This window comes from Lissotriton vulgaris, unplaced genomic scaffold (assembly GCF_964263255.1).
Source record: "Lissotriton vulgaris unplaced genomic scaffold, aLisVul1.2 SCAFFOLD_1208, whole genome shotgun sequence".
Lineage (NCBI taxonomy): Eukaryota > Metazoa > Chordata > Amphibia > Caudata > Salamandridae > Lissotriton > Lissotriton vulgaris.
The window spans coordinates 133,875-278,053 of record NW_028241851.1 but is presented as its reverse complement, the minus strand read 5'-3'; positions in this window follow the sequence as shown (position 1 = coordinate 278,053).

Genomic DNA, 144,179 nt, shown 5'->3' with positions numbered 1-144,179 from the left:
GATTACTATGGGAATTTTTCTATACAAATAAATGTGAAGTCATTTACAGATTTTTTATCTCTCTGATTCACTGTGTGATTTCATTTAGGACTGTAGTGGTTGAATGTCACAATATCTATTGTTGGATATGGCCCTTTCTGCAGGGTCATCCCCAAATCTTTTGCCTTCCTCCTCCCCTTTTTGCTGAATTCGTTGTTGTTGACTTTAGGACTCTGGGCACTTTATCACTGCTAACCAGTGCTAAGGTGCATATGCACTCTGCAGTGGCGGCTCCTCGTGGGAGTGGTGCGGCCCGGTGAGGCGGGGGAGGGGAAGGGTGGAGGATTGTAAACTCCAGTTTAGGCCGAACAGAGTTCAGTCAGTAAATAAATAAATACAAACTAATTTCATTGCGCGTGCTGCAATGCAGTGATGCAATGCAGTGCACGCAATGAAATTCGTTTTATTTGTTTATTTATTTATTAACTGCACTCTGTTTGGCCTTATGCCGGAGTTTACTACCCTCCAACCTGCCCCACCCCTGCCCGCCTCACCACCCCGCAGTACTCCCACGAGGAGCCGCCGCTGGCTCTCCGCTGTAAACATGGTATTTAATATTTATTTATTTAAGAGTTTTGTGTATCGCTGGCCAGACTCGAAGGTATCAGAGTGCTTTACAACATTTAACGTGATGCAATCGAACACAAAGTATTTCAATAAACAGCACTGTCTAGTGTCAAATCCTGTTTAGGGTGAAGGGACAAAGGAGCGAGTCAAAAAGCAGGTAATGTAAATGTCTTCTTATCGAAGTGTCTGTATTCTGCGATGGGCAAGATTCCAGTGACAGAGGATCTCTGTCTTTTTGGGCGGCAGAATGGTACCATTGGCTTATCCACAATTGGCATATTTACTTTACTCGTCAGTCCCTATTAAAATGCACGATATGTGCCCAGGACCTATAAATTAAATGGTACTAGTGAAACCTGCAGTTCTGAATGTGCCAACCACTTAAGTAGCCCTTTAAACATGTCTCAGGCCTGCCATTGCAGAACCTGTATGTGCAGTTGTAAGCTTCCATGTCGACCTGGCAAGTTAACCCTCTTGCTAGGTCCAAACCTTCCTTTTTAATAAATAAAAATCTCCCCTCGGGTAGGCTCAGTCGAGCACAAAGGCAAGGTGCAGTGTGTTTAAAATGACATGTACTTTTAAGTTTTACATCTTAAAATCGTTTTTTATTACTGAAAGGCCTATCTCTCCCAGAGGCTAACATTGGGATTGCCTTATTACATCTTATAAGTGTAATTTCCAATTGGGTAGAGACGGGACCCCCAGGTTTGCTGTCTCCGGAATCACAATTTAAAATCACAACTTATGGTGAAGTTAGATTTTTAAATTGTAATTCTAAAGATGCCAGTTTTGATAAAGTTTGCATTTTCTTACATTAGCAATTTGGTGCCATCTGCATGTCTCCGAATACACATCTGGGGCTGGTGCCAGCATTCCCTCTGGACAGCCACAAACAAAGAGAGCATAGTTGTGACTGACGGGCCATCCACAACCTGATGGGCTATTCTGGGCAGGATGGGAGGGAGTAGCTGACACACCTGAATAAACTTTGGCCATTTCCCCACATACAAAGGGCTGTATACCCCCCTGTAGTAAATCTGGAACCAAGGCAGGAAGGGCAGTGACTCTGTGCACAAAGGCCTCTCTTTGAAGGCTCCCCCACTTCAAAGGCAAAACTGGGTGTAGGTACTGGACCTATGATAACATCAACTCAGTACACTTCTGGACCTGAGGATACTCTACCAGGAAGAATGACTGCTGTGCTGCTGAAGGACTGGAACTCTGCTTGACTGCTAGACTGCTGGACTCCTGCTTTGCTAGGCTGGCATGCTACCTGCTGCCCTTCTTGCCTGGGCGAGGAGGAATAGACCTACACACCAGTTTGTCTGCTTGCCTCCTGTTCTTAAATCTCAGACAAATCAAAGACTAACCCCGCTACAGAGCCCAGACTGCCATCTACGAGTCCTGCCCTGGCAAGTGGTGCCAATCCAGTCCTGTGCCCTTGGAAGTGAGTAGAAATGTGTGCTCCAGCATAAATCCATGCATTGTCACTATTGCGCCACTTGGAACTGGTATATGGTATAGGGTACATGACCCATCGCACAAAAGCACAAAAGTATGGGGTACACGACCCATCACACAAAGGCACAAAAGTATAGGGTACACGACCCATCGCACAAAGGCACAAAAGTATAGGGTACACGACCCATCACACAAAGGCTCAAAAATATATGGTACACGACCCATCGCACAAAGGCACAAAAGTATAGGGTACACGACCCATCGCACACAGGCACAGAAATATAGGGGGCAAGCGATAACACAACACATAAAAACTGGCAAGGCATATCACAACATGGCAGCACATACTAAGTTTGCATGACAGGCAGCATCTAAAATAAAAAGTAAGTCTGCAAAATATCCAGCAGCCAGGTGGTTATGTAACTCAAAAACAAAAATGGTCGAAACCACACCCAATAGGAACATAGGATAGAAGCTGAAAATATAAGAATAACGTGCAATAACAAATGGCAGCAATTAAAAACAAGAAAATACTATAGATGATGGCACACAACAATGTCATTGATGAAGAAATGAAGAGTGAGAATATGATGCTGATGGAAGATAAAGGTGAATAATTTCCACACGCAATTGAACAACTGACTGTTTTGCTTGGACTTAGAACAGTACAGTGGATTAATTAAAGGCTCTCAAAACAATCTCACTGATTCGACATGGACTGATGGGCAACATTAAATAAAGTTTTTCTAAACAACCTTACCAATTCGTTGTAAAACACGGCTCCTTGTGATTGATGAAAGGCATGAGAGGCTTCCGGCACCCGTAACTGCTCCCAATGACAGTATTGTGAGAAGTAATGACGTGCATTCAAGATGGCGGCACAAAAGGAAGAAAGGCGTTGAATGGCTCACGGCAGGTGCGTGCACCTTAATTTTGCTGGGCAGGCCAACACCAGTAAGGTGCATGCACTGGTGCTTGTTCTGGGCTCTAGGCGCTGATTTGAATGTCGCGGCTCGTGGTGCCTATTCAAACGCTGCATTAGATAACGGCAAACCACCGTTAACGATAACCAAATGAAAGATAAAGACTCACCCTGGCTGTGGAGATGTTTTACATAATAAAAATTATCCAAACAGCCACCAACATGACGGCAAAGACAAAGTGCTAGCTTACAAGATACAGCTTACTTTGTACTCACTCTCTCTGTAGAACTCTGCCGATGCCGGTATCAATGTCCCACGCCAAGTTTCTTGTTAAAAAAAACATAACAAGAAATCCACAATATGTTACACCCATATTCATACAAAATCTCAAACACAATGAATGCTATCATGTTACATAAATGGTGCCAGTTCAATACAATTGAACGCTGCTGCTCATGTGATGCTGGTGATGATCAAAGGCTGTATTCCCATGAAAGATGCGAGTACTCTCCCAATGACTGCTGGATCTGTAGGTCAGCTTCAAGTCACTCAACGAAATTTCCGAAGGCTTTTAAACGTTGAAGCACACTCTGTAGCGCCTTTCTCTTTTTAAAAAAAAATCATCCATACACGTAAGGAACGTGAAACGCCCAGGGCAGGCTGTCCAGATGGAAGAGTACACTGGTGGGGCTAGTGGAGATGTTGTCCTTACTTTTTAAGTTGCTTTAGTTCCAGTAGTTTCCAATACCAGTAGTCTTGTTTTCAGTTTAATATATCTCCACCTCAGGTAAACTAGGAGCCAGTAGACACAGGACTTTTTCTCCAGATTGTTGCGAATGTTACAAAGATGAATTGTAGGAACTCCAGACGCAGCCATGAGGTATATCCTAAGTAAGAGGTTTATTAGGTTGGTTACAGGGTAGTAGTTACAGGTTGGTAGTACATTAGTAGAGCCACACCAGGAGCAGCATCCTTGCTGCTCAGCCCACTCTCTCCAACTGTCACTCTGTCAAGTCCACATGCACAACAACGTTCCACTCTCTCATCTGGCATTCCAACATTCCACATACACATTACATTCATACTGGCTGAGCAGCAGAGAAAGGAATTCAAGGTAAAACAATAAGCTAACATGCTAAGGGTACAATAAAGCAGTTAAGTAAGGATCAAGAGGGTACACTGATAGAGTGGTTGCAAATTCAATCTACAGTTAAGTAGGTCTAACAGAACCTGATGAAACTAGTGTCACTCTCCTTCTACCAGTAAAGACAATTTACTTGCCTCTTCCTCTTGATTAGAAGAATTGAAGTGAATAAAAATGACAGGAAAGTGGACATTGTAAAGAACACAAGGAGTATCTGGAATCAGGGTAGACAAAGAAGAAAGAGAGTGGGGAGGAAACGAAGATCAGGAAGGAAGAAAATAATCCAGCGTGAAAACAAGTTCTTACTATCAGAAGGAATATCAGAGGAAGTGAGTGCGAAACCATTATGTCCAAGAAGGTACTACTAACTACCGCAGGAATAACAGTCTTAAACAAATAATTAACATTTACACCTACTAGATTAGCGGATGAATTGGAATTGAAAGTGCATTTACTGAGATTCACAGGGAAGCTTAAACGTAAACAGTGTTTTGCCAAAAAACCACCCAAAAAATATTTCACTATCTATAACAGTGATTATATTTCCACATTTAGGTATTTTTACAGATCTATCAATTTGAAAGTGGTTTACTTCAGATATTCTGCAGCTAGATAATGTCATAAATATTTTTTTCAGTTTAGTCATGAATGATATTGAACCAATATAAAAATATGTGTAAAAAGAATAATTACAATAAATATGAATGTTTGGTATTGAACAACTTGAAGAAACACCATATATGTATTTTGTCAAGCAAATATGGGGAGAGACATAGCAGTAATGACCTCTGGTAACTATAGTACTGAGATATTAAGACAACTGTCAGACCAAGACAACTATAGACTCATAACAAATATATGTCTAAAGAAAACAATAAATTACTTGAAAACTATGTTAAATTATTACGGCGATGAGGGACTCATTGATGTAGACGAATGTAGTTATGTTAAGGTGACAAACTCAGCTACAGACTATTTACCATTTACCAAAGATTCATTAACCAGGTACTTTACCCCCTTGCAGAACCATTATCTCATGAATTAAATCATGTACAGACCAGCTATCTTAGTGTGTGCATACCTATTTTACCCTGTTGGTTTTTGCACTATCTATTTACATTAAAGATACCAAGGGTTGTTACGTCACTTGTATGGCTCCCCATTCTACAACGCTCTGCTTTCAAAGTGGGCTGCTTGATGTTTAACACCTTGGCTGCTATGGCTTTTCCCCTCCTGTGCTGGGAGGCTTTGAATCCCCATTGTTCATGACGAGCTCAGCTCGTCATAAGCACAGCTCCAGTGTGCCTCATGACGAGCTGAGCTCGTCATGAGCAGCGAAGGGGTTAAGTCCCTTCATGCCAATGCATGTAGGTATCGCAAAATAATTTGTGATTTCTTAACAATACCTAAAAGCGATTCTATAAATAGCGAATCGCTATTAGGTAATGTGACTCCATTCATTTATTTGGGCCTACAGGCCCATAGGAAGAATGGTATTGCATTCTCGAAATGCGATTACCAAATTGGTAATCTCAAATTGCAAATGCAAAGCCAAGGGTGCCCAGGGGCCTAAGTCCCCCTCAAGCACCCCAAAAACAAATGCAAATGTGCACATGTAAAGCACATACATGTTCTAAGTGCATGTGTGCGCTACATGGCACTTTGAAAAATTCATTTTTGTGCATTTTTCAAAGTATGCACATATTACCATCAACATGAAATTGATGGTAATTACTGTTTCCTAAATGCACAGTTCGCATTTAGGAAAGGCTTCTTGCATCTGCATTAGGGAATCGCATATTGCGATTTCCGATTTGCATTCACAATTTAGGGAATCGCAATACATTGGACTACATACATTGCGGATCGTCAAAAAGGTACATTCATCAGAAAAGGCCATTTTGCGATCTCAAAAGGCCGATTTTTGCGAATTGCACTGCTTGCGATTGCACAATGATTTGATGTATGTGTCCCATATTTTCTTGTCTGTTTTATACTTTTATTATGCAGTATCTAAAAGTGATAATATCATGATGATATCCAAGGAGCACCCCTCAAGTGGATCGTATCATACCTCACAGGAAGCATCAGAAAATCATCCTCCCTCCCTACTCCTCATTCCCTAAGAACATCACTTGCGGGGTACCTCAAGGCTTATCCCTTAGCCCAACCCTCTTCAGCCCAACCCTCTTCAACACGTACGTGAGCCCCCCTGGTCAACATCGTCGAGAGCCGCAAACTCATCAACTCCTCCTCCACCGACAACACCCAACTCATCCTCTGTCTGTCTGAAAATCCAAGACCATCAAAGACATGTTCCAAAGATGCATGAAAGATGTTGCTGACTGGATGAACAACAACTGTCTCAAACTCAACACTGACAAGACAGAAATACTCATCTACAGGAAAGGCAACGTACTAAGATCTGGGGCTGCTTCTCTCTCCCACAGTGCTGGCACACTGACAGGCAGGCTAGCACCACACAACCACCTTTACACCATAACGCAAAGGCATGCGCATACTTTCTAGCATAACCTTTATGTACAAATACTTTGCTTACATAATGTTAAACACTTTTCACACATTGGATGTGTGTTTTGCATTGAAACACATGTGCGATGTTTGAAACGTTTGGAGAAATTAAACGATCTCTCCAACTTCAGAACTGCCTTTAGGAGATGTCATTTTTTGGCACAAATCCCTGTCTACCATTGTTAGAACATGGGGCTTTGTATCAAAAACTATAGATGGTAAAGTGGGAATGCCTATGTACGAAAATGGGACGCCCCCTCAATGCCAAGTAGCACAACATAGCGCAAAGTGCTATTTGCGTTGCCTCACACCCTACATTTTAGGGCAAATAACACTTTTAGTTTGAAAAGTAAATACTGTATTATCACTTTGTGCTGTGTTTTACGTCGCTTTTAGTGATGTTGCACCAGTGCACAGTGTGGATAAATCTGCCCCTTAGTTCCATGTTGTCGCAGACTCCTTGGTTTTGTCTCTCCCTCTTTCAAGCTTCTTGATCTCATGTAGAGAAAATAAACTTTCTGTTTCAAGATTCCCATTCTGCATGCTATGATAATGCTTTGCAACTGCATAGGAAAAATCTTTATTCTTATCACCCTTACCTGTCACTTTATTCTTTTTTTGAATGGGAAAATTGTGCTTCCAATAAGTAGGAGCCTACAAGGATATTCTAAAACATAAATAATTAGTTTACTGTATCAAATCAAAAAGGTTGTTATGCTAGAATCTAATTGTTCTGGATGGAAGCTCTGAGCATGTAGTGTGCTAAAAGTTTCTGTCGTCCTGGCATATTCAAAAAGGCTTTATTTGAGAACCATACATTACATTACAAAAAGACATCTTATAATATTTTATCAATAATAGGGGGAAAAGGAAATTAGTAAGTCATACATTGCAAGCTAAATGTCATTTTTAAAACAGGTTTGAATATTGAAATAAGGGGAAGAAAAAGTAAAGATTGGAGAAGGGAGGAATTTACATGGAATAAATATAAAAATATGCATAGGCTTCATAATACCTGAACATATTAACACAATAATAGATTGAGGTCCATAAATAAGATTCACATATCAATATATAAAATCAAAGGTATATAATATAGCAGTACAAGGAGGTTTCAAGTTTTCCAATAATGTACAAGTGGCTGGTAGATATAAACTAGAACAGAGCTGCACCACTTTAAAGTGAACAAGTCCATACAAATAGTTATTGCTCAGTAAGGCACAAATTGAGAAAACTTCTTTTTTATTATTACCGTTCTTAAAAAGCAACAGCCAGCGCGTTTCGTCCTGTAGCGTAGGACTTCTTCAGGGTATGCATAGGTCAAACTCGACCAGAAGGAAGAGTACGTATGGTAGTTGCCTAGAGAACATAATTGTTTCAAACAAAAGTAGCAATCTTGCATCTCATCTGTGTATCAGAAAGTTGATCCAAAGTAGGGATCAAGTTGTTATCCAATGAGTTTCCAATCTCAAAAAGTCGTAAGAAGGTCTGTAGATTACCTTGATGTAATAGCCACGGTTGTATAGGAAATGTGCTGGTACATTAGAACCTGCACATCTTTTAGAACCGCTCCTAATATATGCAACCATACTGCATGATGGCTGTTAAGCCCAATGTAGTGTCTGGTGTGCTTCTTACCACCCATGGCTGGTAGATGTTTAATACTATATTTGAAAAAGAACTTAAAAGGTAACCAAAACAAAAGACTATTAACTTGACAACCATTAGACCACAAAAAAGCTCTATCCAGTCTATGATGAGAGCAAATACTATATTGCCAAGCTTTACATCAAATATTGGAAAAACATTTCCAATTAACAGTAATTTGAAGAAAAGCAACAGCAAGTAACACGTCTAACAGTTTATTTTTAAAAAATACAGGAACATCATTACCATCACGTAAATTGCCAAGAAACAGGTAGATAATCTGAAAAGGATAATGATTGTGAAAATTTGCATTGATTTGCTGCCAGACCTTGTGCCAAAAGGAAAAAGTATGTGGGCACCAGAACAAGATATGCATTAGAGGCTCTACAGTGCTGTGCTGTGCTGCATCACAGGGAAAGGGAGGGAATGCGCCATATTCATCCCAATATTCATTCCTGCCCTTTCCCCAGTGCTGGTGCTCAATGGTGTCTCTGTTGCATGCAGGATTGTTTTTGTGCAGGAAGGGGCACCTTCCTTCATAAAAACAATCCCCTGAGTCACATTCTTCTTTCTATGTGTGTTCCAGAAAGCTGTGCACATAGAAAGAGGAAGTAACTAAGAGAAATAAAGATATATCTCCTTGTTTCGCCTCACCTGGGAAGGCGTTGCATTTTGGCACATTCCCAGGTTTACCAGTTCTTGTAAATCTGGGAATGCGTCAAAATCCATGAGAGATGTGTGTGAACACCCACTCAACGCCCATAGAAATCTGCTGCATGTTGCATTACTCCAGATTTATGAAGCCACTCAGGGCCATGCAAAGTGGCCTTGCGTAGCTTCATAAGTCTCATATTTGAGTTGCGTCATGCATGCACCAAGTTGGGTGGTGCTAATGCAACGCAACTGGCCCAGTAAATATGGCCCTATCACTATTAGGTTTATTAGAGGACCACCAGTTAGAATGTGCCTCTGGGAGAATTTACTCGAAATAGAGGGGGTAATTTACAACCTTTCATAGATAAAAATAGAGTTTGTGTTGTGTTTGCCACTCCAGATGGTTTATAAAGTTCCCCTAAAGAGTTTTCTAAAACATACTTCACCCTATACAACCCAAATCTGATTCCCAAAGTTGTTTTGTTCAAGGTTTGGCCCTCAGAGGATTAAAAGGGAAAGATACTTTTAGATCTTTGAAGCTTTTAGAGTGAAAGTTACAAAAAACTTTAATGTCTGATCAGAGGAAGCTGAAGAATTTGGGCCTCATTTATGAAAAGTGAAACACACAGCGATGCATCACTTTTCATTGCGCCCTTCTTGCGAGATGCTGTATGCGTCATTTTGACAGTATGACACATCATGTTGCAAGGAGTTACAGATACGTCAGTATTTCTGACATATCTGTAGGCGCAAAAATGAGGCATTGCTGGAGTGTGTCACGATAGTGACTCAACTCCATCAATGGGTCATTTCACATGGGTAAGTCCCATTTCAAATGTGCCTGCGTCAGTCTTACACCTACAGGCGTAAGATATTGGCGCATTTGCGTCCTAGAAGTGACGCACTGAAATCTCATAGATTTTACTGCGTCACTTCTACGAAGCTTACTTGCACCAGAACGCCTACCATGCATACCGGGCGCAGATATAATGTGGCACATTGGTTTAAAGTGATGCATCTACCTGGATGCGTCACTTTGTAAATAGGATGCAACATGGCACAAAAAAAGTGGCGCACAGGCGGTGCAAAAGTGATGCAAGGGCTCATGAATAATCCCCTTTGTGTCTTCCAAGGTAGAAAGACATCCAATACTGTATTTATCAAAAGGGTAAAGCAAGGCTGGAAGGAATTAGGGCATTTAATAGACTGCTGGAACTGTGGGAAAGAGCTCAGTGTTTCATCCTGAAACAAATCAGCAACCCAAGTATATTTGATTTTTGCCTAGCATTCCAGGACAATGATTTATTCCAGACCTGGAATGATCTCCCTGTGAACATCAGACGCTCCCCGACCCTGCACACATTCAGGAAGGACCTCAAGACCTGGCTCTGCGACTGATCCAAAGCTGAAACCCCCAGTGTCTTGAGACCCTCCCGGGTGAGTAGGCGCTTTATAAACCCCTGATTGCTTGATTAAAATTTTGAAATACCATCAGATGAAAAGGCAAAGTAAAAGAGATAACCTCCAGTGGAGTTAGAGGGAGGAGCAATGATCATTCCACGCCATAATAAAGAGGATGGGGAAGAACAAGTTTGAAGCCGTAAAACCGTCTGTTGTAAATAAAAGTCCTTGTGATAATAACAAAAGTCTAGAAGGTTCACCCCACACTCCAATTCACATGTTTTTAGTTTCAATACCAATATCCTAGATTTCTTATTCCACCATACAACTTTGGAAAAAAACATATTAGGAACATGTACCAGTATCATAGAAAGTATATATAACAATGTAGGGGAGATCATCATTTTAATCAAATCTAAGCAGTCCCACCAAGTTAGAAACAATGCATTCCCAGACTTAACAGAGATTCAATTTTACTCAAATCCTCTTTTGAGTTGGTATGGACTGTATCCAAAATAGCATTGGTGAACCAAATACTATGTATGCAATCTTAGAGGAGGCCCTTTGAAAAACAGAGGAGGCAAACAACATATTAAGCACAATTTATTTAGTTGGAGTACCTCAGATTTCTCAGGATTGATTTTATAACCAGAAACTGATGAAAAAGATGACATTTTCTTAAAAAGAGCTGGCTTAATACTATCCAAATTTGAAATAAAAAATAGAATATCATCAGCATAAGCTGCAAATTCACCAGAAATTAACGGGGTGTGTTGGAAATGGAAACGAAAAAGTTCTAGTGCTAAGATGAACAATAACAGCGAAAAGGTACAACCCAGACACACTCCCACCAGTAGAACAAAATGTGGGTAGGTCTGTTGATTAACAAGGAACAAGGCTTTAGGAGAGGCATGTAATAAAGAAATCAATGAAATCAGTCCAGGGCCAAAGCAATGTCATCACAAGATTGAAGAAAGAAATACCAATTAATCATATCAAATGTTTTTTCAGAATCAGCCGTTATAGTTGCTAAAGAATATTTGACTGATGAAGATTTGCTCAGAACATTGAAGAATAGATGTGTGTTGTCAGATTCTAATCTACCTTTCACGAACCTCACCTGTTGCTTCCCAATCAATTTATAACAGAGGGTCTAAACATAATGCTAATACTTTAGGAAATATCTTATAATCGACATTGACAAGAGATATATGACGATAATTCTTACAAAGTGTGGGATCTTTCCCTTGCTTCAGGATAAGTCAAATACAACCCTCCTGAAATGCACTAGTCTGCATACCAGAAGTAGAGAGAGAATGAAAGACCTGTAGCAATTTAGGGATCAGTAGACCAGAAAAACTCGACCGTAAAGCCATCTGGACTAGGAGGCAGAGCTACAAGAAAGTGCCGCAGCATGGCACCGCAAGGCCTTTGGCTGCGCCACGCTGCGGCACTTCCGAAGCACAGGAATGCAACATATTTACAATATTATGTCGCATTCCTGTGCTGGCGCACAAACTGCTGCCATGAGCCAGCGCAGGCACCCTTGCACCATGGTACAAGGATGCCTGTGTCATGGCGAGATTGTTTTTATGCAGGAAGGTGCCCCTTCCTGCACAAAAATAATCACTACAGGCATTTCCCTCTTTCAATGTGTGCTGTAGAATGCAGCACGCTTTGAAAGAGGACAAAACAAGGAGAAATTAAAACATTTTTCCTTGTTGCGCCTCGCAATCCTTCCCCTAGGGAGGCAAAGCATTGACACGCATTTCCAGATTTACGATTGGATGTAAATCTGGAAATGTGTCTCGTTCCATGGGAGTTGCAAGGGAACACCCAAAGCAGCACCCATGGAACGCCCCTTACATGCAAAGTGCTGCATGTAAAAGGGCCTTATTTACAAGGAGAGGAAAAGTCACGCAGGGTGCTGGCTTTTCCTCTCCTTGTAAATATGGAGAAGTGAAATGCACCTCCAGGACGTCACAAAAAGTGATGTACTGGGAGCGCAGGGGGGTTGTATATATGCCCCTAGGTGTTTTGCCTTTTTTAATAGGTAGAGCGCACTAAAGCCCTCTCATAAAGTAATATGTGTGTCAAGAGCAGAAAAATCTAGCTGGCAAGCACCCATTTTCGGAATTTGTTGGAGATTGGATGCAATATGTGAGTCCAGGGTTGAGTCTTCCAGTGTATAAAGATCAGTGTAGAATTTTACAAAGTTACATAAAACATTTTAATTTTTAAAGCGAGAAACACCTTCAGTATTAGACATAGAGGCAATTTGAGAACGCTGTTTCCTAACATTGAGATAATACGCCAATACTTTCCCAATTATGTTATTTTCCCCATAGTATCCAGTACTGCTCTTACGTAACACAGAGGAAACCTGTTTCATGGAAATGTCTTTAAAATGTAAATTTGGCTTTGATTAACTTTTGTAGTATAACTTCAAATTTTGAAGTGTAAAATTGGGCCTCTAAAGTTTAAAAGTTTTAAAAAGAAAACAACAACTGCATATATTTTTGTTTTGTGTACGTTTTTCTGGGAGATAAAATCAATGATGAAGCCCCTTGGTGATGCATTGAATGTGTCCCATACAAGTTGTGGTGAGATGTCAAGATTTGAAATTAAATTTAAAAAAATCAGCTGCAAAGGAGAGAAAAGAAGAAGAAGAATATTGTACATCTTTTAGTAAACACAATTGTTCAATCTACATTTATTTGATTTAGGAGAAGCAGGAATCAAGTCTATATCTGTGATCAAAGAGGCATGATCAGAAATTACAATGGGACTAATACTAGCATTGACTAGGCATTCTGACAACTGTTTGCTTAAAAGTATATAATTTAGTCTATTGAGTGATCCATGAACAGGTGAGTAGAATGTATAGTCACCATAAGTAGGGTGACATAATCTGCAAGAGTCAAGGAGAACAAAATTGTTTGTGTATTTTATGTGGTATAAATCTAACTGAAGAATGACGATCTTGATATAGATCGTGAATTTGATTACATTTTCCTCCCAGAATGAAGCACAAATCATCATACTGAAGACATTTCTTTTGGATAGCAGGCCCAAATTCATAATCCATATGATTAGGCCCATAAACATTAAACACTGTTATCAGAATTTTATTAACAGGGAAGCAAAGTATAATCCATCTGACCTCAGTGTCAGTTTCTTGAGATAACACATTAAAATCCAGTGTTTTATTACCTAAGATAACCACTTCATTTATTCTATGTAAAGAAGGGGACACAGAGACAGATCCTACCCATCCACGTTTTAGTTTAAAGGTTTCACTTTCTGTGAGGTGGATAACTTTTAATCGCGCTCTATCCGGGTGGTGATTGGACAGGTAAAATAAAACTCCATGTCGCTTTTTGGAATTCATAAAGCCTTTCACATTCCATTTTAAGACTCTGAATGATATGAGTAAGTACAAATATAAAAGTTAAAAACAGTCCTCAACGAGCTTATAAATGAATTATGGAAGAAAACAAGAAGAAGTCTTTGGAGAAGCAAGATATTGGGAAAGAAAGACTAGGGGAGAAAACAATAGGAAATGATTAAAAAAGAACAGGGAAAAGGAGAAAATAAGGGAAATAAAGGGAAATAAAGACAGTAGATATCAAACAAGCAATGACTGAAGTAACATACCTTTTGAAAGTTGACTAAAACAGTAGGGATGGAGACAACACGGAAGGAAACTGGCACATCAATAGAGCAAAATACATCAGCGATTGAGCATGATAACAGAAATGGAGAATACTTAGGAACAAAAATAAAAAGGGGGTAATGTCAGGAAAAAGCCTTAGAAAAACATGGCTATGCAGTACTATAACCAAAGTTAGAAAAAACAAAAATTACTAAAGATCTGGGTGCCCAAAAATATCAATGATGGGAAAGTCCTGCAGTATACATTTTGTCAAACAAATGTGATTGGAGGAATTTCCTAAGTTTCATGGCTCTTCATACATTATAATGTTTATTGATAATGCAACTTTGAAGTAGCAGGGATGAAATAGGCCATTACTTGCCGTCAAAGATTGAAGCACTGTCCGAAGATCAAGGAACTCCTTCCGTCCAGCAGCAGTGGATTTAGAAATATCTTGAATAATAAAGGTCTTTCTCCTAAACCAGTTTAAATGTTTCTTACTTTTTCCCGCATTAAGTACTTCAAAAAGATCAGTGAACTCCTTTAGGTTTGGTAGCAGCAGATGTAGCAGATGAACATTGTCCAAGTTGAGCGCCTGTAATATTCAGTTAGGGAGCTGGGGACATATCTAAGAATTGTGGTAACCACAAGGCAAAAAAGGAACTAGGATCTTGTCCCTCCAGGTCTTTTGACAGACCATGAATACATATATTGTTTCTTTGGTTTCTGTTTTCCAAACCCTCTGATTGGAGCTTCAAAAGAGAAATTCCCATCTCAAAGAAAAATAATTCATTTGTTTTATCTTGGATCTCACTCACTTGCTGTTCAACAGAAGACATCCTGGCCTTCATAACTGACCACTTGTGAAGAAAGTTTTGAATACGTTTATTGGTCTCCTCAAAAAAAGTTCTTAAAAGCGCATATTTTTTCAAGTAGAAGTTCCATTAAGATGGGTGACAGTTATTTCTCCAGTGAGGGAATATTGTGCTTAAGTCTCTTGCTGGCAGGGTAGGCACTTACTGGTTATTATGCATTTGAAGAAGAAGAAGAAGAGGGTGGTGGAATGGCGGAGTGAGATATTGCATTTGAAACTTGTGAGGCCCCTGTGGAGACCTGATCAGTTAAAAGGTGGAGGGGACAAACCTGGAAGGTGTAGGCAGTAAAGGCTAAATAGAAAGTTTCAATTTCCAAGATTTGATCATATGGGATAATAGCTGCAAGTATCATGGAAATAGAGCAAATCATTTGGGAAAGATGAATAATTGAATGTTGAGGTTCCAGTTCAGCATGCAGCATGATTTCTGAGACAACAAATGTATTCCTTCAGGGTAGAATGCACTGCAATATGAATACCTCAGTGTAGTGCATGAGGTGAGGGAGAGCGACTCAACATGGCTGCAGCTCCTCTAACAGAATTCGGGATTGGGTGGTAAAATGGGCAAAACAGGCAAGCAGCGTATAAATGTGTTTAAGAAAAAAGGCACCCCACTCACCTCTTACACTAAAGAGTCCACATTCTCCTCTGTTGGCTGAAAAAAGGTTCCTCACCAACTCTGGCGAACAAATGGGTCCTCTGACATGACGCAGAGCTCCATCTTCTCAGGCGCCTAAACTCCTCCCCCCCCCAATGTCGTCTTTCTGTCTCGAGGCAATAATATCTTTCAATCTTTAATGCAAAAGTTCAATATTTAAATGGGATATTTTTTCATGCCGGACCACGTATGTGAATTGCATTTTGTGTAAATTCCCATTCAGTTTTTTTAAACAGATTCACATTTTTTTCTGATCTGGTGTATTGTAAACTGCCTATAATGACACTGTTTTTTAAATTGATTCACATTTATTTTGTAATCAATTCCAAATGTTCATTAGATCATCAATTTATTTCAGGAATATAACTTTTATTATACAAATTCCTCATTTTCTGCACCCCAGATCAGTCCTTTTTACCACCAGCCCATTGCTAAGTTTTCATACTAGCAGAAGAAGAAAATCCAGAGTCAGACCTGCAACTCGTTACATATTTGTTGGTCAAAAATAAAAATGTTGTGTTTAAGAAGAATTGAATCTTTGGAACAGCATTTACATATGTACCTTTTTTTTAAAATTCTTTTTATTGTAAAACATCCGCTCCATAACAAAGCACATCAGACAGTATCCGAAGTTCATTGGCAAATGCAAACAATACAATCACAATTAGACCTCAATTGGTACCCAAATTGGCCTACATACAAGAATCACACCCTCCCCGGACACCCCTATGCAATAACCATGGCACTTTTAGTACCCCAAAACAAATTCTCCCTAGTACGGTCAACCCCCCAACCCACTCACCCCCCAACCCTCCCATGCCAGAATGCGTCCATTTCCATCCACGGTAGCGGCCCGCTAAGCCCCAGAGGCACAGGGCGACTCACATCTTCATTACGAACAATTCATACAGGAAGTATAATGTTAGCAGTCTACACCCCATTAATCCATTGCCGACCCAGTTTGGGTATCCATCCAGTCCTCTCTGTATCACCTCCATGCCGCCCATACTTTATCCCATTTCTTGGGGCAACCCCGACTTTCATAGATAACCTTCTCCGCCCTCTGACACTAGTCCAAGTCCCGCTCCCACTCCTCCACAGTTGACAAAAGATCACTCCCTCATAACCTCGCTATATTTCTTTTGGCCACCATACTCGCCAGGGCCAGCCATATCTTGTCCCATTTGGGCCAGGTAATGTCACCCTTCACCCCAAGAACATGCCATCGGGCCTCAAGCGGGACACCTATCCCCACCACCTCCTCCATTATACCTGTCAGTCTGGTCCAGTATGCTCGAATTTTGGTGCATTCCCAACGAATGTGGAAGAAAGTGCTCTCCTCCCTGCATCCCTGTAAACAAAATCGTGATGCTACATATCCAATCCTGTACTGTACCGTACATGGGGTGTATGACCTATGCAGGATACGTAGCTGAACCATCCTGAACCTGGCGCGAATCTCCACCTCCCGGGAACACCGCAGGGCCTTGTTCCAATCGTCGTCCTCCAACAGCCCGATAGCTGATTCCCATTTTTCTCGCAGGGGCCCCAGCGGGTCCGGGAGGTTGTTGATGAGTTTTTTATAAGTAAGGGAAATAGCTTTATCTATCATGGGGTCAAGCAGCAGCCTATCTTCGAGCGGGGCATATTCAGGCAGCTGGTCCCCCTGGCTCAAGTGTGTATGTATGGCGTGTCTTAGCTGCTGATAATGCAAGAATTCTCGTGCCCCATTTGAAATTCTGCCTGCAGGGCCGCAAAGTCCACCATGTCCCCCCTTTTCCACATGTCCGCCAACACATCAATACCGATTAGACTCCACTGACGTAGATCTCTCAATTTCGCAACTTCCGGGAGGAAGTTACCAGACCACAACTGCGTGTGTTCCGTGAGCTTCGCCTCCCAACCCAGTAGTTTCGTCGCCCGCTTCCACACCCCCATTACCACTGCCGTCTGCGGCGCAATGTCCGACTGCGCCTACCCTTGGTGTACAGAGCTGCTAAGTAGGTACCGCTACCCAGGACCAAATGCTCCTCTCTGTATGCAAGTTCCTCCTGTGGGGCAAACACCCAACCATTAATATTAACCGGTTGCGTCGCCCAATAGTACAGGCGAATTTAGGGAACAGCTAGTCCTACCTCATATGGCCCCCGTTGCAATTTCCTAAGGGCTATTCTCGGGCAGCCTCCACTCCACAATAAGGACCGCTGCTCCGACTCTATTCTTCTAAAGATCCGTTCCGGAATTGGAAAGGGCGAGCTCTGCAGGACATATATCAACCGGGGAAGTGCCATCATCTTAAATGAGACAGCGCGCCCCATCAAGGAGAGCAGAAGGGTCTTCCAATGTTCCACGTCCCCGTGTAGCCTTTTTAGCTGTGCCAACACATTCAGACAAAGAAACTCCGTATCTGTGGTCGTGACCCATGTACCCAGATAGCGGAATATCTCTCCCCAGACCAGACCCCTGTAGTCGTTAGTAAGATGCGGTTGAGGTCCCACCAAGACATGTCCCAGGGACTTGTCCTGCATGTTTACCTTTTAGTATATTGCCTGTGGTTTTAGAAAGCTTTGCCTGTTGCAAAGCATGTTTTGTGTTTAATTGACTCTATTATTGTTATCAGACGATGACCTTCCATGATATATTGTTTATGTGTCCACTTGTATTGATGTTCTTTCAAACAACAAAAAACATATTGATATTATGAACTTGAGTTGTTGGCATTTTATCCAGTTTTGGAAGGCAGTGCTGGGCAATACTGAATTTTCCCGGTTAAGAAATTTGAATACATCTTCATGTAATAGGTTCAAGTCTTTCCTGTCCTTCTATTGAGCTACCATCACTTCAATTGGATCATCCATTAGTTTATGAGCATCTCAATTATAATAATGCTTCTCTTGTGTGTTCAACTCAGCCCAAAATAACACTGTTTTCTCTATCAAACCTGTAACAGTTTATTTCTCTTTTTATTCCCTTTTCTTTCTATTTTCAATTACTTTTTCAGAGTTTCCTAGGCCAAGGAACCATTTTTCAATGTCAGCTGCCTATTTTTTTTTATTTAATTCCCTCTAGAGCAATTTCTTGTAAGTTGTAAGAATTCTATGAACAAAAACACAGGCATATGTTAGTCTAACACAAAGTTTTTTTGGGGACGCGTGTACAGTGAAGTAATGGTACAGAAAATATATGGTAGAAACAAAACTCCTCAATTTTTTTTTGTAAAACATTTTTATTGGGTTATAATCAACATAACTCTCCATACATATAAATGAAATCTTCAATCATAAGTCTTCGCATTCCCAAAGTATGCTCAAGATACACCATCTTTTCCCGCCAGAAAGTCCATCGATTCACTTGTTTGCAGTGCTGCTTCCCAGGATCAGTGTAATCTTTTGTGACTGCCGTATCAGGATTTATTAACCAAGTGCTCCCCACCTCCCCCTTCCCAACCAACTTCAAACACCCCCAACCATACCCCTTATCCCCCCATCCCCCTCTCCCCTTCCCCCTCCCCCCTCCTGACGTGTCATGAGAGGTATTACCTAGAACACAAGTGGGCCTATGCCCCATATCTTATCTACCCATGGGCAGAGGTAGCTTATGAGGAAGCCCCAGAAGCAGTGTAGTATACTATAGTGGGCGGGCCTCAGGGTCATCAGCCGGTGCCTCAACATCCTCATTCTCAGTGGCCGCAAGTTCCATGACCAGCCTTCCCCAAGCTCTCGCCCTCTCCATCGCCTTCTCGCTACCCATTCTGTGTGCAATTTGAAGTCGGATAGTACCTTCACAGTCGGCCCATTTACATAATTCAGCCCTCCATTTATCTAGGCTGGGACCCTTTTTTGTTTTCCACTGGGAGGTTATCGTTCTCTTAGCTAGAATGAACCCCCTATCCCCCCATCCCCCTCTCCCCTCCCTCCTCCCCCCTCCAGACGTGTCATGAGAGGTATTACCTAGAACACAAGTGGGGCTATGCCCCTGATCTTATCTACCCATGGGCAGAGGTAGCTTATGAGGAAGCCCCAGAAGCAGTGTAGTATACTATAGTGGGCGGGCCTCAGGGTCATCAGCCGGTGGCTCAACATCCTCATTCTCAGTGGGCGCAAGTTCCATGACCAGCCTTCCCCAAGCTCTCACCCTCTCCATCGCCTTCTCGCTACCCGTTCTGTGTGCAATTTGAAGTCGGATAGTACCTTCACAGTCGGCCCATTTACAAAATTCAGCCCTCCATTTATCTAGGCTGGGACCCTTTTTTGTTTTCCACTGAGAGGTTATCGTTCTCTTAGCTAGAATGAACCCCAGGTCTATAAATTTACTAGTGATCTTGTTCTTTGAGGTGTGGGGAAACCAGTTTAATATACAGTGAGCCATGGAGGGTTGTAGGTCCCTTTCTGTTACATCCATCAACAAAGTCGTCACCCCCTCCCAAAAAGAGTCAAGAGCCGGGCACTCCCATAACATATGTTTGAAGTCAGCCTCAGGCATTGTGCACCTTGGGCAGGACGCTGACTGGGCCGGAAAGTACTTATGTAATTGGACTGGTGTTAAATATGCCCTGTTCAGAATGTGAAAGTGTACTAGCTGGAAGTGCGCATTTCTCTTACTTTTCCAGGCCCTTTCCACTATGCTACTCCATGCCGTGTCTGGTATGTCCTCTCATATGTCAGTTTCCCATTTGGTCTTTAGGGCAGTCAGAGGGATCAAGGCTTCCTGTGTCATGCGCCTGAATAAGCATGTTACTGCCTAAATGGTGCCCGCGGCTACCGCAACATATTGGCAACCCATGGAAGTAGGTGGTTCCGCGAGGCCTGCGTTCCAGTGTTTTCGGACCGCCGCCGTGAGCGCAGTATGTAGCAAAAAGTCACCACCCGGTAGTTCATAGCGTTCTCGGAGGTCAGCAAACGGTATTAGGGCGCCTTCCTCATAGAGGCCACCGATCGTCACTAACCCCTGCTGTTCCCAGTCCTCCAACCTCCGCCTGGTGCCCCCATGCGGTAGTGCCCAGCACATCTTCAAAGGTATATCAGGTGCGTAAGGGGCCCCTATGGACCCTCTCTGCGGGTATCTATTCCAGCACTTGCTGGCTGTGGCAAATTCCCGGGTAAGATGCAAGTCACCAAGCGAGAGACGCAAAACTATGCGAGATAACGGCAACAGGGGACCCGACATTTTGCCCGATTTCCCCTCCCCCCTAGTGGCCCTCACTACCCACTGAGTGAGCTATTGGAACGGTGCTGCTATGTAATACATTTCATAATCAGGGACCGCTAGTCCTCCCTCCGCTCGAGATCTCATCAGCGTACCAGGAGCCACTCTGCGCCTGCCCGTCCCCCATAGAAAGGAGCTGATCATTCCCTTAAGCCTCTTAAAATACGCTGCCGGGATCCAGATCAGGAGGGCTCGGAAGTAATATAGTAATCTCGGAAGGGTCACCATTTTGAGTAGAGACACCCGACCCGCAACTGACAATGGTAAGGTACCCCAGAACTCAAAGTTAGCTCTGGCTCCCCTGATCCCTTTCCGACGTCCCCTTCAAGGATATCTTCCTGTTCATGTTAGATCAACGTGCCTAGGTAGGGGAGGCATCTCTCCTCCCAGTTCACCCAATCAGCATTTTGGGGGTGAGGCCTTCCCCTGCACACTGGAAAGAGGCACAACTTGGTCCAGTTAACTTTCAATCCAGCTACTGTGCTCAGGGCTCGCAACAGGGATTTCGCCCCCTGCAGAGCTTCGCCAGTATCTGCCAAAAACAGTAAGAGGTCATCTGCATAAAGAGCAATATGGTGAACTTGCCCATAAACGTCTAGGCCCTGATACGCCCGTCCCGATCTAGTATGCGCCGCCAGAGGCTGCACGGCTATAGCGAAAAATAAAGGGGAGAGGGAACACCGCTGCTGCGTGCCCCTCCCCACCTTGCATGTTTCCGAAATCCCTCCTCCCGTCCTGACTCTGGCGGTTGAATCTGCGTATAGCAACGCCGTCCATTGCACAAAGCCAGGGCCAAGTCCCATCTGTCTCATTACATGGTATAGGTATTCCCATTCTAGACAGTCGAAAGCTTTTTCGATGTCAACTGCAAACACCTCTGCAGTATCCACCTCATATGAGTCGGCCTCCAAAATGTGAAGGAGCCGGCGTATATTAAGTGCTGCATTGGGGGCTGGGATGAACCCAGATTGATCGGCATGGATCAGCATGGGCATGTGGGGAAGCAGTCGAGTTGCCAGTGTTTTACTCAGGATTTTGTAGTCTAAATTAAGCATGGATAGTGGGCGGTAAGCCGTTCTATCCCAAGGTTGTTTGACCAGTTTTAGTAAAGGAATAATGATTGCCTCTCTGGTGGAGTCTGGCAATCTACCTATCTTTTTGGCTTCCTTATATAGGTTCGCGAGGCGAGGGGCAAGAAGGTCAAAATAGGTTAGATAAAATTCCACTGGGAGGCCATCCGAGCCCGGAGTTTTATTGTGGGCCATACTTTTGATGGCCACTCGCACCTCCCTCACCTCAATATCCTGCCCCAGCAGTGTCACGTCCTCCTCATCCAGTTCCGGCAGGCCCAGTCCATCCGTGAATCTCAGTAAGACTTGCTCTGATGGTATAACACAGATAAAGCTCTGTGTAATAGTCAAAAAACAATTCATTTATCCCTTGCTGTTCAAAGCAAGCCCCCCCAGACTGGTCCCTCAGCTCCAGAATAACCGGACTGCGACGGGCCAGATTGACCAATCATGCTAGAAGGGTCCCCGACTTGTCTCTCTCCAAGTGCGCTTGTGTGATATATTTTTTGTAGTGGAAGCATCTCAGACGCTCCACATTCACTGCTATTGCCTCTTTGGCTTTTAGCAAATCAGCTTGACTGGCCGGATTTTCCTGGCGCTTCTTCTCTAGGGCGCGTAAGCGATCATCGTCCCTCTGGATGTCTTGTAGGAGAGCCCTCCAAAACCCAGCCACCGCCGAAATGCATCTCCCACGCATAACTGTTTTACAGGCGTCCCACACCACAGTCACAGCCCCCGCAGTCCCCTCATTAAACTGAAAGTATTATGTAATAGCTGTGGCGATGGTGGCTCGAAAGACCTGGTCACCGAGCGCCTCTGGCCTTAGTCTCCAGGTGGGGATTCTGGGTCGAACTCGCGACCAACCCAGCTGGGCCATCAAGGGATCCTGGTCCGATATAGTCCTAGTAAGATACTCGCTATCACTAATCTCTCCGTACACCTCTGGGGAGCATAAGAAGGCATCCAGGCAGAAGAGCACTTTGTGCAGGGCACAGAAAAAGGAGTAATCCCTAACCAAAGGGTGCTGGGTTCGCCAAGTGTCTACCAAACCCCAAGTCCGCTGCCAGGTAGAACACGCCAATGCTAGTTTGTGTGCATTTGGGAGGGGAGGATGTGAACGATCTAAGTCAATGTCCGTGACACAGTTAAAGTCTCCCCTGAATAACAGTGGCCCTGCAAGGACAGTCGCTAGTCTATTAGACAGATGAAAGAAAAAGGCAGGTTGGTCCACATTCGGTGCAGAGACATCCCAGCATTAAATCCCTCCCATCTAGTCTCCCCTGGATCACTACATATCTGCCCTCCGGATCAATCAGCTGTGTCGTACATTGGAAGGGAACCCCCCACTCTGATCCAGATTAAGACCCCCCTCGCCTATGCAGAGTATGTTGTGTAATGGACTTGACCCCTCCAGTGGCGCAGTAAGGCTTTCCCTTCTTTCGCAATGAGGTGGGTTTCCTGGAGGAATGCGATGTGTACGCCCCTGCGAATTAAGAACGAGTGTATCTTGTAGAAACAAAACTCCTCAATGTTATAAAAATAATAAAAAATATAAAATACAATTACCAACTGAGGGCACACTCTTCATAAATGGCTTTTACATTCAGGAGACCCAAGAGGTGGAAAGTGCCTTCTTTAAAAGAGTTGTAATGAAGTTTTTTGCAGAACAATGCTTTTATATGATGATTGCCAAACGAGGCATTGCTCACAAATGAAAAGTCTCTCAGCCCCCTACCTTAGTGAAATGGTGGAAGGGGGTGGATTGGTGTGCTATAATGGAACAACCTGTATTTCAAACCAGATGATGTCCTCAAAAACATACTAAAATATGGAGCTAATGTTGGGCGAGCTACTGACTGGAAAGTATTGACTAAATGAATGCGGCTGAATCAGTGTATTATTGCTCATCTTTGTGTTGCATTTGAAGCGCACTGTGCACTTTGTTCTGCAAAAAATAATAAAAATTGATTTATCAAAAATAATGCTTTGTATATGTTTCCTTTCCTTGTTTGTGTACATTATTGTACATACTTACTTTTTACTACATGTACCATAATGCCTTTCACCAAAAACACTAAAAAGGGCAAACACTCCAACCTTTCTGCTACAAAACAAACAAGCATTGGCAAATCCAATAGGTCTTGCCCTAATAAAGTGCTTTTGGCCAATGTGTTTTTGCCATGCTGTACAACACTGTGGCTGCAGTTCATCATGGCTCAAGTTAGTGATGTTGAGTGTCCTAGAGTGGAGGTGAGGGAGAGTACAGTGTCATAGACTGGATTTGTTGGGTTAGAGTGTCCGAGAGTGGAGTGGGGGAGAAGAGTGTCATAGAATTGAGTGAAGGTTGTAGAGTTCAGTGGCAGAGAGTGTTATAGAGTGCAGTGGGGAGGAATAGGGTGGAGTGGGTTGGAGTGGATTGGGGTAGTGGGGTGGATTGGATTGGAGTAGATCGGGGTTGACTGGTTTGGAGCAGAGTGGGTTGGATTGAGGGGGGTGGATTGGAATTGGTTGATTGAATGGGGTAGATTGGAGTGGATGAGGTGGACTGGGCCGGGGTGGATTGTATTGTGGTGGATTAGATTGGTTTGGACTGGGGTGGATTGTATTGCATTTGGTTGAATTGGATTAGAGTAGGGTGGCTTGAGGTGTGGTGAATTAAAGGGGAGGGGTGCATTGGACTGAACTGGAGGGTTGTGGGGGATTGTACACAAGTGGAGTAAGTTGGAGTGTGGTGGATTGGAGTGTGGTGGGCAGGATGGAATGGATTAAGTGGGGTGGACTGAACTGAGTTGGGGTGTATTGGGTTGGGGTAAAGTGGGGTGGACTGAACTGGGGTGGGGTGTTTGGGTTGGGGTAGAGCGGGTTGACTGAACTGGGGTGGGGTGTATTGGGTTGGGGTAGAGTGGAGTGGATTGTACTTCAGTGTAGTAGGGTGAATTGTAATGCAGTGGAGTAGGGTGGATTAAAGTGGGGTGGGCTGGGTGGTGTAGATTGAAATGCAGTGGGTTGGAGTTTGGTGGATTGGAGTGGGGTATATTGGAGCGGGGCAGATGGCTTTGGATCGGAGCGGGTAGATGGCTCTGGAGCAGGACAGATGGCACTGGAACGTGGCAGATGGCTCTTGAGTGGGGCAGATTGAGGCAGGCAGATTGCTTTGGAACAAAGTAGTAGAAATTGATTTGGACTGGAGGGGGCAGAATGCTTTGGGCTGGAGGGAGGCATAATGCTTTGGACTGAAGGGGGCAGAATGCTTTGGGCTGGGGGGGGGCAGATTGCTGCGGACTGGAGGGGGGCAGATTGCTGTGGACTAGAGGGGGGCAGATTGCTGTGGACTGGAGTGGACTGGAGGGGGTAGAATGATTTGGACTGCAGGGGGTTAGAATAATTTGGAGTGGAGGTGGGAAGAATGCTTTGGACTGGAGGGGTGCAGAATGCTTTGGACCAAGGGGCAGAATGCGAATGCTGTGGAGCGGAGAGGGAATATTGCTGTGGGCCAGAGTGGGGCAGATTGCTGTGGACCGGTGGGGGGTGGGGGGGGCAGATTGCTGTGGACCGGGGGGAGGGTACACTGCTGTGGACTGGAGGGCACAGACTGCTGTGGATGGAGGCTGGCAAGACTGCTGTGGACTAGAGTGGGGCAGACTGCTATGGTCTGGAGTGGGGCAGACAATTATGTACTGGAGAGGGCAGTCTATTGTGGACTGGAGTGTCGTGGTTTGGAGTGGGTGGTTTGGAATGGAGTGGATTGGTCTGGGGTGGAATGAATGTAGTGGGACAGATTGGAGTGAAATTTCTCATAAGAAGGAAACAATGTGGCTTTGCATAAAATAATCCTCACCTTTTGAGAACAGCATCCACAAGCAAAAACAAAAAAAACATGAGTTCAAAGTGAGAAAAGAAGACTTGGTAAAATAAAAGAAACTGAGCTATAGAAAATAAATCTTTGCAACTTTCAATGCCTTGCTGGGCACGTTTTTGCCAGTCACATGCCTTCTGTTTGCAGGGCACTAAAATTTGAACAGAACAAAATAGTACCTCAGTCACTTCAGGAGCAGCAGAGGGGAACTGATTAAGTTGAATCAATCAGTGCTTGGTCCCGGCTACACAGAGAGGAATGAAAGTAATGTTAGGCCTGCCTTGACAAACGATGGGGTGTGAAGGAGGGTGTAACGCAAGCTAACACATGTAAGCAACGGGCGAGCTCCAAGCCAGTTTAAGCATACAACAGTGTCTCACCAGCGAGACATATGCGCCAGCAGGCTCGACCCTAAAAATGAAATGTCTTTCCCGTTTAATATATGCCGCAGAAAAGCTTATGGTGACACTTCCAAAATCAATAGTGAATCAGACACAAAAGAAACTAATAACATTTGTTTGCAACACTAAAATTTTAGACATAAAGAAGGAGGCAACTTGGGGGTTACCAAACATTGAACACCATGGCATGCTGCTCAGATACGGCCAGCTATAGATTTGAACTGCCCTGTCCTTTTCAAATCCAGGGCCGTATTCGAACACAATTAGGTGGGGATAACCTGAAAAATAGACTATTTTCACGCGCGTAAAATCTCCTCAGATGATTAAAGAATAGACTGTGGTCTGCTGCCATATGACAACCCTTCCTTTACAATGATTGTTAAATATGCTAAGCATTGTATCCATAAACATGTTATACTAACAAATATTTTTTTTAATATAAAGCTAAACAAACTAAAGCTAAAGAAAATGGTAGAAACAAACAGCAGACCTACTGGCTTTGCCAATGTATGCTTTATTTAATGCTTTCTGAAACAAAACACAATTTAATATTTACCAATAGAAGCACGCAGTAAAAAAATCCATCTTATTTAGAAAGAGTTTTCCCTGTGAGGTAACATCTCTGTATAGTCTACTCACACTTCTTGTCGGGAAACATCCTTTACGATGCAACTTTTACCACGCAGTACCTTTACAACGCAGGTTTTTCAACGCAAGTCATTACAACGATTTGCGCTGGGGGGCGCTCTAGGATAGGTATAGGTAATAGTTTAATTTACTATCCAACACCTTCCCTACTATCCACGGGGACTGGAGTTGGAATAGTAAATTAAACTATTCACTATCCAGCAGCCCCCAACGCAAGTCGTTGAAAAACCTACGTTGTAAAGGCTTGCGTGATAAAAGCATGCGTTGTAACAACGTACATCCCTTCTTGTCACTTGCGCAATGTCAATAGAAAGCATCTTTCTTGACGTTCTAGGTAAACACTCTATTATAGGAGTTTACTTAACAAGCATTGGTATAGCCAAAAGGTCATGGCCGTGAGACCTTTTGGCTTTGGCAATTGCTTTTTAGCTGCGCTGTACAGCATCCTCAATGCTATGCAGCTTGGCCAAATAAAAAAAATATAAACCTATGGGACAGCCGGCTGCGTTATCTTGAAGGTGCACACAGCACATGTTTACCCCTACAAAATGAAACATACATTTTTGTTCTTTTTATATGAAGATCCAAGCTGGAAACACAAAGGGTAGAGAAGGGGAGGAGGAGCAAAGGGTGAGGAAGCAACATGGAGCGGGTGGTGGAGGAGCGCACGAGTGAGAAAGCTTCCTAGCATTTCCACCAACATTCAATTCTACCAAGCTAGCTCGAGGAGCTACAGAGCCAGGTTTGTAAAATAGCATGAGACTTGACGCAGCTAGGCATTTTCTCTGGAAACCCTTTGGATCCAACTTTAGATTAATTGTTGTGGCTAACCGCCAAAACCTTGTCTAGGAAACTCTTAGAGAGTTTTCTTTGTACATAGGAAGAGCCTACTACATCCAGTGCAGTGGCAATGCCAAACACCACGGGGCAGATTTACAAGCCCCTTGTGCCACTTTTGCGTCATTTTTCCCATGTTAAAAGTGACGCAAAAGTGGCGCAAGGGGCTTGTAAATCTGCCCCCAGGTTGGAACAGATAATCACATTTTGCTCGAGAAATTATATCCAGCTAGAAGGAAAAAAGTAAAGACCACAAAAGCCTTCCACAGAGTCAAGTGCGCAGATGGACTCGAAGTTGACCCCCCTCCCCCATTTATACTGCTAAACAGCTTAAGAAAGGGTTTGTCCACCTTGGACTGGGAATCAAGAATGGCAATTCCAGATCATAACAATGATAATTAAAAGGAATTGAACAAGAAGCGCAGTACTGACTAATCATTTCCATAATATTTGAAATTCCAAGATGTGGTAGTGACAGTTCTTCTCCATACAGTGCTACCATTAAGCCAGAACGCAGGAGAAGTTGCCCCAAAATCCCATGCAACAGCTAATGCACGCAGGGTGCAGGAAACACTAATGGTGACCAAGGACACTTCAGCACCCCAAAAGAGAGATTCTGAGGTACGGCAGGAGCCTGCAAACAAATTATGCTGATTTAGGAGGAATGCCCAGTTGCAGCTAATAGGTAATGGAGAAACAATTACAACTCGTCACCTTTTTTTCACCAAGAATATTTGTTAAAAGTGTGGACAGTGTTACCAGTGAACAGAGGGGTAACGAAACTGTGGGAGGGAAGCATGTGGGCGCTAGCAGGGTCCAAGTAGGGAGATATTGGCGGCAGGTGTCGAGGGGGGGAGGAGGGGGGGGAGAAACCCACGGATGGCCGGACATGCGAGAGGTTGCCTAGGACGTAGGGGGTTATCGGGGCCCGACTCTGGGGTGGCTCACTTCAGGTGAAGGCTACCGGTCTTCTCGGGTGGGGGGAGGGGAAGGGTCAGGCGGGTCTCCAGCCTGCGTGGACTGGCGGAAGCTGTGAAGGAGCATGGCCCATTCCATGGAGATGGGAAATTTGCGCGCGCCCTTGGCTTCTTCTTCCCTTAAAGCGTCTTCCTCTGCCGCCGCCCATTTGCTAACCGCCCCCTTCCATTGTGCTATGGGGGGACCCTCTGGGGATCGCCAGCGCATGGTTATACATCTATTGGCCAGTAGGAGCGCTAAGGACACGAAGCGCCTATGTACCAGTTCACGCTTAGAGATGTGGAGGATGCCTAGTGCACTGGACTCCCAGGTGGCTAGTGTAGTGAGACCCGTGAGTTCCAGTAGTGTGTTGTGCACCGCCTGCCAGAAAGGTTGAAGATTGGGACAGTCCCAAAACATGTGACGGAAATTTGCAGCTGGGGAACAGCATCTGGGGCATAGGAATGGCGTGGAGGGGTAGAACTTCTGTAATCGCGCTGGGGTGAGATATGCCCTGTGTAATATATAATATTGAATGTTTTTGAAGCGGGCGTTCCTAGAGACGCGTTTAGGGGCCTCTAGCGCTTTAGTCCACTCTGAGTCGTGCAGAACACGGCCTATGTCCTCTTCCCAAGTGGCTCGTGGGGTCGTCAGGGGAGTGTATGAGAGTTCCCGGATGGATTTGTATAGCCATGTGACCAGGTGGCGACCCACCCCCATATGCAGGATAGTATGTATTACTGGATGCGTGTCTGGCTCGCCATTTTGGAGATTGAAATGGGGTCGGTATCCGTCGAGCAGTTGCCTATATCTAAGGAATTGGCCTGGGGGGAGCCCGTATTCTGCGATCAGGCGGTCCAGCGGTTTCAGCTGACCCTCCTCGAAGAGTGATTCTAGGTCTGTGATGCCACAGCGGGACCAGTCGGCGAGCAGTGGGGCCGCAAAGTAGGAATCCTGCTTGGGGCCGCCTATTAATGTCAGCAGCGGGGAGTATGGGGGTCTACCGGGGGACAGCCGGTGTACCCGTAGCATGCATCGGCGCGCTATCGTTACCTGAAGGGGGTAAGTGCGCCGTGGCTTGGTGCCCGGGAGGAGCAGACGGGTGAGCTCCGGAGTCGCGATTCTGCCAGTAGGAGTAACCGTCTCCTGAGGGTAACGGTCCGCTGTCCAGTAGGACAGCCACTGGAGCTGTGCCGCGAGGAAATATGCCTCGAAGGATGGTGCTCCGAGTCCCCCCTGTGTTGTGGGGAGTTGAAGAGTTTTCAGGGCGACTCTGTGGCGGCCTGCTCCCCAGATGAGAGTTCCTAAGAGGGAGTCAACGTCACGAAAGAAGGATCTGGGTGGTATCACCGGCAGGTTTGTGAAATGGTAGAGGAGCCGGGGGAGCATCACCATTTTAGCAAGGGCTATCCGCCCAATCGGGGCCAGTGGTAGTTTATTCCAGAAGGCGACCGTCGGGCGCAGACTCTCGAGTACCTTGCGGTGATTGCCTTCAAAGATGTCCGTCGGAGAATGGTATAAGCGGACGCCGAGGTATCGGGGAGCTTCCGCGGACCATGAAAGCCTATGTGGTCCAAGGTCGATGTCTCGGGGGGGTAGGTCCGGGCGTAGGGGGTAAACTGTGGACTTGTCCCAGTTGACTTGTAGACCCGAGGCAGTTGCAAAGTCCGCCAATGTGGCCCCTATAGGGGTTAGGTCCATTTCAATGTCTCGTATATGAGGAGATCATCCGCGTACATGGACACACAATGGGTCCCGTCTGCAAGCAGTACTCCCCAGTCCACACCTTCCCGACGCAGTCGAACCGCCAGCGGCTCGACCGCCAGCGCGAACAAGAGGGGCGACAAGGGGCAACCTTGTCTTGTGCCTCGTCGGACTTCAAACGCCGGTGAGATACGTCTCCCGATACGAACTCGAGTAGTGAGGTCGGTGTATAGGAGGCGGTTATATGCCATGAGCGTCGGGCCGAGATTAAGGCGCCGCAGGACCGAGAATAGGTAGGGCCAGGTGAGGGTGTCAAAAGGCCTTCTCCAGGTCCATAATGAGGCAGGCAGCGCGGGGAAATCTGTCGCGTACCTGATCTTGGATATGGAAGACTCGGCGGAGGTTCTGGGAGGTATTTCTCCCGGGGACAAAGCCGCATTGGTCGGGGTGGACCAGCGGGCGTATGACCTGTGCATAACGATCAGCTAGGATCTTCCCCAGGATCTTACAATCAGCCGACAGGAGTGTGATAGGCCGGTATGACCCCATGTGAAGCGGATCTCTGTGAGGCTTAAGAAAGGTGACAATCACGGATTCCCGTAGCGACTGGGGTAGTTTCCCCAAATGGAGTGATGCCCCGAACACCTGTGACAGACGGGGAACCACCAGGGGAGAGAATGTTGAGTAGTATTCTAGTGGGAAGCCGTCCAGTCCCGGTGCTTTATTTCGGGACATGGCGCGTATCGCTTGGGTGATGTCAGAGGGAATTATCTTGGCGTCCAGTGCACACTTGTCGGTATCCGATATCGTGGGTAGCGTCAGAGGGTCTAAAAACTGATCCGCTGTAAATGGGGTACAGCATGCCGGGGCTTCGTACACTCGTGTATAATGGCGTTGGAATGCTAGGAGAATCTCAGCTTGTGATTGCACCAACACACCCTCCGGGTTGAGAATGTCCGTGATCGGCTTGATTTCGGTGTCCTGCTTCGCCATCCAGGCCAGAAGCGCCCCGGTTTTGTCTCTGTCTTTGTGCACCCTAGAGGCGTATGCCCTGAAATTATACTTACGGAGGTCAGCGCAGGCAATCTGATATTCCGTTTTGGCCTCTGCCGTGAGTACGGCGTGTTCCTCCGAGTCGTCAGGCCGTTTAGTGAGAGCAGCTAGAGCTTGCTCCGTCGTTAAGAGCGACCGTTCTAAGGTGCGGCGGACCCCCACTATCTGTTTGATGCATTCTCCCCTCGCCACCACATTATAAGCGTCCCATTCCACTAGTACCGATGACGCTGTGTTCTCATTGTGCATAAAGTAGTCGCGTATGCTGGTTTTGTGCGCGTCCCTGAAGACCGGGTCCGTTAGACAGTCTCTAGGGAGGCGCCAGGTGGGGACCGGTGGATGCGGGGCGCGCCAGGTAAGACGTATTATGTGGGCATCATGATCTGAGAGGATCCGTCCTAGATAATCTGTAGATGTAATCTTAGGGAGGATCGGAGCAGAGCAGAGGAAACGGTCTAGGCGGACCCGAAGGTTGTGTGGAATCGAGTGGAAGGAGTAGATGCGAGCCAGTGGGTGTAGGTGTCGCCATGCGTCAGTGAGCGCCCAGTGTGTGGTCCATGCCCTGAAGAGGGCCGCCTGCCGGGGGGCCGGGGAGTGTGTGGGGGGAGGATGTGAGCGGTCCAGCGAGGGGTCTAGTGTGCAGTTAAAGTCGCCTCCCAGCACCCATGGGACTGTGGTGAACTGGGCCAGGACGCCCGTAAGGTGATCCCAGAACCGGTCCTGATCCGTATTAGGGGCGTATATGCTGCCAAGGAGTACCCCTTGCCCATCAAGAATTCCCTCCAGAAGCGCGTATCTGCCCTCTCTATCTACTACTCGCCGGAGCGCCCGGAAGGGAGTACCTGGTCTCACCCAGATTAATGCGCTGCGCGCGAACGCTGAATATTGTGTGGCGCAGATGGTCCCTCGCCATTTGGCTTGTAGGCGAATGAGTTCAGTAGCGTTAATGTGCATCTCTTGTAAGAACGTTATATTGGCCGCCATGCGCCGTATGTAGGAGTATACAGAGTAGCGCTTGCTGGGTGTGTGTAGGCCCCGTACGTTTAGTGTAAGGATATTAATGTCAGAGTGGGGGACAACCATTTCTAGGGTGACGTGGTGGGGGGGGGGCACCTCTACAGTTCCCGTGTGCCGCCCATGTGTGCGTGTCGTGTATGTTCCTGCGCGCCAAGCTTCCTTAAACGTGGGGGGGACTGGGGAAGTGAACAGCAACTAGAACTTTGGGTGGGCAACTGTCCCAATACTGAGGATACGTCACTGGGGGTGGCATATCCAAACCAATGTCCCACTAGGGGAGAAAGTCAACAGAAGTTTGCGGGGGTGGCAGCATGTGTCATTGCTGGGCCTGTGCGCGGGTCGGGCTCTAGTAGGAGAAGTGTCTATCGCTCGCTGGCGCTTACATTTATCTAGTAGATCAGTCTAGGCTTCTAGACGTCGCGCATCACAACAGGCATTCATGAAAAGGATATGTCAGGTGACAGTTCAGTTGTTCACGAGGAGGTGACAGGTTGGCTGGCTAGGGCAGCGTCCAATGTGTGTGCCACAACAAGGGGGGAGGAGATCGGCCAAATCCCGACATAGTTCCATCACTGTCCCGGTCTTTCTCTGGGGTGAACAGGTGTGGCTGACCTTCCAAGTCTGAAGCAGGGGGTGACGAATGTAGTTCAGTGACCGCCCGCAGGGCGTCTCGTCGTTCCTGCATGATTTGGGTGAGATCGCACATTTGCCCATTTCATATAAGGGAGCTAGGGCCATATTGCAAATGTCAGATGTTTCCTGGAGTGCATAAAAAGTGTAAGCAAGCACAGAGAAATGAAATAATACCTGCAAAATACTCCAAGAGATCTATGATGTCTACATTGGCGAGAGGGGTAAACAAATGTCACATGATACTGCTGGTAGGTGCACTAAAAGCGAGGGCACAATAATACACATATTTGGGAGTTAACGGATAATACTGGAAAATAAGGGTATTGCATTCCATAATTTCACAAAATATAAAATTTAGGAGTTGAATAAGTGGGAACATTTAACACCAAACATGTACTTAACAATACTTGTTGATGTTTGTGCTGAAGAAATTCACCTTTAAGCATGTCAAGACTACTGGGATTCATAAAACCCTCAGAAATCTAAGTTCAAAGAAAGGAGCCTCGCTCTAGTAAATTCCTTTCAGTAGTTTTGTTCTCATGGGGGGAACGCGACTCGGGCGGAGCTCCATATCCCACCTCGCCATCCTAACAACTGTCCATCATATTTGTTCTCTGCATCCTGGAAGCTTGATACCATCAAGATACTAATAACTGGGAGACCTGGGAAGAGAAGCTCAATAAATATCCTTTAACGAATGCGGACATGAGGGCCCTTGTTGGGCCATCGCCACAGAGGCACATGTACAACCTGAGGCATGCTGTCTGTGCCTGGCGTGTAGAATGTAGAACTCCCCTGCGTGAAGAGATTGCATCTGTGAATGCTAGAAAAGTGTGCTCAGTTGAGATCGGTCTACCTTTCTTGCAGAAGGACACTGGAGTTGAGAAGAGCGGAAGGATTAAAGTACAGAAAGGGTTGAACTTCATTCTGAGTGTAGATAACACCGAAGGAACAGGGCTCTCCAGGCCTCCACAACAAAATGGAGAGCTGCACCCCCGGGCCAACATGGATGGGCAGTGGATCAACATTAAAAGTGCATGAATAGTCCACAGGGGGCGACAACTCACCAACAAAAAGTAACTGTGGCAATACTGGGAGAATCTTTTTGTGTACTGAAGAATTTGGATCATCTTTACTGAATTGTCCTACCTAAAGGGCTTTACGGGGCCCAAGGAACGAAAGAACAAAATAAATAGGCCCCCAATTGGTACGACAGTAAATGTTAGAACCCACAGGCTTAGCGTGTAGAAAGACAAAAAACTAGTGAAGCAAGTGCAAGACCACACTGGCGAGAATGGTGTAGGGATAGAGGCAAAGCAAGTTGTTTTGTAAGGTGTGATGACCTGTCTCTGTGTGGTGGTCTGGTTCCATGCTAGAAATTAGAGCTTGGAACCACCTGTCACCAGTGTTCATCTTATATGTAAGTTCCATATTTGTCAGTTGTTAGCTGACTGTTGGTTGGGGCTGAATAAATGTTACTTGTTAACCTTATCCTGGATGAACTCTACTTTATTACACTGGTGACGTTTGAGGAGGAATCTACATGTGCAAGTCGGCCTCAACAACAGGTGTATAGCTAAAGGAAAAGAGGAAAACTCACTTGGCTGCTGTGTGGAAGAAGGAAGGTCAAACAAAATCTTCCAGGAATAGGTGTGGCACAGCGAAGGAAACGCGGTAAAAAATAAAAAAAAAGAAGAAAACGCGGCGAAAATCGGCAAAGATAGACAATTTCTATGGTTTATGAAGCAAAATATGTAAAAAACGGAGTTTGTACGTGACTAAGTTGGTTAGTTTTCAAATTAATGAAGATGTTGTAGAACATCCTTCTGATTATGTGTTGGTTGGGGAAGCAAGTGTGTTGATGAAATTTGATTCATGCTCGCATGTCACTTTCATTTCAAAAGAGGTGTTTGAAAATGTGTTTGAAAAGAAAAAGACTTTGTGTAAACCGGATATAAGACCAACAGGTTATCAAGAACAACCCATAAAAATAATGGGTTACTTTTTTGACTGCATTGAATATAAGGGGAGGTTTGTGGAAGAAAAATTTATGTGGCAAACAGGGGAGACAACTTGTTGAGTTGGTCTCATCAAGCAAGGTTGGGTGTGAGTCTCAATCCAAATGCTCATCCAGTTATTCAAGTACAGTCTGTAGATGATGAAGAGAATACGTTTGTAAAGGATTTTAGGGAATTGTTCAGTGAAAAACTTGGATGTTTAAAGGGTTACAATCACAACATCAAACTGAAGTTGGGTGCGGTGCCTGTTGCTGCTAAAGTAAGGCGCATTCCAATTTGTGTAAAGGATGCTGTGGGAAAAGAGATTGAGAGGTTGTTGTCGACTGGGGTTATACAACCAGTAGAGGCAACTGAATGGCTCGCACCAATTGTGGTCGCGAGGAAGCCAAATAATGAGATTCAGCTGTGTGTTGACCTTCGTGCATTAAATAAGGAGGTAATAGTTGACAAGTACCTATCGCCAAAAATAGAGGAGTTGGTTTCTACATTAGATGGGGCATGTTACTTCACCACCTTAGACATGGCTTCGGCATACCACCAGGTCCCGCTAAAGGAAGAGTGTCAGGAGCTTACTAGTTTTATAACACCAATGGGGGCATTCAAGTTTTTTAAGGATGCCTTTTGGGCTTGTTTCGGCAGCCTCGGTATTCCAGAGAATTATGGAAGATCTGTTCAAAGGAATACCGGGGGTAAGATGTTATCAGGACGATGTTCTCATTTCTGGTAAGAATGAACATGAACATGATGAAAGGGTTCGTCTTGTGTTGAAGAAGATGTTGGATGTTGGATTAACTTTACGACGGAGCAAGTGTAAGTTTGGTGTCAATGAGTTAGATTATTTGGGCCACCATATTTCGAGGAAGGGCATATGTCCAAAAAAGGAACTTGTGGATACAATTGAAAAGTTGAAGGAGCCATGTTCAAAAGAAGAGGTGTCATCATTTTTGGGCATGGCGGAGTTTTACAACAAGTTTGTGGGAAATTTCGCAGATAAGACTGTTAATCTGAGGAAAATCATGTGTAAAAACTCTGTGTTTAATTGGACGGAGGAGTGTAGTAGAGAGTTTGCTCAGGTAAAGATGGATCTGAGGAATGCACCAAATTTGCAGGCGTTTGTTCCAGGGGATCCGACGTTTATTGTAACAGATGCTAGCAGTAAGGGTCTGGGTGCTCTGTTGTTACAGGTGAGGAAAGACAAAGAGGTTCTCATAGCTTGTGCTTCGAGATGTTTAAAGGGGGCGGAGTTGAATTACTCTGTCATAGAGAAAGAGGCGTTGGGAATATATTGGGCTGTGAATAAATTCAGGAACTTTGTTTGGGGTTCCTCCTTTACCATCAGATCTGATCACAAACCACTAAAGGAGGTGTTTGAAAAGAAGGGGTTGGACTCAATCTCTGCGAGAATTAGGAGGTAGGTAATTTCCTTGCAGGAGTTTGTGTTTAGGTTTGAGTATATTCCAGGAAAAACTAATGTCTCGGCTGATTGTCTGTCAAGGTTGGTGGATGTCGTGGAAAGTGTTGATGAAGCTTTGGTTGAAGATTTTGAGTGTGAATTAAAGGTGTGTGACATTACTTTGGGTGCGGTGAAGGAAGATGCTTGGAAAGAAGGGTTGAGTAAGGATGAGGAATTAAAGGAGGTCATTAAATTGTTGGAAGGAGGCATGTCTCGTTCTCTTAAGAAACCTTGGTCAATGTTTGCTGATGAGTTAGCAGTGGTGGATGGTTTACTTATGAGAGGTACTAGATTAGTCCCACCTGTTAATCTCAGAAGTGTTCTGGTGGACATGGCTCATGAAGGACACTTGGGCATTTCTAAGACGAAAGAGCGCATACGAATGGATTTCTGGTGGCCAGGGATTGATTTGTTGGTGGAACGTACAGTTAGGGATTGCTCTTCTTGTCAGGCAAGTGATAAAGTTTTGAAAAATAGGTTTTCCCCAATGGTTTGCAGAAGGTTGCCTAGGTCCCCTTGGGATGAGATTGCAGTTGATATTGTGGGACCGTTACATGGTGAGCATCAAACTCCGTTTATGTTGGTTTTGTTGGACTTGTATTCAAGATGGGTGGAGGTTAGTTTGGTGATCGAGATTACAAGTGAGTCTGTTATTTCTTTCTTGGAGTCTGTCTTTAAGCGCAAGAGTTACCTGAACTCTATTCTTTCTGACAATGGGCCACAATTTTGTTCTAGGAAAGTTGAGGATTATCTCAGTAGGTGTGGTATAGTTCACAAGAGGATTTCTTTGTATCATCCTGAGGCAAATGGTGCTTTGGAGAGACTTAACAAGACTTTGAAGGAAAGCATTCAGTTGGCAAGGGTTAACAATTTGGACTGGAGAAGGGAGTTACAGAACAGAATTTCTGCTTATCGATTCTCTCCACACTCAACTACAGGAAAGACTCAGTTTGAACTCTTCAAGGGTAGGGCGCCTAATACTTGTTTGTGTCCTGCCTGGATGGCTGCAGACAAGGGTGTAAAAAATAATGATGTGGGTGCATGGAGAGAAAGGGAATTGAAACTACAGTGGCAAAGGAAGTTGCATGTAGATAGGAGAAACTCTGCAAAAGAATCCAAATTCAAGGTGGGGGAAGTGGTAAAAATTAGGGCTCCTGTGAGTTGTCAAAATTGGTCAAAGTTTTCTGTTCCTAGAACCATTGTAAACATTTTCAAAAATGCTGTAAAGACGGAGGATGGTCGTATCTGGAACAATAGTTGTGTTTCTCATTTTGGGGGTAAAGGGAAATGTGAAGATAATGTTGTTGTTCCAGATTTGCATACTGATTCTTCTCGTAAGAGTGTGAGAGTACGCAGGCCTCCTGTTCACTTGCGTGATTATAGTACCTTTTCTATTGTTTCTTCATATGTTTCTGTTGCCTATTTTATTGCTGGACTTCTAAACCTGTTTAGTGTTTAAGAGGGAGAAGTGTGATGACCTGTCTCTGTGTGGTGGTCTGGTTCCATGCTAGAACTTAGAGCTTGGAACCACCTGTCACCAGTGTTCATCTTGTATGTAAGTTCCATATTTGTCAGTTGTTAGCTGACTGTTGGTTGGGGCTGAATAAATGTTACTTGTTAACCTTATCCTGGATGAACTCTACTTTATTACATAAGGCTCCCAGACAAATGCAACTTGACCTCAAGTCAGGAGCAAAAGGAGACTGTCGGATTTTCTCACCCTCAACAACATACTGGACCCCTCTTAAAATGGCTTTAGGCCAGGCCACAGCACGGAGTCTACTCTCCTGGCTGTGACAGAACATCTCTGGTCAGCCATGGATGTGGGGCAAACATCAGGCACTGATCCTGTTGAATTTAAGTGCCGCGTTTGATACGGTATCACATGACAATCTGTTGAGATGCCTGGCAGAGGTAGGAACTACAGGTCAGGCATTGGAGTGGCTTGCCTCATTCCTTCACGAGAGCTCATTCTCAGTATCAGCCCCCCAAGTTTGTGTCCAGTGAATACTGTATCAAACAAGGGGTGCCACAGGGTTCCTCCCTTAGTCCCCTACTGTTTAATATTTCTGTTCAACCTTTGGCTGTTGTAGCCTTGAGTAGGGACCTGAACATGGTCTCATATGCTGATGACACTCTCTAATAACACAGAGCAAGACGCCCTTAAGTTTCAGGGCGATCTTGCGGCAGTGGCCGAGTGGATGACTGCTAACTGCCTCCAACTTAACTCCAACAAGTCGAACGTTTTGGTGGTAGGCAGAGACCATGGTCTGTGGAGTGACCTCTAGTGGCAAACAAGTCTGGGCACACCCCCCTCCCCCAAGCAAGTGGTAAAGAACTTAGGGGTTTGGTTGGACTCATCTTTAAACTATCGAGTCCAAACCAAAAAAACAGCAGGTATTTGCTTTGGACTTTTACGGGGGCTCAGGCCATTGATGGGCTTATTTGATGCCTCTATACGTCAAGTAATTATCCAAGCAATGGTCTTGTCTAGACTTGACTATGCCTGTTCCCTCTATTTAGGGTCCAACAAAGCAGAGGTTCGGAGGCTGCAAAGGACACAAAATGCAGCAGTCAGAACACTTCTAGGTTTGTGCAAGTCCTGCTCTGTGTCCAGTGCAATCCATCGCCTCCATTGGCTTCCAGTGGCCAGGCACATTGAATTTAAGGCCTTGTACACCTCTTTTACAGTTTTGAAATCTGCCACCCCGCCTATTTTGTCTAATCTTCTTTCATCGTATGTTCCATCACGCCCCCTCCGGTCAGAGGGTCAGCATTTGGTGGTGGTCCCTCGGATTCGAAACGTTCTGGCTGATGGACGCTCTTTTAGTTATCGAGCTGCCATGCTATGGAACACACTTACTGTGCAGCTTCGGGGTATAGATAACTACCTGAAATTTAGGAAGGCCATTAAGACTCTTCTCTTCCCCACTAACTAGATGGTGTTATTCTGCGATTTGTCAGTCTTTCCTTCAGCGTCGGGACGCTCTTTTGCTGGGGCAGCTTTCACGCTATAGAAGACACCCTAACATAACATAACAAAGAAATAAAAGCTCTAGTGGTAACCCAGTTGACAAAAAGGCTAACCTAATGGATTTGAAAGCATGGCTGAAGCCAACTGACTAAAAAAAGTGACTGTCACAGCCAGATAGTTTCATCTGACAGAAAGGATTACAAGTTAAAATTGTAGAATAGTTGGTGCAGAACAGAGAATCTCACATCCAAAGCATGACTCTGAAATCCAGTGAAAAACTACTGAGATTAGAGAAAGGACTGGGGATGATACAGCTGAGAAGATGCCTAGCTAAGTCGCAATAATCATCTAGTATAATGGGATGACCCGGTGCTCCTCAGAACCTGGGTGTACAAGAATGTGGAGAATGTTGGTTCTGTCCGGTACAGAATTATTCTCGATTTACTAAATAAAAACCAATCAAGAACAAAAAAATAGTTCTCCAACTTTTCAGTAATAATCAAAGAAAATGAAAGAGAATAAAAGACAAAGAACAGGAATCAAATAACACACCAAAATCAAATCAATCAAAGTCTGTATTTATGGACAAACCCATACATTCTTTTACATTTTATGGTGTCGAGATGACATTACAAGGCTGTCAAAGTTCCTGAACATACAATTTGTTCGAACAGCGCAGCTGATATGGTTAAAAAAAGTGCCATCAGGTCCAAAGAGACCATTGGCATAGTCCCTCAAAAGATTGCTAAATAATCTAACTAGCACACATGCTACCCCCGAGCCGGCTTGTGATAACAGGCCAGTTGTAGGCCTCAGATCAGGATTAAAAAGATGATAACTATGCATTGCATTGCCAAGATAATCTCACCTCTTACTTGTCATCCTAAATTTCAAAAAACGTTTCTCCCCCTGAAACCTTATTATATTCTTACAAACATTAGGTGGGTTGTCTGGCAAGTGCCCTCTTAGCCTCCTGTACTTTCGTTTCAGTACTGACTAGGAGGGAGAAACAGTTTAAATAAGAGTGATTTTTAGATCTGAGCTTTGGCAGCTCAGATGTCAAACAGATCTACTGAATAAAATAGACATACAGTGGGCTTTGGGTAGGCCCCTTTTAACCCCTCGTGTTGTTTGGGCAGTCTGTTCAGCCACTGACTTGAAACGTTGTCAATCCCATTTTGGATCAGTTATGTTATGTTAGTATGAATTTGTAGAGCGCACGTTCACCCTGGGGTTTCTTGGTGCTGTGTACCGCTGGGGAACCCGTCCTGGCTTTCCCTGTGAGATGGTCCCAATTGGGCATCCCCAAGGTGAAGCCAGGCATTCCCAGAAGCAAGGGGGCCATTGTGGAGATTAAGCAGCTATTGCCCAGAGTTGCAGCGTGGGACCCATGGTTAGAGAGGCACCGAGGCGAGATTTATCAAGCCCGCTGACATTGGTTCCGTACCCTGCCGCGTCGGGAATTGAACCCTGGTCCCGGGCCGACCTCTGCTATTGGATCTGCCGCCTCTAACCGGTGAGCCACACTCCTCCTCAGTCCAGTGGAGTATTCATCCCCCCACCTTGTGCTACTGTTTGTGTGTATCACAATAGCACTATAGCCCCACTTCAATGCATTGATCTGCAAGAGGAACAATTTTACGATTGTATCCATCTGTCACGTCTGCTGGCGCGCTACTGTGCGTCTTGTTCTAATGTGCTCCCGGAAACCCAGCCAGACTGGCTTTGACAATGTCTCTTAGAGATGGTTATGAAACATGTGTAACAACTGGCAGCCAGTCATCCCATGAAGCACCAATGCCCACCTTTGCAAAGGCTAGCACAGTCCATATCATATTCACAGCCGGCCTTTGGTGCTTATATATATTAACTTGTCCTGGGACTCAGCTGTGTGCAGAACCAACCAGTTTTAACACCAGAAACTGTGGACAACAACCAGTCTGGGATGCATGGGCTTCCTGATAAAGCATTTTGTTGTGAAAATTAAATTGAAACATCTTAGCTCAATATTTGTGGACTCATTTGTATTTCATGCTAGACTCTTTATTCTGACCCTTTATGATTACTGGTCTAGGTCGTAATGTATTTAAAAAATGTTACGATACACCCCATAAACAGGCATTGGAACACACAAGACTCTGACTACCACATCTCTCTAGCCACTCTCCACTTCTCTTTGTAAGGGATTGACAGCAACGCTGACAGGATTAATAAATTACATGTTTATTTAGTTACTTATACAGTTTTCATCTGGTCTTCTGAAAGGTCACGATAGTTGAAGAGCGAATCGATTGGAGAAAGTGCTCATGAAAAGATTAACTATCACCAGGCACCACTATCTCGGGTGATTAGTGCGTTACACAAATCAACATACCATATTCATTTCCACAGATATTGTAGCAAAAGTAAGATCTATTTCTATGTCAGACAACGACTGCTTTTGCCAAGGTTACAGCATGATTTCTCGCTAGCATTCTTAAGTCATACGTTTGCGACCACCTTATGTAAAGCGGCACAGAAAACCTTCTTGTTTGAAAGCACAATCCATAAAATAAGGAAATCCCTCCAAAAAGCTCCCTTTTCTGAAGAGTGCAAATACAATTTCATCATTCATCCTTACACCTGCTCACTCCAGGACGTCAACATTTAAATGAGAAGAAAAAGAAATCTCTTCTGTGGTGCGACTAAAGTATCACTAAGGGGGATATTCTCAAGAATGTGCAGTAATCATCGCCAAAATAGGTTAACGCAATGTTTCATATCGCCGTCTGTCGTGGGAAAATAAATCTGTATTAACGTCCTATTCACAACACGGTGGTAACATGCGATAGTTTCCCAATAACGCATCAAATGTCTGCGATAAAGTCACCGGGTCTGCGATAAAAATCTAAACCTGAGCGTGAAAAAAGTTGCGATGGTCCCAACCCTGATAAAAAAATCAGCGATAAGCAGTGCAGGCCTGCAATTCACACACGATAGGCGGGAAAAATCACCATAAAAGAAGAAGAAAAAAAACACAAACAAAGCATAACAACTGCGAAGCACAATGGAGGTAGCCAGAGCAGGAACAGAGGACGACCAGAACCTCAAAAGCCCCCTGGAGGCCCAGGCCGGGACATCGCGGTCAGGGAAAGGCAAGGATAGGAAGAAGAGGAAGACACAGTTCAGTCCACAGGAAAACAGGATCCTGATAACGGAGGTGATAAAATACCATCAACAATTGTTTGTCACCTCCAATGTGTCATTGGCGACAAAAAATGGAATATGGCAGTCCATCATGGACAGGTGAAAGCAATCGGAGTGCTGAGGAAGACAATGGAAGATATCAAGACACGCTGGAATGATGTGAAGCGCAAAACCAATCAGAGACTCAGCAACAACCAGAAGGCAGCAATGCAGACTGGAGGTGGGAGTCCAGCGCCACAGGAGGAGCTGGACAAGATGGAGAAAATGGTGTCCACAGTCTTTTTGGTGTGGTTTCCCCTGTCTTTTTGCCTCTGCCTCCTATATTTTTGACGCGCTGCTGGATTTTGTTTTTGCTGGTTTAGATGCTTTGGGCACTTTGTCACTGCTGATCAGTGTCAAAGTGCAAGTGCTCCCTGTGTAAATTGTGATTATAATTGTTTATCCATGATTGGCATATTTGTATCACCAAGAAGTCCCTAGTAAAGTGCACTGAGTGTGCCAGGGCTGGTGATCCAAATGCTACTAGTGGGCCTGCAGCACTGACTGTGCCACCCACATGAGTGGCCCTGAAATGGTGTCTCAGGCCTGCCACCGCAGTGCCTGTGTGCAGTCTGTGAACTGCCATATCCTCCTGGTCAGTGTCCCCACTGACCAGGCCTAACCCTTCCCTTTCTGTGCGCATTAGTCACCCCTATGGAAGGCCCAAGGTACCCCCTTGGGCAGGGGGCAGTGTATGTGAAAGGTAGAGCATGTACTAGTGCAGGTGACATGCTCTGGTAGTGAATGACAGCCATTTTCCTTTTTCACTATTGTAAGGCTACCTTGCCCATAGGCTATCATGGGGAATGCTGGCTGCAGTGGCTACCAGCATATATTCCCATAGGAGCAAGGTAGGACATACAAGTCTGGTATCCCTTAGCTCAGAATTTAATAACACATCTTTTGGGAAAGGTGTTTTTTAAATCCTGTGTTTGAGAACAGCACTTTTAGAAAGTTGCTGTTCTCTTGTCTGACCTTTCTGTGTGTCTTGGCCTGTTTGTGAATTGACTGTCTGGTTTGTGAGTGGCAGAGGCTGGGTGGCTCCCAGAGGCTGAGTGGGCCATCCCTGGGCTGAATAGCTCCATCTGCATCTAGAGTGGTGGGAGGGGGTAGCACTTGAGCCTGGATAGAGCTGTGCATGCCTTCCACAATGCTGGCACCACCTCCTGCTGGGCGGCTGACGACCCTGCCCCTCTCTCTGAAAGGAAATGAGAGGCCAGGAAAACAAAGTGCTCAAGGTACACCCAGAACTGGTTCAGACCGGACTCAGAGCCCTCCTGCACAAAGAGAACAAAGACTTTTAGGGGTATAAGTACAGGACCCCTGACTACAGAAAATTAGATCATCCTGGAATAAAGAAGAAACCTCTGCCAAGGAGAAAGCTGAAACTGAAGAAGGAAGACTGTCCTGCTGTTGCTCTGCTGGACTGACATGCTGTTGCTTTGCTGCCAAGGAGAGGGGAAGGACTTGCTTGAAGGAATCTCCAAGAGCCTGAGAAGAGCTAGCTCCCTGTTAAGAACTCCCAGGAACAAAAGGACTTCACCCCCAGCTTCCCTGAACTCTGCTGAGAGAGTTCTGTCCTTCCTAGAGTGCTTGGCCAGTTGTGGTGCCTCTGGAAGTTGTACCTGTGTTGGGAAGCTGGAAACCAAGATTTAAAGAACTTTCTGCAAAGTTTATCGCATCACTCGCTTGCGGAGCACATCCCCGTCAGTGCGAGGAAATTCCCGCCGCTACGAAGGCTGAGATCGTCGCAGCGCCTGTTGCCGCTGCCAGAGTCGTTGCATCCTTTGTTTGCGGGATGCACTAGTCCGGTGTGGGAAGATTACCATTGCTGCAAATATCGGCGACAGAGCCTGTCGACACTGGGTGAGATCATCGCAGCGCTTGCTTGCGTACCGCATCACGTCGCTGCGAGTCGTCGCAGAGCCATCGCATCAAGGGACCGTGAGAGGAGAAGATCACCGCTGAGCCACGCATCGTCGTTAAACTGGAGATCGTCGACGCCCCGGAGATCATCGCATTGTACCTTTTGTGAGCGCTTCAACTGAAACCTGTGCACCGGAATCCACGCAAGGTATCGCATCCCTCCCCATAAAGACCGGAGTCATTGCAACACGCCCGCGGGGTTGTCGCCTCACCTCCCCAGGGTCTCAGGCATTACACATTGCTTGCTTTTCAACGCTACATCTTTCACTTGGAACTTTTGTCGCATCTTAAGGTACTGTTGGCCAAAACATGACGTAACTATGGATTATTATAACGCAATCTTAAGAACTCTTTTGAAGCCATATTCTTGAACTGTCTATGTTGGATTGTTGTTGTTTTGGTCTTGTGTACTTTAGATTAAAATAACTGATTGCTCTTGCCAAGCTACCCAGGGGGTGAGCAGAGGTTATCTAAAGAGTGTTTCCTCCTTACCCTGACTAGAAGCGAGAGTCCCTATTTGGACAGTGGTATCTACCTCTGCCAACCAGAGAGCCACAGTTCTAACAACAGTCATCTGTGTGGAGATGGTGGCAGGAGTTGGGGGACTGCTTGACTGGAGCCGACACAACAGCAAGAGGGTGAGTAACAACCAGGGACTGGGGGAACAGGGGGGAGATGGGCACAATGGCAAACATGCACAGTTAAGGATAGCACAGTGCACACCCACAATGACTCTGGAGCATGTCCCCGATCCCCATGGAACACTGCAGCATACCTAGGCCCAGATGTAGGTAAATGATTCAGAAAAGGGGGTGGGGATCTGAATTAAGAAGAACACTCCTGTATGCTCAGACATGAGTCCCTTGCTCACTGCACCATCAGGATTCAAGCAAGCCGGGCCGAAGACGGCTGTAATGCCAGAAACCGGTCCCCGGAAGCTTGTTTCCTTTCCAGTAAAAGAATTGGCTTGGTAGTTCGGTCTGCCCTGTTCCCATGATGCACTGGGCCAGGGACAGACTAATTTGCACGTAGCCAGGTTCTGAGCTGGGATGGTGCAGTGAACTAAAAAACGGTGATGGATCAAGCCCTGATCTGTTGACTGGGTACGAGTGTTCTGCTTAATTCAGATACTCTGTCCATCACCACCCCCTTTTCTGACTAGATGTAGGTAAATGGCATTTACCGATTCGTAAATACCGAATTTTACCGATTCGGTATTTACAAATCGGTAAATGCTATGTAGGTATTTTTACCGATTAATTTACCGAATCTGTAGAATTCGGTAATTACCGATTCAGTATTTACCGATTCGGTAATTGCCGTTGATTCCTATGGGCCTTGAGGCCCATAGGAACCAATGGCAATTACCGAATCGGTAAATACCGATTCGGTAAAATTACCGAATTGACAAGGGGGACAGGGTGTCACTTTGACACCCTGTTGCACCCCTGATTCAGGCTTGTGTGCCATGTGACACACATACATGCCCTTAGGGCATGTCTGTGTACCACATGGCACAGGTGTACATGCACAGATGTGCATGTACACATGAATTCGTTATTTACCATGCAATAGTATAACATGGTAAATAACGAATTCTTAGGGGTATGTGGCACTGTTTGCAGTGCCACCTACATATTGATTTACCGATTCGGTAAATTTACAGAATCAGTATTTTACCGAATCGGTAAATTTACCGATTCTGTAAAATTTTGGCCCCCTACATCTCAATCACCAAATACCAGTCGTTAACGGCCGAAATCAGCCGTTACCGACTGGTATTTGGTGACCTACATCTGGCCCCTAGAAACTGTAGGTAGGCCCCCGTCAACTATGTGCCCAGAGGAGGCCCTCCCCACACATCATTAATCTCAAAACAAACCCATGCACATGTGCTGAAACCAGCAAAGCTGCGGGTCCGTGACCCACACTGGCAATGCAAGTGACACTGCATGACAATTAGCATGGCTGCAGTCCCATTATCATGACACGGTGCATGCCGCAATACTGAGTGTGGACCACATCTGTAAAAGAGCAGGTCACACTCAGACACATCCACGTGCACAAACAACCCCAAGACATCTGCGGACAAACCATGCCAAGGAGTCCCAACTCCCACCAAGAGCCCAATTTACCAAGACTGCAACATCTCAGCACTGTATAAGCACAGAAGTCAAAGGCACACCACCTGAAAGGGATAAGGGCCAGCAAAATCAGGGTGACTCTCCCACAATGCAGCACACACACATAAGAAGCTGAGCACATCAACAAGGGCGAAAATGTGGTACAAACTGCAGCACGGTTTCAGTGGAAGCGCTCGCAAAAGGTACAATGCGATGCTCTCCGGGGCGGCGACGATCTCCGGTGCGACGACGATGTGTGGCTCAGCGGCGATCTTCTCCTCTCACGGTCCCTCAATGCGATGGCTACTACACGAGCTTCGCAAGCGTGCATAGTAGCTTGTCAGACCCGTTTGCAAGTCGTTTTTCTTGCTCAGGAGCGCGTTGTGCGTATTCGGGGCACTATCTGCGTGCTCGGGGGATCGTAGCTCGCCAACTTACCCATGCGGTGGGCTATGGGCGCGGCCATTTTGTTTTTTCATTTATTCCGCCCGCTCGGGTTACCTTATTTCCTGTTCCAGGTCACGTATAACGTGTTCGCATTGTGCAAGTCATGTTCGGGAACGCTATATACTTGTTCGCGATGACTAGTGCGTGTTAGCGAGAAATATCGCAGAAACTTACCCACGTGTTGGCGACGGGCGCGGCCATTTTGTTTTTCACTCTATGCTATGGTTCTGGGCCTAGTTTTCTATCCAGCTTTATTCTTTGCAATCTTTACTTATTTTCACCTTTTTTCTGACTTTTTTTATTTATCATGTTTGTCTCTCTGTCCCTAAGTTTATATTTTGCGATTTATTTTGACTTTCACTGTGTTTTTGTTACTTTTCTACTGTTTTATTTTACTTCTTTATTCAAACTCCTACTTCTTCCCCCTAACTTTATTTTTTCCTTCTTTTTTTTTCTGGCTCCACCCAAGAACCATGGCCAGGGCAGAAGTACCGGCTCCAAGGGCAAGGCGCATGCGCCCAAGAACCGGCTGCCTTGCGGCAGAATGCACCCTGCATGGGTGCAGGCCCGACAACTGTTCGGAGAGGCGGAGGTGGCCGCCCTGGTATTCTTTGTCCAGCGCCTCCTCCCCATGACCTTGGCAGCAGTCGGCATGCCAGGCGCCGGGTACCTTACCCAGGAACGTCACTGCCGGTGGGCGAAGGTGCGCCAGGCAGTCTTTCGCTGCTCGGGGATCCGGCGCACCCACCAGCAGCTGGCCCACCGGTGGTCCGACATCCTGGACCGGGAGCAGGGCCTGTTGGACCTGCTAGGTGTCGAGGTCGTGGGGCTTGGTGAGTAGCTAGTAATATATAGTAGTATAAGTATTGTGTATAATTCTTGGACTAATAACACGATTACTGGTGCGCTTAGTTACATTGCAGATCAATTCTGTTTCAAAATCTTCTGTGATTGTATGGCACTTCTCTTACTTGTTGTAAATTTGCGCTAGCTTGGGCTGATTATTGATGTCAGAGTTTACTTTAGAGAACTGAAGTTAGGTAATGCTATTGCTAGATAGAGTCTAGTCCTTCCATTGTCCTTCAGTGAAATAGTGGTGGATGGATAATAGGTTTACTTAGTATTATTTCATGTTTTCTTTACAGTCTGCGTGAAGCCTCCGCTGTCACTGAATGCTTATTTATTTATTTATTTATTTATTATGCAACTTGTATCGCGCAGACTAAACCCGAAGGTATCAAGGCGCCTATCAAAATCAATAAACAGAAAATACAGAATACCACTACGGGTATGCAAGTGTGAAAAGATGAGTTTTAAGTGCGGATCTAAAAGTTTGCAAAGAGGGACTAGATCTTACTTCCAAAGGGAGGGCATTCCACCACTTGGGTGCCAGAAAGGAAAAGGCCTTACCTCCCCATCTTGCTTTTCTGACACGGGGTACAGAGAGGAGGAGTTTGTGACTGGAGCGAAGATTCCTACTAGGGTTATGCCGAGAAAGAATGGATCCCATGCTTGTAGGGCTGGGTTTAGCAAGAGCTTTATACACCAGGCACATGGATTTGAAAAGGATCCGGTATTCAACGGGGAGCCAGTGCAGTTGTTTTCGGGCTTCAGTGGCAGAGGCACGTTTTGGTAGGTCAAGAGCAAATCTCGCTGCCGCGTTCTGGACCACCTGCAAGCGCTGTAGGTGACTCTTGTTCAGCCCTGCATACAGCGCATTGCAGTAGTCCAGTCGCGAGCCCAGAAAAGCGACAGCAAGTTGCTTTCTTGCCTGGGGTGACAAGAAGTGCCTGATTTTCCTCAGTGTGTGGATAATCCCCCAGCAGGTCGAAACAGTCCTGTTGACCTGTTGGCACATACTAAGGTTGGGGTCGATCATAACTCCCAAGTTTTTTGCTGACAAGGTGGGCTCGGGACATGCGCCCAGCGAGTTCGGCCACCACTCCGCCGACCAGATCGATTCCTTTCCTCCAAAAACCATCACCTCCGTCTTCTCCCCATTCAGCTTTAGTGAATTGTGGATCATCCACTGGCCAACTGCCTCCATGCAAGATCTAAAATTGGCGGCAGTTGACGTAGCTGGCTGGGAGAGAGAGACTAAGATCTGGGTGTCGTCCGCGTAGGAAACAACCTCCATCCCAAAAGATCTAATAAGTCTGGCAAGGGGGGTCACATAGATATTAAAAATGCTTCTTACCCCAGTCCTCCATAGTACCTTTTTGTAGTTTGTTTAGTGAGTGGTAGGCTAGCAATAGCGTTGTCAGTCAGTAGCAGAACAACATATGACGCAACCAACCAACAGTTTGGTGTATGCCCAAATGCATGTATGTGTCCTCCATCTCATCTATGCATTTTTGCTGGCACAAATAAAATGGAAATGTAGACTTACTGAACAATTGGCCCATTTGGAATAGGTGGTGTAGGTCAGGTGGTACATTGCTTCGTTAGTATTCTGCATTCAGAATTATTATGGAAGATTTGATTAGTGTTCATATAATTAGACAGTCCATGAATCCTGCAAGCCAGTAGTCATTTAGATAGGTCAATTTTATTGCAATTGTTGTTTCCTAAAATGTTTGAGCTTTTTTTTATGATTTGTTTCACAGCACGCAATGTTTCTCTCTTTCTGTAATATTTCTTACATGATCAGCATCCAGGGGCAAGAAGACGGGGTCTGAGTCGGTGGGACAACCACCAGAGGAACGCTCCTCTACCGAGGATCCTGCTGCTGGCCCCAGTAAGTCCTACAGTGCTTATATTATTAACAATTATATTTCCCAAACTTTTAACGCGCCTTATTTTTTCCAAACGATTAATTACGCTTCCTCCTAATTCAATTTTTTTAACAAAAGCTTCTTTGATCTTCATTATTTGTTTTCCAAATGTTGGGTATCCCTGCCTTTCAGTTCCTTCAAACTGCCTATGCTATGACTCTATGTACTACTATTAGACTGTCTGTAGCTAAGCTTGCCCTGTTGGCTACTCTTTAGTTAAGGTTTTCTTTTTAATAAAGCTGTGATAGAACAATAGCTGTAGCCACTGGGTCCACTCCTGTCCTTTGCGTTTCCTCTTTAATCTCTAGGCTTTGACAATTCCCACCAACAAAATGTGCAACCAGATGTTTGTCTAGTATTTTTTGTTAGGGTAGTAGTACATACTACTACTACTGTTGTGGGTATTCTGCACAGCCACATACAGAACTATGCACAAGCAAATAGGATGTTGGTGATGGGAGGTTGGACCTTACTTACACCTCAGTCACAGAAATCAGAACCCACAATTCACTGACCGACTAGCTATAGTGTCTCAGTCATTAGTCATTATTATGTCCCGACCCCCCACACGAAGATACCCAATGATTTTGTTACACAACGCAGAACATAACACCCTTTCGCTCACTCACTCGTGTAAGTCCACTACACCACAGACACTCCAAATATACCACAGAGTCTATGTGCATGTTCAAAAGCTTTATTTTTTCCAAATAATAACAAGCTTTGTAAGTTGTTCCATGAAATTACATCCAGCTCCAACATGCAAAATAAAGAAGATTAAAAGTAAACATTTGTACAACTAGTGCATGATAGACATCTGTGTGAATTGTGGGAGACCCCTCACCGTTGAACGTATACTGGTTACATGCATCTTTCGTAAGCTCTGCCAATCTCTGGTTCGTTGAAGGCAATCTTCTCATCTGCCTATTATGAGAAAGATGGGACACGTTAGACAGTATAAAATAATACAATTATGTAAGCTTTTTGCAGTCATGCCAAAAAGTGTAACATTATTTATGGCTAAGCAATAGGGACTAACCGAACTCCATAAAAAAATGGCTTGTTCACATGTATGCAAAACTCATGTGGCATCAAAGGCGTCTTACTGCGCAACAAGCTCCGAGGTAACATGCGCAAAAGAGTAGACATGAATCTAAGAAGGTTACATGGCTCAGGCTAACTTTCCAAAGACTACAGTAGGGGTACAGATGAGATGACCCTAGGGACCATATATAATACTACTAATGTCTGACTACTGACTCTACTGTAGTACACAATTTGGACTAGAGAGTATTTATGTTGTACTTTAACTGTTTTTTCAATCTTCCTTCCTGGTGAAAACGAGTAAAATAGAGGGAGGAGTACAGGCATCTAAAAATGTGTACTTGTTTTTATAGGTGCACTACCAGTACCAACACCCAGTGCCGACTGGGCCAGCGGCGATGCCAATGCTGCCATCCAGGAGGGGGAAGGAGATGCGGCACCTGCAGGAGCACCAGTGGGGGAGAAAACAGCAGCGGTGGGCGGTGGTAAGTTATATTTATTACTGATTGGCATTACTAGCTGGAAGGGGAACACTTCACTCACTGTACTGGGAGACTTATTAAGTGTCTATGGACTTGAAGTTGTACTGAACAATATACAACGGTTGAAGAAGAGATGACACCCTTTACTTAGCATTACCAATGCATTAGCAATAGCATTTCCAGCGTGAGTTGAGTAAACAAAGGCCTCTTCTATCAGACTCCAACTCAGCTGTGAAAGTTATGGAGAAGACTGAAAGTCAGATCAGATGACCTTGATGGATGTGTTGAACAAAAAGGGAAAGAACTAGGGTGGAAGGAGGAAGGACGAAAGAGATGTAATACGACTAGAAGAGAAGGATACTTTGGAAGCAGCATACAGGTAGCTGATAGTAATCAGATGCATGGGTTGTTGAAGGATGGTTGGAAGCTGAAAGAAGATGCCTGCCTGGGTGGGCGACACATATGGGTGGATAGATGCTCTCTTGCTCTGAATAAGAACTTGACTCTGGAATCTGTCCTGTAGTACTTGCACTGTCCTGGGCTGGCACTGGCAGGCAAGCCTCTAATTGAGAGCCATTCGTTTTCTAAATCAGTGGCTTCCTCAGCTATTAAAGTTTTGTACTTGGCAACATCCCCTTCAGAAAAAGGAATTACTGCATTACTGTTCAGAAATAATTTGTACAGTGGATCCAAAATTGTGGCAGTAATGTAATGTCGATGAACACAATCTTATTTTGAATCCTTGTATTGTCAGATAAGCGGACGGCTAAGGCGTTCGCCAAATAACATGCGTCTACTTTGTCTTCCACACCTTCGTATGTTTTGGACATCTCCTTCAGCTCAGCTCAGCATGTACAACAATGGGATAGCTTGGCCCATAGTACAGTCCTCCTTGCTGACTGCACGTGTGAAGACCTCAAAAGGAAGTAGCATCTCTGTCTGGCATTTAATAAGGTCCCATTGCCACATCTCAATGGTCATGGCTTTCACAGTAGGATCCTCTAATCTTCTTGTCATGACATAAGCATTAAGTGGTATGTACTGCTCAAACAGACGATCAAGCATGTAATAAGTTGAGTTCCAACGTGTTGGCACCTCCTGGATGAGTGCTTTGACTGGTGTCTTATGCTCACTTTGAATGACCCTTAGCTGCTTCTGGGCTTTAAAAGAATGGTTGAAATGTGTGCATATTCTTCAGCAGGTGGTCAGTAAGTTGCTGACTTTGCTTTCATTTTTAAGAAAGTCTTGAACAACATGTTAATGCAGTGTACCAAACACGGGACCCTGAAATAGCCACCTTCTTTCATGGCCTTAACTACATTACTGCCATTGTCCGTGGCAACAAAACCAATGTTAAGCCCTCTTGGTCGCAGCCATTCAAAGACCTTGCTGTTAAACTCAGCCAAAATGTTTGCAGCAGTATGAGATTTCTCCATAGCAAACATGGCTACAGTTGCATGTCTGCGAGTCTCAATAAAAATATCAACAGCGTCAACGCCTGCAGATAGCTTGTCTCTAACGCCTGAACAAGAGATCCTGAGTGCAGTGATGCACATGTAATCAGTGGATTGCCAATTGGTCCACATGTCTGTTGCCAGGTGGATACTATGAACAGCACTCTGATGTAAGGCTTTTCCATGCAATTCCAGCACGTCCTGATGTAGTGCTGGAACAGCAACTCTGGCAAAATAGTAGCGGAGGAAGATGGCGGCCGGATAGGAGTCTCCGGCTGTGAGCTCCGCACTCGCCACACACAGACATGACAAGGAAACATCTAAACAAACAGTAGTTGATCTAACTACAATTATTACAGCTACCTCTCTTATGGGAATGGGCGCACGGGAATCCGAGTCTCCTCGAGCAGCATACGGAGCTGTATACGGTGGTATCTGGGCAGCAGCGTCGGAAGCCAGCAGAGGTTGCCGGTGCGCAGTAGCAAGATTGTCCTTCCTTTTCCGGGGCATAAGCGGCAGCAATAGACACAGCAGCGGCAACGCGGAAGAAGTACCTCTCCTAAAACCCAAAGAAGCAAAACAAGCGCAATCCCGGGGGAGAGGCACTGCTGAGCTCATACTGAATCGAGTATTCCAGGCAAAATCAGACGCAAAGACTACACACTGCAAGAAAGACTACAAAGAGGATTCTGCGATCGTGAAAAAAAGAAGGCTGCTCACCAGGACTTTGGGACAACAGGAATCCATGAGCAAGGTACAGGGGGGGGGGGGCGGAAGTGAGGGAGTAACTGTGCTGGATTTACTTGTGGGGTGTGGAGGGGACAGGGTCATAGAGAGTAGCAGTGTAATTAGAGGAGCGAAAGGAGAGAGGGAGAAAGAAAAGGAGAGAGACTTTGAGGTTGAAACAGAAACGGACCTAATCATATCAGGCACTCCTGAAGTAGTGGAGAAGTCACTTAAACCGGACTCAGAACCAGGAGCTAGGAGCAAGGAAAACTCGACTGAAGAAGTAGAGGGCGGAGCAGGGAACAAGCGAAGGTCCAGCTACTGCTTAAGAAATAGGCAGTTCTCCAAACAAGTACTCCCAACCAAACAAACTGCTATACCGGTTATACCTAAGGTTACAAAAAGAAAGCAAACTGCCAAATCACAGCAAAACAAGGACAAAAACATTAAAGCGAAAAATCTGACAGAACAGATAATTAGAGTTACTCCCTCTCTCAGATCCTTCTTCAAAGTACAGCAGCAAGTTCAAGTAGGGCGTAAACTCTCAACTACTCTTAGCCACCCTAACCCCAGAGAAAAAAATATCTCCCCGGTCACAAGCATAAACACGAACCCAATCTGCACCACTATACCCATTATACGAACTGTACCCTCTGCTACCCCTGAAATAATTAACGGAACTAAAGGGAGTGAAAAATCTCAGGGAAAGAAACAAGAACCAGTAACCCTCAAAGACTCACAAATGGAGGAGGCGGGAGATACAAACATGCCTACTACCTCTAGTACTAGCATACCACAGCATGAAAAGCTAGTGGCAATAGAACCTTCTGACATGGTAGAACAAACAGAGAAGCTCTTGGGAAAATTCATGGACAAAGTCCTAGGAGAAATGAGAGAGAAATTCTCAGTCTCGGAGGCTAATCAGAGCAAGATACAAGAGGTATGCGAGGCCTTAGACCAAAAAATGAACGCCCTCGGAGAAAGAGTTACCATAGTCGAGTCAGTGGTGGAGAATCTCAGTAAGAGAGTTGACACAAACCAGAAAGAAATAAGAAAACTCAGAGAAAACGAAAGAAGCATGAGCGAGAAAATGGAATCGCTTGAAAACCAGGCGAGAAGGAATAACCTAAGGGTCCTTAACGTGCCGGAGAATATGGAGGGTACGGACATTAAAAAATTTGTTGTCTCTCTTTTTGAAAAACATTTCTCATGGTCCAAGGAAGTCAATCTTACTGACGACATACAGAGGGTACACCGCGACCCTTTCAGGAAAAACAAAGACAGGAAGACACCGAGAAAAATCCTGATAAACTTTAAAACTTATACACTGAAAGAAAGACTACTTAGTGAAGGTCTAAAACAGGATACTTTGAAAGAGGACAACTGGTCCTTCAGGATTCGCTCAGACATATCCAAGACTACCCAAGACAGACAGTGGGAGTTAGGACAACATATGCAGGAACTAAAATCTCTTGGAGCCAATGTCCAGATGAAATTTCCTGCCGCATTAAGGATAATGTGGAAAAATAAGATGCACAACATCAGAGACCCCAGAGAGGTAGAAACCTTTATTGAGCAAATAAAAGATCAACTACGAACTGAAACAGAACCCCAAGCAAGATGAATATCATAAAATCTAGGCGAAGCAACGAGCTCGAATAGGGCAAAGAATACCGCCCCAAAAGAAGAAGGGAGGCTTCCTCAGGGTGGGAAACAATGAACCCCACAAAAAAACGCAAATATCTCATAAAAAGAATGCACGGGTGGGGAGCAAAATAGGGAAAAAATTTGAAAAAATGTCCTCAGCGCTCACAGTAAAAGGAATTATTGGGACCCATAGAACAGGGAAAAAACAAGATGCTCATAACAGGAATGGCGACAAAATATAAACAATTCAAGGTACTCTCTTGGAATGTTAATGGACTTAGGACACCTAGCAGAAGGAGAAGGATTCTTGAATATCTGAAGGAAGTAGACAGCGAGATAATTATCCTACAAGAGACGCACCTCCTAAGTACGGAATGGGAACAAATAATGAAGAATCTGAAATGGGTTGACACCTATGTTTGCACAAATCAAGAATGCAATATCAAAGGCATAATAATAATTCTTAAAAAAACACTTAAAGCCAAAATTGAGCACAAATCAGTTGATAATAAAGGAAGATGGGCTTTTATTAAGGTAAGAATATACGAAAATGCATATACCTTGGCAGGGTATTATGGCCCAAATATAGATGACCCAACCCCCCTACAAAAACTGTACACAGAACTACTGTCAACAACTGCCCCGATAATATTAGGTGGAGATTACAATATTTTAATAGATCCGACCCTAGACAGACATCCCCCAGGGAAACAGTCAAATCTCCCAAAAATGAGAGAATGGCTAGGTAATTATAAAAATGACCTGGGTTTGCTGGATATGTGGAGAGAGAAAGGAGACAAAAAATATCCTTACACTTTTAACAATAAAAAACTTGGTCATAGATCACGAATTGACTACTTCTTAATAAATGGTACATTGCGAGACAAAGTCAAGAACATAGAACATTTACCAGAACATCTATCTGATCACTCGGCGGTACAACTAACCATGCAAATAACGAAAAATAATGTACAATCAAGATGGACGATAGACCGCACAATATTACTAGATCCACAGGCAGCAGAAGAACTGGAGATAACAACAGCCAATTTTTTTAAGGAAAACCAAACTGGTACATCCAAACAAATTATCTGGGACACATATAAAGCGGTTATTAGAGGCAAGTTATTAAGTTTGGGTTCACACAGAGCCAGGACTGCAAAATTGGAAATTGGAGGTATGGAAAGTGATATTAAAGAACTCGATCTCAAGATAATGGTGGACGCTACTCCAGATGTAAAAGAATCGATAGAGAAACAAAGGCAAGAACTAAAGGAAAGACTGGTAAACCTCCTGGAAAATAAAGTAAAGACTAGATGGGAAGCCAGTAAGTTATCTAATCATGAATATGGAGAAGGATGTGGAAAACTGTTGGCCTGGAAGACGAAAAAAGAGCAAACTAGAAACAAAATAATCTGCATTCAACGAAATAATATAAACGAAACTGAGGACTCCATAATAATGCAGGAATTTGTGAAGTTTTTCTCTAATTTATATAAGGAGGATGTAAATCCCACAGAGGAACAGATCCAGAAGTACCTAGAACATATGCCCCTTCCACAACTAACCGAAATGGAAAAAGAAGAGCTAAATAAAGATATTACAGTAGAAGAGGTTAGAACCATCATAAAAGGCCTAAAAAAAGGTAAAGCAGCTGGCCCGGACACCTTACCAAATGAGTTCTGCCAGATTTTAAGAGATTCTCTGGTGTCACCATTAACAGATTTACTAAATCTAACATATAAAAAAAAAGAAAAAATCCCAGATTCCTGGAACGACGCAACAATTAGCATTATTTTAAAGCCAGGAAAAAACCCAGAAATATGTGAGTCATACAGACCCATCTCACTGCTTAATTGTGATTACAAAATTTATATGAAGGTCATGGCGAAAAGACTAGCAGTGATAATGACTGAACTGATAAATCCTGATCAAAAAGGCTTCATAAAGGGTAGGCAAATAGAAGAAATCACACACGAACTTTTTGCCGTAATAGATATAGCCATCACAGAAAAATTACCACTAACCATAATCACTTTCGACGCTGCCAAAGCGTTTGATAGAGTAAATTGGTCATTCCTTAACAAAGTCATCAATAAATATAATCTAGGAGAAAATTTCGGCAATATGGTGGCAGAGATATATACCAAACCAAGGGCTAAAATATTAGTCAACGGGAACCTCACAAACAACATTGACATACAAAGAGGGACAAGGCAAGGATGCCCACTGTCACCCCTGCTTTTCAATTTATATATTGAAGTCCTTGCAGTCTCGCTAAGAAATCATGCCACAATAACCCCATTTCAGCATCAGGATGGGTCGAAAAAAGTGGCACTATATGCCGACGACCTGATGTTTTTTACAAATGACTATAATAGCTCTTCGGTTGCAATAGAATCCACAATAATCAAGTTCGGAACAGTATCAGGATACCTTACAAATCAAGAAAAAACAGAGGCTATGAGCTGGAACACAACTGTCAACAATCCATATACAAAAGAAAAAATAAAATATTTAGGTATCACATTAGTGAAAGACATAGAAAAAATACCACAGATAAATCTGAATAGAATCGCCATTGAAACCACGAAATTACTCAAAGTATGGGATGGACTACCTCTTAGTTTCCTGGGGAGATCAAATATAGTTAAAATGTCTATTGTGCCTAAATTCACCTATCTATTTAATACAATTCCACTGGAATTCAAGAGAGATGCCTTGAAAAAGATACACGGGAAAATCACAAGTTTTATTTGGTCATCAAAAGGAGCAAGGATATCTTGGAAAAAACTAAGGAGAGGTAAATTTGAAGGGGGAATAGCAAGTCCTGATCTTATTGAATACTGTAAGGCATTCCAATTTAAAAATATGAGACCACTTCTTAAGACCTCCCAGTTTCTCCCTGAATATATGCAAATCATGACTGACAGGTGTGATCATTTCCTATATAAATTTGGACACCCAAAATTCTTCAAGAAAATAAAACTGAAGATATTAATTAATGCAGCAAAAATATGGTACCAAGTTAGAAGCACCTTAAACATACCATACTATAGTTCACATGCCCCTATCTGGGATTCGCCAGGCACTCCAGAATGTTTAAAAGACTCCTTGGCCCTCTCTTTAAAGGAAAATGGAATTGTGAAATGGGGTAAATTGATGACAGGAAGTATCATAATCCCCTGGAACCAGTTAGCTATAAATACAAACGAAACAGTGTCCAAATTTAAGTATTATCAATTGACAAGCTGGGCAAAATCGATCACAGATAAAAAAGAAGGAAATGAAAACATGGAGAAAGAAATGCTGAAATCCTCCCCAATAAAAAAGGAAATATCTAGGTGGTACTGGGCTTTAATCACAGCAGCAGAAGAAGATGTACAGATTCCAGATACATTATGGAGAAATGACATACCAGATGTAGATGTATATAACATTTGGACAAAATCGTTGGAAAAGTGTTGGTCTCACATAAAACCAGCCGCGCTGAAGAGAAATCATCTTTTTACAATACATAGGGCATATTGGACCCCTAAAAAATTATCTAAATTCAAAGGTGCCACCGTCAAAGCTTGCCCAAAATGCGGACTGGAAAGGGCAAATGATCTACATATGTTTATAGACTGCCCTATGATAGACACCTTCTGGAAAGAAGTGGGTAAGATGATATCATTGGCTCTGGGAAAACAAGTAAATGTAAGTATAACTCTTATTATTTTTGGGATTGACTTGAATAACGAATTGGTTAATTTAACTAAAAACCAAGCAAGTCTATTGTTTGTACTGATACTTTTGGCTAGACGTCAAATTTGTATAAATTGGATTAAACCAACACCGCCTCAGTATGGGGATTGGCTAAACTCAGTAATAAAAACTAATAGAAATGACAGACAAGGGAAACCGGGTAAAAAGTTTAATTTTTGGGAAATCTGGGAAAACTTTTATAATTTGGAGCAGGACTCTTAATGAGCGAATGTGGTCTCGAAAAACAAAGTCCTATGATTAAAGCGGAGACAATAATTCGGACTGGAATCATTCCCGTCGAGTAGCCAGGAAGGCTAGCTCATTCCCACGTAACCAGAATTATTGATTATGGTAAAGGTCACAGGAGCTCCCAAATCCAAAAAACAATGGATGTGAGAAACACCCCTCCCCCGATAGACCAATAAGGGGTCGTGAAGGCATAAAAGGTTTGGATGGAATGGGTTCCCGAGTAAAACCTTAAACATATATGTCGCAAAATGAGGACTAAAAAAAAAAGAGAAAAAAATAAAAATAAAAAAAAAAATAATAGCGGCTGGGACCCTTCCATTTTAGGCAGATGGTTGACACAAATTCCAGAAAACCCACCCCTTCAACAAAAGAAAAAGGAAGAAGGTCCAGTGCTAATATTTTAGCAAGCTTAGCAGTGTACAAACGTGGTACGAAGGTTGTCCTCCCACTTGATTGCGTGGTGTTTTTTCAAATGGGTCATTTGGCCTCTGGTACCATAGTTTTTACCAAGCTTACGACTAACAGCGGAATGACAAATGGAGCATATTGCAATGTTCTCCTCCTTTACGCTAACCGTAAAGAAGTCCCACACTGGGGAGCTTAACTTTTGTCTCCTGCTAGAGGTGCCAGTTCCAATGCCGGATAAACTGGAGGGCGTGTGCTGAATTTGACTATTTGCCTGCGTAGTAGTACCACTACATACTTCCGCTGAGGTGGTGCTTGAGCTGGATGTAGGACGCTGCCAGCCCTTTGCTAATGTAAATATGGAAGCTGGAGGTCCTGTTGGTGTTGCCTGTGTTGGAGGTATGTGTGCTACATCCCTACTAGTCACAGCCAGTCTGGATAGGATGCAAATTTTGGTCTCCATGTCCTCGGGCCAGGAGTGATGCTTGAGATGACTGGATCAGACTCATCATCATCATTATCCTGCTGTTCTACATCTACCTCTATAAGTGTAAGGCTTTCTGGAACCTTTCTTTTCCCTAGCCTGGTCTTGGGATGTGTTTCCCTCTCATGCTTAGGTTGTTGTGGCTCCCAAGTGAGATCTAGATCATCAGAAGGGATGCTTGGTGAAGAACTCGATGGACTAACCCTCCTTTTCCTTGGTGGGGATTTGGAAGACAATAGATCTCCTGCATGAATGGCTTCCTCTTCTTCTTGCTCTGCACAAGGCTCAATTTTCTGAACTGCCCCTACTTCGGGAGGAACGACAACTACTATTGCAGGCGATGGTTGTGGTTGTTGTTCACCACTTATCTGCTGTGTTCCCTCATGCGTTGATTGTGTACTACTTTGAGATAGCGATAAGTTTAGGTCAGGCTCAGCATCACTGCTTTCCACCATTAGGTTGGCTACCTCTTCCACACTCATCTGCTTGGGCCTGGGTTGGTGGGTTGGGCCCACTGATGCTGAGGTGCTGGCCCCAGCTTGCACCCCGGTCACCACTGCTGCAGGCGTACTTTTTGGTTTCCCAAAAAAGGTTTTGGGGTCAACACCAGACTTAAGTGTCACTTCCTTCTTCTGTTCTTCCTTCTTTTTCTCAGCAACTTTCTTGGTCTTGGAGGACCTGGTACCTGCTTTCTTTGGGCCCATCTTCTTCAGATGTCAGCAGCACTCAGTTGCACAAATTGCAGAGATGTGTGGTCAGGTCACACCACACGTCACATATAACAGAAGGACGTTCGTCAGGCAGTACAACGGATGATGAATGATGACAGACACCTCCTCCTTAGTCTTTTGTGCACCTACAAGCAAAGAAGGCAGAACATCAGTCAAATGTGGTTTGTTGAGCTTTAATTTTAGTTACTAGTAGTGTTAGTACACTCAGTAAGATTAAGAATAGCAAAGAACTAAAATATAAATGTAGTGGAAGTGGAACTTGTTTATCCTTAATTTGTGCATCATGTTGGATGGATGCAGCATCAGTGATCTGCAGCAGATAGCAATGGGGATGGAAACAGTAAGCCAACAAGAACAATGGAAAGGCTCACAGTCCTATGTGGCAAAAACAAAACAGCACACTACTACTACTACTACCAAAAAAATGATCTTGTCCTTCCACGCCAGTAGCACAGTGGAAAGAAGCAGCAGTAGAAGGGTGATGCTTTTATGTCAAGTATGTGGCTCCGAAATGCGCGACCTTGCGTTTTAATCCCCCTCTGGTCACAAAAGAATATTTTGAACAAAAAAAAAAGGGAACCAACATGAAAACTCATGACTACAGAAAAGCAGCGACAGTTGTGCTCGCACTGCAGAGCCAAGAAGGGCGTTTTGCGGAGAGAAATGGCTGTACTTGTGTTCTTTCCTCAATTGTAAGACAGCTGACACTGGCGATGTCCATACTTAGCGAGTACATGTTATTAACAAGCTCAGGCATTTTCCCACAGTACGTAGGTTGCTCCCCATCCACGCTTGCTCTCTCTTCACCTCCCAGTAGCACACACAAGCTCATTCCTACGATCGCTCCCCTCAGCAGCACCACCATCTTCCATCTCACAAGACCAGAGTGTTGCTGAGTGTCCTACTTGACACATAGATGCAGTGCTCACAATTTTTTTTTTATTTAAAGAAACAATTCAAGAACTGGCAGATCGATTCCGCAGAGGGACACACTAAGGAAAGTGACGGGCGGGAGAGAGGCTGTGGAGAAGGTGGAACTAATAGGGCAGAGGATAGCTGTTGGAGCGCGCTCTGCTGCTTGCTCCCGCTGCAATACTTCAGGGGTGTGAACTTTTTTTAAAAAGGTGGGACATACAACACCCATCAGCCATTTGTAGGCTATGATTTTTGAGGAACACGCACAAGATCCTATCTGAAGCACAGGAACCTACAATAGATTGCCTGACAGCGCAAGCGCTGTTCAGGCTCGACCTAAAAACAGATCGTCTTTAATTCAAATACATCCACTTTCATGCGAAGTTGGGCATAAATTCAGCAGTTTTTGCTGTAGCAATAGGGAAAATTTCCTAATGGAACTCACGTTGACAAAACTCATTTTTGGCACCCTATCTAACGTTCTCCTTCCTTCATGCAAGTGCATTAAAAATTAGAATACAGGATCAAAGCTGCCTATGGTTTGCAGATCTGTCCATAGAACCTCAGTTATAGGCAAATCCAAAATGCCTTTTCAATGGAAAGTGCAACAAACTTCCTAACCATATATAATAACTTCGGCGTTTTTTGGCATATGTGTGCGAAATGTGCAGACATTTATCATGTTTGCTCACTGCATTTCCATAGGTTATTTTTGAATCACAAATGGTATTTAATTTTTGCTAGTGGGTGGGAAAATCAATATGTTCTAGGCAGGAAGATGAGCACAACACTAATGTTTATTAATCATATTATAGCTGAATAACATTTTACATTGAGAATCATTTGGATTACATACTTGATTTATGAACACTGAATATATGTGTTAGAGCTGACATCCATGGTATGGTATTCCCCAAACCTTTTGCCTTAATCTCTCCTGCTTTGCCTAATTTGTTTGTGTTGTCATTACAACTCCAGTACTAAAGTTTGTGTGCTCTTTCCTTTACACATGGTAACATTGGACTCACTTAATTGGCACAATTTATTTACTTGTAAGTCCCTAGTAATGGTACTATCAGTACCCAGGGCCGGTGGGCCTGCAGTACTCATTGTGTCACCACAAAAGCAGCCTTTTAAAGCATGTCTTAGTTCTGCCACTGCAGACTGTATTGCAGTTTTAAACTGACATTTTGACCTGGCAAAATTATCCTTTTTCAGGCCTAAACCTTCCTTTGTAATAATTGAACATCACCCCTAAGGTAGACCCTAAAAGATCATAGGGTAATGTGCGTTTTATTTAAAAAGTAGGACATTTATACCTAGGTTTTAAATGTCCTCCTCGTGATAACATCCTTAAAGTTTTTTTTCCCTTTTGCAAGGCTTATCTCTCCCTTTGAATAACACTGGGTTACCACATTACATTTCATGAGTAATAACCTTGGGATGTTTACACTCAAATTAATTGTCTTTTATAACCCTCTTTAATGGTGAGTGCTGTTGGATCTTAAGTTACAATTCTCATAATGCCACTTTTATAAAGTTAATACAAAAGAATACACAAAGTGAAGGATGAAATGCTTGAATTAATCTCAGCCGCTGGTAATTACCCGGTCTATATCCTAATCCATCAATATTTTGCACACCATGCCACTTCAGTTTGGACCCAGCTACATGCAAATCATTCCTGACCCTGCTCTACTCCAATGGGAACAGTCCAACCCAAACAACCAAGCCAGGTCCTCCCTGAACTTGAACATCAGGAACCCCAGACTAGTTTCACACTTGTTATGGGCTCCTCAGATGGCATATTCTTGCTCTTCCACAGTCTCATGGAAGGCATGACTGTAAATGGCTGTGCTGTTGGGGTTTGTGTATTACTTTCAGACTGGCACAGAGGGTGCTTATGTGTACAGGTTGGATGGGTCATCTCGGCAGGATGACTGGGGAGGAGCTGCACCCAAACCCACTTGTACATCAAAGGACCTTATCACACATACACACACACACACACACATAAAGGACTATGATACCAGGCCTGGCCTGCCATTTACCCATTATCCTTTCACCAAGTCCAGATCTGACAATCAAAAGCATCCTCTTCAAAATTGTCTGGGGATAAGAAAAGTGTGGGTATCAGTTTTGTGCATGGTGAATCTGAGCTCTGACTATTATCTCAGAGAGACAATTGACTTGAGTTGGAGGAAATTTGCTTAAGGCTTTCCCTCTGCTCTCAGTGTACCTTTACGTTCCTATAACCAGTGTGATTGCATGACAAGATACACATTTTTGGGTTCATTTTCTGGTGCCACGAGACACCAGGTACTGGATCACATAAAGTAGGCACTGGAAGTGCTCATATACGGCATTGTTTCTGTAAAATTGTTTGGAAACATGGTGTGTTAAATAGTAATAAAGCTGGACCTGTAGTATGTTGCCACCTTTGACAGTGATACATGCTTCTTTGTTATTAAAACTTCAACCTCTTAAATGCTGAGGATATTCCATTCCAAGAGTTCAGCCTTTTTTTATATTTTGGGTAGTTTGCATTTATACTTTCATAGCTTTTTCTACATAAGTTATCCATGCCAAGTTTGAGTGCCTTTTTTCCAACATCCTTGGGATTCTCAAGTTACCCATTGTGTATAGATTCCACAAGAAGGATGCGAGGAAATAGCTTGGGAGTGAAGGAATGGTACAAAGTGCTCAGAGATTATCAACAAGAGTTTTGCTGGGCTAGGATAACTGTGAAAATTGTAGGATATGGCTGTGGGGCCTTATCATTGTATGCACTCATCTTGGTCAAATCAGGCTCGTTTGTATAATCTTTGCTCATCCGTAGGTAGCTGTTACTTCGAGCAGCAAGCCTTGACAAATGAACATAGTTTAAAGCATTTAACAGCACCAAACTAGAAGGAGACATGATAACAATTCATAACAAATAGAGAATTTTTTAATGGATTTTTAATGTCCTTGATTATAAAAATCCATCTGTGGGTTCTGGAGATACAGATTTTTAAAGTATTAAACAACTTTTAATCTAACTGCAAACAAGCATTGCTCAACAAAAAAATGATACCCTTTTAAAAAGTTCAAAAGCGTTTGTTCAGCAACTGCGGTCCGGGTTGGGCAACCAAATCCTACAGGGCAGAGATGTAGGAGGCCAGTAAGGTTACTTCAGACAGTTACCTGGCCACTAGAGCCATTTTCAGTCCAATTATAGACTTTCGGAAAAAACAGCATAGATAACAATGAAGTGGTCCTGATGCTGGGGATGTGGGAGGAAAATAGTCTCAGAGATGCTCCTGGTGCTGTGCAGTCGAAGGGGTGAGCTGCAGTTGAGTCCTCGGTCCACAGGTGAGGTGGGGCGACTTTGGCCATGTAACTCAGCAATCCATGACATCCTTGCGAAAGTAAAAGGCCAGCTATGGTTGGGCTGCTGATCTATGACACAGTGAAAATTCTTGATAAGGAATAGTGGCCCTTATGTTTCATGAATTCGGTCTCCGAAGGCACTACTGGTTCAAGAGGAATCAAGTGAAACTTTTGGCTACTGTGGATTGGTCAATTTGGGCACCGTTGAGGCAGATAGTGGAAAAACATCTACGGTGGCTGCCAACTTGCCAGTTGAGTTGGTTCCAGGGGATCAGCCAACTGATACTTGGAGTCGCGGCATCGATCTAGGGCTAGGAATTGATTGAGTGCAATTTGCTCTGTCATTTGTAGGGGTGCATTATAATCATGAGGAGTTCACGACTGCACATTATCCTTATTTTGTTAATATTTTTGCCATTAGATCATGTACTGTAATAATTTGAAAAGTGAAGTGCTAGAGGTATTTCAGTGTAAAACATGAAGAAAAACAACTCCAAAATGATATGCGACTAGATGAAAATGGTAATTTGTAGAACTGCATATGTGGCTAACGAGAATTTCCATGATTAGTGTATTTAGGTAATGCATTGGTTTAAAAGTGCACAGTAATAATATTCAGTTATGCGTATGTCTTATGAAAACATTTGCTGTTTCTTATATTGCCCGATTTCTGTAGGCCTAAAGTGTATTTCTCCCTGGTTGCTCGAAATTTCCTGTGCATGTAACATTTGTCTTTCTCACTTTTCTGTTGCAGGTGGAGAAATTCATCCTTGTTAGTTAGAATAATGGGGCATATTATCAAGAACAGGCGATAGAATTATCGTCACTTTATCGGCAGGAAACTGCCGCTAAAGCGGCGATAATGGGCTTGATAATATGTCCTTGTAAATTCCCATAGCAGCCCAGGTTCTGGTGTGAACCTGGGCTGCTATGGGAATTCACAAGGGCATATTATCAAGCCCATTATCGGTGCTTTAGCTGCAGTTTCCTGCCGATAAAGCGGCGATAATTTTATCGCCTGTTCTTGATAATATGCCCCAATGTCTTTGTTTTAGGAGTTAGGCACAGGGAGGAGAAGACTCATGTGAATGGCGATGCTGATAACATGGGACGGTGTTCTTTCTCACTGGAGAGAGCCTGGGAATTAAGGTCATCGAGCCAATATGCAGGAGCATCTTTGTTGCATAGAAAGTTACCTACAGGGAGGTGGCTTGCATGGATGGGGTGATTTTGCATAGCATTGTGGGACATTTTACACAGGCTCATCTATTGAAGTTAGGGTGCTAAACTAGCTGGGTAACAGAGTGGCAACTTTCTAAAAGTTGCCTAGCTTTAATAGTGACATTAATCTTTGGCATTAAGTCAGATTACATGCCACAGCTAATGTGATACCTTACAGGACCGATTTGGGTAGTCCCATACAGAAATTTGCCAGGCTGGGATGCCAGCCGGTAACCCTGTATTAGCCAATGGGGCTACTAACTTTTGCTCAGCAAAATGACACCCTGAGGGTTTTGCTGCTAAGACATATATTAACCTATATGTCTCTCTTAATATTCTTCAGTTCACTGCCATGAGTTTTATAGGACTTCCTTAGGGGAGATTTACATATATTTTTGAGGGAGTGGTGGCTTTGCCATTAGGTAAATGGCAAAGTCGAAGTAGCAGTGAAAATACTGCCGTTCCAGGCTGCAGCAGACAGCTGGAATCCATTTTGTCCTATCTCACACTCAGTTGGTATAAACAGTCCTGCAGTTCTGGGTGGACACTGTGCCTTATATGCCCCTGGTACCCTGGGTACCATATACTAAGAACTTACAAGTAAATCAGAACTTGCCAATTGGAAACATGCAATTCAACACACCTTTTGTAATAGGTCAGAACACTGGCACTGGGGTGGGGTTAGTGGGCCTCAGTGAACTCTCACGATTGAACAACCAACCGGCAGTAGCCCCAATGAGTGCAAAAGGTGGAGGGAAACCTGCAAAAAGCCTGTTTTCTTATGCCTCCTCCCCCAGCTTATACATTTGGGAGTCTCAACCCCAATCTTGCTGAGACTCCCTTAACAATTAGCAAGGAAGACTATAGGAAACTGTCCGTCCTATTTCAGGGCCTACTCTGCCTTACATCCTTCTGTCAGGGTCCTTCCCACAGAGGAAATGGCCTACCTCTACTTTGACAGGCTCCATCCTAAACTGGACTTTAGCTAATTCTCTGTATATCCCATCCTTGTCTTTTATTTTGAGTAGGGATGTACCCACCTGCTCTAACACAACCTTAGCTAGGGGAACACCTATCTTACTCAAATAGCTTATTCAACATTGGAATAACTCCACCATTACTAACAGGGTAAGGGGTCCTACTTTGCCTCCTGTCATGGGGCCTGACCAGCATGCTCGGGATAGGGCTGCCATAAAAGCAAACACCCATCAGAGGCTACTGATAGATGCCAGAGCCCAGAACAATACTCTAAGCCCTCCACTGTCAGGTGAATGTGCCTTCTTAGAGGACGCTTTGGGTTCATGGAGCCTCTCCACTTTTTCAGATTGGAGGGTTACCACCTCATATGGTAGACACCCTTCCTTCTGTCAGTGTAGGAGTGACACCTTGTTGCTGAGCAGTTGCCTGGCTCTTCAGGGCTTATTGGTTAACAGGACACACATTACCAGTGGCAACTCTAGGGTTCTACCCTCCTGGGTTAGAATTCTCTTGTCTCTCTTGGTCTCTTGTTAACAGTTGCCTTCCTTTCTTGCCTTTCTTCTTGTTGCCTTTCTTCTGGGATCAAAGTCTACTAACCTGTGGGGCAGGACCTCTGGGATCCTTGGAGGAGGCAGTGCCCTAGGCTGGGCCCCTCTGCTCTCATGCCAACCTCTGGCAGGTCATTACCTTGGAGACAATCTAGGGGAAGGTCTGGAATGACTACCACACTATGACAACTAAGGGTACCCCTATCCTCAGGGTTACTAAGGCCACATGTCTGTTGGTGACCTCCCATGGGATAGCCCTAACTCTCCTAGCCTCTCCTGGAAACTAATGTTTGGGAATACCAACCTGTACACCACCTTGGTGTGACTGGCGCATGTGTCTCTTACGGCAGTGACTGGGATTCCATTAACCTTGAGACATCACCAGGACACAATCTGGGCCCATTTCCCAGTTAAAGGCTACCAGGATAGCAGGTGAATCCTCCTCAAAGGCTGCACTGGCTAGATAAACCAGAGGTATCCTTTTTCTTGGTACATGCTGTATCTCCTCTGTAGTGCCCTGTTTGCTGGCAGTCAAAGCAAGGCCTACTGTCTTAGAATGTTTCATACCTTGGGGCCCCATTGCTTGATAGAGGTGGTATGGGTTTTGCTTTACACTTTCTTAGGGTTCTAGGTCTCTTAGGGAACCACTTTGGTGGGTTTACCACCTTCCTCCTTCCCTTCTGTGGGCCTGACCCCCCCTTTCTTGGGATCACTCCCCAGGGTTTTCTTGAGTATTCTTGTTCCAACCCACTCATGAACCCTATTCCTCAACACTATAGGGATAAAAAGCTTTGAATCTACCAGATGAGGGTATAATGTCTCTGAGGTAAAATTTGTAAGAATGTGTTCTTTAGCCACTAAACCGTAGTGCCCCTCATAGGTATACACCCTGTTACCCCTAACACTGCCTTTCAATAACTTCACAGCTACATCCACAAAGTCCACCAAGGTCTGCATTGGCCCCTTGGATATGTTCCTTAACTTAAGTCTATATTACTCTGGGGTGAGACCAATCAATAAGTGCCTCTCTCATGTGGGTATATGATTTTGTCACCTCATCTTCTAGTGACAGCAATCTATCTCTCTCTACTGTTGGTAGTAACTCCCACAATAGGGTCCCCCAATTTTGATTACTCACCCTTCTCACCCTAAGTGTGCACTCATAGGATGCAAGCCACTTTTTCCCCCCAATAATTGCATAGTATACATCGTATCACATCATTGTGTCCCCCCCATCCCTATTTGTCCAAAATGAAAACAAGTTTAAAAAAGTTGATCTGGGACATTTAAATTGTATACAAAGGCACAAGTAAGAGAATATAAAGATAAGAAGAAAAATGAATCTAATAATGGAGAAGGAAAGCAAATGAAGAGAAAGAGAGAGATAAAGAGGGAGATGGACGAGATAGAGAGGAGTTAGAGAGCGAGTTAATCACAGCGATCAAGCCCGGTGGTGATATGTCCCCATATATCCAGGCCCTTTTTCTTTCCTATGCGGCTTTTTTTAGCGTATAGAGCTTTCTCTAGATGATACGTCGCCATTAGTCTGGCTAGCCACTGAGAAAATGGTGGTGGGTCTGCCGCTTTCCATTCTGAAGCTACACAGATCCTCCATACTGTCATAGCTACAAACACCAGTGCCCCTCCTTTGGTCCGACTAAGTGTTTCACATGTCCCTAGCATAATTGTAGTGGGAGTTAGTGCATATTCCTGAGATACATCTTTCCCCCAAAATTCCTGTATTCTAAAAAGAGTAGGGGCTAGTTTTTGACAGGTGGCAAACATGTGAATAGAGTCGGCGCCGAACTCGGAGCACGGTGGGCAGGAGGTCCCCTCGCCTGTTCCCCACTTGGCAATTCTGCTAGGAGTTATGTACAGGAAGAAAATGGTTTTGAAATGTTGCACCTGTAGTTTAGCCGACAGTAGGTCATTCTGCGAGAGTTCTAGCGATTTGAAAAACAAGGTATGTGGTGCCTCTAGCTTTGATTGCCACTTATCAGCTATTCTAGGAAGGTCATCCGGTGTGTTTGTGTTTAAAGCTACGTAGATGGATTCTATTTGTGGCGCTATAGGGCTTCGTAGCATGCTAATGAGTTTGACCTCTAAGAACCCTGCCGCTCTCCCCACTTTTCGGGGGAGAAAGTTGTAAATTGCTATGTACTTAAAGCCTTCTTGTTGTTTTAAGCCATAGTTGTTCTGTAATTCTGTGAAAGTACTTATTCTCCCATTGGTTATCAAATCCCCTAGTTTTGAAATCCCAGCTTTGTACCACTCTGCTAAGTAGCTTTGATCAAAAATGCCAGGCAGGTCGCGGTTTAGGTTGAGGGGGGTGTAGTGATTGAGCCTTCCGAGACATATATCCTACGTATATTACAAAACACCTTAAAGGAGTTCATCAGTGTCTTAAACCGGACCCGCTTGTAATATCCATATGATATTTGTCTGAAAAGACAGCCTTGCACCTCTTCCCCCAGTAATAACAGGAATGGAGATTGCAGACCTGTTGCAGGGGTATGAGCATGTTCCGTAAGTAAGTCGGAGCTATATTGCAGAACTGATGCCCAATAATAGAGTATTATATTTGGTAAGGCCCATGCCCCCCGCTCTCTAGGTAGTGTCAGTTGTCTTAAGGCCCGTCTAGGTTGCACATAATCCCAAATGATTCGAGTGAATATCTGTTGGAATGTTGATGGCTGTGTCCTACTGAATTCTAGTGGAATAGAGCGAAAATAATAAATGAGTTTTGGGAAATACGTCATCTTGACCACATTACATTTTCCCACAAGTGTTAAATGTAAGTTGTCGATTGCTTTAAGGGATTTTTTTGTTTCAGTGGCCAAAGGGGCTAAATTCTCTGTAACTATATTATCCAGGTTTGCTGTTACTATCACCCCCAAGTATTTAGCTTTTGTAACTATCCGCTGTTACTCCATTGGACTTCGCTATTGGTTATTATCTGTGTTTTATTGCTGTTTAGTGCGTTTCCTGAGAATTTACCAAACGCCTGTGCCTCTGACACTAGTGCAAGTATAGCATTTTCAGGGTCAGGGGTAGTGATGGCCAGGTCATCTGCATATTCCAGGATCTTGGTGTTTAGTCCCTGTGTTCTCATAGCTAGAATTACCGTTTTTTTTCAATCTTCTTAATTAAGGGGTCTATGTAGAGAGCAAATAGTAAAGGGGAGCAGGGGCAGCCTTTCCTGGTACCCCGTGATATATTAAAGTTCTTAGAAAGCCTCCCGTTTATTACTACACAGGCCTTCGGATGATGGTACAGAGCGTGCACTGCCTGGGTGAATTTCAAACCAAAGCCCATCCTTTTCATGATGCTCCATAGAAATTGCCAGGAGACCCGATCAAAAGCCTTTTCGGCGTCTAGTAAAATCAGGGACATCAGGTCTCCTGCCACTTGTGCAGCATCGAAAAGAGTGATAGCCTTCCGTATGTGTTCTGTAGTTCCCTTATTTGGAATAAATCTGTGTTGCCATTCTGAGACAAGGGATTCTATTACCGCAGACAGTCTGATTGCCACCAATTTGGAATAAACCCGGGAGTCGCAGTTTATCAGAGTGATAGGCCTATAAGAGCCCATTTCTAAGGGTGATTTATCTTTTTTATGGAAATGGAGATTTTTGCATTGGACCAGGACGCAGGAGGTGTTTCTCCATTAAATATAGCGGTAACCATACCAAGAAATATGTGTTTTATTTGGGGTGCAAAGACTTTATAAAATTCCACAGGAATACCGTCTATACCAACCTCTTTGCCATCAGGCAGACTAGATAGGGCCACTAAAATGTCGTCCAATGTTGGAATGATCTCAAGCTGTTCACAATCTCCTAGGTTAAGCTGCCTGTGTTCTATATCTTGCAAGTAGCTAGTAATTTCTAACTCTACCAGATCAGCAGACTGTTTATTTCCTTCTGAATAGAGAGTTGGGTAAAAATCTTGAAAGCCCTCTTGGATCTTGTTGGAGTCATTGGTTTCTATCCCTGAGGGTAGGCGAATTGTACTTATTTCGCTATTTACTATTTTTGCCTAATTTTTACAGCGAGATGGTGGCCTATACGGTCGCTACACTCATATATTGTTTCGCGCGCAGCCTCCCATTTTGCTGCAATTCTTTCCGCGAATACTGCTCCTATTTCGGCCTAGATAAGTGTTATTTCAGCCTGAGCGCTCTCCGTCTCCTTTCCCCTTAGAACCCTTTGTATTAGCGCGGTTTCTGCTTTTGTTAGATTCGCCGGTGGATCTATTATTAGCTGTTTTTCTTTCTTGTTTTCCATGATTAAGAATCTCAACGTTTCCCCCCGTATGCAAGCTTTTAATGTGTCCCATACTACTGTATTGGAGGTCGACCCTATGTTGATTTCGAGAAATTCCTGGATCCAGGCTTGCATATGGCTCCGGTAGTTATCATCCTGCAGTAGCGCTTTCTCGAAGCTCCACCTGGGAATATCTTTCCAGTTCTTGAGTCCCCCAATAGTCAGAATCAGAGGGTTGGGATCTGACATGAAGCGTGGAGCTAAGCCTATCGTGCATTTATCTAGTAAAGTAGAGGAAATCAGGAAGTAATCTAGCCTGGCGAATGTTCGATGTGGGAATGAAAAGTATGTATAACCGGGTTGTGAGAGATTAAGTTTAGACCAAGCGTTGCAGAGCCCATGTGTCTGTGCTAAGTTGGTTAGTGCATTGTAGACCAAAGGCTTTCTGCCTTTATAGTTCTTTTTACTCCCTACTTCTTGGTCATGCGGCAGATTGATGTTAAAATCCCTGCACATGATTTATTGGGGTGGGCCAATGGGCCAGCTCCCCTGATATCTGATTGATAATATTTGGGTCCTCAGTATTGCTACCATATATTGAGCATATAGTGAAGGGGGGCCTGTAGGCATATGACATTCCACGGTCACCCATCTACCAAGTTCGTCGGATTTAACCTTTGGGTTTTTAATGGGCATCCTTCTTTCAGCCAGAATTCCCACCCCTTTGTTTCTGGTCCCTGCGTGGTGGCTCCTATGGTTTTGTACCCTAGTGTGTTCAGGAGCTGCTTTTGTGAACCCTCCAAGTGGGTTTCTTGGAGACATGTGATGTCCCCAACCATTGAACTTAATCCGTGTGCTACTTTTTTGCCTTTTCCCACCGTCATTCAGCCCACAGACGTTGACCGAGATAAACCTGAGTGCTCCCTTTTTAGCCATTAAGATGTTTTTAAAAAGTGAAGTGTCCGATAGTCTCTGGTGTTGGCTTGCTCTCCCCTTCTCTTCAGCTCCCTCTCTCTTTTAGAACAGTTCTCAACTTTCCCTTCTGTGTATGCGAGTGAGTACATAAATAATTGTGCGAAAAAAGATGTCCCTAACACCTGCTGTTTCCCTTTAACCCCCCCCAGCAGCCCCCGGAACCCCCCTTGATCCCAGAGCAATCAGGTATTACATGAGTGATTGTTGTCATAAGTGAAGTTCAGCCGCCCGCCACACCTTTCAAAGAAAAAATATCTAGTACGGCTAGGTGTCCCCCTGCCTCTCTAAGATTACAATAACCTCCGCTACCCTAAAAAATAGGGGGGGTCCAAAAAAGAAAAGAAAAAGACATTAATAGTGTTAATAAGTGCGAGACAGGTGCAAGAAATATCAGATCGATACCAAACATATTATAGCGTTTAGTAAAGCAGAAGTAATCTGTGTTGTTGTCCTTGTTCATATGTACCTTCTGGGCTCTTTATCTAGGCTTTTATCTAGGTCCCTTTTTAGATGTGATCTCCTCTAAATACTCCCCAGCTTTGATTTCTGACAGAAAAATCCTGGAGGTCCCATTAAAAATGAATTTAAACCTGGAAGGATTCATGAGATAGGCGTCCGCTACCATCTGCTGAAATGGAGAAATCAACTGCCTTAGGCGCCACCTGCGCTCAACTGTCTGGTGACAAAAGTCTGGTTTTGCAAAAAAGCTGATGCTGTTAGCCACTTTTTTAGACTTAGGACGTGCTTGATCGTAAATGAGTTGTCTCAAAAGAAAGTTCCCAAAGTAGACTAGGAACACCCTCGGGTGCCCGCTTTCCGTGCCCCTGTTGCCATTGCGTTGTGTCCTCAAGTTGAAGGAAAAGCGGTGGGCTCTTTGCACCTCTTGGTCCCAGTCCCAAGTTGAGTGTTCAGGGAATGAATCCTGCAAGAGCTGCACGATGAACCTTCTGGGGTCCTCCCCCTCTTTGCCCTCCGGAATACCAAGCAGGCGCAAATTATTCCTGCGCTGGCAGTTTTCTTGCTCCTCCATTTTCGCCATTTTGTCTTCCAGGCAGGCAGTATTAGCCTCACTCTGTTTTTTGACGGCTGTGGTTTCGGTTTCTAGATATTCTGTGCGTCCCTCTATCATGGAGACACGGTCACTTATGTCTGTAAATGTTTTATTTAGTCGTCTAAGGCCGCCTTGCACTTTTTTAGCCGCTCCCTTTGCTGCCAGTTTATCCGCCCGTACCTCCTCTTGAAACTCCCTAATAGAGGCTAATATTGATGCCAATGAGGGCTCAGTGGGTTCGGTGGTATCTGGTACTCCTTTCATCTAATCCCAATCAGTCAGCTGAGTATTCTCATCGGATCACTGAAATTATATCGACCTCAAAAATATCGAGTTGCCATAATATCGTTGACAAAATATCGATGGACAAAATATCGACTGGCTATCTTTAAACAGGTAAGTACTAAAATATCGACTCTAAAATATCGAGTTACTAAAATAAGGACTGTAAAAAATATCGTTTTTTTAAATGTCTTTAAATTAATTTAAAACTAATGTAGTAATACATATATTTATTATAAACTTACTTAAAATTATTAAATTAATGTTATATTAATAATTATTTATTTTAAATTAAAAATATATATAAAAAATTAATACATATATATTTATATATATATATTTTTTTAAATAAACATATATAATAATTTTACCGTAGCATAGCAAAATAGTTAAAATTTATTGTAACAACTGTAGTGAATTCTACAATAGCTAAAGCGTTGGATAGCGTAGGGGTAAAATGTACTATTCCCACTCCAGTGGGTGCAACAGTAGGGAAAGCGTTGGATAGCGTAGGGGTAACATTTCCTATTCCCACTCCAGTGGGTGCAACAGTAGGGAAAGCGCTGGATAGCGTAGGGGTAAAAATTACTATTCCCACTCCAGTGGGTGCAACAGTAGGGAAAGCGTTGGATAGAGTAGGGGTTACAATTACTATTCCCACTCCAGTGGGTGCTACAGTAGGGAAAGCGTTGGATAGCGTAGGGGTTAAAATTACTATTCCCACTCCAGTGGGTGCAACAGTAGGAAAAGCTCTGGATAGCGTAGGGGTAAAGATTACTATTCCCACTCCAGTGGGTGCAACAGTAGGGAAAGCGTTGGATAGCGTAGGGGTAAAATTTACTATGCCCACTCCAGTGGGTGCTACAGTAGGGAAAGCGTTGGATAGCGTAGGGGTTAAAATTACTATTCCCACTCCAGTGGGTGCAACAGTAGGGAAACCGTTGGATAGCGTAGGGGTTAAAATGACTATTTCCACTCCAGTGAGTGCAACAGTATAAAAAGGCAAAACTTCATAATTAATTATAATTTATAGAAAAATTAGTACCAAGTAAATTTAATTTCCTATACCAATAACTTTTATTTACCAATTACTTTTAATTTCATGGACAATTATTAATTAATTAAACAATGTAATTAATTAACTTAATTAATTCATTAATTATTGATTTACTTCCCACCCTGTTCCCCTATAAACCCACAACCCACTACTGAAACTAATTTACTATAAATTAATTATTTATCAATTAAACAATTATTATTAATTACCAATTATTTTTTATTTAATTACCTATTAATAATTATTTTACAATTAATATTAATTTACATAATTAAATAATTATATTTAAATTACTACCCACCCTATTCCCCTATAAACCCACTCCCCGCTACTGAAACTAATTTACTATAAATTAATTATGTATCAATTATTATTAATTACCAATTATTTTTTATTTAATTACCAATTATTAATTTTTTGACAATTATTATTAATAATTACATAATTAATTAATTCTATTTTAATTACTTCCCACCCTATTCCCCTATAAACCCACTACCCGCTACAGATTTATATTACACAATTATTAAAAATTAGTAAAAACTTTCCTTATTTTCCTTTTTCTTTTGTCTATATTCTATCTAGTCGATATTATGTCTAGTCTATATTTTTGATTCAATATTTTGGCTATTAATATCGATATAACTCGATATTTTTGTAGTCGATATTATGTCTTGTCGATATTTTGTCTAGTCTATATTTTTTCCGCAATATTATGTCCAGTCTATATTTTGGATTCGATATTATGTCTGTTTACCATTCTCATCATCATCCAGGGGATAAGACATCTGCGAGTCTGAATAGTCCCACTTTAGTTGGCTCCATCTTTTCCCCTTGTTTTTTGCCTTCTTGGTGCGCTGCACAGTGCCAGTGTCTTTAGGTAGTTCCTCACTGTCGCCCTCGCTTGAGAAAAAACTCCCTTCCTCTGAAGACGTCCCAGTGCCATCAGAGACGGAGTAGAAGTTCTCGGGCCCTGTGTCTGGTGTCCAAGGTGCTTGTGCGCCAGCAACTGCCTTCAAGCCCTGTATTTAGTTAATAATACCGGACTCAGGCGTGTTTAATAGTGCCCCAAGATTTGCTAATTCCTGCTCGGGCAGACCACCGTCATTCAATGCTGTTATTGGAGCTGTTTTTGGACCTGGCTGATTTCCCTGATCGGTGTGGGTAGGGGGATGCAGTCCTCTGCACTGACTACTGCCTCTAATGTAGCCATGGTGATACTTGCTGGTGAGGCCCCAGCGAGAACGCCTGCGTGGTCAGGCTCATGCTTCTGGTCCTGTCTGGGCATTGGGTTTTGCGTCAAGGTTAAATCCTGGTCCAAAGGGGTACACTCTGGGGGGACAGGTGTAGGAGTTTTGTTAATTGTGCTGGCATTCAGGTTCGAACCTTTAACCTGCCCTTTAACCCCATTAAAATTTTGGCAAGCGTGGGCACATAATTAAAGTTTGTATTGTCTTTTGTGGCCACAGCACCATTCCCTGTGCCAGCCCCTGCCCCTCTAAGTTTTCCCAGCTGCTTTCTAGTGCCACTAACCTCTTGTCGGACTCTGCTGCTGACGCCTCCCTCCAATGGAACTTTGTCTCTGGGCTCCGTGGCGTTCTTTGTTTTGCTCCCCTCTGCCGTTCATATCCATGCAGGAGTTAAGGCACCTCCAGAGTTCTCCCACTCTGTTCTCCGAACTACAGAACCGTCTCGAGCCGGGCACCAGAGTCTTTGTGACAGCAAGGGCAGCCAGGGAAAAGGCTGTTAGCATCCACGTGGGCATGATGACAAAAGAGGCTATTCCATCCGGGACCACAAAATTGCGGGAATCGTGGGGTGCAGCGCAGGATCTCCAGAGATCTCTTCGTGCTAAGGTCCCTGTTCTGATCCTCGGCGTGTCTCTCCTCGTGTCTCTCCTCCCTGCCTGCCTACGCTTCCACTCGCTCATCGCAGGTTGCAGGACCCCTAGCCGATCGTACGCAACAGGCGTGAGTCTGATCGACGACTGCTCTTCACTCTGACACCGTCATTGCTCATCAACAATTTCTATTTCTCATCTGATGCCAGCCACTTATCTATGTAATTCCCTCCTACAAACTTGGGAAGTATCCCTTTGGACATCTCTGGTTCCTTGTTGCTGCCACCATATTCTTAGGGAGTAAACCCCAGCTTGACTCTTTTCATGGCTAAGGCCAATTTTCTTGCTTGTATGGCCAGCTACCTCTCCTCAGTCTCAGTTCCTTGGATATCCCTTGATTTTCTCCTGGGGAACTTGCTCTCATAGTCCTCCTGCCCCTCCCCCCAGTTTCAAAAGGGTTTATGCCATTATACTCTTCATCACCACTTTCAGTAGTGAGTTCTCCTACCAATTAGGCATGGGCTTGCCTTGCCTCTTCCCATCCTCTGAGGGCTTTTTCCAATCATTGATTTTCAGTGTGGGTCGGATAGAAAAGTTAATTGCAATGGTATCCATCTGTAAGCCTTTGCAAACTCTTTTTGCCACTTTAGGAAAAACTAGTTCTTTGGCTCCAGAAAAACGGTGCCTAGAAGATGCAGAAATGTTGGCAAACTTCTCAAACTGTTACTTTGACTGTACTCAGTATGCTCTTCCTTTGTTAGCCAAACTATTATTTGTCTGGTGCTGTTAAACACAAGATCTAGATCCCACCGCTAGGCATCAATGTGAGTATTTGGATTTTTCTATGATACGGCTGTTAGACCCTATTGTGAAATACACTCCCAAAAAATGTCTTGGGTCCCGTCAGACCCATTTGTTTCACCTTTGCTCAACCTTGGGTAGCCGCAGCTTCGAGCAGCAAGACTTGACAAAGGAACTTAGTGTAAAGCATTTAACAGTACCAAACAAAAGAATAAGAAAGTCACACAACAAGAAAGAGACCCAAGAACAATATATACAAATAGAGCATATTTGTATAAATTTTTAGAATCCTTGATCATCAAAATTCACCTGAGGGTTCTGGAGATACAGATTATTAAAGCATTAAATAACTTTTAATCCAGCTGTAAACAAGCATTGGTTAACAAAAAGTTTTAAAACGTTTGCAAAGTTCAAAAGAGTTTGTTCAGCTGCTCCAGTCCGGATTGGGTGACCAAATCTGACAGGGAAGAGGTCTAGAAGGTCGTAAGGTTACTTAGGAGTTACCTGGCCACTAGAGTCTTTCCCAGCCCAGATCCAGCCTTAAGGAAACAACCATTATAGATAACAATAGAGGGGTGCTGATGCTGGGGATGCAGGAGGAAAAGATGCTCAAAGATGCTCCTGGTGCTGTGCTGTGTATGGAGGGTGAGTTACGGTTGAGTCCTTAGTTCACAGGTGACATACAGCGACTATGGCCATGGAACTCTGGGTCACACAATGTCCTCTTTGTGACAGTAAAAGGCCAGCTACGACTGGGCAGTCAATCTCGCAACACAGTGGCGACACTGAAAATTCCTGGTGGGGACTAGTGTCCCTCTCAGTTAATAAATCTAGTTTCTGATAGCACTCCAGGGTCCAATGCCTCGGTTGCAACTTTTGGCTCTCATGGATTAGTCACTTTTCATTCCCAGTGGCAGGTAGCAGAAACATTTCTGCAGTGGTTACCAGCTTGTCGGTTTGGGCTTCTTCAGCTCTTTTGTCCCTTTAACTGGTTCCAGGGGACCAGCCAACTGATCCTTGGAGTCACTGCTTTGATCTGGTGACGGAAATCAACTTTTACCCAGGAGCCAAAGGCAAATCTAACCTTTGCTAGCCCAAAGTGCAGCAGGTGCAGTGCTTCAGATGGTGCAGCCTCTCTTCTAGGAGCTTCAAAGGCAATCTGGCCGTCCTTTTTCACTCGTCTCTCCAAATCCAATATGTACTAAGGTCCAGGGTGCCAGGGGTGCACATTTGATACCGGAAAACTGCCCAGTCACTAGCCAATAGGCTAGTAGGTCCCCTCCCCTTTAGTGACAAAGTTATGGTGATGTGTTGCATTTAGCAGTCCCAGAGTGCAATATTCTAGCCACTCTCAAGGTGTTGGACATTCCCTCCACTGTGATGAGCTTGGTAGCCCTCTCTAGAGTTGTGGATATATAAGGGCTATATGCGCTTGGTACGCATTCTCCATCTCTGTCCCTGACTCCAACTTGTCTGCATGAACATAAGGCAGCCTGCTTATGAGTGTTATCTGCAGTGGCCCGTTAAAGGGGGATTCTCGTTTGAAGTTCGCCTTTTGGGCTAACACTCCAAGTGGCCTTCCTCAGGGAGGAGGTCGCACTTTACTCTGCAGCAATTGCCTTTGTTCCTAAGCTTGAAAGTCATTCACAAATCTCCCCAGGTGGGCAGAGAGCTGTCTGTATTACAGCATGTGTGAAACCACTGGTCTAGCTGGATAGAGTGGCAACTTTCTAAAAGTTGCCTAACTTTAGTGAAGAAATATAAACCTCCTAAGGGGTTCACTGATACACCTGGTCCTTTCAATCAACAAAGGAGAGATTGACACAGAAGCTGTAATATAAAAATTATGCATTTATTAACCTCAGATGAGGGAGAGTACGTCACACAGTACCCTCAGGCCACTGTCGGAGGCATTCTAAGGAGTACAGAGAACAGGGGCCTTACATATGCATAGGTTACATAGTCAGCATAAAACCAAGGGGAGGTCCTGGCACATACCAGCATGCTTACTAACTAAGATGAGTATACGAACTTTGCTTGCTCAACAAAGTGGGAGGAGAGACATTTCTCCTTACATCAGCAAGAATAGCCTGACAGTTCTATGCTAGGAGCAGGTGCATTCTATCAGCTAGGCCTTTCTGAGCATGTGCAATGCTCTGGAAGTGGGAGAAAGCACACGGCAAGCAAATGGCTAACTAAGATGGCTGCCAAGTACAAAATGGCTTCCAGTTCATGCTAACAGTGATCCCTGCAATCTTTAACATTAGTAGTGACAATAATCTTGAATTGGCATCAAGTTAGTTTTAATGCCACAATTAATTAATTTGATACCTAGTTAGGTAGTTAGTATATACACCTACATGCTGTGCTTAACAATATACAGCTCCCGAATGTTCTATCACGAGGGTGGGAAACATGGCGGCGGCAGGTTGAGCCGCGGCAACACTCCGCCTATGGACTCCTGCAACATCGTGGGAAAGAAGACCTAGACTGTGCCTCTGCAGCGCGTCGCCCACTATGCTTTTTTTGAAAATCAGCCTGGGGCTCCTCTGCTGATTTGCGTTCGGTCACCGTTCGTTTGAACCCCCGCAGCTTACCTCCAACAAACAGTGGCGTCCCTCCGCCATATTGCTGCCTCCTATGTGTTTGGGGGAGGAGACTATAGCAGCGCCTGGAGCTGCAGCGGATTACGCGGAGATCGCGGAGCACACAGGACCCTCGGCAGCGTTTCCTTTACCAGCGAGTGAGGCTCCCGGAGACATTGAACAGCCGGTGCAGGTGAAAGAATCCCCACGTTGGCCCGCGGGGGGATTGATTTGGTCCCGAGCCGCCCTGGAGCTCAGGAGGGGCCGCCGAATTCGCGATGTTATCCCAAGGCGGTTTGGGGTCAATTTAGAGTCTCAAGTGCAGGCAGACTGCTGCGGGGAGGAGATACTGGAGGGAAAGCTGCCCCAAGCCAGACAGCGACGTCAGCATAGACGCCGGCAGAGTAAAAATCGTCTCAGCGGTAACAGTGGGGAAGGGAGCAGTGGTGGTGAGTCAGAGGGCTTGTTTTCTGAGGGGGCATTGGCCTGTACTGTGGAACCCACTAAAGGAGGAAAAGCGAAGGTGATAAGGCGCTTAAGAAAGAAACATGATTCTAAAGTAAGAAAAGAACTAAAAACACTAAAAGAATCAAACAAAGTACCTTTTTTTTTAAAAGCCTGATTTAAAAAGTAATCCCTCCGCTTTTAAAGCAGACACAGCTACTAATATAACCACTTTGGAGGAGTCAAATAACTTAAGTAATGGAGGCTGTGATGCAGATATAGATCTAAAGGGGCTAAAATCTCATACTAGCGCCATTAATAACACTTTTTCTGATACTACTGTCAGAACTGACAATAAAAAAAAATCGTCATACCTAACTGGTCAGGTTAAGGCGAAACGTGCATATACTCCCAAGTCAGCAAAAAATAAACCAAAGAATCTGGTCACAACCTCCAAAATAACTCCCTCATTGCGTGCCTACTTTAAAGTGGTCCCTCAAGTGGTATTGTTAGCTAATAGCCCCCCCTCTCCCCTGCTGGGGCAACAAGAAGGTGATACTGTTTCTGAAAAACGGAAAGCTCCTGAAGAGGTTTCTAAAAAGGTGGTAGGATTTTCTACCAATTACATGGAGGCTACGGCAGGCGCAACCGTCCCCTCTCTTGATCTCTTTCCAGACCTTAATCTAGAAGGTCCGGAACGGCAAAATGAATTGCAAAATGATATTGATACATCTGTAACCGCCAACCCCATCGAAGTCAGTAAGCTGATAACATACAACATCAGTGATAAGGGCAAGGGCAACGGAGTTAACGACGGCAAGTTAGACCAACTGTTCTCCTCTGCGTCAGGAGAAATCGGTCGAGGAGACATAGCGGACTGTCAGGTCCCCATTAATTTGGAACAGTCTGCACATTCTTTGGTTCTGTTTAATCCTTTAGCCCCACCATTACCTCTGGCTCCTCCGAGTATAGCGTCAGGGCTGAGTTTGCAGTCGGTTTTTCAAGAAGCCGGCTCAACAGCAGCTACTAGGGGACGGGAAGATTCCAGCTTTGCCAATGAAACCACTCAAGTCTTGAATACCGATCTGGTATCCACATTGCAGGCTTCTTTTCAGGCAATGTTTGCAACCTTGGCGTTAGACATCAAAAAGGGCTTTGAGACCTCTGCTTCAAATCAAGCTGATATTCGGGGTTTTTGTCAATCCCTCGATAGTAAGTTAGGTGCTCTTACTACTAGGACAGAAACTCTTGAAGATGCCGTCACAGAAGTGAACATTAATCTAAGTGCCACAAAAGCTGAAATAATAAACCTCAGACAAGAAAACCAGAGCTTGTCCGATAGGATGGAGACTTTGGAAAACCACGCACGGAGGAACAATTTACGGATTTTGAATATACCGGAGGAGAAAGAGGGTTCTGACATTAAACAATTTGTGGTCTCTCTCTTAAAAGAAGCGTTAAGACTAGACATGTCTGAGCAAGAAATAGCTAGGGATATCCAACGCATTCACAGAGAGCCTTTCCGAAAGAACCCTCAGAGAACAAAACCCAGAAAAGTTTTGGTTAATTTTCTTACTTACTCCGTTAAAGAAACTATTTTGAACATTGCGTTGAAACAGAAGGTGGTAAATGCTAAGGGGTTCAATTTCCAGATTAGATCAGATCTGTCTAGGATTACGCTTGACAGACAGTGGGAGCTTGGCAAGAGGTTGGAAGCCTTCAGGAGTCAGGGAGCAGTTGCTCAGTTGGTCTTCCCTGCGGCACTAAGAGTCATGTATAAGAACACTATGCATAACATAAGAACACTGCAGGCTGCAGACGAATTCCTCCTAAGTATGGAAAGGAGGACGGAGTCTCCTAAGTAATGTGACTCTGTACTGTCTGTTTTTTTTTTTTTTGAGATTTTACTAGTTATTTTTTTCTCCTTCTTCAGCCCCTACCTGGTTCCTGGTGAGTCTAATTTTGGCTTGCTAATGCCGATTTTGATTCCGCTAATATAAATCTTAAAAGGCTTAGACTTCTCGTCTATATTGATATATTGATATAAAGTGTCTAAAAAACTCTAAAAAGAATATTTATGAGTTACATAGTACATAGCACATAGTATGTACTGTATGTACTGAAACGACCTTGGGCGGGTAGAGGAGAAGAAGAAAAAAGAAAAAAAAAAAGAAAGAAAGAAAGGGGAAGGAAAAGGGGAAAAAGGAAAAGAAAAGAATAGGAAGACAATAGGGAAAAAGAAAAGAAAAAAGGGAAGGGAAAAAACAGGGAAAAGGCGAAGGAGAAAAAAGAAGAAAAAAGGGAAGAAAAGGAAAGGGAAAAAAATGAAAATAGGAAAGGGGAAAAAAAAGGGGAAAAAAAATAACACATAGGTGGATCACTATTAGTACCGGTTAGCTCTTTTTTTTTTTGACAAAGTGGGTAATAAGATATACAGTCACTTAGGGCCTATTTCTCACTCTATTTCATTTAGGTCTTTTTCTCATCATTTTGGTTACATAGTTGTGGATGCAGGGGTCCATAGTGGGGTGCTATCTCTCTGGTGAGACCAGATAGATAGAGAGGGGGTTTCCCGTGGGTGGGGAGTTTGGGGGGGGGGGGATAGGGGGTGGGGAAAAATAAAAATAGGTCCTCTAAAACGTCCTTTAAAGTTATCTTTGGAGGGGAAAGACATGAATTTATACAGCTCATTTACCTTTGACTGGCACTATTGGCCCTTAGTCCTGGTAATTTTCTTCCAATATAATGCATAACTTACGCATCTTATCCTGGAACACTAATGGTCTTCGGACTACGCCAAGAAGAAACATCATCATGCAATATCTTAGAGATTCTGTTGCGCAAGTACTAGTGCTCCAGGAGACACACTTGGCAGAAAACGAAATGCAAAATCTGTTGCGTAAGAACAAATGGATAGATTTTGGGGTCATTACATCACAAACTTCACATATTAGGGGGGTGGCCATTCTCTTTAAAAAATCTATTAGGGCAAGGCTAATCTCTAAACAGGTAGACCCTTATGGTCGATGGGCAATAGCTTCTGTTATTATCCTGGGTGCATCATTTACGATAGTAGGATATTATGGCCCAAACCAGGACGATCCATCAGCTTTGACTACACTCTTTTCACAACTATATTTATTTCCAGAGCCGGTTATCTTAGCAGGCGACTATAATATAGTTCTGGATCCAGTATTGGACAAATCATCTTCCAATAGGGCTAAAACTCTATCTAAAACTAGGATGTTTTTGTTAAACAATATGAAAGCCTTGAAATATGTCGACATCTGGAGGGCACTCCATGGGTCTCAAAGGGGGTACACATTTAAGAACTATAAATTTCATCATCAATCTCGGATAGACTTCATTTTGATCAGTCACATTTTGGTTAAACAGGTAAAGTCAATCGCCCATTTACCTTTTCACCTTTCTGACCACACAGCTATCATATTTGAACTTGAGGCTCCTTCTAGGCCCTCTTTAAGAAATTGGTCCTTTGATAGATCAATTCTTGCTTCACCCAATATCATTGAAGCATTAAATCAGGAAGTTAAGTTTTTTTGGGAGATTAATCAGGGGTCTGCCCTACCTGGAATTGCCTGGGACGCCTTCAAAGCCACACTAAGGGGTTACTTAACAAATCTATCTTCATTTAAAAACAAAACCTATAGGGAAGCAGTAGTTTCTCTTGAACTAGAGATCGCAGGGCTTCAAGAAGAGATCGGCTCAAGCCCGGTAGCATCAGGGACCCCCTTAGTGGAGCTGCAAGACAGATTAACGGTCTTAAAAGGAGATCTCTCCTCAGTTCTGAATGCTCGGGTTTTAGAGAGATGGGAGGTTAGCAAGCTGGCTCATTTTGAATATGGGGAAGGAGCCGGAAAGCTCCTAGCCTGGAAGTCTAAAACAGATAGGGCCCGAAACAATGTTAGTTCCATCTGTAAGGATGGAGTATTATATTCTACAGATGAGGAAATCAGTGGAGCCTTTAGAAGCTTCTTCACTGAAATATATCAAGAGGATAAGAGGGTAGAACCGAGCCAAGCAAGGTGAGGAAAATTAAATTTTGGCCATGTTGTGTTCCCTAGCGCGTACCCCACCGATTCCATGTACCAGCTTAAAGTGCATGTAACTTCCCTCCTGTGCCAGCTATGAAGACGCAAATACATTTGCGTCCACCGTCAACTTGTCCTCTTTCAGAAGCACCATGAATGGATTATATAGTCCGTTCCTAAGTATGCTATTCCAACGTCTCTTTGTAGTACACTTTTCACTTTTTCCTGCTCTAGCCAGAGTAGGCCCTGAATTCCTGCCATCTGAACCTCTTTTGTGGCTCCTGACTCTGCCCAGGCTACCTCTGTACTCATGAACTATGCCCTATATTCAGCGCGGCCCCTTGCGCTCAGCTCAAGCCTGCTTTCTGCCAAGACTGACTATAACCTTCGAGTTATCTGTTCCGCTCCCCGAGAATACATTCCTGCCTACTAGATCCTGTAAACATCCTCTCCAGCTGCAGAGCCAAAAGGCCGATCTGTCTTAATACAAGTAATTCATAGCCTCCGTTGCCATGCTTCCATGGAAGGCCCCGTGCCCCCACGCTTCACATGTAGACACTCAGGCGCTTATACACGCATCCACAGTTAGCATAGAATAGCTTCTACCCTAGAGACCCTTTCGCCCAGATAGTATAGTTCCTAAACATCAGATACCAGATATGATAGAAGTACAAGTTGATCTGACATGCCAGACTTCTGTCTCTTTTCTGTCAGTGTAAATGTCAAGACCCCTGCACCCCGTCAGTCACACGTCATACAGCTGCGCGCGCATTCAAGCTTCCGATTTTCTGCTGACATTGCAACATTCTGTTAGCACCACCCCTTGGTGCCACCCACTTTCGTCACCTATCAGTGACGTTACTAGCACACACCTCTAGTTCACGCCTAGTTTACGCCTCTTGATGATGTATTGGTACCACGTGTATACTGTTATCTTGTCTTCTCTCAGCTGTTACGCCTCTCACATTGAAACTTATGATGTAAATCAAGTATATAAGCTATGTAATGTCAATAAACGAGAGCGCGCTCATCTATCCCTTCTGACACCCCTGTGGTGGTCAGAACATGATATCCTGATTCCTTTATGAGGAATAAAACCCTTAGAAACTCTAACACCACGGACTCTGTTTTCTTTCCTTTTAATTGAGTTATCATTGATTAAGTACTTACCTGCATAGAAATTAAGAGAGTAAATTAATTATTTACGTCATTTTGGCGCCCGAATAGGGACCCCTCCCCCACCTCACGCGCCGGAAGGTGCGTTGCAATCCGTGTCCCCTGCCATCAGTTAGACGGACAACACGTGTACTGGCAGGATTTCCTGCATCTCCCTCTGACACACGGAGGTGACGAAGACTGCGATCAGTGCCCAGACGAGGCGGTGAGGAGTGCGGAGGATCCCGACCAGAGCCCAGCCGAAAGAAGCAAGGTCCGAGGTGTGAAGAGGCCCACCAGTTTTCCGAAGTTTTCCGAAGTTTTCCGAAGTTTTCCGAAGTTTTCCGAGTCGAGTCCAGTCGAGTTTTCCGAGGCCTTCTGTTTCCGTGCTTCCCGGTGAGTACCATTGCTGGGTCGTATCTAGACGGGTTTGGGTACGCAAGTCCGGTCTGCACTGTTTTTAGGCAGTGTATCTGTACTGTTTAGCAGTATATCTAGGATTCCGAATTTCTGCACTGTTACAGCAGTGTATCCGTACCGTTGAGCGGTACATTCAGTGTAGGGGGTAGTTAGCTATGTCTTCAATGTTTTTATGTAATTAATGTCGTGGTATGAATGTGACTGTTTAAACGTGTATTATTGTGTTTTTTCCCATATAATATAGCTGTCAACAAGTATTAAGGAATAAAGATCTAGTGTTCAGTAAATAAGTAAGCAGGATGCCGTTTCTCAGTAAGTTAAAACAGATCGGAACTAGGAAAGGGTTACCCGAGGAAGAAATTCCTATCCCCCCTAGGGACACTCCAGGCAATTTTATGTACCAAAAGCATGGCATAGATGCCATATTATATCTAGATTTATGGGCCGATTACACCAAACACCTAGACGAGAGACACAGATGGCCTGTTACCGGAACGTGGGATGCCGAGTGCATCATGAGGGTAGAAGAAGCATTATGGAAAAAGAAAGCTAGGCAATCTCAGAAGGACGCCATAGAATTTTGGCGTAAGGAATCACGTAAGCGTGCTGACAAAGCACTCCGTAGAGAAGACAGACTTAAAGAATCAGATAAAGAGCGAGAAAACGAATTAGTTACTGAAGGGATCCGAGTAAAAACAGAACAAATAGACCGTGCCCGAAATAATCTTGTAAACGGTATGTACCTCGCAGCAGATGGCCCATCCGAAACTGAATCAGAGATACCGAAAAACTTACCGACACCATTAGTTCCAACTAAAGTAATGCATAAAACTACTAAAGACATATTCCTGAATTCATATCTAGAGGATGTAGCACCAGCTTACACCAATCTGCCTGTTCGTGCCCTGCCTACTGACAGGGATGGGGGTGGCACTACGCCCCCAGATCCAGCTCCGCCGGTACCGCAACAGACCTCTCCCGCTCCGCCAGCTCCGCCACCGCCCGTACTTAAGACAGACCTACCGAAACCAGTACTACCTGATCTTACTAAAAGACAGATTCAAGTCCAGATACAGACTCCACGGAGAGATAATGCCCAAGCATCCGCCTCAGGAGGTGCGACAGCGGGTCTACAGACCCCGCCACCGACACACAGATTGCATTTAAAGGACACTCAGAATCCTTTCCAGTCTCCCTATTCAGCCCGGCTTGACGCATTGAAAGATAGGATGTCATTCTGCAGATATGATCCAGTACCTGGAACAGACGATCTAATGGTATTAGCATCACTACGCTTAAGATCTGCCACCGATAGCTTGCTATGCTGTGTGGGAATGCAGGAAGCTCTCGACAGACTATACAAATTCATACAGACAGGGAAAGACCCCGACAGTGTTAAAGCTGCCATGTATAAACAGAAAGTTGACGTTCAGAAACAGATATTACGATTCTTCATTAATTGTGTGATAAGAGAACGAGACCGGCCCGGGACAGATCAGAGTGAATTAGACGCATTGAACAAGTGGGGCCAAAATATAGCAGAAGCAAAACATGACAAGGGGACTAGCATAGCCACTATGTCCCACAAAATTAGAAAGGCAGTATTAGCTGCACATCAGGAAGAAACAGATAAAACCTCCTCCGGGGAGGAAGATGAAGATGAAACATCAGGAAAGTCTACAGACACTATAGCATATGTAGGTAGGGGAAACTACCTTAGAAAAGGTGTCCGTCCGGAGAGCAAGAGAATTCTTTTCTCCGCTTTAACAAATCCGAATTCTTCAGAACATCAGTTCCAAGAAACTGATAAAAGGCTTCGAGATCGAGTAGGGTATCATATACTCAATTCTATGGATGAACAGGAACTAGCCCGGTCGGCCGTGTTGTGGGCCGAAAACGCAGACATATATAATGATGACACGTTAGTGCAGACATTCTTGAACCTTTCCCCGGAAGAGCAGAAAATAGCAGGTGTATACATGATTCAGCACCTCCTTATCAAGTTCAGAAACCATCATTCTGATCCAGGTCCCTTACACGAAACATTAGAAGCACTAATCATGGATAGATGGAGAGGTTTTAGTACCAAATTAATACAAATAATTCTAGAACAACGACGTAAGTATAACACCTTCCTGAGCTCTGAATATGTTCCCGCCCCGCCTCCAGAAAGAAAAATGTACCACATGCAATGCGGTGGCGGCATTGAAAGCCAGAATCCCTTACGAGAAGTACATCCAGTTATGGGTGCGGATCAGATCCTGAAACGTGTGTATGTTCACACACCACTGACTAAGTTAGAACTATTAGAAATGAAGAAATTAGTTCCGTGCCATGATAAAGACCCTGCAGGTTTTCACAGAGAGCTTAAAGACATGTTATTGATGGGAGATTACACGTATGATGATATTATGAAAATGTTAAAAGTACTGTTGCCCACGGGCATTTACGAGAAATTAAAGGAGAAGGATTGGGAAGTGGGAGAGTCAAAGATAGCATGGGCGGAGATAGAAGACGAAGAAAAGAAACGAGTCCCAGGGTTAGGCCTTGGGGATCTGACCAAAGCATTACCAGGTTTGATAGTACAGGTTCTGCCAAGATTATTGACAACTAGAAAAGAAGATTGGGACGCAATCTCGTCCTGCAAACAGAAACAAGATGAAGATACTAGTGACTTTTATTCGAGATTCGAGAAATGTTTCATTATCAATAGTGGCCTAAAAACTAGTAGCGAGTCATATCCACACCTTTTTGTAACAAAATTAGTAGAGAACGCCCTACCACTAGTTAAAAATAGAGTGTACAAGGTTGAAAGTACTTGGCAGGCAAATACGCCATCACAGATGTTACAAATGTTACAATATCACCAGAATAGAATTAGGGAAGAACAAGAGCAGGAACAGAAACGTATGAAAGACACGAAAATGAAAATGTTAGTAGCTCAGACAATTCCAGCCGAGGGTCATAGAAAAGGTGGGGCTCAGACAAATCATTCTGCCACTCCCGTTAAAGGGACATGTAATTATTGCAAGCAGCCAGGTCACTACGTCCATGAATGTCCAGTCCTGAAACATAACATCGAGACAGGTAAAACTAAAGAAAGACCGCGTCCGCCGAGACATGAACAGGGTCATCAACAGACCTCACAGAACGAACAGCCAATGCAGAATACACAGCCTATGCATGATCAGTCCCATACAGTACAGACAGTAGCAGTACCACAGCCACAGCATGCTCAGACACAGCCCGCTGCTGCAACTAGAGAAGTCTCACAACAAATGTACCAATATGCCCAGTCGGCATATCCAGATTATCAGCGTTATACATGAAACAGCCTAGGGAGGGAAAGTGATTTGCCTCTTATTGAAATTCCTGTAGATCAAGAAGGTCCATATGTACATAGTCACGTATTAGGAAAAGACAGAAAGTTTTTAATTGACACAGGGGCAAGTCGCACTACTATAAGTCATAATGAAGTTCCAGGGGCACCCCTCTCAGGCTCACAGAATGTTTCCCTTGGTTTTTCAGGACAGCCTATTGTAAATGAAGTATCAGAACCAGTACCACTAGCTGTGGGTCCATTATCTCGAGTTACAGATTTGTTACTTACGAAATCATGTCCCGAAAATCTGTTAGGAATTAAAACACTGAAGGCTTTAGGAGCTATAATTTGTTGTTCCCCGGAGGGAGTCAGACTCTTTCTACGAGATTTCAAGGGTCATTATGTTCTACGTGACTTTGATGTCAGACTGAAAAATGTACCAGATCACTTATGGGCAAAAGGCCCAGCTGATGTAGGTTGTATGCATATCACACCATACCGTGTTACACTCAAGACAGGAGTTGTTCTACCCAGAATCAGACAATACAAGTTACCACCCGATGCTGTAGTGGCTTTACTGAAAATAATTGAAGAGCTTATTGCCCAGGGAGTGGTCGTAGAGACCGACTCCAATATCTGTAATTCCCCCATCATTCCAATTCTTAAACGTACAGACCGCAATGCACCGCCAGTATACCGGCTGGTGATTGATCTTCGAGAACTGAACAAATGCATTGTACCACAGTATCCTGTGGTCCCCGATATCTCCACCCTGTTAACTGCTATTGATTCAGAAGCAACGTTCTTTACTGTAATCGATCTCAAGAACGCCTTCTTCAGTGTACCCATTGACCCGGAGAGCCAATATCTCTTCGGATTCAGTTTAAATGGACGAAGTTTCAAATTTTCCCGCGCACCTCAAGGATTTACAGAAAGCCCCAGCATCTATAGGGCAAGGCTAATCTCTAAACAGGTAGACCCTTATGGTCGATGGGCAATAGCTTCTGTTATTATCCTGGGTGCATCATTTACGATAGTAGGATATTATGGCCCAAACCAGGACGATCCATCAGCTTTGACTACACTCTTTTCACAACTATATTTATTTCCAGAGCCGGTTATCTTAGCAGGCGACTATAATATAGTTCTGGATCCAGTATTGGACAAATCATCTTCCAATAGGGCTAAAACTCTATCTAAAACTAGGATGTTTTTGTTAAACAATATGAAAGCCTTGAAATATGTCGACATCTGGAGGGCACTCCATGGGTCTCAAAGGGGGTACACATTTAAGAACTATAAATTTCATCATCAATCTCGGATAGACTTCATTTTGATCAGTCACATTTTGGTTAAACAGGTAAAGTCAATCGCCCATTTACCTTTTCACCTTTCTGACCACACAGCTATCATATTTGAACTTGAGGCTCCTTCTAGGCCCTCTTTAAGAAATTGGTCCTTTGATAGATCAATTCTTGCTTCACCCAATATCATTGAAGCATTAAATCAGGAAGTTAAGTTTTTTTGGGAGATTAATCAGGGGTCTGCCCTACCTGGAATTGCCTGGGACGCCTTCAAAGCCACACTAAGGGGTTACTTAACAAATCTATCTTCATTTAAAAACAAAACCTATAGGGAAGCAGTAGTTTCTCTTGAACTAGAGATCGCAGGGCTTCAAGAAGAGATCGGCTCAAGCCCGGTAGCATCAGGGACCCCCTTAGTGGAGCTGCAAGACAGATTAACGGTCTTAAAAGGAGATCTCTCCTCAGTTCTGAATGCTCGGGTTTTAGAGAGATGGGAGGTTAGCAAGCTGGCTCATTTTGAATATGGGGAAGGAGCCGGAAAGCTCCTAGCCTGGAAGTCTAAAACAGATAGGGCCCGAAACAATGTTAGTTCCATCTGTAAGGATGGAGTATTATATTCTACAGATGAGGAAATCAGTGGAGCCTTTAGAAGCTTCTTCACTGAAATATATCAAGAGGATAAGAGGGTAGAACCGAGCCAAGCAAGGGACTGGTTATCTGGTATCTCTCTTCCGACCTTAAATTTAGAACAAAGGGATGCCTTAGATCGCCCTATTACACAGGAGGAAGTAAGCTCCGCCATCTCTAAAAGTAAAAAAGGTAAGGCTGCAGGACCTGATGGGCTACCCTCCGAAATTTACAAACTAATTTGCTCAACAACTCTCTCCCACTTAACGGACCTGTTCAACAGTATTCTATTGGATGGCGCTTTACCTCCAGCATCTTGGGATAGGGCCTTCATAACTTTGATTTTAAAACCGGGTAAACCTGCAACTAGCTGTGGGTCATACAGGCCAATCTCAATCCTTAGCACGGTTTATAAGATCTTTGCATCTGTGCTTGCAAATAGATTGGGGGGAGTTGCAGATAATATCTTGCATGTGGACCAGAAAGGATTCGTAAAGGGAAGGCAACTTTATGAATTGACTTATGATCTTATTGGTGCAATAGACATGGCCACACTAGCATCGCTTCCCTTAGCTGTCTTTACCCTGGATGCTACAAAAGCTTTTGACAGGGTAAACTGGATATATTTAGAGGAAGTCCTGAAAAAGATTAATCTAGGTGATAATTTTAGGAGAGCTGTTAAGCTACTATACAAAAACCCTTCTGCCTCCCTATTGGTTAACGGTGAACTCACTGAGTCATTTAACATTACTCGAGGAACCCGTCAAGGGTGCCCTCTCTCACCACTTCTGTTTGATTTATATATTGAACCTTTTGCTCAATTAATTCGGGATAACAATAATATAAAACCTTTTATTTTCGAAGGATGGGAGAAGAAGGTTGCATTGTATGCGGATGATGTTCTTATTTTTTCATCCGAGTTGGGCTCGTCCTTTCCTACCGTTATATCTATCGCGGAAGAGTTTGGTGCAATATCAGGATACGAAGTGAATGCATCAAAAACGGACATCATGGTCTGGAATCACCCCGTACCGATCGCAGGGGTACAGCCTAGTACTACCCTCAGGTATCTTGGGTTAAACATTTATTCTGACATCAATAAGATCGCCCCCTTAAATTTTGCTCAGGTGGCTAAGGAGGCTCGAAGATTGATGAGATTATGGTCTGCCCTACCTATCTCCTTGATAGGTAGGTCTAACTTGTTCAAAATGTCTATTTTACCAAAGATTATGTTTTTGTTTAATACTATCCCTCTTTTTTTTGATCCAGCTTTGATTGCCAAACTCCAAACCGAAATAAATAGATTCATTTGGAATAGTCACACGCCCAGATTCTCTTGGAAGAAGATAAGACGCCGAGAAAAAGGGGGCCTCGCAGCTCCAGATCTGCAATTCTATGGATGGGCCTTTCAACTTTCCCATATCAGGATGCTCTTAAAGATCCCTAATACTGCTGGGTGCGGGAAATTATTTTCTGCACTCCTTAAGGGGGAAAAAATTGGGCCGACGAACTTCTTGTTAAAGTTTGGCGACCCTAAATACTTCAAAAAAGTAAAGCTAAAGGTTTTGAGAGACCTTGCCAGAACATGGGCGAGCCTAAGATGTACACTCAAATTAGATGACCATCTAGGTAGGGCCCCGTTATGGGACTCCCCAGGAGCGCCGTCTTGGCTTTTGGATAGTTTAGCTCTCCCAGTCAGAGAGGCCGGTTTCACATCATGGGGGGAATTGTTTGTTGAAGGAACTTTACTCTCATGGGAGACGCTGAGTTCTATAATAGGAACTCGTTTCCCACGATTTAAGTTCCTTCAAATCCAGAGTTGGTCGCAGGCCTATAGTCAAGGCAGGGGTAGGTTTAAAATAGGCATCGATAGTAATATAGTAACCCATCCGATGGATAAACCACCTTCCAAAAAAGAGATTACTTTCTGGTACAACCTTATTTTGGATGAGATCGATGGCGATTTCCTGCTACCCCTCTCGCTTTGGGAATCATACATCACCAATACTGATGTGGAGGGTCTGTGGCTAAAATCATTTAAAGTTCTGAGAGAGACTGTCAAACCATCTTGGCTCTGCCGTAATCACTTGTTCACACTGCACAGAGTGTATTATTCTCCGTTGCGTCTATCAAAGTTCCCCAATAATAATCAGGTGACATGTCCTAGATGTGGTTTGGTAGCAGCATCAGATATTCATATGTTTTTTGAGTGTCCGTTTATATCATTATTTTGGAATGAAATTTGTTCTTCCCTCTCAATAGCAATAGGTGCGCAAGTTAGCCCTAGCCCCATGTTAGTTTTATTTGGCATTATACCAGAGCTGGGCGGGATGTGTAAAAAATTGGTATTCTATAGCTTTTTGTTGGCCAGAAGAGAAATTTGCAGACGGTGGAAAGATAAGATACCCCCTCTCTTCACTGATTGGCGTGCAGCAATGCTACAGATGTCCAAACTAGACATGGCTAGAGTTGGTAACCAACACAAGAGAAGATTTTGGCTACTTTTGAACTGGTAATCCTAGACTATAATACTAAGGGTTTTTTTTTTTTTTTCCCCATGTCCTATGATTTTGCTACTTGCTGGGTCGTTTTTCTCGATCCTCTTTTGTTATACATACCCAACAAGGGAGATGTCGGCTACAATTTGGGTTGTATTGAGCAGTATGCTAGTCCAGTTGGTACTACCTGACGATCATTGAGGTCTGGATGCTTGGCACTGTGGGATACTCCGGTAAGAATCATTAAAATCCCCCCCAGTAAAACTGGGTCAGTATCTCAGTCATCTCCTCTAAATATTCGTCACTATATGGTCACCAAGGGCGAATATGAGGACAAAAAAAAAAAAGAAAAAAACAATATACAGCTCCCTTCCATTCGGCTCTGTAGGCCTTCATTAGGGGAGACCTTCATATATTATTAACCCCTTCGCTGCTCATGACGAGCTCAGCTCGTCATGCAGCACACTGGTCGTGTGCTCATGACAAGCTGAGCGGGTCATGAACAATGGGATTCTGCATTCTTCAGCACAAAGCGGGAGAATGCACCGCATGCATGGGGTTAAGGGAGTGGGAGATTTGCAACTAGGTTTAATGGCAAAGTCAAATTAGCAGTGCAAACACTGCCCTTCCAACTGCAGTTGCTGGCAATGAGTCATTGTGTCCTTGGTCACACCCAGGATGGCACAAACAGTGCTGCAGCATGGGGTGGACATTCTACCTTACATGCCCTTGGTTCCCTGGGTACCATGTACTAAGGACTTATGAGTAAGTCAGCGCTTGCCAATTGGGGACAAGCCTGATTCCTTACAATAACCATCTTTGCAGCAGAATTGTATTGAAAAACAATTTACGCTGTTTTGAATTTTCCGAAAAGGTAATCAATTTTCATAATTGTTGGGGTTTCAACTTATTTGCAAATTGTGATGGAACCCCGCCAGTAATTCTAAAAGGCTATACATTTCTGAAAAGAAGACACAGTTCTGAATTCAGCAAGGGGTCATATGTTTATATACCACAAGGTTTTTACAAAGAAACTAATTGTTGAAAGAAAAAATAATGAAATGATTGCGAACAAATAACGTTTGTGACAATGTTTTCATCGCTACCTTTTTGTCATGAGGACCAATTTGCCAAAGCAATATCCCATTATGTCCAATAGACCCTTCTGATAATGGGGATATACAAGGTTCACAGTTTCTCTAAAGACAAGTGATACTCTGAGCAAAGAACTGAGCTACAGCTTTCCTTTTGTACCGACCATATAGCAGTTCATATGGTAAGATATCATGAATGAAAAATGGGTATGAAGGAAACCTATATATTCTAGCACGTATGCAAGATGCTCAGCTTAGGAGCAGTGATTGTTTTTACTCCTCTGAATTTAGAATTATGCTTACTATCATGTGATTTAGAGGGCATGGTGTGAATTGTACGGCTCCCAGAATGCTTTTTTAACCAGAAGACCTAGCAATTGTCTAACCTCGGCTAAAAACTTTCCTAATTCTCAAATGTCTTTGAAAGAAGGTCGTGGAATCTGTGGGGATTCACACATTTCCCTCGACCCAGCATTCACACACATGTTCCAATAAATACACTACCCCACTTGTGTGGGTGGGCCAAAAGCCTGCGACAGGAGAGGCCCAAAACAGAAACATGGCCAGAACAATCTTCTCCACTCAAGACCAACCCTCTTTTTGCAGTATGGGTAGGTGTGGGTGTTCAGCCAGCGCTGTCGCCGTACAGGAAAACCTATTAAACCCTGTTTTTTTCCGTCAACTTGACACATGGGAGAGTCTAGCTTGGTGTGACAGGTGATTTCACAAGGTTTTTTTTTTACCCAGAAGCCCTTGAGTGCCTCAAACTTTGGCTAGAAACACACATTTTCTTCATAATTTACAGGGGCACGATTTATAGTTAGCTAAGGGTATGAGTTATTGTTACATGAGATAACTATAACTAGTGAGTTTTAAATGTTTTTTTTGTAAATGACAGTCATGCCTAACCATAACATTGCTTCAACCTCTATTTTCTTCAGTGAGGATATATATATATGTGATCAAGGGCGCCTGAGCCTGAAACGCGTCATCTGTTGACTGCTGCTGAAGGTTGAAATAAAACATCTTGCCTGACAAAGAAGTGGTTCGTTTCTCCTTCTTCGCCGCCGAGGCTTTGGTGGAAGTGGAGGGAGTTATTTGCTTGCGATATATATATATATATATATATATATATATATATATATATATATATATATATATATATATATATATATATATAGGATTTTGATCAAAGTAAAAAGTCTTGCCTACACCAGATCCAAACATGCATTTGCAAAGTCACCAGGTCTAGCAATGGCCACAAGCTGTTTATCTTTGTCAAGGTTTATTTTGTTTGGCATGGTTTTGGCAAACCTTTCTCTTTGGGAAAGCTGCCAAGCCCCCATCAATCTAAGAAAAACAAAATAGCTAACAGGAAAAATATTTTTTTCTCTCAAAATGAACACACAGTAGTGTCTGGCACTGAAGGGAACTACTTTGTGTGTGGCTGTGCTCCTTGTGAAAGAGCAGAGTGTTGTATTCTCAGAGAAGTTAGCCAATGGCAGACGTGGGCTGCATGTTAGAAAGTCACCCTTTTAGCTTGTTCACCTTCTATTTTTGTGCTGACTGACACTGGTGGTAACTGACTCTGACTGCATCCTGGGCTCTACTAGCCAGTCCCAGGGCAAGTGCTATGTTAAACACAAACACAACATTGAGGTACACTTATAATTGGCATGACCTATCCTACAGGTCCCTTGTACATATTAGGGCAAGGGGATAAATACTATCTATAAATCCGTTGTATATTAATAGGGCATGGCAGTTTAGGGGCAAGCAGCCTTTGTTGCACTTGCTTGTGTGCACTGCTGAGAACCCGAGATCATTTTAAAAGCAGAACTGTGTTGCAGCACTGCTTGTAAAACTAAAATTCACTGCAAACTCGAATTTGCTGGGATGGGCGCTTTAAAAGTGATAATCTACCTTATTTTGACATTATGGGCGCCCTCAAGGTTTCCCCTAGGTGTTCCAAGCGTAGGGGGTTATGTTACTATAAGCAGGGTACCTATAAACTAAGTTTATAAACCCTGGTAAGTGAAAGCTGTCCATGTTATTTTCCCTAATGTAGGAAATTCACTACAAAGTCGACTTTGGTGCTGATGGCACTGAGAAGTCATAACCAAAATCATTTTTCATATTGGGAATCCCTCAGGTCTCCCCTAGGTGTTCCAGGGGAGGCAAGGGAGGAGTGGTGTCCTGTATTGATGATCATGGGCTTTAAAAAATAGGTCTTATAAACCCTGGTGAGGAAGAAATTGCACATTTCATTTTCCCCATTGCAGATAGTTAGCCTCATAGGCTAACATGGCAATATTTTATGGATGCATATCCATTACTAGGAAATAAAAGGAATATAATTCAAAGTCTGAACAGAATGGTAGTGATACATCCAGCAACTTGGCAATGTTGAATTTATCATAAATTGTACAGAAAATAAGTTATAAGACATTCTGTTCTGTAAGCCAATATCCAGCCTCTAGCACTCTTCCCGATTGATCAGCCCTGAGAGGATTGGCCAAGTTGCCTTGATTTGGTGATAAGTGGCCAGGCCAGGCAGAGGCTATCGATGGAGGGACCTCTGCGGGGCACCGGAATGCCAGAGCAGGAGTTTGGACCAAAAACCCTCAGCTTGAAAGGCAGAACAGGTCAAGCAACCCTGTCAGCCACGGCCACCCGCTCTCCCTGCCAGATAGGAGGCTTAAGGAAGGAATTCACATATGTAAGTGGGGGGAGTTCATGGAAATAAACCACAATCTGAGTTTGGGTCAGTTAGCTCTTGCTGCTCTGCAGAAATTTTAGCCATTATGGTTTTGAGAGAATAGTGTTTTCTGGGACAAGACTATGCCACACTTTGGAGGAAGTTATGCTTTGGGGTGTTTCCCTGCACCTCACTGGACAGGGGTGATCCCCTGCTTGCCGCTAGAGAACACTGAATAAACATGTGAGAGGGGCAGAGCCCCTCAGTTCTGCTGCCTGAAAGTACAAGAAGGAGGAAGATTGACCTGTTGGAATCCTAAACTGCACGAAAGGGCCTGTCTGGTGAAGACTGTGCCTGCTGCACTATCTGGGACTTTAGCTCTGAGGAGTTTGCCTTGCTTTAAGAAGGAGTAAGGAGTGGACAGGCTAACAGAACTTAACTCGCCCGTCCCCAGCCAGAGGCCCCCTCCTGAAATGCATTCAGTGGAGTTTTAGGGGTTTGACCAAGTGCATTGTTGGAAGTGAAGTCCTGGCCAGCCAAGTACCATCTAGGAGATTACAGACCCTTGGATTTGTGTTTTGGGCACGTGGAACCCACCAGCAGACTTTTTGAAAGGAGCTCCAGACGTTTGGAAAAATTTGGGAAACTTTTTGGAAAAAGTTCCAGAGGTGGCCAGGTGAACCGCAAAAGTCATGATGGCCACCTTCAACCGCGACCCGGCCTGGATTCCAGGTATGTCCCGTTGAAGAGCTGCAGACGTCTGACTCCCAGAATTTAACCAGGAGCTCCATGAAAGTCAAGCCAGCAAACCATACCCGAATACAGACTGGTGGAGAGCAGTGAGGGTCCTCGCAATAAAGCTCCAGAAACATTGCTAAGTCCGAAGCTAGAATTTTGACTGAGGTCGACAGCATGGGGTATCTGAGCAGGGCTACATTGCGGTTGTCCTCAAACTTTGACTTTGTCCCAGTCAAGCACAATCAGATGTACAGAAGATGCTCTATTGGTTTCTAAGCACAAGAACATGTTTATTCTTTAAAAATTCACATCTCCAGTTCCCTGAATTGGATTTTCATGGTTTTGGTGTCCTTTTAAAAATAAAAATATTTCCTATTTCTATAAATTGGTGTGGGATATTGTATTGGGTTTTGTGTCTTATTTATTTCCTGTAATGGTGTTTTTAAATGCTTTACATACCTGTCTCCTAAGTTAAGCCTTATTGCTCAGTGTCAGCTACTAAGTGGTGAGCAAGGGACTCATTTATAGAGACCCTATTTAGGACCGAGCACCATGTTGGTGGCCTTATTGATGGTGTTAGGTTCCTACCTATCACTCCTAATGACCCACCTTCCAACACTTCCCCATTGCCGCATGCTGGAGTAGGGAGAAGAAAAATGTGAAAGACACAAATGCAGTCTAGTAGATGAAGTGGGCTAGCAGAAAGATCCTATAAGTAAGTTCATTATATATTATATAAACTAATGCAGTAAAAAAATAAGTCTTGGCTAATGCGAAACCTAAAATATTGTGCCCTGTAACTTGTAACATATCAAGTCTGAGTTGTATTTTTATTGGGTACACATGGTGATGTGCTGGAATTAGGGATAGGGCCGAAAATGTGAAATAAAGCAAGCCATTTGTAGCTGCGCATAACCAGAGGTAAGCTAGATTTGTTCTTTAATGCCAATTTGCACTGGTACAGAAACTGTTGCAAATACCATTTGAACTGGTGCATGAATCCATATGACATTTAGATGTGCTAATTACACTACATGCATTTAGTAGCTCCTGCCTAGGAAATAAAGTCTAAAAATACATGTTATTAAGACGTTTTCTGTTTCTAATTTACTGCTGTCAATTTAGGCAAACTCTTTGCAACATTACAGGGTGAAACAGCATACAGTAATGGGAAAATGCACAATGCAAATTTTCTAGTTTAAGACATTTCCATTATGTAACAAGCCTCCACGTCAAACCCTCCTGGTCCTTCATTTTCCTCTAAAAATAACTTCATTTTTCCATCTCGTTTTATATCCCTAGATTGTAATGTATGGTCCATTTGATGCTCATAATGTATTCCCTTTATATATTAGGAGCTGCTGCTGGCAAGCGCAGATGGCAAGTGCAGTGGAGAGTCAACTTAAGAGCTTTTCAATTATAAATATTCATCTCTGTTCTGCAGTACTTCACACAAGAATGTAATCACTGCTCAGAGCTCTACATTATATGCTGCAAAACAGCATCCCTCACTTGTCCGTAACCTATGTCTGAAGAGAACACCCCTCTTAATTAACATTACCGGGTGCAAAATGCTGGAATAGCGGGCAGAAAAATGAGAAAAGATTTATACCAAGATTCAGCAGCCTTTTGTTATCCCTGTGTAAGCTGCACACAGAGACATCAGGGGCCGTATTGCAGAAGTGCCCCGGGTAACAACAGGTGTTTGCGCACGCTATGCGCACCCCCGGGGCACTTCGGTATTACAGAAGGGGTCACAGATGCATGTGCGCTCCCTTCTTAACTCTGAAAGCGCCGGCGCACATACAGCACCAGCGCTTCCTCAAAATTATATTCCTTAATTTGAATAGGGGCGTGGCCCCAGGCAAATGAGGGAATCCATTTGCCTCTGCACCCGAGACATATTACAGACATGGGCACAGAGGCAAAGAAGCTGTCAGGAGGCACACTGAAAGTGCACCACCTGACTTCAGCCCTCTGGCAGGGGAATAGGGGATCCAATGGACCCCAAAGACATCCCTTTGCAGGTGGGTGCAGTCACTCACTGCCCCCACCTGCAAGGGGATTTCTAATCACCTTTAAAAGTGCAGGTGGGTGCCACCTGCACAATGAAGCATGGAGCGGCTTCAAAGCAGACGTTCTGTTTTTCACATGAATGTGCTGTCCCAAGGGCAGAGCGACTTCTGTTGTCGTGCTATATTTCCACTTTTTCAGACATCGATGCATGGCTTCAACCGTATAGATAAGCCCTCTCCGGGAGCATTCAAATAATATAGAACTCCCTTTCTCGTATGCTATACCTTATGTCCCACTGGAAAATACTAATAGCCAACCTCTTTTAGAAGTACCGCTAGGTGAAGGTCCAAGTTTAGCGCCTGTTAGGATAGAAAAGCCCCATACCATAGGCCTGTCTCATGGATTGCAGTACTTGGGCCAGCAGGGATGCACCAAGTGCAGTCCTCATATTTTTTTTTTAATATCTTAATTTGTATTTTCCAAACATAGGTAACAAAAAGGAGAAAAAAGGAACATAATAAATGACTCATTTATTATGTTCCTTTTTTGTCCTTTTTGTTACCTACGTTCGTATAACATAAAATCTTTCTTTTCTTTGCCCATTGGTTATATGCACCGGGTTCTGTGCATTATTGCAATCTTGTCTACTAAACAATTATATATATGTATTTAGCTTACATATTTGAACTGCTAACATGTTCTCAATGAGTTGTCTATGTCGTGTTCAACCCTATCGCCAAGAGGGTCATTTGTCTATGTGTCTGCTCAATATGCACTGTATTTTCCCATATCACGTTTCTGTCTACAATTATACAATTTAATGCAAATATGATATAGTGTTTTACCAAACAATCAAACAAAACTAAGAAATCATTGCTATTCTATCACGGCTGTGTCATAATGTTCTGGACCGTATTCTATCTGCTCTTCTATTCTGTAATATACTCGTCTCTTCCCCTTTCCAATATCTGACGTGGAGATCAGCTGGGTCTCTCTTGATTTTAGCATTCTGTGGTCCCTATCTAATCTTTCATGTACATGATGGCATTAGTTTCATTGTGGATCCAGGGTACGGGATGTTTGATGATCAACGTTTTAGTCTCGCTCATTCGCCACCTGTAGGGAATCATTCCCAGCCTCCCTATCTGTGTATTTTAATTCCACCAGTATTGTATCCCAATATTGCGCAATGGGGTATTTACGCAGGCCCGCAAATTCCTCCCTATGCAGTGATGTGCTTTCTACCTGAGCCCACAATGTGAGTTTTTCCAATTATTTAGGGCTGGAGGTTCTGCATGCTTCCATCTTTTTCTAATCAAACGTTTGGCCTCAATGAGCCCCAGATCTGTGAGCCTTGCTGTGACTTTTTGTTTCTTTAATCTGGGGTGAACGCTTAGTATACATTCCTCCCATGTCTGTAGCGGTGGTCTTCCGGTATACTGTGCTAGCGCTTCTGTAATTGTCTCCCAATATGTGTTTAGTGAGGTGCAGGACCACAATATATGTAGAAGATCCGCATTTATCTGCAAACAACGGGGGCATGCCGAAGTAGTCGTATGAAAATACTTGTTCAATTTGTCTGGTGAAAGGTATGCCCTATGCATGATATATGTTTGTAAAAGGCGGAATTTGGAGTTTCTCTCTATGCATGTGGGGTTGGCTAATATTGTCTCCCATTCGCGGTCTGTTCATTGGCTTTCCCTATCCTCTTCCCACTTCAGTCGTAAAGCTGTCATAGCTTTTGTTGTGTGTATGAGTAGTGCCTCCACCAGCCAGTGTACTATGTGCGACCCATTGCCCATTACATGCAAATATTGTATCAAGAGATGCATCTTTGGCTCCACAGTTATGTCTCCCCAGGCTGCTGAGAGCGATCTCTTTATTAAGGTGTGCAACAGGAATTGTCCTGCTGGTTGGTCGTTTTCCTCTGCTAAGGTCTCAAATGGTATCAGTTCCCATCAACGTATAGATCACCCAGGGTATGTAACTCAGCTGCATGCCAATGTGTAAGCGCCCCGTTGAAAGTGCCCACCTTTCCTCTGGGAGTCCCCAAAGGTGGTAACTATGGGGCGCAATGCACTATATTTCTGGTAAGATATAAGCTTCTCCTGTACCAGCGATGGGCCAATTCCAGATAAGACTGCAAACGGCTGGCAGTGCAGGCAATCGGGTGAAACAGGTGGTATATCTGAGATGGGGGCCATGATGGCAGCATCGAGGCTGTGTCTTCCAGACCATGTCCAGCCATTCACTTTGTCATCCACTGCAGTCGTGCTGCCAGATAGTATAGTTCCAACAAAGCGCTGTCCTCATAGTAGTAAAAGGCTACCGCCTTCACCAACAGTTAAGCACCATGAGCGCTGTAGTGGCAGCACACCATGTAGTGATCAATGTTTTTTTTTTTTTTATTTTTTTTTTATTTTACAGAGTTTTATAAAGCGCAAACTTGACCCGAATCAGGTATCAAAGCACTTTACATAGCACCAGTTGCATTACATAAGGACACATTCATTTTTATTAGGCATGGGGAGATTAAGTGAATTGCCCAGAATCACAGGATGTTCAGTGTCATTGTCGAGACACAAACCCAGTTCGAGGTCGACTGCGCTAGCCGTTAGGCCTACTCCTCTCAATAGAAGTGAGCAAGCCTTCATAGCTATGTCACTTGAGTGAGGCCTACAGGCTCACTCTTGTAAAGTTCTGCTACTGGATGCTTTAACTCACCTTTGGCCTACATCAGACTAGTCTGTAGTGCTGTTCAGTAAATGTGTGTTATATGTACGTGCTGGCTGTGTGTATGCCAGTGAATGGTACAACACATAGAAGATGTACTGCTGAGCAGTGTGCCTGTGTTTTTGCATGTGCTAGTGGAGACTGTGCTTGTAAGTGATCCAATTTATGAGGGGCACTTGGTTCTATTTTGGAAGACCCAGGTCTACCTGAGGGAGCCTGGTGAGGTAGAAGAATCTCCCCAGACCGATTTGTGCACTGCTGCATTCCTGTGAGCTGGGTGGGACATACACACTGCAGGAAGAAGAGCCATGCTCTTCATTACACTTCAAAGTGTTCTCTTTGATTCATGGCAAAGACACTGGAAAGAGGCTTGGGCACATCTCAGAAAGGAGAGATGGCTGATAAGATAATCATAAACAGTAGGTCTAGGGCCCTTGGGTAAACCTTTGATGCACATTACACTGTGGCTGACATCAAAGTGTGAATCTCTAGTCACTCCCAATGGCCTGTATTGTGTGGCTATCAGATTTGGAGTCACTCCTGCTGTAACAGACATATTTCTGGAAAAGAGTAGGTATGGGGAGTGGCCAGTTCAATAAATCACACAAATCCTTCTGTGTGCAAAGTTACAATGTTGACTTACAACATTGGCATCTGAAGAGATTAAAGAATTCAAAGCGAAACTTTATAAACAATAAATAGCTTTGGGGCAAGGTAGAAATCTTTCAAGATAAGCTTCTATTGATACATGTGAGGTACACTTTGGGCCATCAGCGTGATGGTGCTCATGCCAAAGGGAACCATGTAGTGATTAATTTTTTATTTATTTGTTTTATTTTTTTATTTTACAGAGTTTTATATAGCGCAAACTTGACCCGAATCAGGTATCAGAGCGCTTTACATAGCACCAGTTGCATTACAAAAGGACACACTGATTTGATCTGACCTGGTCAGACCCGGTCGCTCCATCCTCCCGCCGCGTGGCCCGCCCCGAGTGTGCCCGGCCTCCTCCTGCTGCCTCTGTGCTATGCCCCGCCTCTGGACCCTGCCTGCCCTCTGTACCTGCTTGCGCTAGGTACCTGGATTACTGCCCTTTTGTCGCTCCGTTCTCGCCGTCCTTGTGTGAAGCTGTGGTAGTGCATCTTTGTCAGTTTCTCTTCTGTTGTCCTTAATTTGTATTTTATTTTATTGTCATTGTTTGCTCGCTTTTGTGCCCCGCTTGTCCCCTGCCCCACCCCGCTCCCTGCCGCTGCTCCCCCGCGGCCACTCCCACGCTCCCTCCAGCATCACCGCACCTCTGCCCCCCTCCCGCCACCCCGCTCCCGCCTCCCAGCTGCTCCTCCCTCGCCCCTCACCCGCCACTCTCCATTTATGGCAGAGTGCATGCGTACGCGCAACGTTGACGCACAGCGGGCGCGCCGATTGCGCGCCGTCCGCGCCTGGACCGCGCCCAGCGCCAGACCCCCTGGCCCCCGAAGATGCCAGCCCACCCGCCGGACCTACGACCACGCCATCCTCAACGCTCTCAACACTGGCCGGACCCCCGGCTGCCACCGAGCCACCCCAGGATGCACCCACGGACCCTTCACCTGCCAATCCTGCAAGTTCTCCTGCATCCGGACCTGCACTGCACCCGCACCCGCCAAGCCGAACACCAGCAGAAACTACCTGAAATGCATCCTGCTCAACACCCGCTCCGTCCACAGACACGGCGTAGAACTCTGAAACCTCCTCGACACCACGGCTCCAGACGTCACCTTCCTCACGGAAACCTGGATGAACGCCTCCTCAGCGCCAGACATCGCCATTGCCATCCCGGACGGACACAAGATCACCCGGAGAGACCGCGTAAATCAGACTGGAGGAGGCATCGCCATCGTCCACCAGAACACCATCCACATCACGACTAACTCCGAGGACACCCTCACAGCCGCTGAACACCTGCACTTCCAGATCCACACCGACCCCAAGACCACCCTCAGTGGCACCCTCATCTACAGACCCCAGGGACCACGCACACAATTCAGCGAAGATATCGCCGACTTCATCAGCCCACACGCCCTCCCCTACGCTGACTACATCCTCCTCGGGGACCTCAACTTCCACCTGGAGAACAACAATGACCGCAACACCACCACCCTGCTGGACAACCTCGCCAACCTCGGACTCAAGCAACTGGTGACCACCCCCACCCACTAGGCCGGCCACCGGCTTGACCCAGTCTTCTCCTCCAGCAACGCCACCGGACCCCACCGGATGGACCACAGCTGCATCCACTTCAGCTTCAGAAGGACCACGCTCAACCACCACCAGCAACAGGTCCCCCGCAGAAGCTGGAACAAGATCACAGCCGACCAGCTCACCGCATCCCTGAGCCAGAACCCTCCCGCCAGCTCAGCGAACCCCAACCAAGCCGCCAAGAACCTCACGAGGTGGATCAACAACTGCGCAGATGACCTCGCCCCACTGAAGACCCTCCCAGCAGACCCGGCAGCAAGAAAGCATCCTGGTTCACCGACGAACTCAAGAGCTCCAAGAAGAACTGCCAAGCCCTCGAGAAAGCCTGGCACAGAGACCCGACACCAGACAACAGGACCACCCTCAAGCTCGCCACTCGAAAACACTACCAACTAATCCATGCCACCAAGAGAACCACATTTAAGGAACGACTGGACAACAACGCCCACAACAGCAAGGAACTCTTCAACATCGTCAAAGAGCTCTCCAACCCCAGCGCCGGAAACAACGACATCACCGCATCACAAGACCTCTGCAACTCGCTCGCCTCATTCTTCCACAGCAAGATCGCAGACATACACAACAGCTTCAGCACACAGCCGACGCACCCTACGACCGCACCAGCGCCCCCCACCACCACCCTCCACGCCTGGACCCCGATCAACACCGAAAACATCATCCGCACGATGAACTCCATCCACTCCGGATCACCAACCGACCCCTGCCCCCACCACGTCTTCAACAAGGCCGACTCCGTCATCGCACCCCATCTACGGGACATCATCAACGCCTCCTTTGACACCGCAACCTTTCCAGAGAGCTGGAAGCACGCCAAACTCAGCGCCCTACTGAAGAAACCATCAGCAGACCCCACCGGCCTCAAAAACTACTGCCCCATCTTGCTCCTCCCGTTTCCTGCCAGAGTCATCGAGAAGATCGTCAACAGACAGCTGGCCGCCTTCCTTGAGACAAATGAATCCCTCGACCACTCACAGTCTGGCTTCCGGGCCAACCACAGTGACGAGACGGCCCTCATCGCAGCCACTGACGACATCCGAACCTTGCTCGACAACGGGGAAACAGCGGCCCTCATCCTCCTGGACCTCTCCGCAGCGTTCGACATGGTCTGCCACCGCACCCTAGTGCAGCGCCTCAACAACATCGGAATCCAGGGGAAGGCACTGGAATGGATCATCTCCTTCCTCGCCGGAAGGACACAGAGAGTCCGCCTCCCCCCGTTCAGATCAGAAGCCACCGAAGTCATCTGCGGCGTACCACAAGGATCATCAATCAGCCCCACGCTGTTCAACATCTACATGAGCCCCCTCGTGGCCATCGCACGCCAACACAACCTCAACATCATCTCCTACACCGACGACACCCAGCTTTTCCTCTACCTCACCAACGACCCCGCCACCGCCAGAACCAACCTACACGAAGGGATGAAAGAAGTAGCCGAGTGAATGATGAACAGCCGCCTGAAACTGAACTCAGATAAGACAGAAGTCCTCATCCTGGGATCGTCGCCTTCCGCCTGGGACGACTCCTGGTGGCCCCCCGCCCTGGGCAGCACACTCAAACCAACAGACCACGCACGCAACCTGAGCTTCATCCTGAACTCCTCCCTCTCCATGACCAGACAAGTCAACACTGTCTCCTCGTCATGCTTCAACATTCTACGCATGCTACGTAAGATCTTCCGGTGGATCCCCACCGAAACCAGGAAGACTGTCACCCAGGCCCTCGTCACCAGCCGACTGGACTACGGCAACTCCCTCTACGCCGGAACCACCGCAAAACTCAAGAAAAGACTCCAGCGCATTCAGAACACCTCAGCACGACTCATCCTGAACATCCCCCAACACAGCCACATCTCCGCACACCTGAGAAACCTGCACTGGCTCCCTGTCAGCAAGAGAATCACGTTCCGACTCCTCACCCACGCACACAAAGCTTTCCACAACCAAGGCCCAAGATACCTCAAAGACCGCCTGAGCTTCTACACTCCCACCTGCCAGCTTCGATCGACCAGCCACACCCTCGTCGCCGTCCCCCGCATCCGAAGAGCCACAACGGGAGGAAGATCCTTCTCCTACCTGGCCACCAAGACGTGGAACTTCCTCCCCACCCACCTCCGCCTGACCCAAGACCACCTCGCCTTCAGGAAGCAACTCAAGACCTGGCTGTTCCAGCAGTAGCGGACCCCCCTACCCCAAGCGCCTTGAGACCCTCCGGGTGAGTAGCGCGCTATACAAATGCTTTGATTGATTGATTGATTGTTAGGCACGGGGAGATTACGTGATTTTCCCAGAATCCCAGGATGTTCAGCATCATTGCCGAGACTCAAACCCAGATCCCCAGTTCGAGGTCGACTGCCTAGCTGTTAGGCCAACTCCTCTCAATACAAGTGAGCAAGCCTTCATAGCTGTGTCACTGGAGTGAGGCCTACAGGCTCACTGTTGTAAAGTTCTGCTACTGGATGCTTAACTCACCCTTGGCCTACATCACGCTAGTATGTAGTGCTGTTCGGTAAATGTGTGTTATATTTATGTGCTTGGTGTATGTATGCCAGTGAATGGTTCAACACATAGAAGGTATACTGATGAGCAGTGTGTCTGTGTTTTTGCATGTGCTAAGTGTGACTGTGCTTGTAAGTGATCCAATTTATGAGGGGCACTTGGTTCTATTTTGGAAGACCCAGGTCTAACTGAGGGAGCCTGGTGAGGTAGAAGAATCTCCCCAGACCGATTTGTGCACTGCTGCATTCCTGTGAGCTGGGTGGGACATACACACTGCAGGAAGAAGAGCCATGCTCTTCATTACACTTCAAAGTGTTCTCTTTGATTCAGGGCAAAGACACTGGAAAGAGGCTTGGGCACATCTCAGAAAGGAGAGATGGCTGATAAGAGAATCATAAACAGTAGGTCTAGGGCCCTTGGGTAAACCTTTGATGCACATTACACTGTGGCTGACATCAAAGTGTGAATCTCTAGTCACTCCCAATGGCCTGTATTGTGTGGCTATCAGATTTGGAGTCACTCCTGCTGTAACAGACATATTTCTGGAAAAAGGGCAGGTAGGGGAGTGGGCAGTTCAAGAAATCACACAAATCCTTCTGTGTGCAAGGTTACAATGTTGATTTGCAACATTGGCATCTGAATGGATTCAAGATTTCCAAGCAAAAATGTATAAAGAATAAACAGCTTTGGGGCAAGGTAGATGTCTTTCAAGATAAGCTTCTATTGGTCCGCGTGAGGTACACTTTGGGCCATCAGCGTAATGGTGCTCACGCTAAAGGGAACTGTGTGGATTTCCTAGCTGTGAAAGCTTCAATTCAGACTGATAGAGTGACAGTCCTAACCTGATCTCAAATTAAGATCGAGACAGATATCTTATCGGGCATACACATAACCAACCATGGTAGAAAGTATCTCACAGGCTTTCCTCCCAAGTACTCATACACTCTTAATTCAGACTATACCCCTGTTCTCACACTACCTAGAGTGGGAGACAGAGTAATACCTAATAAACTGTCCAGATTAGATGTAATTAAAAAAGATTATGACTGAGGGATTGGCATCGACCCCTGCAGGGGTCAATGCAACTGTGCAATGCTACAGCAACGCTTTTGGAGGCCTGGTTTAAATAAACAGACTAAAGATTATGTTAGACTGTGTGACAGTTGTCAAATAATTAAGTCTTCCACTGTCAAGAGACCCTTCTCATTTCCTCTCACAGTCTCCAACATCCCTTTCAGGATGATTTATTAGGACCACATCAGTCCTATAACTCGTATTAACTGATTTAATTATATACTGGTGGCATTCAAACCATCATCTTAATTTCTATGGGTGTGGCCAAAGAGAAATTCAAATGCTTCAGCAGTTATAAAGGATTTGCACTGTCCGGTAGTGAAAAGGCCAGTACAATAATTACTCTCAGGATTCACCTCTATGACTTACAGAGATGCAATGTCTTCTCTTGGATTCAGCGACCCATTTAGGGTTGAGTCTGTTTAATTAGATTAGAATGTGCCATGGGGCTTGGCAGTTCGGGCTGGACTGTTCCCATGAGGCAATACAATAGGGAGCCAAGAGGGAAATGAGGGTACTGTAGGGATAGCCTTCCACTCAATAAGTATCAATACAAAAAGATCCCAGTACCCTGGACTCGGATTAATATTCATCTAATAAGGCATATTCCTGTGCTGGAAAATATACAATTAAATTCCTTATCACCTGCCTACTTTACATTAAGTTAGGCGTTTGTCTTCAAATGCTTAGAACGAGACAGACATAAAAAATGTGTGGTGAAGAGGAATGCACCTCACGGGAGAACACCCTCGGGGCCCTTGGCAGATGTTTACCAGTTCTCTGCCCCTTTCTCATCATTGGTCACCATTCCTCTTCAAAATAAAGTGTCCAAAAACAAGACCATATGGGTATTGGTATGTGATGTTAAGCTACCAGCCTTTTTAGTTCACCGGTACACACCATAATTAATAATACATTTGTAACCTTGGTGTGACTGTTGATTTTAATCACTTTTTCTGTGTCATATCAAGGAGCGATTCCTTGGATGGTCTTGTCTTGCACCTGTCTTTTTGCACAAAACACGTATGGTCTTGTTTTTAGTGCTCCTTCCATCATCTCCTTGTGTTTCCATTAGAATGTGCTAATGGCATGATTAGACAAGCTCTGACTGCTAGAGTACTAAGTTCCAGTTTTAGTTAGTACTATAATCTGTAAGGAGTCTGGGGTGCATTAAATAACTTGAGTATGGATGAGATAGATGAGATAGATGAGTATTGGGTTGCTGCACTCTATACAAGGTTCTCCTTGGACTTTGTTAGAAATGGAGGTCTCTAATTGGCAGAGGTATTCACCTTTGCCTAAGTAGGGACTCTTCCTTCTAGTCAGGGTAAGGGAGTAACCCATTTAGATAAGCCCTGCTCACCCCCTTGGTAGCTTGGTACGAGCAGACAGGCTTATACCAAATGCAATTTGTAAAGTATTTGTACCCAAACACACAGGTCCATAGCAAACTGTGGCTGTGTAATTTTACGCCAAGGTACCAGTTGATGCATCAAAATTTACAAGGTCAAATAGCAGTAGAGAAGGGAAGTGCTGGAAAACACAGTGATGCATCAGTTCCTGAGTCCTTAGGAAGGAGATGCAACAGTTCTGCACACAGGAGAAGTGATGCATCGAATGCAGACTGTAGGGGGAAGTGAGGCTTTGAAATCCAAGACGCCTCTGGCATGCAGGTGATGCGTGGAAAAACTTGGCGCACAGGTAAGATGCATGACACTCTGGATGGGTGACGCATCCCTTTGCGAGGCTTCATGCCAACCAGCATTGGTGATGGTAGCTACACACAAGGGTTCATGTTATCCGGCATCGGTTCTGAGAGGCTGTCAGCTGTTCAGCGGGACTTGAAGAGGTGTTGCATCATCCAGCATCAGTTCCGAGAGGCTTTCAGCTGTTCGGCAGGACATGCAAAGGCTCCGTGCCATCTGTTCCAAAAGACTTGCAGCATGCAGCGGGACTCGGCTAGGCTTTGCAAGGTTTTGTGATGCTTTGCGCTGGCTCTAGCAGAGATCAGCTGCAAAATCCACTTCTGAGGTCCATTCATGGAGGAAGGCACCTCAGGCAAGGGTAGGACTCGCAGATGACAGAGTCCGGCAGCACCAGCAGATTTGCAGGAAGTCTTTTGTGAAACTTCACAAGCAGGATACACAGCACAGACCAGTCCTTTGTCCTCAGTCTGGCAGAAGCAGCAACTGCATGCCAACCGAGTAAAGCACACACAGCAAAGGGGTAGTACTCCTCGTCATAGCTCTCCAGCTTTGCTCCTTCACAGAGGTTCCTCTTGATTTCAGAAGTAATCTGATTCTCTGGGGTTCAAGGTCCAATACTTTTATTCCTTTTTCTCTTTGTTTTCTTTGTGGCAAGGGACTCTGAGCATAGTCTGAACCAGTTCTATCCCCTCTGGCCCAGGGGGTGGTGACAACATTGTGCAAAGGAGACACAGCATATTTAGGTGCTAGTGCAACTCCTCCCACCACTCTAAATAAAGACCAGGTCTATTCAGTCCAGCTATGAGTCACTCCGGAAATGCTGGGAACACCTCCACCCCCTACTACCTTAGGACTGTCTACAGTGAATGCACATCCCCAGCCCTGTCACTCCAAAACCAAACAGTGAATACACAAACAGGCAGAGGCACACAGAATGGTGAAACAAAAAAAGGCCCACTTTCTAAAAGTGGATTTTCAAACACTCAATTTCACAACCATCTTTACTAAAAGATGTGTTATTAAATTCTGAGTTCAGAGTGACTAAATTCCATTTCTCTTTCTTGTCCCAAAGGAAAGTAACACTTATAAGATTTTACCATGCCGGTACCATTTTATCCTATGGGACAGGTAGCTTTTCAATAGTGAAAAACGAAATACACAGTATTTCACTATCAGGACCTGTCACACACACCAGTGCACATACCAGCTTTCACATACCCTGCACCCTGCCTATAGGGGTACCTTGGGAATCCCTTGGGGTAGTCTTATATGTAAGAAAAAGGAAGCACTGACATAATATCGATTACAAGAATATAGATGTAAAAATATCGATAGTCAAAATATCGACATCCTATATTTAAAATGTAATTGACTAAAATATCGAAAAAAATATATGGATGTAGAAAATATCGAAGTCCAAAATATTGTTTTTAAATATAAAAAAATATTGTTAAATCACTTATATTATAAAATTAACTAAAAAAAGAATTACTTAGATATAATAAACATTAAATAAAATATAATAAAACATGTCATGTAACAAAATATAAACCTAGATATATCAAATTAAATATATACATGTATATTTACTTTTTTAAATTAATAAATTAATAACTTTCATGTACTTTAAAATATTATACATATATAAAAATTAACTATAATATATATATACGTGTATATATATATATATATACACATACACCTATAACATAAAATATAGTCATAAAAACATTATATTATAAAATAAAATCCTGAAATATTGATACATTTTTAAACTTACATTTCGAACTCCATTGAGTGCAACAGGAGGAAAAATGTTGAATAGCGTAGAAGTAAGTATTTACTTTTCCCACTGCAATTATTGCAACAGTAGGGAAAGTGTTGGATAGCAAAGGGGAAATAATTACTATTCCCACTCCACTGAGTGCAACTGTAGAGAAAGTGCTGGATAGCGGAGGGGAACAAAATATTATTCCCACTCCAGAGAGTGCAACAGTGGAGAAAGGGCTGTATAGTGGAGGGGAAAAAAGTACTATTCCCACTCCAATGAGTGCAACAGTAGGGAAAGTGTTGGCTAGCATAGGGGTAAACATTACTATTCCCACTCCAATGAGTGCAACAGTAGGGAAAGTGTTGAATAGAGTAGGGATAAAAATTATTATTCCCACTCCACAGAGTGCAACAGTAGGGAAAGTGTTGGATAGTGGAGGGTTAAAAAGTACTATTCCCACTCCATTGAGTGCAACAGAAGTGAAAGTTTTGGATAGCGGAGGGGAAAAAATTACTATTCCCACTTCAGAGTGTGCAACAGTGTAGCAAGTGTTGGATAGCGGAGGGGAAAAAATACTATTCCCACTCGACAGAGTGCAACAGTAGGGAAAGTGCTGGATAGCGGAGGATTAACAATTACTATTCCCTCTCCCGTGAGTGCAACATTAGGAAAGTGTTGAATAGCAAGGGGGAACAAACTTACTATTCCCACTCCAGAGAGTGTAACAGAGGGAAAGTGCTGGATAGCCTAGGGGTAAAAATTTCTATTACCAGTCCGGAGAATGCAACAGTGGGGAAAGTGTTGGATAGCGCAGGGGTAAAAATTACTATTCCCACTCCAATGAGTGCAACAGTAGGTAAAGTGTTGAATAGCGTAGGTGTAAAAATACTATTCCCACTCCAGAGAGTGCAACAGTAGGGAAAGTGTTGGATAGTGGAAGGGAAAATGTACTATTCCCACTCCAGAGAGTGCAACAGTGTAGAAAGTGTTGGGAAGCAGAGGGGGAAAAAGTACTATTCCCACTCCACAGAGTGCAACAGTAGGGAAAGTGTTGGATAGTGGAGGGTTACTAATTACTATTCCCACTCCAGTGAGTGCAACAGTAGGGAAAGTGTTGGATAGCAGAGGAGTAACAATTACTATTCCCTCTCCAGTGAGTGCAACAGTAGGGAAAGTGTTAGATAGAGAAGGGGAACAAATTACTATTCCCACTCCAGAGAGTGCAACAGTAGGGAAAGTGGTGGATAACGTAGGGGTAAAAATGCCTATTTCCACTGCAGTGAGTGCAACAGTAGGGAAAGTGTTGGATAGGGGAGGGGTAAAAATTACTATTCCCACTCCACAGAGTGCAACAATAGGGAAATGTGTTGGGTAGCAGAGGGTTAAAAATTACTATTCCCACTCCAGTGAGTGCAACAGTATTCCCACTCCTGTGAGTGCAGCAGTAGGGAAAGTGCTAGATAGGAAAGGGGAACAAATTACTATTCCCACTCCAGTGAGTGCAACAGTAGGGAAAGCGCTGAATAGCGTAAGGGTAAAAATTACTATTCCCACACCAGAGAGTGCAACAGTAGGGAAAGTCTTGGATAGCGGATGGTTAAAAATTACTATTCCCACTCCAATAAGTACAACACTAGGGAAAGTGTTGGATAGCGCAGGGGTAAACATTACTATTTCCACTCCAGTGAGTGCAACAGTAGGGAAAGTAGTGGATAGTGGAGGGATAAAAATTGCTATTCCCACTCCAGATAGTGCAATAGTAGCTAAAGTGTTAGATAGCAGAGGGTTAGAACGATTATTTCCAAAATATTAAAATAAAAAATAAAAACAAACAACATACCAACTATAATACAGACATTTTTTATAACACAAAAATAAAAAAATAAAAAATATATAATAATTACAAAACATAGAAAAATATATTACATTTAAAAAGTACTAAAACTTAACTACAAACCTTAATTAATAGAAGTTTAAAAAAAGTTTACAAACAAATAACTATATTTAATATAAATTAAGTATAATCAAAAAATGTATTATTCATGATTTAAAAAACCTTTTGTCACACCATATTCCCCTATAAATGCACACAAAACTCCTACATAATTGACACAATTACCATATTTAACAATTAATTAATTATAATTCTCAAGCCATTAATAATGAATTATTAATACATAAATTACCACAAACACTATAAAATCAAAATATAAAACAAATACTAATAAATAACAATTATTAATTACTTTCTTCAAATTAAATTCTTTCCTACCCTATTCCTCTATAAACCCACAAGCCACTCCTAAAAAAAATAACACAATTTAGATAATTATCAATTATCAATTAATATAATTTGATAACTAAGTTATGTTATGTTATTAATTTGTTAAAGCGCAACAGCTGCCCCGGCAAAGGGGCGTCCCGGCGCTGGTGATCAGAAGGTGCTAGAACGGAAGGATAAAAGAAGAACTGAAGGGGGAGCTTTACAGGGGAGGAAACAAAAAGGTCTTGACAGCCTTCCGAAAGGTGTACAAGGTGTCTAGACCACGGATGTGCACAGGAAGAGAGTTCCAGAGTTTGGCTCCTAGAACCCGAAAGGAGCGGCCACCACTCCGGCAGAGTTTAGTCCGAGGTACCGTCACAAGGAATTGTCCCAGCGAACGAAGGTTGCGCTGGGGCACATAAGGCGTCAGAAGCAGACGTAGAAGATCTGGGCATCCAAGCTTTAAAATTTTGTACGCCATACACAAAGTTTTAAACTTAATTCGGGATTCCATAGGGAGCCAGTGAAGCTTTCTGATGATAGCCCTGGTCGGGCACCTGCGAGGAAGGCCGACCAGAGTCCTTGCAGCCGAGTTCTGAACTCTCTGAAGGCGCGTTATCTCAGCCTTGTTAGCGCCTAAGAGTAAGACGCTAGCATAATCTAAACGTGACAGAATTGTGGCTTGGATGATAAGCTGTCGAGCTTTGGAGTCGAAGAACTTGAGTATCGGACAGAGGCTCCTCAACAGACCCACACATGTTGCTGCCACTCTTTTGGTGTGGGTCTGAAAACTCAAGGAGGAGTCCATCCAGACTCCCAGGTTTTTCACAAGCGATTTGGATGCTGGCATGGTACCCAGTGAGGGGGGCCACCAATGCTCATTCCAGAGGGCAGTGTTCCTACCAACCAGCAGCACCTCCGTCTTGCCGGCCTTAATACATCATTAATAAAAAATGTATTATAAATACTAATAAATAAAAAATATGAATTACTTTATTGTAATTAAATTACTTCCCACCCTATTCCCCTATATACCCACAACCCGTTCCTAAAAAAAATACCACAATTTAGATAATTATCAATTAATTACTACATTTCAATCAACAATGAATAATTAATTAATAAAAAGATAATTATAAACACTAATAAATAAAAATTATGAATTACTTTATCATAATTAAATTACTTCCCACCCTCTTCCTCTATAAACCCACAACCTGCTTCTAAAAAAAATTACTCAATTTACATAATTATCAATTAATTAATTAAAAATAATCACCAATTAATAATTAATTAATATTTGTTTTACTATTAATACTAACAAATAAAAATGATTAACTACTTCATTATAATTCAATTACTTCCCACCCTATTTCCCTATGAACCCCAAAACCGCTGCAGAACTAAAATATGCTAAATTTAATTGACATAAAATTAATCACTTCTAAAAATGTCACACATACATAAAAAAAATAGCTATACTTATACAAAATACATTAGATTACATACTTTTAACATACATACAAAAATATAGAACACTAATATAAATATTGATATTATTAAAAAAAATATTTTGATAAACGATAATACTGACTTCGATATTACAGTAAACAATACTTCTTACCTTCATGTCGATATTCTGGTCAATCATATTCTTGAAGTCGATTTTCTGCCACTTCGATATTTCCAACTTGATGTTCTGGTACTTTGATATTCCAGACTCAATATTCTGCCTGAGCACCAAGAAAAAGGGAAGGCTTGGGCCTAGCAAATGGGTGCCCTTGCCAGGTCAACATGGCACTTAACAAATGTGGGTGCAACCACTACAGTGATACTCATGTGGGTGGCGCAACCAGTGCTGCATATACAGTAGTGCATCATCCCCTTTTGTATCGCTTTGTTAGCCCTAAGTTGGCAGGGTATGCTCAGACGTGAGTCCCTTGCTCACTTGGCCACTGGATTCAAGATAGCCTGGCTGATGAGGATTATGAATTCGAAACCGGTCCCAGGATGCTGGTTTCCGGTCCAGGGAAGACATGGCTTGGCAGTTCGGGCTGGACTGTTCCCATGAGGCACAGGGTCAGACTGATTTGCATATGGCCATGTCTGAACTGGGGTGGCTGAGTGAGCTAAAGAATGGTGATGGATTAAACCCAGATCAGTTGACTGGGGGTGAGTGTTTGATTTGCTCAAACGCCCCGTCCATCATCCCCTTTTGTATCGCTTTGTTCGCCCTAAGTTGGCAGGGTATGCTCAGACGTGAGTCCCTTGCTCACTTGGCCACTGGATTCAAGATAGCCTGGCTGATGAGGATTATGAATCCGAAACCGGTCCCAGGATGCTTGTTTCTGGTCCAGGGAAATCATGGCTTGACAGTTCGGGCTGGACTGTTCCCATGAGGCACAGGGTCAGACTGATTTGCATATGGCCATGTCTGAACTGGGGTGGCTGAGTGAGCTAAAGAATGGTGATGGATTAAACCCAGATCAGTTGACTGGGGGTGAGTGTTTGATTTGCTCAAACGCCCTGTCCATCATCCCCTTTTGTATCGCTTTGTTCGCCCTACGTTGGCAGGGTATGCTCAGACGTGAGTCCCTTGCTCACTTGGCCACTGGATTCAAGATAGCCTGGCTGATGAGGATTATGAATCCGAAACCGGTCCCAGGATGCTTGTTTCCGGTCCAGGGAAGACATGGCTTGGCAGCTCGGGCTGGACTGTTCCCATGAGGCACAGGGTCAGACTGATTTGCATATGGCGATGTCTGAACTGGGGGGGCTGAGTGAGCTAAAGAATGGTGATGGACTAAACCCAGATCAGTTGACTGGGGGTGAGTGTTTGATTTGCCCAAACGCCCCGTCCATCATCCCCTTTTGTATCGCATATGCAGTAGTAGCATATGATTTACCAGCCCTGGCACACTCAGTACACTTTACTAGATTCTTACCAGTAAATCAAATATGCCAATCATGGATAACCAATCACAATCATACTTTACACACAGAAGCATATGCACTTCAACACTGTGCCCAGAGTCCTAAAGCCAAAAAACAGACCAGGTAAAATAGGAGGAAGAAGCAAAAGGTTTGGGGACAATGCTGCAAAAAGGACCGATTCCAGCAGAGTACCTATGTATGTGCCTGGCTTAGATAATTTTGGGAAGGTGGCAAATGGAGATAAATTTTACTAGGCAAAATGTTATAGTGTTTTGCAGAGTATGCAAGAAGTCAGAGACAAGCAGTCTAATTTCAACCACTGTGAAGAGAAGGTTGTCCCTGCTTTGGACGGGTGGATTCCTCAAGTTGGGAACCTAGGGGTCGATTAGGATGGCGGTCGGAAAACCAACCCAACCGCCATGGTAGTGGAAATCAACCATCCGCTGGAACCGTGGCAAAACAGGTGGTACGATTAGGATCAACCACCAAATATTCCCCACACTGGCAGAACTATGCCACGAAAGACCGTCATTAGCGGGCAGAGCTGGTGAAAATCCATCTGCGGCGGTCAGATTCTTGGCGGAAACACAGAAAACCGCCATGAGGCCAGCAGAGTGACCGCACGTAAAATTAGGATTCCATTGAGGTAACAGCAAACAGTGATGAATGGGTGAGCCGGCGGAAGGGCTGTTGCATAGCTGGCTCAGCTGACTGGCGATGGCCCTCTCATTCCATCAAGAACATCCACTGAATGGGAGGAGAAGGTGCTTGCCATACTGGATCCAGAGAGTCTCACAGGAATACCCAGGGGAGGTCAGGCTGGTAAGTGCAAACAAATGTATACCATTACACTGCTATGTACTGCTTTGCACAACTACAAAGCTTCACCTCCTACGCCCAATTCCATTCATCTGCACCACAATACCCAACACAGGTCTCACAAATGTAACATTCACTCCATCTGAATCACCCCAAAGGTAGCCAGCAACATTCCCATGGTTACATGTGTACAGACATCCAGCACTACAACTCTACCACACCCAGAAGCATGTGGCAGCCATTGTATCACAACAACCAAACTTACAGGTAGGCAGTCACCTTCCCAGGGAGGGGTGTTTGGGGGTGGGAGGCCTGCACTACAACTCCCACAAGGCACCCCTGTCCCATCCTTGAGCAGGATGTAGCACTCCACAACACTAGAAGCATGTGGCAGCCATTATACCTCCCCACCAAACTTACAGGTAGGTAGTCATCTTCCCAGGGAGGGCTCTTTGTGGGTGGGAGGCCTGCACTACAACTCCCACCAGGCACCGCTATCCCACCCTTGAGCAGGATGTAGCACTCCACCACATCCAGAAGCATGTGACAGCCATTGTATTGTTCACCTTTACCTAACAGGTAGGTAGCCATCTTCCCAGGGAGTGGTGTTTGTGGGTGGGAGGCCTGCACTACAACTCCCTCCTGGCCCCCCTGGCCCACCCCTGAGCAGGATGTAGCAATCCACCACACCCAGAATATGTGGCAGCCATTGCATTGTTCACCTTCACCTGACAGGGAGGTAGCCATCTTCCCAGGGAGGGTTTTTGGAGGGTGGGAGGCCTGCACTACAACAACTCCCATTAGGCCCCCTTGTGCCACAGCTCAGAAAGATGGCACACTTTACCACACTCAGAAGCATGTGGCAGCCATTGTATTGGCCACCCTCACCTAACAGGTAGGTAGCCATCTTCTCAGGGAGGGCTGTTTGGAGGTGGGAGGCGTGTACTACAACTCCCACCATCCCACCTTGTGCCACAGCTCAGCAAGATGGAGCACTGCCCCCACCCAGAAGCATGTGGCAGCCATTGTATTGGTCACCCTCACCTAACAGGTAGGTAACCATCTTCCCAGGGAGGGCTGTTTATTGGTGGGAGGCCTGCACTAGAACTCCCACCAGGCACCCCTGTCGCAACCCTGAGCAGGATGTAGCACCCCCTCCACACAGAAGCATGTGACAGCCATTATACCTCTCCACCAAAACTTACAGGTAGGTAGCCATATTCCCTGGGAGGGCTGTTTGTGGGTGGGAGGCCTGCACTACAACTCCCTCCAGGCACCCCTGTCCCACCCCTGAGCAGGATGTAGCACTCCACCACACCCAGAATATGTGGCAGCCATTGTCAGACCCCACTCTGCAGAATCCGGATGATGCACATATGACTCCACCTCCCTATCTCACCTACACGCTAGTACTAGCAACACAGCGTGTTCGAGTGATAGGGCGAGGGAAAACAGGAAACAAAACAAGGAGGGGACGGAAGGGAACTGCAGGGAAGGGATAGCTGAAAGACAAGAGAACAAGCATACTAATTATAATGGGTAATCAGGAAATACTACTCTCGTTTCATTCTCACTAAGTATGCATAGATATTCACCTTTACCAAAAGAAGAGTGCTCCACCTCCTCCCTGTGTCTTGAATAGTGTTAAGAGTCACACTAGCCCCTAAGGAATACAAACACTGGTTAAATTCTGGTTTCTCCCAGAACCAAAATACAATGCTCTCTAGTGGTGTTGTACCTACCCTGCCTTGTGTTGAATCGTGCTTAAATAATAAACATGTGCTTATCAAACAATCTTTGTGAATTCCAAAACAATCTTTTTCTTCTGAGAAGCCAGTCCGCCTATGTACAATTGTACCAGTTCAATCCGTTAAGGACACGGTAAGACGTAGCTCCTACTACCATCTTCCGCTCTCAAAACAACAACACAGTGTTCTTTAAATGTTCCACTCCAAATACGGAAAGGTGTAGGATCCCCCCCCACTACCTTCCGCTTTGGCACTTACTTTAATAGGCACTAGTGACTCACTTCGTAACGGTAGTACGCAGAAGGGTTAAATGCGCCGTACTCCGTTCTCACTGTATACCAAAATCAAAACCTTCAATTCGACTGAGAACTCTTTGTGCGCTTTAATTTCCCTTTGCCGGTTATTGAAATGCTGCAGAACACATCAGCACTTTGGCAAAACAACGCGTTAACATTCACGCGCTGCACAAAAACTCACAGTACTGAAACAGCGTAGTCCCGGTCCTTTGTTCGCCGCTCGTATCTTCCTCCAGCAGCTTATTCTTTGACGGCAACAGGAACTCCAGAAATGTTATATTCAAACAGAAAGCGCCTTCCACGCGCTACTGAAGAAAACCCATAACGCTTCAATCCCAAGTGCAATTCTCGATCCCTTCACGCTGCTGAACAAACTAGAAAGCAGGAACCAAACCTCTTTCAGAGAGGATACCTAAACAACACACCACTCTAGTCACTAACAAACAGGGTTGTTTGCACAAAATCACGAACAAAGTCAGGTGGTCCCACCCTTCCTTTATAGAGCCACACCCCCTACCAGGGCTTATGGGAGATGTAGTTCTTCAATGTTAGGTAGGCGCCTTGGCAAACCCTGACAGTATGTCCCCGTCCCTAGCGCCTTCTATGGCCAGGCTTAGCAGGAAACAATTAACGAAAAGACGGCACCTTCCCATGAGCAGGCACCTCAGAACAGCCCACCCCTTGCATGTACTCCTCATTGACCTTGTTCAAACATCCCTGCACCCCATAGTGAGCCCTCTGCAGTATTAATGCCTTTTCCTTAACTAATGGCTGAAATTGGAGATCAACAGGAATATCAACCGGAGAAGAGTTGGCATCAGTTCCAGATTTAGCTAGGAAGGGGACTTTCCAGGGGACCTATGCCACACATTCTTACTGGACCTCTCCGCCCTCATCATGCAATTAACCTTCCCTGTACGAATGATAGACTGTTTATCGTCCACTCCCTCCTTGATTGGCAGTATCTGTTGGGTCAATGTGTCAGTCTTCTGACTACTCAACCCTGTAGCACGGTTTCCGTTCTCCCACAGAACTGTGCATAGAGATCTAGAACCTCAGTGAGTTAGGATGATCCAAAAACTCATCTCAGTGTCAGAAATCTCCTTACCTAGCTAGCTACAGTGTCTCATGGTTCATTATGGAATGATCCATGTCTTAGACAAACCAGAACATGATCTTTAGAATACCTCAGGAGTCGTGGAACACATGAACACTCTTTCGTTATATAATCATTTCAAACCAAAACTGAGAGTCAAAGAACACAAGTGCAAGTTTGAAATATTTATTATTCAATGCAAAGTTCTCAAACGCAGTATCTTTTATAATACCAAAATGCAGATTATAAAAATCAGAGTCAGCAGCATAGTCACTAATCCATAGTAAGCAAAAGGTGCTAGCATGTTATAATGCAATTTCTATAGAAATTTATATCACCTATATTTCGCGCACCCTATCTAGCATATTATATTATATCTAAGAAGGTCTCATTTGGGCTTTAGCAGGGCGGCCCCATACCTCTCAATGTCAGTAGGAGCAGTTCACATCAACAGCTACCAGCTCTCTTCATGCGCAGCACCAAGTGTCTACGTTTATTCTGTGTAACTCTATCTTAAACCCGCGTAGAGCCCAAAATGTTGGCATCAACATTATTTGTGTTATGTCTAATGTGGTGCGAGGATCAAGCCTCCCAGCAACCTTGTGTTAGGTTAATTTTAGAGTGTGCAGCTCTCAGTGTGCAGACAGTTGTACCAAGTGTACCAGGCAAAGCTGATAGCATAGAAATAACATATTATTCTCAAATAAACCACCTCACCGCTTCTAGGGTGAAGGCGACAACAACCAGTATGTGTCGTGTGCAAAACTGAAGCCGAAGGAAAAAAGGCTGTTTAAACATGTAATGCACTCATGCTAACTTAACGCAATATATGTAACGAAGTATCCATATGACACCCCCCCATTGGTCCGAGCACCGTCAAACATAAGGGAAAAGGCAATACTAAATCAGATACAAAGATTGAAAGCAAAGTTCAATAATCTTGAGCTAAAATAAGCAAAAAAAAATTATGTATGAATGAATATGTACGAATGCCTACAGTGGCCTCAAGTCTAAAAATAAAAACAAAACTTTCGAACCAAAAGTTATTCGCCAGGTCTCAAAATTATGAAATGTAGGACCAGGCCGCATCAATCCAAATGTCTGTAAGAGAAAAAAATTAAGGCACTTATCCGATATCCAAAGTCATGTGCCATGTTGACGTTATCCTCAGCGACATCACGTGATTGAACTCTCCATCAGCTGAACACAGTCCATCCCTCCAATTCAGCGAGGGGAAAGTCATATTTCACAACAAAGCACTCCTTCAGGCATGTCATGATTGGAAAGTATATGCAAAGAAAGTTGCAACAGCCTCCAGTATGAAATCACTGCCATCATCCGAAAATAGTTCAGCAATCCAATTCAGCAATGGGAAAGAACATACGTGCTCCTCCAGCATCGGATCCTCCTGTAACGTCAGAGGACAACTCGGTGGGTTCACCAGATCGCTGTGTGTCAGAAAGGCATCCGCCGCTGCAGAGATCTCCCATTGGCCCAGAACTCCATTTATTGCTGCCAAGGCCATAACTCTCTCGCCAGAACAGATCAACTCATGAGCCACCACGGGACGCATTAGCTGATCAAAATCGACGTCAGGAGCAGTCCTCAAGCATAGGCACAAATCAATGGCCCAATCGAACTCGCAGCTCAGGCAGTGAAACACAGGTTGGACACACGTGAAGTCGGTGAACCGAAATGACAATCTATAGGCTGTGCTTAATGCTGCAAGCGGCAATGTTCCATAGTAATTGAGCATCCGATTACGGCACAGTGTCAGGAGGCGTTGAACGGCGTCTTGCGCAGGATGGGCATCCATGTTTTATGAAGAAAAACACCAACAGAATGCCTGCGGCTACAGCCAGTAACACAGGTAGTCCACCAAACAAACTCGAAAAAACGTGGGAATGATACCAAAAACCTTCTCAAACGTAGTCACGAGGCCACTGCTGACTAACTTGAAAAAATGGGCCAGCCCAGTCGTTGAAGAAGCATTAAATATCTGGTGTACCAGCTCGCAGAAATGAAACGGCAAATCAGTATTTAAAAGCGCCTGCACCTCTGTGCGGGTGTTGGCTATGTGAAGGACATAAGTTTCCCGGGCCGAACTCAGGGTCACTTGTTTTTGAGACAAAAGGGCCCTTATTCTGCTTAAACCATTGAATTTTGCTTCCAAGGTTGGAATCCGTGGCCAGATGGAGACATCTGAAGAACCATGCGTGGGTGGGTATAGAACATTCTTGCAGCACACTACACGCTCTGATACAGTTACCACATATGCCACACCAATTAATAAACCACAACATAATTCGTTGTTTAAAAGTAAATAACTACCATTAGCTAACAATGTGAATGTGGGAACCACTGCTGGAACTGGCGTGCCTTTTAAAACACATGCTAAATTTGGGCGGTCCTGATTACAAGAACCGTGTAACTGAATGTGTCTGCATATTAATGAATGGTCAGGTGACTGTGTGCATTCTTCACCATTAAGATTCACTTCTTTCCCATCCTTCAGACATCTGTATGTGTATGGTAATGACCATGCCTCATGTAGGAATGCATTGCCTAGTGGTTCATATCGTCCTATAGCAATATACCGCATACAGTTAGTAAATTTATATAAAGGAAATGGTAATGTAATTAAACCATGAATAAGCCATGTGGCAGTAGTGGTTTCAGCAACAGAAAAAGGCAAGGATTCTAGCTTCTCAATATGTAACATAGAAAATGATGCATCACACATTGAAAGCATGCGCTGTTTTTCAGTAAGATTAAAAGGGGCGAAAAGGGATGAAACGTTCAATGAGGTCCAGGGAACTCGACCAGCCTTAATTGTCTGTAGAGTCCAGGCAAACTGCATTACAGAACGCAATTGATTTTGACCATGGTATAACGTGGACACCTCATCATGTACAATATCAACAACAGAAGAAACAATATTATCCAATGTGTAAATTCTGGAAGAAAGCATGTTAATACTGTTATCGACCACTGCAAGCACTTTTTCCAAATTGGCTTGATCAATAGCCCTCAGGCGTTTAGCTGCTTCGACTTGTGAAAATTTCCAAATTTCATTGTAAACAGCATAAATAAAGCGTTTAGACCTACCCATAGTCGGGCCTTTTATAAAATCATTTAGCTCTATATTCTCATTCAACTGTGACAGATGCAGTTTAACTGCAGCTAAAGTGGAATGTTGTAACCAGTTCTGACACAATTTGCCTACTGAATAAGTTGTAACAGTGTGATCTGTGTCAAACCTGGGATCTGGCCTGATGTGTGTAAAACCTTCAGACAAACCCAAAAAACGACGTTGGCAAGAATCAGAGCTTCTTTGCCATAAAAGCCACCCATCTGGATCAAAACTGGAAATATTAAAGGAGGAATTCTGCATAAGTGCTTGTATCTCACTTATGGATAATGTAGTGAAATTACTCCAACCTGAATATTCTTCCAAATCAGGGATAGTAGGGGTATTTAATTTTTTAGATGTAGCCAATCCAAAACATGTTGTTTGGGAAACAGTCGAATTTAAAAACAACATGTGATTCGGGATGAGACATGCACGATGCAAAGCCTCAGTGCCTTGTACCTGCCAATCTTTGGTACCCCAAATCGATTTAAGGTCAATAGCATCCTTCCATAACTCATAGCCATCCACAGATAACCTTTCTAGAAAGGACTTTGAATACAGCAAATTTGTGTCAGTTAGCCTAACTTTGGGCATGAATTTCTGGTTCACTTTAAAATAAAACGATTCAGGATTTGAATGATTAAAATCTGTAAAGTAAGAGTATTTTCCCAGAAACGTACTTGAGCTCCCCTGTAAAGGAGTAGGGCAATGTTCCCACTGAGTGTAATTCACAGGAACCCGCCTGGAACTTGTCTTGTGCAAGAAATGATTTCCATAATGTTGGTAACAAAACAAATCACCATAATTGACAGGATCTAAATATAAATCCTCATCATCAAAGGCCGCATAATATTTCAAATCAGAGAACAATGCTTCTACGGCCTGAAGATCCCAATCATCAGAATGAATATTTTGCTTAATCACATCTCCCATGTTTACTCTAAGCACATTAGGAACATTAATAATCTCTGTGGGGCCATGTATCTGAAACCTAACCGCATCCCACACAATCCCATCAAGGACAGGCCAAGCAGTAATTTGTACTGAATGTAAGTCTCTCTTTAGTCTGTGTGCTGAATGTGAGGAGGAAAGAGGGGCCAATGTTCCATTAAGGTACCGAATTCCTGTTCTTTCTTTCACATAATGGCCATCAATCAGGCGGAAAAAATAAAACACAAAACCTATTGACATAAAAAGATAAAATGAAAATAGTATCAGCCAAATGTATGTCCAAGGTGGAACTAAAAAATGTTTTTTAAACAACGTGGCATATTTTGCAATAGTCGATGGTTTCTTTGAAAGTTCCGAATCAGAGTCAAAAGAGAATCTGGACTGGTTAGCCAAACGAGCATGTAAATCGGACATAGATAAATCAGCAGGATCTGCATAGGTCACCTCATCAATGTTAGTAACAGGAATAGTATTTAATAAAGGACTTGATATGGCAGGCATCTCGAGGGACACCTCCTGATCTGCACCAGATGTAATAGCCAGCACAGAGTGCCTCACCATGGAAGGACAGGATACAGCCGGTGTCATGCTATGAAGAATCGGCAACCCTGTGTGTCTTGACATTGTCAATAGAAATAAATCTGTTTTCTTTACGACCTGGAAGTGGTGGTAAAATGACTGTTCTTGTGCCCTTCACTCCAAGGACTCGAACCGGCGCTCGATATGAGGGACCAAACTCTTTCTTGTTATCGATCTTCTCTCGAACCAGTTCTCCAACTTGGGGTAGCCAGCCAACTACCGGGATCTGCAACGCATCATCCGACGTGGAGGGCAAGTGTTCCTTTGCAAGACTGTCTCTGGTCTTTTGTAGATCCTGTAAAACATTGCAATGTTCATCTACGTCAAAGGCCGCGGCCTGGGCCTGGCAGTCTGCACCATCAAGGTCAGGGACGTACATCTTGATACCAAAGAGCATTTCGTATGGGGTCCGCCCACCCAGAGACCTTCTAGGGAGATTATTAAGCGCACGCTGCACGCCATAGAGGTGGGTCAGCCAGTTTCTACCAGTGCCTATAACACGGGCTGTCAAAGATTGCTTTAAGTCGCGGTTCATTCTTTCTACTACAGAATTGCCCTCAGGCCTGTAGGGACTTGAAAACTTCACCTGTACTCCCAACGAAACCATAGCATCCTTATACGCCTTAGAGGCGAAAGCCGGACCCTGGTCCGAATGGAAAGCACCACAAGCAAAGATTCCCACAAAGACACGCAAATCCTTAATGACAGTTCGCGAATCAGCGCTTCGATGCGGCCATACCCATACAAAGCGTGTGCATGAGTCAACTGCTACTAAGATGTATTTATACGCAGTATCAGAAGAAAAAGGACCGCAGTGATCCAAATAAACACATCCAAGTGGTTTATTAGAGATGTACAACTGTGTCTGAGGCGGACGCGCAGCAGTAGAAGGCTTGATCTGCTGACAAATGTCACACATAAGGACATAATCGCGCGTCTGTTTGTACAGTCCCCGCCACCAGAACCTCTGTTGTAGCTGAGATACAGTGGCTGAGACGCCCGCATGCGCAGACGCCACACCTTCATGAGCCGCTGTAATCAGAGAAGCTCTGCGATCCGAGTTGGGAACTAGACGCTCTCCAACTTCAGGAATTTTCACATAAGGAACCTTATCGGGACTTAAGTGGTATGTGTACTTCGGAGGGAACCCCGCAGGATATTTACCTCCCTTCGCCGTGGCAGCAACAGCTGCTAAGATGTCATCATCTATTTTGCTTTTGGACCTCGTGACTGCTGCAACCAAGTATTTTGATACCGCTGACTTCGCTGCTTCATCAGCAAGCGAGTTGCCAACAGCGTGGACCCCCACGCGCTGGTGGCCGAGAGTATGAATCACAAACACGAGCGGCAGTTTCTCTTTAAGTTCCGCCACTCGGACCCAGATCATTTTATGTTTTATTGTGCTACCCTTGGAATCACGAAAATCATTTTGAATCCAAAAGAACAAGTTCTCATTGTAAGACTGGACACAATAGTAAGAATCACTTACGATTAAAGTCGTCACACAAGGATCAGCGTACTCTAATGCGAGCATCAGAGCACGCAGCTCTGCTAATTGTGCGGTGCAGTCCCCTAGTGTTTGCGTGTGCACAACACTGGACTTGAACTCATCGTTCACCATGGCACCGACTACAATGGCGCAAGCGGAAACGTAGGCATGTTTAGAGCCATGCGCAACCTGCGCCGAACCATCCGTGTAAATGATACAATGGAAATCCTCCAACGGCCGCATTGCTAAAGGAGCAGGATGAACAAATTCATACTGTAAATACTCCTGCGACCGTAAAGCGGCGTCAAAAATAAACGTGACATCCTGAGATGTCAAGGATGTAGCCCACTGAATCCACCGAGGGTGCAAAGCTTTAGAATTCGGTACACTGGCTTTCGTGACCGCCTCCAAGGCTGGACACGGGGTAACAACCAACATGCGCTTTCCCTGTGACAGGGCACGTTCTTTAAGAATTGCCATCTGCACAGCCGTTAAAACTTTCTCCACAGTGGAAAAACGCAGTTCAGCCGAAGTGTACAAGTGTGACTTGTAAGCAATAGGTACAGTATCCCCCTCATTAAAAGTCAGGTACGTGAAACCCACCGTCCCAGGGATAATTCTTATCACCAGGTTGGTCTGGTTATCACGGGTCTGTAAGTAGTCAGAAGTGAGCAAATCAGCCTGCAAAGACTGCAGAATGGCCGAATGCTCAGGCAGCCAGCATGATTTGGAAAAAGATGGTTGTACCAAAGCATATAAAGGCTTGATACGCTGGGCATATTCCGGAATGTATGTCCTCCCGAAATTTAAAAAACCCAGTAAAGACTGTAATTTTTTCAGCGTTGTCGGAGAGCGCAACTGCGCGCACTTCTCCAGGAAGTGAGGAGCCAATCCCTTTCCTTCATGGTTAAGTTCATAACCTAGAAACAACACTGTGTACTCCGCAATGTGTGATTTTGCAAAGTTAAACTTGTAACCCATGTCTGCAAAGTTACAAATTATGCTGTTTACTCGACACAGATGCACCCAAAGTTCGTCGTCTGTGAGATAAATGTCATCCACATACGAACATGCAACTGGATCGAAACTCTCCAAAAGAGAGACTATGCGGGCGGAAAACACTCCAGGACTATTTTTATATCCCATTGGGAGTCGTTTAAACATTTTTTGTACGCCGCTGCACGTAAAACTGGTCCATTGGGAACTTAGACCATCTAATCTATGTGCATAAAAACCATTGGAAATGTCAAGCGTGGTTTTGAACCGTTTACGCTCAAGACTATTTACTAGGGCAGAGCCGTGAGTATTCTGTACTGCACAGTTACGGCAATGCGAGTTCAAATGCCGGTAATCCAAAACTAGACGATACGAGCCGTCCGGCTTGTTAACAGTAAAAAGGGGATTATTCATTGGTGACACACACGTTTCAATTACACCTTGATATTCCAATTGTTCAAGGATAGCCGCGACCGAAGCTTTAGCTTCACGCCGTATGGGATACTGGGGTTGTGGCTGCGGCTGTGACCGTAACGGAATCTCATGGCTAGGGGAGAATTTATCCCAGCCACACTGATTTCGGTACACAGCCGGCGCAAGCGCCAGAGCCCACTCTTCTGCAAAATGCAGCGCTTCCACCCTCGGTACAGTGTGCGCGAAACTGGGGAGGATTACCTCCTCCCCTCGCGGAGCTGCGAGAACAAAAGGTGGGGGCCAGTCAGCCTCCGAAAGCAAAATGTCATACGTATCCGAAAGATTCTCCCAAAATACCCCTTTTACAGTTCGCTGCATGTCACCTTCAATTAACAGGACAATTTCAAAAAGTCTTTCAGGGGGAGCAACATGCGTATCTGCTGTTTCAATCACAATAAAAGTCTCAGTCGCTGTCACCTTCAACAGTGGACGGAGTGCCTCTCTCACTATGGTAATCTCCGCCGCGCTGTCCAGCAAGGTCAGAGCCCACGTCAGATTCCGAAGCCGCGTTCTCACTATCTGGGGCATATCGATGCGCCGTTAAGGCTGCGACTTTCTTCTTGGCAAACTGCGGTCTCTTTGGCGTAGAGTCGTCCCGCTGATCCCCTTCACTTCGCGTGCGGGGCTGGCCACGTCCTTGCTGGCCACCCCTGCCCCTGCCGCCCCCTCCACCACCGGTTGACGGAGCCGATGAGTCCTGAAAGGAACGAGGAGAGCGTTGGTCAGAAGCCTGATATCTCTCTGGCGTTTTAATCATCGCGCGATCGCGCAAATCATAAACTCGATCTGACTGCGCAGGCTGCGAAGGTGTAGGACCAGAAACCTGTGTCTGCTGTTGTTGTTGCTTACCCTGCTTCTGCTTTTTAGGCCAATTTTGTTTTTTGGACTTGGGTTGTCCACCCGTTTCCGAAGACTGTCCCTGGGGCTGCTTCCTCTCTTTTTCAGAAAAAGCTTTCAAACCCTTAGAAGTGCGGCCAACCATTTTATAAGCCGCCACAATAATTCTTGCCAGCTGACGGGGTTTCTCGGCCTCGGGAATTAACGCCAGAGCATTGGCCACCTGAAAGTTCACTGCATCCCCCTTGACATTTGCAAGGATAAGACCGCAAACCGTCTCAAACGAGCCGCTCAGGCGCATACCCAATTCAACCGCCGACTCCGGTCCGTGATCATCCTGAACACGTTTAAGGACCTCAGAAAGGTTTGACACAGACGGGGTGCCATAGCACCTCGAGTAAACCGCTGCAAAAGTCTTACCCCATGTTTCACAGTCAGCAAGTTCAGGGGCTAAATCTTTCGGTAAACTAAGCGTAAGAATCCGGTGTTTTTCACCCGGAGTCGTATTAGGAAACACAGCCTCCAGTTGGTCGAATTTCTCGGCAAGCCAGTAAGGAAAATCATCCTTATTCTCTGGCTTTCTGCCCATAACGGAATTCACCAAGACAGGACTGATTTTCAAACCAGCCTGTTCCGCCCGAAGCTGCGCACCTGCGGGGGCTGCGCCATGAATATTACGACCAATGTAATGAACAAGCGCTCTAATCACTCCAACCGCGACCTCATGAAGACGCCGCAGGTCACCCACGTTACAAGTGGTGCGATTAGGATGAGGAGTAAATCCACCCAAAGCGGGCCAATTTGTGCCCGGAATGGACAAAGGACCTAACCTCGGAGCCGTTAAAGAATGGGGTAGGGCGCCACCAAACCAAACTCCGTGCTGCCAAGCGTCAATAGGTACTTCCAGTGCCCTGTACGGAGCATAAGCTGCCGGTACATCCGTGGCAGTGTATGAATGGTAGACACCTGAATTAGCGTCCAAAGCCGGAAATGTTACCCAGGAATAAAACAATTCGTACGGGTACGCATGTTCCGCACTCACCACTAGAACCACAGCCAAGCCTTCCGCGGGTACATTATAACCCCGCAAGTGGTCGCGAACCGCGACGCGGCTATGCTGCGCTATGTCCACGGCCATGTTAGCACAGGAAGTGAAAAAAGACAAAGAACACTATGTAGCACAACTGGGTAGTAATTCAAAGAAACCGTTTTTAGAAAAATTCAAGCTTGAAAAGACCTATCTCAAAAATAGGTAGGTTTTCCGACACCACCGTTTACCGGAAACGGGAATGAAGGTGATAAGGTCTGAATGATATACTACTCGAGTGTCATGAAATACGGCCAACCAATCCGTTGGGCGCCATGTAGCACGTTGGGCGCCATGTAGCACGGTTTCCGTTCTCCCACAGAACTGTGCATAGAGATCTAGAACCTCAGTGAGTTAGGATGATCCAAAAACTCATCTCAGTGTCAGAAATCTCCTTACCTAGCTAGCTACAGTGTCTCATGGATCATTATGGAATGATCCATGTCTTAGACAAACCAGAACATGATCTTTAGAATACCTCAGGAGTCGTGGAACACATGAACACTCTTTCGTTATATAATCATTTCAAACCAAAACTGAGAGTCAAAGAACACAAGTGCAAGTTTGAAATATTTATTATTCAATGCAAAGTTCTCAAACGCAGTATCTTGTATAATACCAAAATGCAGATTATAAAAATCAGAGTCAGCAGCATAGTCACTAATCCATAGTAAGCAAAAGGTGCTAGCATGTTATAATGCAATTTCTATAGAAATCTATATCACCTATATTTCGCGCACCCTATCTAGCATATTATATTATATCTAAGAAGGTCTCATTTGGGCTTTAGCAGGGCGGCCCCATACCTCTCAATGTCAGTAGGAGCAGTTCACATCAACAGCTACCAGCTCTCTTCATGCGCAGCACCAAGTGTCTACGTTTATTCTGTGTAACTCTATCTTAAACCCGCGTAGAGCCCAAAATGTTGGCATCAACATTATTTGTGTTATGTCTAATGTGGTGCGAGGATCAAGCCTCCCAGCAACCTTGTGTTAGGTTAATTTTAGAGTGTGCAGCTCTCAGTGTGCAGACAGTTGTACCAAGTGTACCAGGCAAAGCTGATAGCATAGAAATAACATATTATTCTCAAATAAACCACCTCACCGCTTCTAGGGTGAAGGCGACAACAACCAGTATGTGTCGTGTGCAAAACTGAAGCCGAAGGAAAAAAGGCTGTTTAAACATGTAATGCACTCATGCTAACTTAACGCAATATATGTAACGAAGTATCCATATGACAACCCAGTGCGAACGGTGACCACCTCTCTCTTTGCCAATGTGGCCACCCTAAACTGACATGCGACTACCGCTAAAGGTGAGGATGCAGAAGACACCAGATGTTCCTGACAATACCCAGACAAAAAGTGTTCTGTTCGAGTTCTCCAGTCTATAGAAGGGTTGTGGAACGTAAACCACGGCATCCCCAATATGATCTCGTATTGAGGAGCTTCTATGATGTTCAATGATATCTTTTCCACATGTCTCCCTTCTGACACATTTATGGACAACATTACCTCAGCTGTCTTCTCAACTATTAGACCAGATTTTATAGGCTGTCCATCTACTGCCAAGACCTCCTCTGGTATATCTCTAGGTACTCTGGGTATAGCTAAGCGAGACACTAACCCATTATCAATAAAATTACCTGTGGCTCCTGTGTCCAGCATAACCCTAACTTGATGACTTTTTCGCTCATACTCTAATGACATGTTAAGAACCAGGTGTGACCCATTCACACCTATACCAGGTGAAGATAGTGAAGTGAGTCTCCAATCAGGTATCTCTTTCTCTCGGGAGGAAAGTGCTAACAAGTTGTCTGTCTCCCTTCCCATAGAGGAAACAGCTATTCTTTTATTCTTATTCCAACTAGAGGGGTTTTGGGGCTTAGAAGGGCATTCACGCACGTAATGCCCTTTTTTGCCACAGTACATACAAAGACCGTGTACTCTTCTGCTTTCTTTCTCATCATGGGACAGAGGAGATCTAATAGCTCCTATTTCCATAGGTTCTGCCCCGTTTTCCGATGCCTCTAGAACTCTAGGAGGGGAACTCACTATACTATTGTAACCCCTGTCCCATTTTCTTCTATCCCCACTCAGCTCAGTCAGCCTACCATCCAATCTCAGGACCAAGTTCACCATTTCTACACAAGTGGTGGGTTGAGGATCTATGTAGGCCACAGCGTTCTTCAATTCATCCCTCAAACCCTGATAGAATAGAGACATTCTTTTGCCTTCGGGCCATTCAGTTTCGGCAATCAAACGATTGAACATGGTTAAATAAGTAATCAAGTCACTCCTACCCTGACGCAGGGACAATAACTCCTTATCTGCGCTGAAATTGGTGGCCCTCCTGTCGAAGACTTTCTCAAATTCGTCCCTGACCGCGGTCCAGTTGGACAACATGGCATCATCTCTTTTTACCAGAGGGACCGCCCAATTGGCCGCGTCCCCCACCAGATAAGATATTACAAACGCCACCCTGGAATGGTTTGTAGGAAAGGAGGCTGGTTTACAAGAAAAATGGAGCATGATTTGAGTCATGAAAGCTTGTGTTTTACGAGGGTCCCCCCCATATCGTTCTGGGGTAGCTAAAGGAATAGGGGGAGGAACAGTAACCTGAATCTGAGAAGGACCTGAAGAAAAAGGGTTTTTTGATAACTGTTCCACTCTATCTTTAAGGCTTACAGCCTCCGCCTTGGACGCTGCCAATTCTTGTTGGACCAAAACCAGGGCCCTCAACACATCATCCAAGGTGGCCATATGTACCCCAACCGGATCAGGCAGAATGCAATTCGTGGGTTTGTGATTCTGTCAGACCCCACTCTGCAGAATCCGGATGATGCACATATGACTCCACCTCCCTATCTCACCAACACGCTAGTACTAGCAACACAGCGTGTTCGAGTGATAGGGCGAGGGAAAACAGGAAACAAAACAAGGAGGGGACGGAAGGGAACTGCAGGGAAGGGATAGCTGAAAGACAAGAGAACAAGCATACAAATTATAATGGGTAATTAGGAAATACTACTCTCGTTTCATTCTCACTAAGTATGCATAGATATTCACCTTTACCAAAAGAAGAGTGCTCCACCTCCTCCCTGTGTCTTGAATAGTGTTAAGAGTCACACTAGCCCCTAAGGAATACAAACACTGGTTAAATTCTGGTTTCTCCCAGAACCAAAATACAATGCTCTCTAGTGGTGTTGTACCTACCCTGCCTTGTGTTGAATCGTGCTTAAATAATAAACATGTGCTTATCAAACAATCTTTGTGAATTCCAAAACAATCTTCTTCTTCTGAGAAGCCAGTCCGCCTATGTACAATTGTACCAGTTCAATCCGTTAAGGACACGGTAAGACGTAGCTCCTACTACCATCTTCCGCTCTCAAAACAACAACACAGTGTTCTTTAAATGTTCCACTCCAAATACGGAAAGGTGTAGGATCCCCCCCCACTACCTTCCGCTTTGGCACTTACTTTGGTAGGCACTAGTGACTCACTTCGTAACGGTAGTACGCAGAAGGGTTAAATCCGCCGTACTCCGTTCTCACTGTATACCAAAATCAAAACCTTCAATCCGACTGAGAACTCTTTGTGCGCTTTAATTTCCCTTTGCCGGTTATTGAAATGCTGCAGAACACATCAGCACTTTGGCAAAACAACGCGTTAACATTCACGCGCTGCACAAAAACTCACAGTACTGAAACAGCGTAGTCCCGGTCCTTTGTTCGCCGCTCGTATCTTCCTCCAGCAGCTTATTCTTTGACGGCAACAGGAACTCCAGAAATGTTATATTCAAACAGAAAGCGCCTTCCACGCGCTACTGAAGAAAACCCATAACGCTTCAATCCCAAGTGCAATTCTCGATCCCTTCACGCTGCTGAACAAACTAGAAAGCAGGAACCAAACCTCTTTCAGAGAGGATACCTAAACAACACACCACTCTAGTCACTAACAAACAGGGTTGTTTGCACAAAATCACGAACAAAGTCAGGTGGTCCCACCCTTCCTTTATAGAGCCACACCCCCTACCAGGGCTTATGGGAGATGTAGTTCTTCAATGTTAGGTAGGCGCCTTGGCAAACCCTGACAGCCATTGCATTGTTCACCTTCACCTGACAGGTAGGTAGCCATCTTCCCAGGGAGGGCTGTTTGGGGGTAGGAGCCCTGCACTACAACTCCCATTAGCCCCCCTTGTGCCACAGCTCAGCAACATGGCGCACTTCACCACACTCAGAAGCATGTGGCAGCCATTGTATTGGTCACCCTCACCTAACAGGTAGGTAGCCATCTTCCCAGGGAGGGCTATTTGGAGCTGGGAGGCATGCACTACAACTCCCACCAGCCCACCTTGTGCCACAGCTCAGCAAGATGGAGCACTGCCCCTACCCAGAAGCATGTGGCAGCCATTGTATTCGTCACCCTCACCTAACAGGTAGGTAGGCATCTTTCCAGGGAGGGCTGTTTATTGGTGGGAGGCCTGCACTTGAACTCCCACCAGGCACCCCTGTCGCACCCCTGAGCAGGATGTAGCACCCCCTCCACCCAGAAGCATGTGGCAGCCATTATACCTCTCCACCAAACCTTACAGGTAGGTAGCCATATTCCCAGGGAGAGCTGTTTGTGGGGGGGGGAGGCCTGCACTACAACTCCCTCCAGGCACCCCTGTCCCACCCCTGAGCAGGATGTAGCTCTCCACCACACCCAGAAGCATGTGGCAGCCACTGTATTGTTCACCTTCACCTAGCAGGTAGGAAGCCATCTTCCCAGGGATGGGTGTTTGGTGGTGGGAGGCCTGCACTACAATTCCCACCAGGCACCCCTGTACTACCCCTGAGCAGAATGTTGCACTATCCCCACCCAGAAGTGTATGGCAGCTATTGTACCCCTCTCACCAAACTTATAGGTAGGTAGCCATCTTTCCAGGGAGGGCTCTTTGTGGGTGGGAGGCCTGTACTACAACTCCCTCCAGGCACCCCTGTCCTATCCCTGAGCAGAATATAGCACTCCACCACATCCAGAAGCATGTGGCAGCCATTGTATTGTTCACCTTCACCTAACAGGTAGGAAGCCATCTTCCCAGGGATGGGTGTTTGGTGGTGGGAGGACTGCACTACAATTCCCACCAGGCACCCCTGTACTACCCCTGAGCAGAATGTAGCACTCCCCCCACCCAGAAGCGTATGGCAGCTATTGTACCTCTCCCACCAAACATATAGGTAGGCAGCCATCTTCCCAGGGAGGGCTGTTTGTAGGTGGGAGGCCTGTACTGCAAATCCCTCCAGGCACCCCTGTCCCACCCCTGAGCAGAATATAGCACTCCACCACACCCAGAAGCATGTGGCAGCCATTGTATTGTTCACCCTCACCTAACAGGTAGGTAGCCATCTTCCCAGGGAGGGCTGTTTGTGGATGGGTGGCCTGCACTACAACTCCCACCAGGCCCCCCTATCCCACCCCTATGTAGAAGTGTGGCTCAATGGTTAGAGCGGCAGACCCTGATGCAGAGGTCTAGCCCGGGACCAGGGATCAATTCCCCGCCCCGGCGGGTCTTGGGCTCAAAATTCCATGGACCTGATAATTCTCGCCTCGGTGCCTATTCCAATCATAGAGTCCCACTCTGCAACTCTGGGCAATAGCTTGCTTAATCTCCACAACGGCCCCCACAACGCTAAGGATGCCTGGCCTTCACCCTCGGGGTGCCCAGGAGTGGACGCCTCACAGGGAAAGCCAGCACGGGTTCCACAGCGGTATTCGTACAAGCGCCTTGAGACCCTTGCGGGTGAGTAGTGCGCTATACAAGTATCAATTTACATTTACCCCTGAGCAGGATGTAGCACTCCACCACACCCAGAAGCATGTGGCCGCCATTGTATTTTTCACCTTCACCTAACAGGTAGGTAGCCATCCTCCCAGGGAGGGGTGTTTGGTGGTGGGAGGCCTGTACTACAACTCCCACCAGGCACCCTTGTCTTACCCTTGAGCAGGATGTAGCACCCCCCCCCAACCAGAAGCATGTGGCAGCCATTGTACCTCCCCAACCAAACTTACAGGTAGGTAGCCATCTTCCCAGGGAGGGCTGTTTGTGGGGGGAAGGCATGCACTACAACTCCCTCCTGGTACCCCTGTCCCAACCTTGAGCGGGACGTAGCACTCCACCACACCCAGAAGCATGTGGCAGCCATTGTATTGGTCACCCTCACCTAACTGGTAGGTAGCCTTCTTCCCAGGGAGGGATGTTTGTGGGTGGGAGGCCTGCAATACAACTCCCACCAGGCACCCCTGTTCCACCCCTGAGCAGGATGTAGCAATGCACCACACCCAGAAGCATGTGGCAGCCATTGTACCTCCCAACCGAACTTACAGGTAGGTAGCCATCTTCCTGGGGAGGACTGTTTGTGGGTGGGAGGCCTGCACTACAACTCCTTCCAGGCACCCCCATCCCATCCTTGAGCAGGATGTAGGACTCCACCGAACACCCAGAGAGATGTTTTAGAAATTCCACCCAAATGTGACAACAGAATAGGTAAGTAGACAGTACATGCACCCCAACATCCCTCTCAAAAAGCATGGAGTTATATGACAACACCAGCCCTCACATCCCACCAAAATTGACAAAGATCCAATAGCCACTAACAGTGTGCAGACAGTTAAGTGTCTGTAACTGTCACAGAAACCAAAGTGTGACTCACCAAATCACACGTGGAATAAATTCAGGGAACAATCATGCACAGCACTGAATGCCATCTGTAAGTTCTATGGGGCAGAGCTTCAAGGACCATATGAAAACAAAGCAAGCCTGGTCTGTAGAACAAATAAAGCAATCCACATGACATGACAGAGGTATGCATGAGATAACAATGGCTAGTTCATGCTCAGATGTAACGTCTGCCAGGCGGAGTAATCAACAAAGATGCTTCACATACAGTTGTTGTGCCGCTAGTCGTTAAATGACAACATGCACTCATAATCACAAAATCTGCACGTGGCGCATGGTATCCATTGAGATGTCACACCATGGACAAGTAATATATGTACGTACCTCCACATGGTGTCATGATGCTCAGTGCCGTGCAGCCATAGAAAGTGATGTCAAAGTAAACTGTGTGGTGTATAACATGTAACATCCAAACAACTAACACCAAGCATGTTTGGTGCACTTCAATGACCATTTCCCCTCTGTCCCACAGGTGACCAAGAACTGACAGCAGATGATGACAACACCAACCTGCAGAGCCAGTCTCCACCCCCGGAATATGGACTCTCTGATGATGACTCCCTAGATTTCTAGGATGTGGAGCAAGAAGCTGGCCCATCAGGCATGCCAGGGCTCAACAAGTCTCAGGACCCTACTCTCCCCCCACCACAACATCAAGAGCAGCAACTACGTAGACCCCTGCTGTAACAACATGTGGGCCTCCACCACCACCACCAGTGCGGCCTGAAACACTCTCCCTTCCTCAGAGGATGACCACCCCACCCCACCAATTGAGGAGGGCAGGGAGAGTAGGCGGGTGTGTAGAGTCGTTAGGCAACAGGTCCGTCACAGCAGGGCAGGTGGGAGGGCAAGTGGGAGTAAAATACAACCGGACACTGGGACCAAAGCTCTGACCAACATTGCCAGAGTCTCTGGGGCCTATGAACGAGCTCAGGGAGAAACGGGCCAGGCTCGGGAAGATTCCTGTGAGCTCTGTCTGCTGCTGAGGTCTATAGACACCTGCATGGGCCAAATCGTGGACCTCTTGGGCCAGCCAATGATGGTTCTGAGAGACAGGCCGTCGGCCCAAACAACACCTCCACCTCCCTCCAGTGGCCTGCAGGATGACAGTTCCCCAACCTTCCCTGCGGCCACAGAGAGGGGGAGTTCATAGACCCCACTGTGCCTGCAGCAGAGGCCCCCCTGCCAAACGATCAAGGGGCGGTCCAAAGAAATCCTATGGAGGATCCCCTGGAAAAGCACCTGCCAAACACCAGTCAAGGAGCCAGCCATGATGGCACCCCTCTTCACCTTGCCATTAAATTTTTTAACTGCCCTTATCCACACTGCCACTTTGTTGGCAGGTGTCTGTTGGACTGGGTCACCACATCAACGTGGTGACTACTCGATTGCCTCATCTTCCATCACTGACAACTCATTGATACACTATTCACATTTTTGTAAATATTCACTTCCCTGTCACATATACCCATTGTAAAAAAATACTCCTTACACACCTATGTATTTGTGTCTGCTCCATGTTTATCACAGAATGTACAATGTTGACCGTGATTACAAAGTACCAGGAGCACATCAATGTGTGCAGTGCCTGACCTTCAAAATTGTGAGAACTACATATCTGGCACCAATGTGCAACTGTAGTTGTGCCCCAAAGTACGACATGGTGGATGGCATGAGCTCATGGCCATTGCAAACTTTTATTTGGGAGTCTGTATCTTTGTTGTCCCCTTATGGTGACTCCATATGTGACTATGACTACATGTTGGGATATGCATCTTTTGCAGCCACAGAGACCTAGGTATGCTCAGAGGGATCTGTAAGTCTAGCAACATGGAGGCACGGGCAAGCTATTTGGCTATGTGAGAATCACATGGGTCAATTATGCCAAGTTTGCATGATACCATGCAATATTTGACTTTGGAATAAAGCTTGCACAATGTGACTGCACAGGGTGGTGTGCAACATGGGGCTATCATCATCTTGTTTTGTGCTTTGCTTGCATATGATGTTTGTGTGAATGACATTAAACTGAACCTACGTCTCTGTCTCTTGCAGCATCTACCGAGGGCACAGAAGGACATGGGACGAAAACCAGTGGTGAGGCATCAGGAACGACTGCTACACATGAGCACACTGAAACTGATGGGACCAGCACCTCGGAGGGGGACAGGAGTTTACTTGAGGAATCACAGCCAGAGACACCAACCTCAACGTCATCTGATGCCAGCAGTGACTCCTCTATGTTGGCCAGCAGAGGGAGTGGAATATCTGCCTCCTCTTCCACCACACATCATTCAGTGCCCGCCCGCCCAGCTACTTCCACTAGTGCTACACAGTAAGAAGGGAAGAATGTCCTTTCCCCCAAGCACTGCTGCCCCTTTATCCCTTGCTGCCCTCAGTGTTGAGGCTGTGGACCTTTTGTGCCAGCTGTGTGTGGGTCAGACAACTCTTCTTGATGCCTTCTTAGACCATGACAAGAAGTTGGCACAGGTAGTGGCATTCACGGAGGGCATTTATTCATATGTGGGTGGGCTACACAGGAATGTCCAGCGTTTATCCTCCACTGTGACAGCAGCCATTGAACTGTCACAGGCTCAGAGTCCAGCTCCAGTCCCTTTGGCCACCGCCCTGCCAGTGGCTACATCTGACGAGAGTGACCACACACCACAGCCCACAGGCTCAAGATACACCACACGCATCACACAACAACGGCAACCCCAAGCACAGACACCATCCCCCAAACAAACCAAAGTCACCGCAGAGCGCAAAGGCAAAAACCCTTCAGGTGACACTCAGGAGCATCAAGCCAAGAAGCAGGCCTTAGGCTCACATGCCTCAAAAGCATCCCCATCCAAAGGCACTCCTGTCCCAAAAGTGTCTTCCAAAGACAAGTAGACAGTATTTGTGCCTGCTGTAAATCTGGTGCCTGCTAAGAGTGCAAAGAAAAAACCCTCTAAGTCAGATTCACCCACAAACTCAACTCCCATCCACACCACTGTGAAGCTGGGAAAGGAGGGCACTGTAAGGAGTTCACCTGGTCAACAGGGGATGGCGGAGAAAAGGCAAGACCAGGCCAAGCGTACCGCCCAACCCAGCAGATCCCCAGAGGGAGGGCCACCACCTGCACCTGATGCACCTGTGGTGGAGATTGAGTATGTTGTGCCCTCCCCCCTTACCACTCCTCCCAAGACAGTTCTTGGCTATAAAGTCCCCAAGCAGTGAAAAGGCACCCCTCCACATTCTCCCTCCCACACTATGGCTCACAGCAACATGACCCCACCTCAATGTGCCACCACACCATCCGGTTCAAGCAGCCCTCTGGCTCCCAAAGCCAATGATGCCTCTACCTCAGCTGGTCCTCTCTCTCCCAGGGCCAGTCCTCCAACAGGCCCCAACACTCAGCCACCTCCCACTCCAACTGACAGCCAAGTCTGAGTCAAAGTCCCGCTCACACAGCGGTGCCTGGACTGCTCATTTTTATCCCCCTGGCTGTGTTGCTGACCATGGCAGTGTACAGTCTCAGCCATTCCCTGTGCAGCCTATCATGCACACATGTGCCTACTTTACACTTTGTACCGGCCACTGGCCTTGTTGTTTATCACTTAGGATGCCCATTCGCTGTGCAGTTTTTCAAGCACAGATGTGCCTACTTTGCACTTTTTACTGGCCACTGGCCTTGCTGTTGGTACCTATGGATGCCCATTCCCTGTGCAGTTTCTCATGCACACATATACTTTGTTCTACTTTGTACTGGCCACTGGCCTTGCTGTTTATCACATTAAGGATGTCCATTCCCAGTGCAGTTTCTCATGCACACATGTGCCTACTTTGCACTTTGTACTGGCCACTGGCATTGCTGTTGGTTACTATGGATGCCCATTCACTGTGCAGTTTCTCAAAGAACACATGTACTTTGTTCTACTTTGTACTGGTCACTGGCCTTGCTGTTTATCACTGTGGATGCCCATTCCCTGTGCAGCCTTTCATGCACACATGTGCCTACTTTTAACTGTGTACTGGTCAATGGCCTTGCTGTTCATCGCTGTTGTTGCCCATTCCCTATGCAGGTTCTCATGTATCTACTGTGCACTTTGTACTGACAACTGGCCTTGTTGTTCATCACTGTTGCTGCCCATTCCCTGTGCAGGTTCTCATGCACCTACTTACCTACTGTGCACTTTGTACTGGCCACTGGCCTTGCTGTTCTTCACTGTTGCTGACCATTCCCTGTGCAGGTTCTCGTGTACATACTTTGCACTTTGTACTGGCCCCTGGAATTGCTGTTGGTTACTATGGATGCCCATTCTCTGTGCAGTTTCTCAAGCACACATGTGCTTACTTTGCACTTTGTACAGGCCACTGGCCTTGCTGTTCACCACTGTTGTTGCCCTTTCCCTGTGCAGGTTCTCATGTACATACTTTGCACTTTATACTGGCCAATGGCCTTGTTTATGTCTACTTGTGATGCCTATCTGTGTCATATGTAATAAAGACAGTTACTCCTGTTGTCTGCCAATGTCCTTGCTAAATAAATGGTTTGTTGTATGGGTATGGTTTAATTGTTGTGAGATGCTGCACTTCTTGTTTATGTTGGGGCTTGGTGTCTGTGCATTGGTCCTGAGTGACAATGTGTGCTCCTGTTCTGTTTGGGTTCCCTTTGACTTTCCACTGTTTGGCTGGCCATATGTGGACTTGTTGTACTTCTGTATATTTTGTTTGTGAGGTTTGTGTTTAGCTATTGCTTTTGTGTCAGCATCGGTTCAGGCATCCCTGAGTGTATGTGCGTGTGGACGAACCCCAGGGAGTGTGATTGTTTGTCAGTTTACTGACAGGACATTATTTGCACCATTCTGTGTGTTTGACACTGGTGTTGAGTGGTGCAGGTGTGAGGTGGATGAAAGAGGGGTATGTGTGAAAGATCCAAGATGTGTTTGACAGTCATGGAGTGTGACAATGAGCCATGTGTGTTGTGCTGATGACATACACATGTCAGGTAAGTTGAGACAGATGTGTGGCTGATCACTGCTTTACTTAAGACACTTCCTACCATCCCTGTGCCTATGCATGGCTTGCCTTGCTATCTCCCAGAGTTGTTGCACAGTTGTCACTTGGGTTTAATTGCACTCACTGTGCCAGACATGTCTGATTTGATGGCCTAGGAGTGTTGTGATATGTTTCTACTCTTGCATGTGATGTACACATGCTTTGTGGCTTGCTCCATGGCTTTCCAGCACTGTCCACCTACATTTTTGGATATCCCATTTATTGTCCTCCATTGCTGCTAACATCTGGTATGTGTATGTGGCTGTGTGTCAGTGTGGGGTGTGTCTGGGTGACTTGACAGGCAGTGTGTACAGTTAAGTGGTTGGTCATATACAGTGTGAGTGTTAATTTTGTGATTGGACTCAGTTTGCTTGACATGAGTGGAGGGTAGGTGTGGGGAGGAGGGTTGCCCTGCCCCTGAGCTTCTGTGCAGGGTGTTCCTCTTCATCCCCACCTTCTGAGACAGGTTCCCTGGTTGTTTGGTATGTATGGTGTAGGGTCTGGGTACACCTGGCCAGTTAATTGTGCAAGTGGGGCACAGTAGGGGCACACAGCATGTGCCCTAATGGGT